The sequence below is a fragment of the Elgaria multicarinata genome, chromosome 3 (genome assembly GCF_023053635.1).
Source record: "Elgaria multicarinata webbii isolate HBS135686 ecotype San Diego chromosome 3, rElgMul1.1.pri, whole genome shotgun sequence".
Lineage (NCBI taxonomy): Eukaryota > Metazoa > Chordata > Lepidosauria > Squamata > Anguidae > Elgaria > Elgaria multicarinata.
The window spans coordinates 79,567,520-79,703,269 of NC_086173.1; the positions used below are offsets into that span (position 1 = coordinate 79,567,520).

General features: G+C 39.7%; 4 protein-coding genes across 4 annotated transcripts in view; 2 read left to right on the forward strand and 2 right to left on the reverse strand.

The window, feature by feature from the left end:
* The window catches only part of ZCCHC10 (zinc finger CCHC-type containing 10), a 20,048-nt gene extending 10,818 nt beyond the window's left edge, over nt 1-9,230 (forward strand). The window contains exons 2-4 of the mRNA XM_063120686.1: nt 3,321-3,479; nt 5,748-5,789; nt 7,088-9,230. Of these exons, the coding sequence (XP_062976756.1) occupies nt 3,321-3,479; nt 5,748-5,789; nt 7,088-7,373 (487 nt within the window). The 3' untranslated portion in view covers nt 7,374-9,230. The remainder of the gene's footprint in view (nt 1-3,320; nt 3,480-5,747; nt 5,790-7,087) is intronic.
* A 10,069-nt stretch (nt 9,231-19,299) lies between these two features.
* On the forward strand, nt 19,300-94,138 carry AFF4 (ALF transcription elongation factor 4). Its single transcript, XM_063120687.1, has 23 exons — nt 19,300-19,508; nt 48,672-48,759; nt 49,202-49,328; nt 54,181-54,966; nt 56,727-56,771; nt 59,528-59,614; nt 63,944-63,980; nt 65,561-65,609; nt 66,279-66,299; nt 68,150-68,204; nt 69,086-69,123; nt 69,379-69,541; nt 71,472-72,389; nt 76,888-76,976; nt 78,086-78,320; nt 80,363-80,460; nt 81,548-81,611; nt 81,743-81,879; nt 82,565-82,636; nt 83,848-83,941; nt 86,130-86,173; nt 86,901-87,121; nt 88,549-94,138. The coding sequence occupies exons 2-23, from the start codon at nt 48,755-48,757 to the stop codon at nt 88,668-88,670; spliced, it is 3,507 nt and encodes a 1,168-aa protein (XP_062976757.1). The 5' UTR covers nt 19,300-19,508; nt 48,672-48,754; the 3' UTR covers nt 88,671-94,138.
* Nucleotides 94,139-95,105: 967 nt separating this feature from the next.
* On the reverse strand, nt 95,106-96,750 carry LEAP2 (liver enriched antimicrobial peptide 2). Its single transcript, XM_063123299.1, has 3 exons — nt 96,643-96,750; nt 95,865-96,001; nt 95,106-95,192 (listed from the first exon to the last, which is right to left on the reverse strand). Exons 1-3 carry the CDS (start codon nt 96,697-96,699, stop codon nt 95,156-95,158), a joined length of 231 nt encoding a protein of 76 aa, XP_062979369.1. The 5' UTR covers nt 96,700-96,750; the 3' UTR covers nt 95,106-95,155.
* An 18,214-nt stretch (nt 96,751-114,964) lies between these two features.
* GDF9 (growth differentiation factor 9) lies at nt 114,965-118,132 on the reverse strand. Its single transcript, XM_063123300.1, has 2 exons — nt 117,718-118,132; nt 114,965-115,899 (listed from the first exon to the last, which is right to left on the reverse strand). The coding sequence occupies exons 1-2, from the start codon at nt 118,130-118,132 to the stop codon at nt 114,965-114,967; spliced, it is 1,350 nt and encodes a 449-aa protein (XP_062979370.1).
* Between the last annotated feature and the right edge of the window lie 17,618 nt (nt 118,133-135,750).

Below are 135,750 nucleotides of genomic sequence, written 5' to 3' on the forward strand. Positions count from 1 at the left end.
TCTGGAACTTGCAGCAGTTCTGTTTTTGCTATAAGTTGCAGCTGAATCTGCTGGGGTGCAGGATACCTCTTGCTCTTCTGGGGGTGGGGAAAGATGAAGGGATTTCTGTAGCAGGCATGCAATGACTAAATTTGACAGTCCGTATCCTTAGCACAGTTTCCTGTTTACTATTTTACTGATCCTGTGGAATAAATGGAAAGGGACCTAAGACTTTTAAAAGGCAGAGATCATAAGTTGGGAAGGTTAAAATACCCCTGCTAGTAGACTGCTTAAGGTCAGCGGGTATCTTCTTATGTCACTGTCCTTCTAGTACAGACTTCTCCAACCTGGTGCCTTCCTGATGTTTTGGACTACAACTCCCATGATCCCCAACCATGAGCCATGCTGCGTGGGGCTGACAGGAGTTGTGGTGCAAAATGTCTGGAGTGCACCAGCTTGGGGGAAGCTTCCTCATGTATTATCCTTCACCCAACCAAGATAGATGCAGATGGTTGGTCTCGACATCTACTTGTTAACCTTGTTAAGCATGATCATGGTTTCAAGGCTGAAGTGTAGCACGCTTCATAGCATCTGATGAAATGGGTTGTAACCCACAAAAGCTTGTGCAAATTTATTTAAACCTCTGAACAACTAGTTAGTCTATACGTGTGCTACACTTAACCCTTGAATATACAAACAGAATGTTCATTGCATACAGTTATGCAATGAACATTGTCCTTGTCATTCTTTCTAATAGCAAACCCATGTGGCACATGTGCCAGTCATTTTGGAAACAAAATAGGGCCAGCCACCAAAAAGAAAAAAAGATTCTTTCATATTTGGGGTAATCCCTTGGTATGAAGAAGTACAAATATGAAAATTAGCCTGCCCAAAGCACCCAGTTAAGAAAGGGTAGAGGATTGTGCATCTGTGCAGCTTTCCAACTACCCATAGTGTTCAGTCAGCTCTCTCCTTAAAGCAGCTGCACCAGGGTCTGAGAGGTTTCTCTCATCCAGCTTGTAGAAAAGGTAGAGAAACATCCCTTGCTAATCCTCAGCCTCTGACAGCTTTGCAAAACAAGGCACTGGAACATTTTGTTGGCGGCCTCCAGTCCCTTTTTAATAACAAGCCTGGGAGGTCAGGTGACAGTTTGGAAGTGGAACAGAAGGGTGTAGTTTCTAGGGGTGGGGGAGGAGGATGCCTTAGGTATGTAGAAATATGCAAGTTTGCATAATAAAATTAAAAGATCCCAGGCCAACTAGCATATACAAACTTCTTTGAGTTACAGAATGTTAATACAGTTGAGCCTATGGAGAGGGAACTCAGATCATTGTCTGGAGACGGACTTGCTGATACTTTTATGTCTATCCCCACTTCTCCTGGGTTGGAAGCAAGAGTTTCACATAGGAAACACTGAGATTTCAGCACCATGCCAAGCCAGTGACACAGTCAACAGCAAAGAGAAGTTGTTGTGCTCTTTCTAACCCATGTCTTATTTCGAGTGAAAAGCTTTTAAAGTTTTAAAATTATTTTATGTATTGGGACTCCCAGTTCCCATCAGATCCAGCCAGTAGTCAGGCATAATGGGAGCTATAGTCACTTGTTTTCTCCAGTAGTTCACTTTGGTTTTTTTAACCTGTTATACTAACCATATGATCCCATCCCTGTCAACTAAACAAGCGTCTTATCAAGCATTTCTCAACTCAAAACAACTATTGTTTGGTTAAGTCTCTATTGTTAACTAGCTGCTGTTACATTGTTAATAAATTGTGGCACTATTGTTATTCGAAATGTTTCTTTGAATCCATTACCCCAATTTTTGTCCATACTTAATATTGCAGTTTGTATGCTGGTTAACACCACTTTGTACTGTTTATTCCAACTGCTGCCTTCTGTTTTGTATACCCATCCCTAGTCTGACATGGTATGATTATTGGATGCTCTGATAAAACATAACAGTAAATTGACTCTTTCAAATACAACAGATACTGCATGTTTTCAAGGTGAAACTTGCAATTGCTATTACTATTGCGCCAGTATACTAGCTTATTGATATAGGGTGGGATATAAATGTTTTAAATAAATAAACAAATAATAAATAAATGCCAAATTAATCCTTGTACACTTGCCAGGAAGGGTATTGGGCAGGGCTGTTATCAGTTTTGGTACCCTTGTGAAGCAGCTATGGTCCCACTGCTGCCACTGAAGAGGAGAAGCAGCAGCAACTACTACTGCCTGCCCTCCCTTCTCTGGGCATCAGTGAGGATTGGACTCTTCCTCCTTCCAATCCACTGTACTGAGGGAGAAGGAGGGAAGGCTGCTCCAGTACCTTATGTACTGTGTTATCTGTACAGCACCATGTACATTGATGGTGCTATATAAATAAATAATAATAATAATAATAATAATACCTTGGCACCATTGCCAGTTCTCCACTCCTCACCTCACCCACCCCCACAAGTGGCAGTGCTGACAGGATGCAGCAACTGCTTTCTTTGTAATGAGCATAGTCCTATAATGAGGATGAGGAAGGCAGAATGGAAAATGTTGCTTAGATCCAGAGTTTCCATGAGAGGAACTCCACTCACAGGGCACTTTTGTTTGTTAGAGGAAAGGATGCAGAAGTGACTTTTGCCAATTTCCTCCTTCAGCCCCCTGAAAATCTGCTCTAGAGAGTTGGGGACATGCCAGAATAGTGTGGAAAATAGTGTTGGGATCTGGAGAGTAAATAAGTGAATCATTGGGGGGGGGGGAACACCCCACCCCCACCCCATACACACAGAAGCATCCACTGGAACTCAGTTCTTTCCACATACCTTGTCTGTTTGCTTCTGTCTTTTTATGCTTAGCTACTCTACTCTACTTAGGGTGGCCAGATGCAAATGAGGATAGGACTCTTGTACCTTCAATAGTGGTACAGAAGAGGGAATTTCAGCAGGCGTTACTTGTCATGCAAGTGACATCTGCTGAAATTCTCTCTTCTACACCACTATTAAAGGTGCAGGAGCCCTGTTGTCCTCTGCATCTGGCCATCCTAATGCCACTGCTTTCTCTTGTTTTTCTTTTCAGCCACTGTTCTTTACTCTTCTTTAGGAATGTCCCTAACTCCTCAGTAAGCACTGAGGATCTGGACTGCATGTGGATGTTCTTAACCTGTTCAGAAAATTGTTGAAATGTGGGGTTTAATAGCTCAAATTTGAACAATTGTGGCCATGAGCAGATGAAAATAGTTGGAATTAGTATCCTGAAATTGCCATCTAGTTTCAAGCACATTAAGTGTCGTTAACATTCCACTTTTAAATCAAAGTTTTGGTCTTAAACACATTTGCATATTTCCATAGGGAGGCAAACAAGCAACATGTGAGATGTCAGAAGTGTTTGGAATTCGGACACTGGACCTATGAATGTACAGGAAAAAGGAAATATCTGCATAGACCATCAAGGACAACAGAGTTTAAAAAAGCACTTAAAGAAAAAGAAAATCAACTATTACAACAAAGGTAAGATGAGCAGTGCAGAGGACAGCATGCTAGTTTTAGAAAAGTATATGTGCCTGATCTAACTATAGTTAAGCGCTCTTGAGTCATCTGATTTAAGTAGGAAAGATAAGCATATATTGGAAATACTGACTAGTACAAATGTAATACTTTTTGTCCCATTGGGAACACGTTGACCTGGTTCACATGGAACAACAACCCACCAGTTTAAAAACTGAGGGGACGTCATGCATAAATGGGAGAGAATGAGTGCACAGCTTGCAGTGTGCCTACCTCTTCCATGTTTACTCAGCAACCCACAAGCAGCTCCTTTGTAGATAGCTGAGCATGATGTGCGAACCTGGATCAGTGGGTTGTTTAGGGCTAAATAACTCAGTGGTTTATCCATGGCTTGTTGTTAAATTAACCTCAGCATCTCCTACAACCCAGCAGTTTTTAAACTGATAGGTTGTGGTTACATGTGAAAAGCCCCATTGTGGGATTGTGCCCCTCCCCAACTATCATTTGTCTTGTGCAGATATTAATAATGGCCAGTACTAACCAGGATAAGCTTATAAATGTTTTGTCAGCAGGTAGAAATGGTTTGTTTAAAAGTTCCTGATTTAGTGCTACCCATAGTTATAAATAATGTTAAGGTCAGAAGGAGGAATTTGATGTAAAAGGGTGTTTGGGCAAGGAGCTTGCTCTCTCACTCACTACCACAGTTAAGAGAACACTAAAGTCTGAACATACTTTTAAGGCTGCATCCAATGCACATGCACTTAGGGGGAAGTCCCACTGAAGTTTGTGGGTCTTATGAATAAATGTTGCACTAATGCTTAGCTTTGGCTGGTTCACGCCTTATATTTGTGCAATAGTCAGCTAATTACTACATGATTAAGAGAGGAGTGGCAGTGGTTACATAAGTCAGCCGTTAAAATTTCGCTCCTGTTGACTTCCCAACTGTCATTTTTCTTGGAACTTTACATGTGATGATGTATTCACTTCTTTCCTGACTTAAACATGGGAGTTTTCTTCTTTGCAGTTTATTTCTGTTGCAGCTTCAACCTTTACTCTGCTGCTAGTTTAGTTTCTTTTCATCTTACTTTGACCAAGTTTCTCCTTTTGTGTCACTCCCTTCATGGGATTCCATTTCCTTATCGGATCCAGTTTATTACTCTCTTGTTTTTTAGTCTCTTCACTCTGTGGACTGATCCTATCTATATCTCGTTTTCTCTGTCTTTCCCCTCTTATTGACTTTGCATTGCTGTTTCTTACCTTAGGGGTGAACCTTGCCCTAGTACTTCAGTTTCATGTTTCCAGCTTTTCTTGTTGCCCCTTTTCTCTGGAACATCTTGTCCCAATATCTGCACCTCACCTCTTCTTACAACTGTTTAAACAGCATTTGAAAACATTTCTCACCCTCTATCTTTCTCTTCCTCTCTTTTGTCCTTTTGTGTACTCCTCCACTTTCCTTAAGGTCCCTTACCTTAAGATTGCATGCCTACAGGCAGGATGGTTCTTAATATAGTTACATTATACATGCGTGTAAGACTGCTTTTAAAGTGTTGGTGTGGGGATGATGGTGATGGCGATGGAACTGACAATTTCTGATTATGGCATGCAAAACAACCATATCTGCACTGCACTAGCCTATCTGTTGGCAAAGCTGGCATAGTGAAATGCTTTAGATTTGCCCTGGCATAGCACTCTTGCCCTGTGCCAAGTATTGACTCGCTGGAGGAACAAGTCATAAGATACAGCCACAACTATTTATACTAGTAATGTGTGTCATTAGGTTTTCAGCCTGTGGGCAGGGCCTTGTTTTCATTCTACGTATTTTACACAATGCTTTGTATTCATGTAGTCCAATCCTATGCACAGTTAGGTGCACCTAAGCCAGTTAAAATCAATGGGCTTCAGTGTCCCTAATTCTGCATAGCAGCCTTCCCCAAACTGGTGTCCTCCAATTCAACTGCATATCCCATTGTTCCAGGTCAGCATGGCCAATGCCGCCAGGTTGGGGAAGGCTGCTGTATAAGATTTCAGGTTTATTTATAAATATTTTTTGCTGCCGTACAGCAGGTTCCCAAGGCTCTCTTCCTAAAAATGTCTATTTCCCAAGTTGAAAAAATGTCATTTATTAACTCAGCATCTTTGCTAGGTAGCTGACATTTTCTCCGTGTAAATCCAAGTTTCACTATGCATCTTTTTTAAAAAAACAACCCCAAAACCTCTTCCACCATTCACATTAAAGCTATTTGTTTTCCCCACCCCACCCCTTTCCACTAGCTCTGGAGAATGTACTGCAGACAGGAAGAGCAAGAAAAAAAGGTAGGAAATCTGAAAAACTCAACCAAATGCCCATCTATTGCACTGTTCATAAATATGTAACATGCATCCAGTGTTTAATTAGTTATGGTTCTGAGAACCATAGCACTCTTGAAACATTAAGTGTTACTTCATGTGTCATGTATCTACATCATTGTTCTGATTATTGATCATTTCTTTGGAAATGTAGAGGTTAAACTTCAATGCAGTCTGGAAAACGAAACATTCCAATTTGTGTTAATGTGATTTTGAGTATTTTGCTCCACTTGTTTTGTGATACTTCTTTTTAAAGCAAGTATGGATTTCTACAAATAATACAACAGTATTAAAGAGAAGATGCTTTCACACAACCAATTGTTTCATAATAACGTAACTTTTAAAATAAATTGTCAATTTGTGAAAGGCTGGGAATGTTTATTTTTCATGAAAACTTAGAGGGTGTTTAAGCCCAATGGGAAAACCCAGATTTTCTGTTACATGAACAAACTGAAGCATTCTTCAAACATACTTGCAACCCCCTCCCCTTTATTGCTCTTTCACTCACAAGAGAGGAAGTTGGAAGCTCTTGATTCTGAATTCAAACAAACCAGTTTCTTGCGTTCTGACATCCCAGGGAACTGTGCTTTCTTTAAAGCTAGAAGCAAAAGCTTCCAATCTCCTTCTCATAGGCATGAGGCTTGCTGCAGCTCTCACATAGCACAAGCCATGGTTCTGTATTACATCTGAACCGGGTGTGGGATTGGATTCTAGGCTCAAATCCACAATTGGGGGGAGAATTGGTTATATGAATCTATTGGCTAAACAAATTTTGGCCTTGGCAGTGATGTAGCTGCACAATACAGAACTAGGTACGGTTTGACTTTTCTCAAGGACTAAAGCTCACCGAACACTTGAGTTTAATATTTGTTGAGATGATGACTATACCACTGTAAAAGTTTTTCTGGCTTTTGTCATTAGTTCATTTTAAATAGCAATTTCATGTTTATAATTAAAGAAAAATTCCCCCTCTGCCAAATCTTTGCTGTGCAAAATAAGTATACTATTGTTTACTGTATAGTTGTAGTAGAACATCAATCATGTGTGAGGGCACCTAGAAATCTTTGGGGAAACATATGGAAATAGTTCTATAACTAAGGGGATAATCCTATCTGACTGAGGAATGCTTGGAATTATAGGACTTTTTTCTGTCTAAAAATGCAAAGAAGTGCCCTCACCTTATGTAGTAAATAGACTTTGCTAACCACTGATTGGCACAGTGATGTTGAATAACATTTGCTGGTCCTCTTTAAATGTTTGTGCAGGTCTAAAAGTGTGACGAGTTCCAGCAGTAGCAGCAGCATTAGTTCAGCTAGTGAGTCTTCATCTGAGAGTGAAGATTCTTCATCCTCTTCTTCTGATGACAGTGACAGTGATGAAAGCACTTCCAGTTCTTCCTCCTCTCCCTCTTCAAGTAGTTCTTCCAGTTCTTCTGACTTTGAGACAGATTCTAGTTCCTCCAGTAGCAGCAGCAGCAGCAGCACAGACAGCAGTACGGATGACGAGCCGCCAAAGAAAAAGAAGAAGAAAAACAACTTGGTGCGGTGTTAGGACTGTAATACTGATGAACGATAAATTGCATCTAAAACGCATAATGGCCAAACAAAACTAACAGGTCAATTTTTACAATTGAAAAACTGTATGTGTTTTACATAGTAGTTGATAGGACATATGCTGTTAAATGGCAAGTAATGCTTATTGAAAGAGTATTTTTGTGGGTTATTGTTTAATAGGAAATGCTACCTTTTTTCTTCGTTTTTAAAGAAATCTATCAAATGTTTATATGAACTAAGGTCCAGTCACCCTAATGTTTACATGCCTGAAAGCAAAACACTATTTCTTTGAACCATTCTGTGTTATATCATAGCAACCTTCTGTTTATACCAATTTCATGTTGTAAGCAAGATGGAAGGAGAAGAATATTAAGTTATATTTCAGTTGGCTGATATGTCCAAAGCCATATTTAATGTCTCCTAACAGCTAAAGGAGGAATGATAATTGCCTTCAGTACAAACAAATTTGCTGTTCTCAAATGGCTTTTCCTGACACTTTCTGGTCAAATATTAGTTGCAATATCAAATTTCTTGTTAGTGCGGAATTGGTGGAGGTCAGTATCTTATTCATGGACCATACATTTACACCCGCCCAGCAGGTTTGTTCAGCATGTAGAAAGAGGCTTCTGTGTATATGTTGCCCTTCTGGATTTGGTCCTGCATATGCAAGTGATCCTAGAGAGATCCTAGCATAGTAGTAGGCAGTACACATGTTACTGTGCTTAAGGGACTCTCCCCCCAAAGGAGATGGTTCTCAGTTCTGAAAGTTCCAATCATGGTTTGAGCTAGAGGGAGGTTGATTCCAGGAATCTCTCTGCCTGTCACCAGGTAAGCAGCTCTGTCCAATGCTGACAGTGTCAACTGTCTCATGAGCAGTGGAGGTTCTTGCATGGCGCTACATTCATGCTTCTCTCCACTATGTACTAGAATCTCTGGACCAGGGCCAAATGCTTTATACTTTTTTAACAAAATATGTTCAGAGCTTAAAGGCCATCTGTTAAGCTGCATTTGCACTGTGCATGGAGAGTAGTATTAACTGTTGCAACTGAAGTGTTTCATCTTTGTGCCTTTTCATAAAATTAAATGTGCCCTAATGAGGGTTATAAAATGGGAGGAGGTGGGTTGAAGACCTCATTTTACCTTCCACACACTAATTTGGGAGCCTAGAATAATTATAATAACATACAAATGTCCTATTTTAAATGAGGAAAACATTTATTTTCATTGGAGCTGGATAAAAGAGAAAGTATCTTTACATATTTCCCCTTGTGCTATTTTTGAATAATTCTTAACTGTAAGATACATTTGATTATTCTGGTCATATAGTAGCTTCCATTTGTATTCTAATTTACAATCATTACTTTAGAACAACTATTTTTCTTCTTTGCATAGCACAAGTTATATATAATTGAATGAACTTTGGAATGGAGGATACGTATTAGCAAAGATCATATTGCAGTACATTTCTTGCTAGTTACAGAAGTGAACTAACTTGCTGTTGTGATGAATTTTAGCAATTGGCAGTAGTCACTTAATTTGTGATACAGTCTTTTAGTTTCTTATTGATAGAAGTCTTTTTAAGAGGGAACATCTGGGGGGAATCTTAAATATCCTAGTCTAGTTAAAGTATGAATTAACTATTGAACTATTTTTTATATTTTTATGAAAATGTAGTGTGTAGAATGACTTTTGAATACAAATGTTCTATTTAAATGTTCATGTAAGTTGTGCATTTTAGTCTGTAACCATTTCCATGTTTTACAGAATTCCGAAACTGTAATTCTAAAACTACCAGATAATTATTTGAGTCACGCTAAAGAATGTATCATTTAAGAAGAAAGATTAATAAATTATTAAAAGCAAATTCAGGGGATTAACATTTATTTTGACGTGTTGCACATTCAATATTAATCTGCAGTTTATTTTCTTAGACGATTCTTGTCCTAAGATTCTTGTCCTAAAGCCATTAAGGATAATGAAAGAAATATCTAGGAGATGGCAGACATCACTGTTAACTATTGATTGAAAGCTGAATGAGCTAGAGTAGTTTGGAGATTCGTTTGGAAAATATGGAGATCCATTACAGTAGTTCTATGGCTACTTGCTCTGATGACTGACTGGGTCAGAGGCAGTATGCCATTGAATATCAGTTGCTGAGATTGAGAAGGGCTGCTGCCTTCAGTTCCTGCTTGTGCCATTGTAACATTTAGTTTGTCCTTGAGGCACTCTAGCCCTATTGTTAGTCTGCTCAAAAACTGAAATAGATCTATGACAGATGTTAAGGGGCAAGCCGGAATTGTGTGTGTGGATGGAGGACATATTCATAAGTAACTCAGAGGATTTAAGATTCCAAGGGAATCAAGCAAAACCCCTTGCAGGGATCAAAGATCACATCAGGGATATTCATGCTGGCGTCACATCCTATCCAGCCTGCATTCCTGTTGCTGTTGTCCCAACCTAGCTGGGACCAGCTCCCACAAGGAAGAGAAGCCCCAGCCAGGCATGCAAGGACCAGAAATTACTGCATGGGGGCATGTGCATTTGGGATGGGAAAGGGTGTGTGCTAACTATGAAAAAGTGTTGTCCTCTGATGCTGTAAAAATCACAAGATATCAACAAATCTGAAACCTTCCCAGATGTCTTAACAGGGCTGGCCCAGGGTATTTTGCTGCCTAAGACAGAGCAGCAAAGGGAAATCTCCACCCACCCAAGCCAAGGAAGCTAACCAAATTAATTTGGTACATGAGGCAGAAAGGCCCAAAAGCACATCTCTCTATCCCTGGCAGTAGACATACAATAATAACAGAGCAATTAGCTAACCCTTTGTTACCATTTCATGACACTAAAAGACTGCTGCCTGTGATGACTGCCTCACTCTACCTCATGGTAGGGCCAGTCTAAACAGAATCCAGGGAACCTGGTTTCCAGACTGCCCTTCCCTAAATTACTAGACCCCACTCAAATGATTCATGAGATATTTTGATGCCTTGACGAAGAGCCCTGCATTTCCAAGACCACTGCTGCTAAGTGAAAAGGTTGTGTTTAAACATTAACATAGTGCAATTACTGCATTCCACCCCACCTCCCAATATGCGATTGTAAGACTGGGAGTTGCACAGGAGAGAATAAATGGGCCAGAAGGACTGCTTAAAGCTGGTCAAACTTGCTAGCCAAGCACATCCTTTTGTTTGGTAAACTTCAGGTGATATGTTGCCTGAGGAACTAAATACACAGCTGCGTCTTCATCTTGATACAGGATTATGGGTGCTTCCAGACAAGACTTCTATCTTCCGATAGCCTTGCCAAACATAGAACTTTAGAGGGGGGTCAGACAACATCTTCACTTGTAACCCTCCCATGTTTTCCTATTACTACGTCCATCTTTTTTCTTACCAGAGAGAATCTATTCAGAAAAACAAAGCAGAATAGCTGCTCAGTGTTTTTTGATTGGCAATGCTAGGTGCCCTCCGGCTGGTAACACCCCATATTGAGAATACTGACCCAGGTGCTGAAGCTAGGTTTGTTTACCACTGCCCTCAACAGACCCTGGACTTTGGCCCTGAGGACCTGTCCTAGTTGCACCACTATCTCTATGCAGCAAGCAGCTACCTTGGTGGCAAATAACCTCCAGTGAAGACCTAAGTAGACATGGTTTGAAGACACATGAGGCAGTCACCTTGCTGAAGCTAAGCAGGTCTAGATCTGGTCAGTGCTTAGAAGGGAGACTACCTGGGAACTGCATGTAGCCACCTTGAGGCCCACAGTGTAAGAAAGGTGGGATATAAATGTAATACGTAATTATTAAGTTCTGATATGTATATTACATGGCACAATATTATATTGGGTAAGGGTAAGTATTGTGAATAAATCGCTTCTATGGGGTCCAGCATGACCCGCTAAAGAATTATAGAGATGACAAACAGGAAAGTGTGCATACAAACATTAAGCCACCACAATTTCGGCATATTTTTGGGGGTATGCTTTCCAGCAGCAGTGAGTAACTTCCAGGGGTCAGGGAACTAAGTTGAAGTACGTTTATAATGTTTTAGAATTATAAAAGTGTGACAGAATATATAACCATGTATCTCCAGGGCAATATTTAAGGACATGTTTACATAGTTTGCATGTAACAACCATGGTTTGTTGAATTGTGGATTGCAGTTACATGGTAACCGGGAACTATGGATTAACTATGAGTTGCTAACCTCATGGTTCATTGTTGAGAATGGCTCTGTTCGAACATAATAATGACATCTAGTGGCAATTTTTGGGTTAATTAAACATGGGTTAACTTGGGGTTGTTTAATACACAAACAACCCTAAATGCCTGGATTTGGTCGTCTGCTGTCTCCCACTTTCCTGTGCATTAATCTTCTGTGGCATAGCTGCCCATGAAAATTCCAGACCAGCCTAGATTTCTGGAACAGACTTGTATGTTTTTCAAGCAAGGGCATGAAGGATGATGCAAAATGTCTGTGGGCCGTAGATGCTATGTTACCTTCTTATAACACATATAAAGAACCCTTTTAATCTTCCTCTTGATAAATTGGACTAACTCATTACAGAATAGCTTAAAATATTTCGGAGTATATATTTGGAAGCTTCCCCCCCCCCCCTGCTTTTCAGTCTGGAAAGGGGAAGTCTATTATGCAAACATTTCAGACTTAGTTTCAGTAATTAATTACAGGTCAGGACAAAGAATAAGACAAGACATCAAAGGGAAAGAAATGAAAGCAACCTATAAATTGATGCACTTGCCTCTGACTGTCAAAGCTAATTAATGTCCTAATTTAACCTTGGGCATCTGAGACTAGCACATGGTGTGCACAGATGTTGACAGAATGCAGTGCCCTGTTAACCCTTTGGGATTTGTTTCCATGTTCTGCTTTGCCATTAGTAACAAAGACATCTCTCTTTTACAACTGCCAGGTTCTTTACGACGGGGAGAGGAGAAAATCCTTTGCTGTGAATCCAAATGTTATTGTCTTCTGTATTCTTGGGTCTTGTTTAATAAAACAAAGAATTTTATCATATGAAAGATTTCCTTGGCTCTTAGATGATGTGTACAGCTTGATTAGTGTGTGTTTTTCTTTAAAAATTGGAAATACATAAATACATTGTGAAATACATTATGATGCAAGCTTCTGCAAGTGGCTTTCTATGTCATAAGAAGAGCCAGTGTGGTGTAGTGGCTAAATTGTTGGACTGGGAGTCGGGAGATCTGGGTTCTAGTCCCCACTCGAACATGGAAACCCATTGAGTGACTTTGGACCAGTCACAGACTCTCAGCCCAGCCTACCTCACACAGTTAAGAGGATAAAATGGAGTGGAGGATTATGTATGCTGCCTTGGGTTCCTTGGAGGGAAAAAAGCAGGATATAAATACAATAATAAATAAAAAATAAAAACAATTTTTCTGCAGTTACTTTCCTCTAATTAGCTAAAGCTCATAGGGTGCTTATTTCCTATTGCTGGAGTTGGGAAAATTTGGACTTTCAGTTGGGGAGCTTGCAATAGGAGGCAAAGAACCACTTCTTGCTGTTGGAACAATCATGGATGGGGCTTTTATGACAACCATCCTTATTGTTCTTGCTGAGTTATAGAAGAGGCAGTCTAAGAAAATGAGAGTTATGCCTTGTGTCCATAGGGGAAATTAGTAATATTCTATTGGTTTTATAAAGAACCTTTCTCAACTGCCTTGATGTCTACTAGCTATTAGACATACGATGGCCGCTTGGTTAGGCGTTGAAAGTTGGGATTTTTTTTTAATGTAGGCAGTAAAAGGGACACAGCCTCCTGCAGCTGGCTGAGAAGGAGAAGCCTTGAAGGTTTCAAACATGTGTATTTGCAAACCAACACAGTGAAAAATACCATATCTCTCCAGAACACTCTCAAGGAAACTCACCCTGTAAAAAGCTGCCCCTAAAATCCGTCTGGGAAGTTCAAAACAATACATCCCCACTGCCGCATGACTGCACATCTTCTCACCTTTTGAGGCATTTGAACTGCACCCTTTATTTCTCATGGAAGCAACCTGGGGGGTGGGGCAATAAGGTGAGATAAATGCCTCATCTTCAAAATGTCTTCAGAAATTGGAATTCCTAGAATGTTAGAATACTGCTGTATTTTACATTAGACCTTGTTACCAAGTGCTGTAAGAATTGGAGGAGGGGAGTGGACAGAAGAGGGTAAACAGGTCCAGGAGTATTGTTGGAGATTGTCTTAACTGTTCTGGCAAAGTTGTCAAGCCAGTGTGGCGTGGTGGTTAGAGTGTTGGACTGGGAGTTGGGAGATCCGGGTTCTAGTCCCCACTCGGCCATGAACCGCCCAGAGAGCTTTGGCTATTGGGCGGTATAAAAATGTAATAAATAAATAAAGCCTACTGGATGACTTTGGGCCAGTCACAGACTCTCAGCCCAGCCTACCTCACAGGGTTGTTGTTGTGAGGATAAAATGGAGAGGAGGAGGATTATGTATGCCACCTTGGGCTCCTTGGAGGAAAAAAGGTGGGATATAACTGTAATAAATAAATATGCTTCCTTTTCTTATGGAGATTTGCTAATTGCTCTCAATAGCTTCCTTTCTGAATAACTAGGAAATACCTAAAAGACAGATACCTCTATTCTGTCCTCTTCCCCAATCTTGGCTATGGATCTTGCCATCTAGGTGTCTGTGAAGGAAACCAAGGACAAACTACAGACAGACACAGAGGAAGAGAGACAGCACTGAGTTTGAGTTCTGTAAGCATCTTAGGACCAGTAGCCAGGAGTGGGTTGAGGGGCTGCCCCCTTACATTCTCTCTGGCATCCTATTTTTTATTATTTCTACAAACAAGTAATTAAAAACTGTTTATAATTTTGCTTTTAAAAGGCCTGCAAGCCAGATGAATTGCCTTCTACTTTTTGGGTCCCCCCCCTGCAAACCTTTAGGCTGGCTGTGGGCCTGCCTTAGGGTGCTCCTTATCTCCTGATGCGGGAGGAGTTCTGGTATGAGAACAGTGGACTTCAGGCTGTCTGTTGGAGCATTCAAGTTGTGCCTCCACTATGCTCAACATATTCATAGAATGACAGAGTTGTAAATAAAATGCAAATATTACAAAACACCAACAAGCTATGATGTCTATGTGCCATTTCCCCTTCTGCGTCGCCTCTCAGTCTTAGTAACTTTGGGGCTCAGCTGCAGTCTCTTGGGTATAGAGGTGCTGCTGGTGAATGCCAAGTCAGCTAATGATAAGGCATCGATTATATTTGTCCTTATTCAAGAGCACAAGATCGACCTGATTTGTTTAAGTGAAACCTGGTTGAACAATGGGGAAGTGTAAATTTCTCTGTTATGTTCATCAGGATTCCAAGTGCAGCATCAAATACAGTTTGAAAGGCAGGGATGGGGGTGGAGTGGCCAAAATCTTTCAGGATAACATCTCCCTGGTCAGGTACCCTATTCATTAGTCAGTGGAGTTTGTGTGTTAGAACCATTAGCCTACCTCACTGCCTGACAGTCTCCCTGCCCAAGCTGACAGACATGGTCTTGAAGGTGGTATTGGGCACTCCCAGACTTTTGGTTATACATGTTGAGGCTACCTTGCCTGGAGTGGCTCAGGATTTCATGGCTTTAATGACAGCCACAGGCCTGTCTCAGATTACATCTGGCTCAACACACATAGTAGGTCACATGTTAGACCTTGTTGGTTGTACTGGCACAGATAAATGATCTGTAGGTGGGTGAGCCTTTAAAGAATTTGTTGTCATGGGCAGAACATTACCTGATTCAGATTGATTGGGTGACCACTTATAGTACCTGATGAGAGAAGGAACTGTTACTATGGTCTGTCTTCAGAGGCTGATGGATCCAGAGGGTTTCCTGAGATCTCTGAGGGACTTTCCAGTAATTTTAGCTGCCGGTTGTTTCTGCCTGGGATAGGGAGATGACCACAGTAGGGCCATATCAGCTCTCTGCCTTTTTGAGAGCTGTAGCCAATGAAATGGTTGGGCTGATGACTGGAGCAAAGTGGTCGAAGGCTTATGACAAGAACAATAGGTAAGGAACTATTATAAAGCTTACTCTGAGGTGGTGATGGTGACAAAGAAATCTTACTTCTCCACCATTGTTGCCAGCGGACCATTTTTGTGTGGTGAAGAATACCTTACACATTGGTCACGGTTGCTGAAACGTACAGAGATCCACTGCGACCAATTTGCATGGCATAACGCTGATAAAATTGCTTGCATTTGTTCCAACTTGATAGATGCAGCCAGAACTCCAAGCACACACAGATTTACTGTGTCTTAGCAAATTGCCACTACACACAAATACAGAAAAAACACTACGCAATTTAAAACTCTACTAATAAACCATTAAGTTTTCCATACAACCTTTAGACTTCGTGGCACATATTTGTAGAGCATTGACAAGGAATTTTGAAGTTCTAAAAAATACGTACTTCTCAGCATCAGACAATAGGAAACAAGCCTTAACAAGGGATGGCCTTCCCTTCAACGATCTTAACAACGGATGAATGTATTTGGTTCTGAGATCATTATAAATAGAACATTCTAGCAGTACATGAATAGTATCTTCAATTGATGCAGAATTGCAACTGCATACTCTATCCTTCTTAGGAAGAACCCCCTTGTGCTGACCCACTCAATCTGCCGATGGAAGAGCATTTAATATTGCCCGAGTGAAGTCCACCCTCATTATAATATTTGGTAGATCTACGAGGTATTTTGGAAAAGATAAATACAAGGGAATATAGTAGGCATAGAAGCTATTAGAGATTGGCAAGTCTTGATCTCAGCCACCTGAGATTGCATCTCAGTATCCTTAAGCCTTTGGAGCAGTAATACTTTAGCTCTATCATGACCTTGAGTTAAGAGAAAAGAGACAGAGAATCCCAAATTCATGGCAACCAGCTGTATTTTATGCTTCCATGAGTTTGAGCCCATATCTTCCAAAACCATCAGAAGAAATTCTGATACCTGCTTAAAAAATATTTTTAACCAAAAAAGCGGGGCTTGTCTGACAGCTTCAGCTTTGATTTTCATCGCACCCAGTTCTGAATGGAGCAATTCTAATTTTGTAGAAATGGGAACTGCCAGGAGTCTATGCAAAAATATATATTTTGAGCTCTTTCTAATAGATCCAAGTTGGCCATAGCCCACATAGCAATTTTGGCAAAACCCTGGTCTTGTACAATTCTAGAGTGGCTGAACCAGTTTTCCCCCTTTTGTATAATAGAATCGTAATAGTCCATTTAAAGCTCTTGGGATCCTTGTTCTTCCTGGCTAATAAAAACTATCAGAACTGGGCAGCTGTGTGGACCTTGGAAGTTGTGAATACTTCCTCAACAGGAGTTTGATGCCAGCTGCCTTAAAAAAGGCAATAGTAAAAAGCTACCTCTGGTCCCAATTAGTGTCTAATATTCCTTTTTTGAGCAAGGTCCTGGAGAGGGTGATGACACTGCAATTCCAGGCATTTTTATTATTTAGATCAGTTTGTCTGTTTTCTGGCCAGTTCATGCTACTAAAACAACATTGGCCACCATGGTGGATGACTTGTACCAGGAATGGGCCAGGGTAGGTTGGGGGGAAAGTATGAACTTGCTGGTTCTCTGATTTTCTCAAGGACTTCCAATACTATTGACCAATATACTTCTGGTTGTCTGCCTTGAAGTGGCCTAGGTGGCTTGTTATTAGGCTGGTTTTGGTCTTTCCTGGCTGGGGGTACTCAGGTGGCGGTGTTGGGGACCTCTGTTCTATCTTGTGGCCATTAGTCTATGGCAATCTTCCCTAACCTGGTGCCCTCCAGATGTTTTTTTTTACTACAACTCTAGCCAGCATGGCCAAAGGTCAGGAATACTGGGAGGTTTATGTAGTCTAAAATGCCTGGAGGGCAGCAGGTTGGGGATGGCTGGTTTATGGGATACCCCAAGGTTATATTCTGTCCCTATGCTTTTTAACATGCATATGAAATGGGGAAGTAATTTGGAGGTTTGGGCTAAAGTGTCATTAGCATGCTGATGACACAACTCTACCTCATGTTTCCACCTCCTGATCCTAGGAAGGCTGTGCAACTCATAAAGAAGTGTCTAAAGGCTATTTTGGGTTGGATGAGGGTGAACAAGCTGAAACTTAATCTGGACAAGACAGAATGACTATGGGTGAGAAAACTGATGGATAGCTGGATAGAAGTTTTAACCAATTCTACATGGGGTTGTGCTCCCTCTGAAACACATTTGCAGTTTGGGTTTTTTCCTGGACTCAGAAATATCTGTAGAATCACAGATGGCTGCAGTGTTCAGGACTGCCTTTTACTATCTGAGGTTGGTTCATACCTGCTGCAACCCTATCTCAATATGGTGAATCTTGTTGCCTTTACTCATGCTCTGGTTACATCTAGATTAGACTACTCTAATGCACTTTATGTGAGGTTGCCTTTGAAGACCGGTGAGAAGCTTCAGTTCATGCAGAATGAGGCAGCCCGGGCTCTAATGGGGGAAAGGTATTTGGATCACTTTACACCTCTCTTGCTAAACAGCTTAGAAACAAATTATTCGAAGAACCACCTGCAGCCATTCCAACCTGACTGAGCTTTAAGATCTCCTACAGGGCCCTGCTGTTTTACCCACCACTAGCAGAAGTCAGGCTGGTGGGTACAAGGACAGGCAGATGCTGAGAGGTGGCAGCAAGGTGTTGGGGGAGAGAGCCGTGTGCCCCATAGCTTGCCCTGCATCCCCTAAGGTAGTCTGCTGCCTTCAGGTATGGTAGAGGATGGTGTCACATCAGGAGTGTTGAAGTAAGATTCATTGCCAGTCCAGTCAGCTTTTGTAGATGGAAAGGAAAGGTCACCATCTTGTTCTTCACCTCAGGCAGCAAACTATCTTGAGCTGTTTTTGGAGACAGGGCCTTCTTCATAGTAGCCCTTTATTGTGGAACTCCCTTCACTAGACTATATCTTTGGGTCCTCTTGTTTAAAGACATTCTTAAGAACTTTTTTTTTCAGTGGGAGGTCCACCTTTCATTGAATTTAACTTTTGGTTTTCCTGCTGCTTCCTCTTATCTAGCTAGTTTTGGACTTCCAATTTGTAAATTCTATGGATTATTTATTATTTATTAAAACATATATATCCCGCCCTATATCCCGCCCTATATCACAAGGAGCTCAGATAAATCCATACATATAAAATAGAACAATATAAAATTCAAAAACAAATTAAATCATTAATATGTTAAAAACCAGTATGAAATTTTAAGACAGCAAAGTCCAATTAAAATGTTTGTTTTTAAATGTTGATATTTTAGTATTTTTAGTTTTATTCTGTGTTAGTTTAGAAGACTTCTTTTGAAAAGCAGTCCATAAATTCAGGTATAAAAAAAATTGGATGGAAAATCTTCTCTCTCAACGTTTTAGAAATTAATTTGTCGATGTCACTCGGGTTCGTTAACTCCCTCCTTTACCCGGAACATGCAGACCGACGTCCATTTGACGCACTCCTTGGACGGGATATGTTGTCACACCTCCGCGCACCACAGAACAGCCGCTTCTTAATAAAGCAAGAGGTCCACTTTGCGGTGGCGATTTCCCCCTGTAGGGGGCGCGGAGAGCAATAGCTCTCGACTTTTTGCGGATCCCCCTAATCACATGACCAGCCCAAAGCAAGCGGGACTTCCTTTCTGGGTTCCTTTCCGTGGAGGGTCACGTGGCGGGGCCTCTGGTCCCGCCTCTCAGCTGCCGGACGGGGCGGTGGGGCTGTGTTTGACGCGGGGCCTGCTGGGTAATCCTACTCTAGAGAGAGGAGGGAGGAGGAGGAGGAGAAGAAGGCGGCAGCAGCAGCAGCAGCAGAAGAAGAAGAGGAGGAGGAGGAGGAGGCGGCGGCTGGCGCCCCCCTCCCCTGGCCACCGCTGCCCGCTCGGCCCAGTCTAGCCCCCGCTCAGCGGCCGCCAGACATGGAGCGGCGGGGGAGTCGGAGATGGTACTCCGCCGTCGCGCCTTCTCTTTCGCGGTGATCCGCCGTGGCCTGCCCATTCTCTCGCCCGTGGCTCCTGCTTCTGGGGCCTTCCTGGGCCTCTTCACACCCGCCCGGGAGCGGCGACCGGGACATGGTCGGGAGGGTGTAGTGGAGCAGCCAGTGGAGGTGAGTGACGGGCGGCTCGGGGCTGTGGGCACCGTCAGAGTGGCCTGCGGGGCGGGGCGGGGCGGGGCGAAGCAAAGCCATTCAAAGCAAGGTAGGCCCCATTTCGCCAGGTAGTGGGAGCGAGGGCCCCTTTTTCTGAGCAGGACGGGGACGAGACGTTCCCAATCTCATCTCTGGCGTGGGCACCGACCCCCCCCTCCTTTCTCCTCAAAAAGCGGCCTGACGTCGCCTCAGGATGTGTCTTCCCTCCCCTCCCCTCTTCCTTCCGGGAGGTTGGTGGGAGGGTAGGTATTTTCTGCTTCCAGTTCTCTTATTTAGAATTTGCTTTCTTTTTTATCCCATGTACTAAATTCTCTTTCAAAATTCGGGGGGAGGGGGAGTTTCTTTTCTTTGGATTCCTTCCTGTTCGGCTGTACTGCTTTTCTTAGAAGGGCTACCCTTTTCAAGATAGGATGTGTGTGATATACACACACACACACACACACACACACAGACACCACACATACTGCTTTATATGATAGAAATGTGTGGAAAAAAACACCCACGCATATATACACTCAGTATATATGTTTCTGTGGGATTAAAGAATGGAAGCCGAAGTGGGATGGCACCACCTTTCTTTCCCAAAAGTGCCTGCAAAATAGCCTGAGAACTAAGCCATCTCCTTTTCCTCTCGCGTTAGTTGAGTTTATTCCTCCTCCAGAGATTGATGTCAGTGCTTTGTTCCTTCCACTTTGTTGCTATTATTATTATTATTATTATTATTATTATTATTATTATTAAGTACTGAGCAGCTCCTTGGATGGATCAGACAGGAATTGTAGGAAAGTCTGGTTTGTTTCTCTGAGCTTTTGTTTGGTGAGAATTTTCTGGTTGAAATGATACCTTTTGAAGTCTTATAAGACAGGAGATGTTTCTTAAGTTTCTCTGGAAATGTTTTGAGTTTTTAACTGACTTTTTGGCAAATAAAGTGCAATAGTTTGACGTTTTGAAGGGAGGGCTGCATTAATACCCCAGCTACCCCTATACAGAATAGCAATTTGAAATTACATTATAACATAGACAAAGTCTCATTTCAGTAGTTAGATTCACTGAGGACAGGTTTACACAATACTTGTTTGCATCTGTGAGATGTGTCAATTGCCCTTGAGTATGAGCATGAATAAATGTAACATGTGAATTGCGCAGATGTGGATATAGAATCCAGTGGTATTTCCCTGAAGCCTGTTGTTGCTGGAACTGCTGCTGACATGGTTCATGAGTTTTGTTGATCTGTGTATGAATACCTGGGGACAGTCATGGTTACCTAGTGACATATGAAATTTTCTTTTTGATTGAATTAGCCCTAAGAAATTATCTGCTTCTATACTACTTTAGAACTATAGCTTAGCTATAGTTTGAATGGGATCCAGAAAGATTTAGATGATTCATCATTGGATCATCACTGTTGGTAGAAGAGTGGGTTTTCCATTGCACTGAACTAATTTTAGGTAGGAATAAATCTTATTTATTGTATTTATTACAATTATTTGTAGTTATAAAATATTCCGACATTGTCCTATCATCAGAGATAATCCATCAATGGGTCTTCACTGACTAAGTTTGGATCCAATACAATGAAAGAATATTTTATTTTTCACATATCTTTCGTTAGAATACAAGAAAAATGTGAAAAATAAAATATTTTTTCAATGGGTCTACTCAAAGTCTGGATCCAACTCAATATTACTGTTTTACTGTACTCAATTAAGGAGTCAGAGCAGTACTGTTCAAAAGGTTGAATAGGTCTAGGAAAACATTGACCATATGTATGTTTCACACTTTTCTCCTGGGTTCTTATTGTGCCTTTCGTCACTTTCAGTGAATAACTGTTTATCGTTCTGGTAATTTAACTGGAATATTTGGATTTAAATTGGTTGAATCCCATTGGGCAATAGGATTAAGCTAGTTTAAGTCTAAATACTGTGCTTTGGTTCAGTTCTCAGCCCAAGTTCCATTACTTGATTGGACTTCATTTTTGGTATATCACAGAATAAATATTGTAGAGTACAGAGTCTCTTGGCTTAAATTAAGTGGGCTTTGTCCAATTTTATTTATTACATTTCTAATCCACCCAATAACTCGTGTTCTTTGGGCAGATTAGATGTTAGTTTCCAAGTCCCATTTTTATTTCAGTGGGTCTACTCTAAGTAGTACTAATATTGGATGCAAGGCAGTATTACCATGGGATATACCAAAACTAGAGTTTAACCAGGATTTTACCAGTAGTTATGAGATTGCACTCTTCATTGTCAATTAATAGTTCTAATTCCCTCCTGACTAAAATCCTCCCCACAGTTGTTGATAGCTGGGTATATTGTGGGAGGGGAAGAAATATATGGTTTAAGTCTGTATGTCAATCTTGGAAACAAGCCCACAAAAATTACTAGCCTTCTATTCTCTGGCAACCCACATGGTATCTATGCTGGATGTGGAGAAAGGATGGAGCACTCTGTCCCTGCTCTGCCAGTCCGCTCATTTTCCTGCATACAGTTCCTTGTCACCTGTGGCTTTCGCTAGGGCTTAAATACAAGACCACTGTATGTGTTTCCTTCAGGGAATAGGGTGATTTTAAATTGGAGCTGCAGCATAGGACCCAAGGTTAGGCCCCTTACCCACTCTGCTTTTTGTTCCACTGATGGAAGTCCCCATGTCATGTTACAAGTAGTTTGAATCTTATCTAAATTAAACTTGTTTATTTACCCTTATCCAAACCATCATTGATCTCAACACTACCTTACCTGGATTTGATGAAAAGAAGATTTAGAGCTTAGTATCATTCATATTGCGTACTAATATCAAAACAACAGGTGACCTGGGTTGGTGATGTATGTTTTCTCAAAAACAATGCCCTAAATTAGGAGTAGGTACCCTTTTTGAGCCCACAAGCATATTTGCCATTTTGAAAAAGCATCCTGGGCACCACAAGAAATTGCTGTGGGGTGTGTGGAATTTGTACTGAATTTTAAATCCCTACTCTCTGGATTCTTGCTTTTCGTGCCCTTTTTCTCTGAATTTTCACTTTTCTTGTCTCCTTTTTCATCTGGCATCTCAACCCCTATGCATCTTCCCTCCCTCCTACACATCTTCCCTAGCCCTTGCCTGGGATTCCCCACCCTCCTACTTTATCTGCCTATCTCTGCACTCACCTTAGCAATGAGCGTCTGGGCAGTGAGGTGGGAACCACAGCACCTCAAAGGCAGCAACAACAGATTCCATCTAGTAGTGTGCCCAAAGGAGACAGGAACTTCCCCTTTACCACATATTGAAAGTGGAGAAGGAGAAGGTGAGGGGAGAATTGGGAACTGATGTTGGGCAGTGTGGTGGGAACTGCAACAAGTAGTAGCACCTGCAGATGGAAAGGAGGAGAAGGCAAAGCGCCGTAGTGAGTGGGGGACATGGATAGGAGTCCAAGGGGTCTGGCAGGCACATCAGGGGCTTCTTGGCAAGTTCCACTCTATTGGTAACACCTGCCCTAAAGACATAGTTATGTGTTTTGGCATTTTTTAACCTATTTAGTAAAATAATTTTTATATTGTCTTTTGAATAAATCTCAGAAGTTTTTCAGGAGCTAAAAGGTGTTGAACTGAAATATTTAGTAGAGTCAGTGAAGTATAATTGTGTGGTTTTGTTCAACCAAGACTTTAGTTTTGGTTTAATTTGTAGCCAGTTATGTGAATTCATTTTGGCTTATATGTACTTTCCGATTTTTAGCATCTGTTTACAAATAGTGTGTATGATTTTTAATGTATTAGAAAATGCTTCTTAGGGAGTCACCTGAAAGACGGTTTGTTGCAAATTTAAACATGTTCAGTTTGAATGGCAATATATCAATTTATTTTGGTACTAGTTAATTTCCTCTAAACTCTTTAATTTTTTGAAAAAAAAATTTTCTGCAGAAAAATATAGTAATGGCAAATTTCTACTCCACAGTGTGGGCATCAGTTTCACATATCTGTTTAAAAGCCTGAGATATAGAATTGACCCCTGAAGGTTCTAAGAAGAACTACCTTATACTTAGTTCACCTATTCCAGTATTATTTATACTGGTTGGTAGTCTTTTTCAAAATATCAGGTAGGTCTTTACAAGGACTTCTGCTATTTAAGTAGAGATGCTGGGTATGGGATATTATCTATATAAAGCATGTTCTTCAGCACTGAGCTATAGCTTTTCATCCCATTTCTGTCTGAGGCCAAGGAGACATGCTACACACACCTTGTTGAAGCTAAACAGGTTTGTGTCTAGTCAGTGTCAGGATGGGAATCTGCCTGGGAGCCCCACTTACACACTTGAGTTCCATGAAGGGAGAAAGGCTGGGTATAAATGTACTTAATACATAAAAAATTAAAAATGATTACCCTTTGAGTTTTTGAAATTCTGCTAATTTCCCTTTCCTCTAAAATGTTTCCTCTTCCTTTGTGAAGGCCAGTACAATAACAGGGAATCCTTCTTACTCTACCATGCCCTTCAGTGCAGAAGCCAAACATAAACACTGAAGATTTTTTGTCCCTGTAAATTACTTTTAATCTTTCTTGGTTTACCTATTTTGGTTAGTTTATCCATTTGCTGCTTGGATGAATCCTCCGTACTTTCAATCGTTTTGTTGGCTTGAAAATCTTAAAAGAAAAGCTAACTCTCACCTGTTTGGAATTGTCCTCCCATCTTGCTTTTACGTGACATGGGTGTAAAATCCATCCCCTGCTCCATTCTGTGGGGTTGTCAGAGCTGTTGAAGGAGAGTTGAACCTTGATACAGCTAGCGTTGCTTACACATTTCTGACCACAGTCTGAAAGAAGTATTTAGTCTGCTTTGGAAATGGGTGAAGGCTGAAAAAAGACGATTGTTATTACTTGCTGTCAATTTAGTGAGATCTGAAGAAGTGTGTATTATTGTTATTAGTATGAAAGGTTTAGATTGGAATATGAAAGTCTATTTGCATTGTTTGGCAAGGGCAAAATGTTAACTTTTGTGACTGTTTAGACTAATGTGAAGATCTGAAGTTTTGGGTGTGGGTTGTCTAGACTCTGGTTCAGTTTTGTGATAGAGTGAATTAGTTGACCAGACTGCCAGGATGGGAATCAAAATTACCATTGTGTATGCAGGGATCACATTTAGCTATTTTACTCTATTTCAATTTTAAGCAGATGCTAAAGTAGTATGAACTATGGCCTAGAGCATTGGTTCTCCAGGTATTGGACTACAACTCCATCCTTGACCACTGGTCATGCTGACTGGGGATGTTGAGGGGTTGTAGTCCAACAACATCTGGGGACCCCAAGTTAGGAAGCATTTGTCTAAAGCAACAATGAACCTTTTGAACTAAAATCTACTATACTTGCAAGTTGGTCAGATGCATATCTCAAGAAAGGCAAGAAATTGACCTTGTTAGGCCGCAAATATCACATACAGTCCATATTCACCACTAGCTTCTGATGTGGGATGTACCACAGGTACATGTGCTTTGCAGTGTTCCCTTCAATATTAAACATCTGGTATTAAAATGTCAATATTATCAACTGCCTGCCAAATTTTCCCGATCTTGCAAGGGATCTTTGGATCCGAGCTCTTAAAAATAAGTTACAGTTGTTCTTGTTTTATGATAAGTGACATGCCTGATGCCACACAATGAGCCCATGCTAGAGATTGGTATGGATCTAGGTATCACGAATCTAGAGGACTCTCATTCCCATAATATTTTCCATAATATGTACCCAACTCTTTTATGACAGTCCATCTCTATGGCAGTATATAAATAATTAGTAGTAGTATTTGTAATAAGTATTTCTCTTTCTGTCACTTGAAGAATTTGGTAATTATAGTTTGAATAGAAAACAGTATGGAGTATAGCTTGCTAGAAGTCATCTGCTGGTATGATTTAAATCTTTTTAACTCAGTAGGAATGTTTCCTTTGGCACAAACGTGCTGTGGGGAAGTACATAAACTACGAACTTAGAAAAGCCCAAGCACAAGACGTGCAACTTCTCAGACAGAGAATGTAAGGCTTGGTGGTAGAATCTAGGAACTTGAGAAAACTTAATGGGATAATCTACAAAGAAACAGAAGCACTATAGTGTGTATGCCGTATTTCCAGAAAGAAAAATTCTTGAAGTTATGTGACAAACCATGGCAGTATTGAAATATGCTACTCATATCACACAAAGAACACAGGTTGGTTATTTTTGTAGTTCAAATTTTAAATGTTTATGTTCGCAAACTTTAGTTTAAAAATTGCAAGCATGTAGATGTCAGGTTATGATACTTGTAGGTTTCATAAATTGCTTGCTGAGCAACATGTCTACTTCCTGTGGGCAGCAGTGTGGTCACCCTTACACAGTCTTAACCACCATTGCAATTGACCAGCTTCTCATTTGAAAGTAGCAAAGGAGCATTTTTGAGGACTATATATTATATGGCCAAAAGGTGAAGCCAAAAGGGAACAAGTGCATGTATGTACAAACTGTGATACTTAACCACATCAACATAAACACACTACCAAAAATAGAGGGCATACATAGCCATACATGCTCATAGCCACCATATAAAGCAAGAACAGCAAACACAGTGACACATACATTGTGTTCCATAGATACAAAGAAATAATGTGCATTACTATGAATCTTCACCCAAGAACCCTATGGTCATGTGGTATGCCAAAGTATTTGGGCTTGCATCTGTGGTGGAGAAGAGGGGTGAGTTAGAAGGAAAGTGTTCAAAACAGAGAGAACAGATAAACCAACAATGAAGCACGAATCATGGATGTGATTCAGGGTAGCATGTGAAATATGTATGTTCCTGCATGTAAAAAAGCATAGCGATGGGTCAAACATAGGCACTCCAAACTGATGCCTGTACACTCCTGTTTTGTGTTTGAGCAACATTAGTGATAGCCTGTCCTTTTAAACGACTTGACTCATCCTGACTAACCCAGTGATACCAGTAAAATCTAGAGTGAACAGGAAGTGCTCAGTTGATGTCTTGCTGTTATACGTCATAATGGGTTCTTTCCTTGCTGTGACAAATGTGATTATTTCCCCATTTTATTGGGCATACCAAGGCTTGGCAGAAGCCATGGCAGTGTACTGTCCTACAGTTGTACAGTGCAGCAGTTAGTGCAGCTTCTTAAAGTTAAAAGGTAAAGTAAGGCTGGAATACACAAATGCCATAGTGCTGTGGCAACTCAGTGCAGCGCTCAAGTACTTCCAGTTTTCCCCTGTCTTTCAGCCCTAAAATAACAAAAAATGAAATGGTTCTTATAGTCAGATGGTGGGTAAGGAGCCCAAAAGCTATCTTGGCAAGTTATCAGGAGTGGGGGAGAGGGACAGGGACAGAGCACAGCTCTAAAGTTTGCAGCTGCCATTACTCTTTCCCTGTGTTCTTTGTAAGTAGCATTTGTAGATGGGAGTCTTACCATGGATAACTACCAGTGTGGAGAAGAAACAAATTCAGTAATTTAATCGTTATTATCAGGTATCCTTTATATCTTGAGTAGGGAATCCAAGGGCCACATTTGGCCACAGCCAAATATCATCTGACCCACAGCTGCCATCATTGCTTCTTCCTCCTTCACTAGCGGGCCTCTAGTAGGGCTCTGGCTGCTGAGAAGCTATACAAAGTACCAGAAGGAGGCTGCTGGAGGGTGGAAAGAAATGGGGTGGCAGAAGGAAAGGGCTTTCGTTTCTGGCTTTGCCCAGCAAGAGGCTTGGCCACTGATTGACTTTTCCTGTGGGTCAACATTGTTTCATAGAAAAAAGTTTCCCTGTCTCTACTTTAAAGAAGTACAGTAGTTCTGTTAGTTTATCGGATGAGACGACAGTTCTTTTAGCTTCTGCAATATTGATTTATAACTTTCAGTTACTGGGAGCTTTTAACAAATACTTGACTTTATGATATTATAAGCATTTATGTTCACCTTAAATGAAAGAACATGATGGTGTCAAATTCTTTGTCCTAACCCTAAACCAGTATTTATGCCACTTTTCCTTTGCTACCAGTTTTGTAATTTAATAAGATTATTCTGTTAAATTGTTTCATTGTTGATTATGTTGTGGAATGCTGTAGAATAGCCTTTCCTAATCTGATGCCCTCCAGATGTAACTCCCATTAGCCCCAGCCAGAATGGCCACTGGCTGGCGCTGATGGGAGTTACAGTACAAAACATCTGATTTAGATAAGTTTCCAGCAGGTGAGTTAAGACCTACTGCTGGGTTGCAGGCTGACCTAAAGTCATTTGCAACAAACCATTACCATTATACAAGTACAAGGTGAAAATTGAGAAATTCTAAGCATCCACTTTTGTTATTCAGGTGACAAAAGAGAGCTCACCAGTGTGTATGTAAAACAATCTGTTCCTATGAAATCTATATGTATTTTCTAACTTGCGAGATTTTGTATTGCAAAATAAAACAAGTTATTCATGCCTGGGGTTGTTAGTAGCTCTAGTTGTAGACAATACCACATTAATTTACTGGTACCTAGATTCTGAGCAGGATCATGTGCACCTGCAATATTGAGGCTTAATAACTGTATTAATATACAGCCCAAGTAGTGTATTGCTTTCACTGGAATTTTAATGCTCAGTCATTGGACTTCTTCAAGCATAATTGTCTAATAAAGAACCTGAATGGTCAGGTGCAAGCAAAATGAGGCCACCCAAAACACAGTAGTGATTTCTGGATACTTCAGGGACTTCCTGTATATGCAGAAGTATACATATATGTACATTAAAACCAAATTTTAAAAGACACACAGAAAATGGTTCTGTGGAATATTGAGGGCATAAAGATAAGAAAATTCTAGAGTAACAGCATATTGTCTGGAATAGGAACTTTCATGTTCACATTGAAGACCTATTTGGGAAAGGGGCATGCCTCTGCTGATCAGAACTACATTGAATTCTTGGATTTCTCTATTGTTTTCTACGGACAGCTCTCCCTTCTGCACCAAGGAAGGAGGAAAGGGGCTGGTAGTCTCCAGATTGGTTAAGTCTAGCACTTGTTTATAGTTTAGGATGGTTCAGCCATGAAAAGTTGAGATGTGGGGGGCTGGGAATGGAGGGAGCGAGTCTGCTTGAACCCCTAACAGTTTTTAGTCTCCTGGATTATCATTAGGATTGTGGGGATGTATACTACAAGGTTAAATAGCTCTATTCTACATGGCTATCTTCTCCCCACAGCTATATTTTTGTGAACCGCCCAGAGAGCTTCTGCTATTGGGCGGTATAAAAATGTAATAAATAAATAAATAAATATAGCAGTAAATCTCTCAGGTTCATGTCTTGCATCCAACTTCAGTCCTGAGCCCCTTAACGCTGTATTAGTGAAGAAAAACACTGCTGCAAGGTTCCTCTAGGCTGGATGAAGCCTTGAACGTGAGCACTCTTGTTAGCAAATGGAGACATGCTGCAACATTTTGTTGGGGGCCACAATAGCCATAATTTATCATTGGAAATATATCATGATGTTGGGTACCCTATAGCTTCATTAAACTTTTGAAATATCCCAGTAATTAAAATAGGTTACACCAATTAAATTATTTCATTTTAAATGGCACTCTTATAGATAGTTGTATGACTTGCTAAATAGTTGTAAACTAAGAAATATTGTTTTTATTAATGGACTGAGATGCTCTCGAGCATATACAACTTTTCTCAGACACACACACACACACACACACTTTTGACACACACTATCCTATTCAGCCTGTATCTTTGCACATGTAGCTTTAGTCAGAGACACAGAAATGGAAAGCCCAGAACTTCAAGGAAACAAGAGTTCATAATTAGGTTGGACAGAGATGAAAATCTGAAAGGAATGCTTATGTTTGATTGGTGGGCAGTTCAATGGCCCATTTCGGTTCTGAACTCAGAAGTAACTTTCAAATAACCCAACAGTCCGTGGGTCATTTAAGGGTTATTTCTCCTTCAAACAAACCATACTGTCCAGCTTTGGATGACACAACAAGTTGTGCCCAAATGGCAGGCAATTAGCCAAGTGGCGCCTGGTATGTGCCAGCATGCATTATGTCTTAAACAAGTCCTGGTGATCATGCGAACCAGGCCAGTGTGTGTGTGTGTATGTGACAGAGCCACGAATTGATTTTTATGAGATTCTAAGTTAGCATATTTGTTACAATATTTAATTGTAACTATATTATTTTTAATGAGAAATTTAGTACTTTGTTGTTTTTAAAAAATTAAAATAAATTTTAAAATCTGATTTTTTTATTTTTTACAAAGTTGCCCACTTTGAGTAAGATAAATGACACCTTAAACCATGTGCGGTGTTTTTTATCTATTTATTTCAAACATTTTAATAGTGCTTACTATTAAAAATAATTAAAAGCAATGCACAGTATTATTGTGAGCCTCCTACTGTATCTAGGAACTAACAAATCAGGATATGCTTCCTGTCTCACATGAGGATTCTTCACAGACTCCATATTTATGATCTTGTACTGCTCTCATGGATCTCAAAGCAGTGTACATAGGCTCCAATCCGGACTCTTGTTAGCTTTAGCAAGACTTTGGATTCATGTACCTTTAAATCAGGATTGGGGATCCTTTGGCCTTTCAGTTGTTGTTTAACTACAGCTCCCATCAGCCTTGACCATTCGCCAGCATGGCTGAGGCTGGTAGGAGTTGGTATCCAACAACATTCAAAAAGCCACGGAATGCCCACCTCTGATTTTAGACCATACTCTGGGATGTTGCTGAGCTTAGCAGCAGCAGTATACATGGCTTTCAACCTCACAGCAGTTCACGCATTGTGTAAGTCTCAGGTGCAGGCAGCCAGGTAGTATGGCTTAGTGGCTATAATAGACTGGGAAACCTATTGCCAACTCCACCACACACCTTTGAATCCACAGAGAAAGGGGAGCAATATGGACACAGGGATATAGAAATTCTCCAGTTCCTATTTTAAGGTTTTTTTGCAAGCTTTAGATGTTAACTTCAAGAGGTGGGTATCTTAACTTCCCCTGGGGGCTGCAATTCACCACTTTATATTGCATAAAGCTAAGTTACTTTATTCTGGTTGAAAGTGCACACCAAACTGGGATATTAAACTAGAAGTAAGTTTTAAAACTGGCTCTTTTAATATGGCTATTTAGTATCTGTAATGTACTGGGCACTGAATAGAACACAAAAATAACACAATCATAGCCACAAGGCCAACAGTCTAGGTTAGGCAGGTCAGGGATTGGGAGGGATGGGAAGAAAGTTTGAGACTTGCTTTATAAAGTGCGATCAGTGACATAGGTTTTTACAATGGCGTAAGTAAAAGATAAGTTCCTGCCCTGAGAAGCGTATACTTAATATTAGACTGGGAAAGAGGGAGAGGGAGACACTGATAAGGTATGAGTGCAAGCAAATGTAGCTACATATGTTTTGGCTTAAATTCAGTTAGGAATGAGGGCTAAAAGATTAAGCCAAAGGTTTTGCAGAAGAGATGGGTTTTGTGCTGAGGTTTGAAGGAAATTTGACAGTGAGGAGAGGAGATGGCATTGTTAAATGCTGATGAAAGGGCATAGGTAATAATAATAATAATATAATAATAATAATAATAATAATAATAATAATAATAATAATAATATTTCTTACCCGCCTCTCCCTCTGGATCAAGGCAGGGAACAACATCAAATACAAAAATATTATAAAATACATAAAACTGATTAAAACATATAAAACTAATACATTATAAAAATAACAGCCAGATATCTTAAAATTTGACTGGGTAGGACTGCTGGAAGAGATCAGTCTTTATAGCTTTTTTAAATTCAGAAAGACTGTTAAATTGGCGAATCTCTCCCAGCAGGCCTTCCACAGTCTGGGAGTGGCAGAAGAGAAGGTCCTCTGGGTAATGGTTGTGAGCCTAGTTTTCGCCGACTGAAGTAAATTCTTCCCAGAGGACTTAAGTGTGCGGGGCGGATTGTATGGGAGAAGGCGATCCTGCAGGTAACCTGGACCCAAACCATGTAGGGCTTTAAAGGTAATAACCAACACTTTATACTTTGCCTGGAAACTAATTGGCAGCCAGTGAAGTTATTTTAAAATTGGTGTATTATGGTCACCCCTAGGTGTACTGGTGACCAACCTGGCTGCTGTATTTTGAACTAGTTGAAGTTTCTGGATTAGGCACAAAGGTAGCCCTATGTAGAGGCAGAAGTCGAGTCTCGAAGTTACCAGCGCGTGCACTACCTGTCTTTAGGTCTTCCAACTCTAGGAAGGAGTGCAGCTGGTGTATCACCTGAAGCTGATAGTAGGCACTCCCGGCTGTCGCATCTATCTTTGCTGTCATTTGGTGCGCCAGATCCAGGAGCACCCCCAAGCTGCAAACAGTCTTTCAGGGGGAGTGTAACACCATCCAGAAACTGGTTGACCCCCCTCCAAACCCAGGTTGGGGCCTTTGACAGTAATCACCTCTGTCTTGTCTGGGTTCAGCTTCAGTTTGTTAAAGTAATCATTACTGAAAGAGGTAACATGGTGGAATTGTGACATTGTGTTAAGACTCCAGTCTGAGTAGAAAAGTTTATTCTTTAAGGAGGTTGAGCCAAATGTTCAAGGAAATAAGCAAGTAGTTGGGATCCAAATGTTCTTGCTTATTTTTGTAATTCAGTCAAATAATACTCCAGAGAGATGAATAAACTTGATTATATATTTATAAGGTGTTTTGTTCAGGTAAGGAAATTATAGGCTCAGTTCAGACAACATGTTTCTCAATGGTGGTTTTAGAATTCCACAGTGGAGTTTTTACACCACCGTTGAGAAATGTGTTGTCTGGCAGGAAAATTCCATGCAACGGTAGAGTTTTCGTTTTTTTGGGAAAACACTACATGCAGAATATCCACGCTGTGCAGAGGAGAGTTCCTGCACAACTGTTGTGTTGTGTGTGTTTGTGGAGGGCTCCGTGGAGTTTTCTATTGCATTAAGTTGATTTTTCCCACTGGCTACAGAGTTCCCTGGAAAGAGCGGAGAAAGGAGCAAGTGCCGCTCTAAGAGAGCCACCAGGATTGTATTTTTCAGCAATGGCTGATGGCATACCATCGGGAGGAACGCGGTGGAGAGAAGGCAGAGGAACTGTCAATCAAACATCACGTTGGTTTTTACTCAACTCCACACTAGCTCACTGTCACACAATGGTGGAGTTAGAACATGTTGGGAATACCTCCTAAAAATGCAACCGTTGAGTGGAGTTTTCACACTGCGTTGACAAATGAGTTGTCTGAACTGAGCCATACTCTAGTAGCACTAAAAATGAAATTCCTGAGCAGGGACAGGTCCAATTAATACCAGTGTGTTTCTGCAACACTTCCACTTCTTGCCTTAATTCGTTTCTTAATCATCTGACGTATATCAAGTAGCTTTAACCAGATTAATATCTTTACATTGTATAAAGAAATATAAGATAAAATAGTGCTGTATACATAGTGTAGCATTTATTTCCCATATTTGAATTTGTAGGAAAATGCAGTATCTCCATGTACTGTTGACCTTCATTTATTCTTGAGCCTAACTAATTATGGGAATAAAAGTAACACATTGGGAATTGTGTCAGAAATGTGTTAAAAGTTCATCACTCAGGCAGAGAAAAGCATTTATCATAGAAACTACATGCTAATCACTCGTTCGTAGCTGCAACAGCTAAAGATCTAAAGATGATATCCCCTGGAATGATGTTCATCTTGCCGTTAAGTAGGATTGATGCATTGATTTCTCTCTCTAGTTGCTATTGTCCTGAATGCTAAAGTAACCATAGTACAGTTCCTATGAATCAAGTGAGGAGTGTAGGTATGTCTTCTCAAATCATACATTGCTATAAGTGTAGCTAAACAGGAAGCTGGTGAAACTCAAGAGAGTCGGTTTGACTTTAATGATAGTTAAAGCAGATAAGAGTTTATCAGATTTTACAACATGAATGTGGGTGAAGGTGCAAAGCTTGTCTTGAATGTTGCTACCAAAGTATTGCTACAAAAGTTCCTCTTTGCTAAGTAGCTTCAAACCATGATTACAAAATTTGATTTTCTACGGGGGGGGGGGGGGGGATTTTGCCATAATTTTTTGCAGTGGTATAGTAATGAACAGTGGTGTGTTACTCCAGGAATGGGCTTGACTCGCCAAACCCGAGGCCCTCCTCCCTCCGTCCCCACTTTTGTGTTTTTTCCCCTGCAAGCCATGTGGGAACTGTTGTTCCCTCACCATCTCAAGCTCCTGGCCAGGGCACAGAAACACTATTTGACTAGTACAGCTCAAACTTTGAACTACCCCAGTATTGTCAACATGTATTGCCAATGGCTTTCCAGAGTTTCAGGCAGTTTTACCAGCCCTTCGTGGAGATGCTGGGAATTGAACTTGGGACCTTCTGCAAGCAAAACATGTGCTCTACCACTGAGCTATGAGAACTCCTAGCATTTCTGATCATTGGTAATGTTGGCCAGGACTGATGGGAGTTGAAGTCCAAAACGTATGGAGAACACTAGGTTGGGGAAAGCTGTGAGGACCAAAATTAGTTAGCAAACCGGGACCAAATTGTGTTTTCCATCCCTGGTATGTTAACTTATGTTTAGTTTAGAACAAACCAAAGTTTCGTTTTTCTTCTCTTGTCTTTTACTAACTTCACAGAAAATAGTTTCTAGTGGTATAGTGGGCATAATTAGTTTCCACTAAAAATGAACATTTTTCCGGGGACTGAGAATTCTTTGGTCTGTGGGATTTGTTGCACCTACAGAATCACAAGTTAACTGTATTTGAAATAGTAAATTCTGTATTGTGATGAGGTTGAGAGTAACCCAAACATTTTCCCTCAGGACCAAATTAATGGGACCTAGTATTAAAGGTAATTCAAAAAGAAATGTTACAAAATAGGGTACTTCATTGCAAACTTGACAAGCTTTGTAGATTTGTTTAGTCAGATGCAGTAATAGTGTACATCTCATGGGTACTTACAAGTTATGCTGTACTCATTACATTTCTCACAGTCATACTATAAACATTGCAGCTGAAACATGAGAAAGGTTTCCCTTTTAAGCAACAGTAGGACAACCCTTTGCCAATATCACTCCTACCAATTAGGCACACTATAGCCAGTGGCCCACACTGCTATAATTGCCCACACATACAGTTTAGAGAGGTGCAATATGGACAGTTTGAATTTTCTGTGCATCAAAGCCAGCCAAGGTAAGTCCTTACCACACACGTACAGTCATGTGAAAAAGAAAGTACACCCTCTTGGAATTGTATGATTTTACATAACAGGACATAATAACAATCATCTGTTCCTTAGCAGGTCTAAAAATTAGGTAAATACAACCTCAGATGAACAACAACACATGACATATTACACCGTGTCATGATTTATTTAACAGAAATAAAGCCAAAATGGAGAAGCCATGTGTGAAAAAGTAAGTACACCCTTACTGCTTCCATAGGAATTAAAATTCTAAGTAGCAGACAGGTGCTGCTAACCAAATGCCCATAATTAATTGATCATCAGCAAGTATGACCACCTCTATAAAAGCCAAAGTTTTTTTCAGTTTGCTGGTCTAGAGCATTCAGGTGTGTGTTAACACAATGCCAAGGAGGAAAGACATCAGCAATGATCTTAGAGAAGCAATTGCTGCTGCCCATCAATCTGGGAAGGGTTATAAGGCCATTTCCAAACAATTTAAAGTCCATCATTCTACAGTGAGAAAGATGATTCAAAAGTGGAAAACATTCAAGACTGTTGCCAATCTTCCCAGGAGAGGACGTCCCAGCAAACTCACCCCAAGGTCAGACCATGCAATGCTCAGAGAAATTGCAAAAAACCCAAGAGTTACATCTCAAACTCTATAGGTGTCAGTGAGCATGTTAAATGTTAAAGTTCATGACAGTACAATTAGAAAAAGACTGAACAAGTATGGTTTGTTTGGAAGGGTTGCCAGGAGAAAGCCTCTTCTCTCTAAAAAGAACGTGGCAGCACGGCTTAGGTTTGCAAAATTGCATCTGAACAAACCACAAGACTTCTGGAACAATGTCCTTTGGAGAGACAAGACCAAAGTGGAGATGTTTGGCCATAATGCACAGCGCCACGTTTGGCGAAAACCAAACACAGCATATCAGCACAAACACCTCATACCAACTGTCAAGCACTGTGGTTTGGGCTTGTTTTGCAGCCACAGGACCTGGGAGCCTTGCAGTCATTGAGTCGATCATGAACTCCTCTGCATACCAAAGTATTCTAGAGTCAAATGTGAGGCCAACAGCTAAAGCTTGGCCGAAATTGGGTCATGCAACAGGACAATGATCCCAAGCACACCAGCAAATCTACAACAGAATGGCTGAAAAGGAAAAGAATCAAGGTGTTGCAATGGCCCAGTCGAAGTCCAGACCTCAACCCGATTGAAATGCTGTGGCGGGACCTTAAGAGAGCTGTGCATAAACAAATGCCCTCAAACCTCAATGAACTGAAGCAACGTTGTAAAGAAGAATGGGCCAAAATTCCTCCACAATGATGTGAGAGACTGATAAAGTCATACAGAAAACGATTACTTCAAGTTATTGCTGCTAAAGGTGGTTCTACAAGCTATTGAATCATAGGTGTACTTACTTTTTCACACATGGCTTCTCCATTTTGGCTTTATTTCTGTTAAATAAATCATGACACGGTGTAATATGTCATGTGTTGTTGTTCATCTGAGGTTGTATTTACCTAATTTTTAGACCTGCTAAGGAACAGATATGTCCTGATATGTAAAATCATACAATTCCAAGAGGGTGTACTTTCTTTTTCACACGACTGTACATACAATTTGTCACAGTAATCTTATTAATGGGTTGGATGTAGAATGTTCCTTTCATAAACTAGCCTGAGATCTAGCAGAGACTCCAGCTGCAGGAAGTGAGTGTAGGTGAATTTCCCCAACCCACCATTCTCCCTGATGCCCCCATGCCATCTCCCACGCTTTTCTGGAGGATCCCCCAACCCTCCAGAACAGCTTTTCAAGGATTTCCAAAGGAAAGGAGAAATTGGTGAAAATTACCTCTCATCTTGTCCCCCAGGAGGAGCATTCTCTGAGCAGAGGTCTGGTCATGAGAACTCTGCGTACATGCCAATATGTTGTAGAAACAGTGGGTGGAGTTCAGTCCTGTAAAAATGTATGGAAATTTTTAATTAACCTTAATGAGAAGGTGATTGTTCCTTGTAACTTTGATACAGTATAGCATGCAGTCAACTGTGAACACTTCGTGTTCTAAAAATTGTCCAGAACATTGTGACACTAACCTAATTACTGTATAGTTTTATAGCATTATAAGTCTGTTAGACATTGTTTTCTACTATATGTAGTTACATTTTTCAGTTTATTCATGTAGCAACTTACCTAAAATAGTCTGCAAACATTTGAAATATACATACAAGTAAAGCAGAAAGAAGATATTTTAAAGAGCTCTGTTAAATTTTAATAAGGAAAGCAGATGTTAAAACCTGGTGTCAAAAAGAAATAACTGAATGTATTGTGCCTTCTTGTTCAAGTCTTTGTGATTATCTCATTGTACAAATGTGTTTGCCCTAGCTGTCAGATGCAGTAGGAAACTTTGTTCAAAGGGATGTTATATATTCGTTTAACATTATATAGGTTTTTGTAGCAAGGTACCAGCTTGGTATTTACAGGATGTTTCTAGATGCTTTTTTGAATCTGCTATAAAATCAATAACTAATTCTGATGATAGATTGGTGGAATCTGTTCAGGGATGTCTGTAGCTATTTAGTTGGGTGTGTTATTTATGTTTGTGCTTGTGTAATGTCTCTTTACGATGAACTGTTTTCCAGCACAACTGAAGAGTATTTAACTAATCAAGGTTTGGGGGTTAGTTAGATCCTAGTATGGAGAGTATGCTGCTACATGTTTGGACTTTGATTTGGATTGAAGAAATAAACCATTATTATTTTTGCTCTATGGGAGCCTTGATTATTTCGAACCTATTTCCATGGAACTCTTGAAGGGCCTAACATTACATGGTGTCAGAAGTTGGAGTGGATTGTGGGTTTTTTCCCCTATTTCTTCTTCTTCTGCACTTGAGAGTTTGTTTGTTTTAGTTGAAGATATGGACTCGTTCCAGCCTCTGTCTCCACTTGCTTTGCAAGGTTATTTGATTGAGAATTGGAAGCACTAAGAACAAACTTTTCAGTTATATTTTACTGCAGCTAGAGTTGATGATATTTCCAAGAAATGGCAAGTAGCTATATTGCTCCACTGTGTGGGAGAAGAAGCCTTAGCAGTATATAATACTTTTGTTTTTCCTGAAGAAGGACCAAAAGATATAGAAGAAGTTCTTGAACAATTTAGAAAATACTGCACTCCTCGCAAGAATGTGGTGTGTGTACAATATTCTTTTTGTAGTTATTCACAGAGACAAGGAGACACCATGGAACAATTTGTTACTGAACTTAAACTGAAAGCTAGCAGCTGTGAAATTGGTAGTGCAGCTAATGATATGGTGAGAGATTTAAAAAAAATCTGTGTTTAGGAGGAGAGATTAAAAGACAGTGTCTTGAAGGAACCTGATCTTGCTCTTAAGAAAGGAGTTGAAATATGTCGTGTGGCTAAGGTAACAAGAGCTCAGTTGCAAACTATGGCAATTTCCTTCAAGGAGCTGCATGATGTATATGTGACTGATAAAAATCATGAAGAGATTCCAATTCAAGTTCTTGGAGCTAAGAAGTCACAATTTGAAAGTAGATATGCCTAGACTAGAGATAATAAGTGCCCCTATTGTAGTTTAGTACATAAACCTCAAAAATGCCCAGCATTTGGAAAGGCCTATAATAAATGTGGCATGAAAAACATTATGCCGGCTTATGTAAAGCAACACCATTAACTCTTGATAAAGGACAACAAAGGCATCAGATTCATGAGTTTGATGTAAGCAGTTTGTTGGTAGAGAAATTATCTCAAGAGACTAATGGTTTAAGTACAAACCAAAGTGCTGGATGGTATGTTCACATAATATTACAAGGACTTTCAGTAAAGTTCAAATTAGATACTGGAGCTGATGCAAATGTCTTGCCATTTAATATATTTAGTGGGTTACCAGGCAAAAAGGTGCTAACCAAAAGTGATGTAACTCTTGTAGCCTATGGTGGGACATGCAGTGGGAACTATTGTTCTTTAATGTCACATTCCAAAGGGAGTAGTCAGATTATTGTTTTATGTAACAGATTGTTCAGCAATTCCATTATTGGGTAGGCCCATCTGTGAAGCTTTAGATTTGATTCGTTGAGTTGATATTGTACATGAAGTTGAACCTTTGACACAGGACCAGCTCCTTGATATGTACTCTGGTGTTTTTGAAGGTCTGGGTGAGTTTGAAGGTTCTCACCATATACATATTGATCCAACAGCTGTTCCTGTTATTCATGGATGTCGGATGGTGCCTTTTGCAATACTTGATAGACTGAAGGATACTTTGGGTCAGATGGAGAGTGTAGTTACAGGTCTCACAGATATCTAAAGTTAGATCCCATAGATTGGGTGAGCAACCTTGTCATTACTGAAAAAAGGAATGGGAAGTTGCGTATATGTCTTGATCCTTGTGATCTTAATAAAGCAGTTCAAAGACAGCATTATACTATCTCTGCAATTGAAGAAGTTTTGAGTCATCTAGCTGGAATGATTTTTTTAACTATTATAGATGAGAAAGATGGTTATTGGCAGGTGAAATTAGATAAATCTTCATAAAGTTTATGCACGTTTAATACTCCTTGAGGAAGGTATCGCTTTCATCATCTACCATTTGGGCTTAAATCTGCTAGTGAAGTGTTTCAGCAAAAGAATGAGACTTTAGGGCACATAAAAGGGGTCTACAGCATGATCAGATCTTACATCAAGTTATGGAAACAGCACATGCTAGGAACATCAGATTTAATAAAGAAAAGATTCAGTTTAAGGTCGACACTGAAATATATGAGTCAAATAGTGACTGTTCAGGGAGTTCAACCTGATGATGATAAAATTAAGGCCATTCGAGAAATGGCGTCTCCACAAGATAAACAACGGCTGCTCAGATTTTCCAGGTCCGTACAATATCTTGTTAAAGTATATTCCATGGGAGGTAGAATTGACGGTGCGCTTAAGAAATTTGCTGAGAAAGAATGCAGTGTTTCAATGGATGCCAGAACACCAGAAAGCTTTTGAAATGATTAAACAGCAGTTGTGTCAGGCACCTGTACTCCAATATTTTGATGTTACCAAACCAGTTGTTGTGCAAGCTGATGCATCAAAAGATGGTCTGGGAGCATGTTGCTTCTGGAGAATAAAACAGTGTTTTATGCATCAAGGTCACTCAGCATGTCAGAGCAAAATTATGCCGAAATAGAGAAAGAATTGCTTGCTGTTTTGTATGCAATGAGAAAATTCCATCAGTATGTGTTTGGAAAAGTTGTTTTTAGTCCAAACTGATCACAAAACTTTGGAAACGATTTTTAAAAAGCCTATAAGTGCTGCTCCTGCTTGCTTGCAGCACATACTTTTACAGCTCTAGAGGTATGAACTAAATGTAGTGCATACCCCAGGCAAGTTTCTGGCAGGCCTACCCAGATGATGTTGTGATTGTTATTTTAATATTGTATTGGTTTTATATACTCTAACTAATTTTATGTGCTATATTTTATTTAGTGTTGTTCCCCGCCTCGATCCAGAAGGAGAGGCAGGTAATAAATTTTTTTATTATTATTATTATTATTATTATTATTATTATTATTATTATTATTATTATTATTTTGCTGATACCTTGTCGTGGGCTGCTGTGGATCCTCCTGTAGCTGATGAAGCTTCTTTAGCTGAAGAGTATTTAACTAATCAAGATTTAGGGGTTAGTTAGATCCTAGTATGGAGAGTATGCTGGTACGTGTTTGGACTTGGATTTGGATTGAAGAAATAAACCGTTTGTCTGCTATATGGGAGCCTTCATTATTTTGAACTTATCTCCATGGAACCCTTGAAGATCCTGACATTACAGTGCTGGATCTTATTTATCATCCATAGTGAAATATTGGCAAGCAAGACTCAAGTTGCATCATGTCTAGTTTACTCCCACTGAATGTGATGAGCTGTTTGTGCTTTTGCTTATGACAGCATTTAAACAACCACACAAAAGCCTTCAAGCTACTATGGTGATGGTTTCTTCTTAAGGAGATACATCGAAAATCTCTAATGTTGTAAGTGCGAATGATTGTGTGCATCTTCTCAATGTGATAAATGTGCATCTGCCATGTGGTTTTTTTATGGGGTGGGCTCTATGCCAAGAGATTTCAACAGTACTGCAGCCAAGTGAGTGCTGTAGCTCTATTTACTGGGTCTCAAGTTCAATCTATGATAGCTTAAGCTAGGGCTGGGAAAGAGTCCATTCTGAAATCCTGAAGTATCACTACTGGTTAGTCTAGTACAAGAGTAGGCAATGTGGTGCTCTCTAGATGTTTCCTCTAACCCTTGACTATTGTCCATGCTGGTGGGGTCTTAGAGGAGCTGTAGGCCAAAACACGTGAAGGGTATTAGGTTGCCTACCCCTGCCTTGTTGCAGACAATACGGAATTGATGGACCAGTGGTCTCAATCATAAGTTACTGCTTTCCTGGGAGAGTACTCTAGTTTAGAACATCTTGGTGCTGACAGTGAGTAGGTGGAAATACAACAAAGTGCAAGTGTAGAGTTTGATTTTGATGCTCTTGATCTTGCCAAAAAAGCAGAGCATGCATGTTTTGCTAAATGAAGGCCGAATAACCTTTTAAGATTAGATATATAAGATTGTGCAATTGGATAAAATGCTAAGTGTTTCAGAATAAATGTTCAGTTCCTCCTTATCACAGAACTCATTTGATATTAAAAGTTGCTGTTATCAGTTGATAGTGAAATAACCAAAAAAACACTATTTCATCATTTCTGAGTCTTCTGCTGGAACACAGATTAGAAACCATAATATAGAAGTATTGAAGTTACTGTGAAAATTGAATTCTCAGAATACATAAATCATTATTTTTATTCTCGTTAATAAATACTATCAATGGGAACTGACGTACTCTTGTTTAGATAATGTGATCCAGGGTGACACAATGCCTCATTTCAGACTATCAAATTCTGTCTTAATAAACCAGGATATGCATGATCTTCGTGCTTCAGCACACAGCCCTTTTGCTTCTTCCTTGGCGTAAGTAAAGAAAAAAGCCAGGAAGCTGCAGTTAACCATAACTTCCCATTACATTTGAACCAGAAACTATAGTTAATGGCTTCCAAACAAGCCAGGATATTTGAAGTTGGTTTCCAAATCCTGTCTTGTTTGAAAGCCTTTAGCCATAGTTCCTGGTCTGGACATAACAGGAAGCTATAATTAACTGTGGCTTTTGGTCTGCTGTCTCACTCAAGCTAAGGTAAGAGTGAAGTGGTAGCAAAAGGGTTGCATGTTGGTGCATGATGCTCATGCATATGCTGGTTTATTAAGCCATGATTTGTTTTGGCAATGTATAGGTCGAATATTAATAATTCACATCTTTTGAGAAACCCTTTGTATCATTGCAAAATTAAGAGAACTTCTGTAAAGGGATAGTGGCAAGGCAACTTTTTTTCTGGAATCAGTAAATTAGACAGCTGGCTACAAATAATTTCAGTTGCTCTCTCTTGGTAAAGGGATAACTTGTTAGTAAAATATGTTTAATCTCTGCTTTAAGGTATTTATATAATGATGTCAGATTGTCATCACCCATCTTGTGATGTTTGTTTCCATTTCATTCTTGTGTCAGTAATTTTTATGGATAATACACAGGACTTGAACAACTACTTGGGGTTTAGCTTTGCATAATGGCTCATATGTATGCATTTTGAAGAAAAATGATAGCTTTGACAGCAAAGTATTGTCTGACAAAGTACAGTAGTGAAACATTGTAATTTATAATACAAAATTAACTAGACATAGTATATTTTTGTGAACTGCCCAGAGAGCTTTGGCTATTGGGCAGTATAAAAATGCAATAAATAAATAAATTCTGTTTTTTTTAATTTATCTAGGTTGCAATTCTGTGTATGCTTGGAAGTAAGCCCTGTTGAATTTGGTGGGACTTTTCAGCGAACACATATAGGGTTATACTGTTCGTTGCTGTTTATCAATTGTGCTCCTTGACATACTCTGGTTTCCTTAGTGCAAAATTACTAATTTAGGACTGCAGAACCTGTCTTGTAATCAAGCAAGGAAGCTGTCAAATAATTCATGGTATTTACATCGTAGACTCTCAGATTTTCCCAGAGCAGGGTTGCATGATGCCTTTTCTTTCTCCACTTCACTGTGCTATGGGGCTACTGAGGCAGGCCTGGATATCCTGAATGGCTTCATTTCCAAATCTCTTCAGTGTTGTATCTACCTAGCTTTCCAGTTGAGTTGCCCACACAGATATCAAAATATAAAAGCCCAAAGATATGGTAGCTTAAATTATTTAACATCAAGTAATATTTTAAAAATTAACAGCATTATTATATATATTGAAAATATACTGCCTAGGTTTTGAGAGATATTTAGGAAGCATCTGATTTTAAACTGCTCTTTGTCATTTCTTTACTAAAATGTTGTTTGTTTATTAAATTTATAAAGCAGTCTTCATAACAAATCTTAGCAAGTATTTTATTTACTAATAAAAAGTAACAATATAAAACATAGAACTAATAAAACAATAATATAAAAATTCATCAAAACCAAGCAGCAGCAAGATAATACAAACCAAAGCCTGTTCAGCAGATAGAAGGCTCAACAGTTTCATCAGGAAGGCTCAAAAGATCTGGATGAAGAGGTGTGCCTTAAGTAACTGGCAAAATAAGCTAATGAAGACACCTGAAACACCAATGAAGGCAGGGAGTCCCATAATAAGGGCTCCAGGAAGATGCTTGCTTGTGTCACCATTCTCTAAGCATTGCCCATAGGCGGACCACAAGCTGTGCAATCTCAGAGGCCAGGATAATACATACTGAAAGAGGCACTCCAACATGTATTTGGACCCAAACCATTTAGGATCTTTTACAACAGCATCAATACCTTTAAGCAAGCTTAGAAACAAATAGGCAGCCAGTGAGCAGATCACAGAGATTCAGTGTAATATGACTCTGGATTTGCACACTGCTCATTTACCAAGCGGTGGTGTTCTATCCCAGCTGAAGCCTCCAACCTCTCTTCAAGGGCAGCCCCATGTAGAATGCATTATAGTAGTCTAGATAGAATTTTAGTAAGACATGAATCACTGTGGTCAGATTATCCAAGGCTGGGAAGGGCCATAGCTGTTGAACCCACTGCAGCTAAAAGTAGGCATTCCTAGCCACTGGAGCCACTTGGGCCTTGAGTAACAAAGCTGGAACCAGGAGTACCCGAAGCTACCCACCTGTTCCTTCAGGGGGGGTGCAACCCCATTCAGAACAGGCTCTCTCGCCACTTCCCAGTTTATTGGTACTCATTCGTCACACTGTTGCCTCCAGACACTGTTCCAGTACTTGCACTGATTTAGGGGCAATGGAGAGATAGAGCTGTGTGTTATCCACATGCTGAAGACACCTTGCCTCAAATCTCTCAATGACCTTTGTCAGTGGCTTCATATAGATGATAAAGAGTGGGAGACAAGATGGAACCCTGTTGCACCTCACTACTGAAGTGCCATGGGATTGAGCAGCTATCCCCCAATGCTACTTTCTGGAAGCTGTCCTGCAGGAGTGAATGGAATCACTGTGCCTCCACCTCCCACCTTACAGAGCTATTCAGGATGATACCATGGCTGATGGTATCAAAAGCCACCACCTGCTTCAGCACCTTGTCCAAAAAGGGGATGTTAGCTACTAGGCAGTAATTGTCCAAGGGAGATCTTCTCAAGGACAGGACCCACCAGTATCTCTTTCAAGCTGTTGGTACCAACCCCTCTTGCAAAGATGCATTTACCACCCCATCAACCCACTCAGCTAACCGTTCTTGGCTAGATCTAGTTGCTATAATATGCAAGGATCTGGAGTGCTGGTGGTGGAGTGAACTCGTTTGTGTTTATAGCCTTGGGCTGCAGTAATTAGACATATAAAATTTCTGGAAATTTTGAAGCCATGAGAATGGAGGCAGGGACAATATTTTTTCACACACACCCAAACCTGGAAGAAAATTGACTGCTACAGCAATTAACTAGAGCAAGCCTAGAAACATAGGGCTATAGAATAAAACCAAACTGTCAAGAATGTACATTTTCTTCACATATTATGATATGGTGACTCTAGTCACATGTTGGAAAATTGAACATGACTTGGAGCATTGTTAAATGTCTATCAGTAAAAGGTAGATTGGATCAATCTTAATGAGAAATGGAAGAAATAACTATGCTGGGAATCTTAGGGTTAAAAAATGTTTTTCCGCATGGCTTCAGAATTGCCAGAAATTTTACATCTCTAGTCTTCCATTACATAGTTTTTAGAAATTAGTTTGCCAGTGTAAAGGGCAGGTAATATATGAGCACCTAGTCTTAAACATTTTATTCATAATTCTAAATGATAACATTTCATAATCCAAAATTGTTAATTTTTTCCAATTTTGAGTGTGGAGGGGGATGACAAAAAAGCCCTTGGGGAATTGTCTTAGTCTTTACATCTCTAGCAAAAACTGAAATTGATTCTATACTATTGGACCAAAACAGTACCCTAGACACCTCCTCACATAGAGTATCTCCAATGGCATGCAGTTCAGAGTGAATTCTAGGTATCATTGCCCTCAAAGCGCTTCGCAAATTTGTCACACCTTGCTGCAGAGGGCTGTTATGCCCCAGGAGGCAGGTTGGAACCAACCAGCTCCTTCACAACCATAAATAATTCAGCTGTAGAGCTACTACATGTATCTGTATTTGGTTGAATTCTCTTTGAGATTTTCACCATCTACATTCTAGTCGTTGCCCAGCATGCTTCATCACCTGCAGCTCTCTGGAAAACCAGGTAGATGACTTGACTCAGCATTTATAGAGAGGATGCTCAGGAGCTATTGTGTCAATAGCCCAATCTGTCTCACTATTCCACAGTAAGACTAGGGCCTTAACAGGAGTGCTAGCCATCATGTCTGGAAAACCCTCTGGAACATTCAGGAATCCATCAGATTCCATACATCTACAGGAATGGAGTAAATTAATGGGTCCTCCACCCGTGGGGGTGGGTGGTTAGCCACAGGTAGTCCAAACTTGACCAGGAATGATTCATTCCTGATAAAGAGATAATAGTAATACCTTCCCTCTATTCGGCCCTGGTTAGGCCTCATCTTGAGTATTGCATCCAGTTCTGGGCACCACACTTCAAGAAGGATGCAGATAAGCTGGAGCGTGTTCAGAGGAGGGCAACCAGGATGATCAGGGGTCTGGAAACAAAGCCCAATGAAGAGAGACTGAAAGAACTGGGCATGTTTAGCCTGGAGAAGAGAAGACTGAGGGGAGACATGATAGCACTCTTTAAATACTTGAAAGGTTGTCCCACAGAGGAGGGCCAGGATCTCTTCTCGATCCTCCCAGAGTGCAGGACATAGAATAATGGGCTCAAGTTACAGGAAGCCAGATTCAGGCTGGACATCAGGAAAAACTTCCTGACTATTAGAGCAGTATGACAATGGAACCAATTACCTAGGAAGGTCGTGGGCTCTCCCACACTAGAGGCATTCAAGAGGCAGCTGGACAACCATCTGTCAGGTATGCTTTAAGGTGGATTCCTGCATTGAGCAAGGGGTTGGGCTCGATGACCTTATAAGCCCCTTCCAACTCTACTATTCTATGATTCTGTGATTCCACCACCAGCCCATTCCCAGTCTAATCTATTGTGAAAATAAGATTAAAGGTGTGATCTGCCACATGTATTGGATCTATGCCATAGTGAGACAGCTCCAAGATAGTCATGGCAGCCATGCAATCTAGGGCTTGCTCTCCCAAGGAAGACTTGGTGTGGACATTAAAAACCTTCACTACTACTGTCTGGGGACATTCTTACACCATGCTTGAGACCACCTCTGCTAGGTCCTGTAACGGATACACCAACAAATTCCCCGTCCTGGCCCAATATCGGAAACAAAAAAAATGAAAACTAGTTCTCAGTTGAATTCATTTCCTAATCAAATTATTAAGTCTTTCACCTTAAAACGAATATAAAATTTAATATTTCAAAACTACCTTCTTTGAGTTTGGTGATGGTGGTGAAAAGAATGAACTTAACTCCAGTTTTAACACTTTATTGTGTGACCACATTTGATCTTCAGTTGTGTTTATACTTCTGTCTTTAAGTACATTTGACTACCTTAGGGCAAGTTTAGGTGTTGAAAGATCCCCCTTACGTTGCATTTTAAAAGATGATTACAGATGAGTTTGCTTTTGCTTTTGCTCTTGTCAAAATCTCATAATTTTCTACATAATCGTTGCCATTTAGTCTGCTTAAACATAAATTAGAGCAGCTTAGTTAATTGTTTGCCTTCTAGGCTTGTTTCAGATGAGAGTATTTCATATGAAAATTGAAGGCCAAGGCTAGAGGGACTTCATAATTTCTATGTGTAGTAATATTCAGCTGGTTTTGGATAAGCTGTGAATTCTGTTTGAAAACATTAATTCCATTTTGGTATATAGGTGGCTGTTATTACTGACTTTATCCAAGGGAATAGGTTAAGATATATATCTTAAGATTTATTTGACCAACAGTGGTTAGGTAGACAAGATTCAGTTGAGGGTTGTGTGCTTTATATGCAGCAGGTAAGTTCAACACCCCTGAGATACAGCTTATGTGGGGGTCAGTCTGCAACAGGAAGGGATGGGTTCACTATAAATAAAATGTGTAATAAGTCATTTGCCGGAGGAGTCTTTCATCTTGCCTCATCAAGCATTTTTAGTGGCAGTTGTACTTGTTCATCTCTATGGAAATCTGGAGGAGGGCAAGCTCCTGATGTGTCTAGATGTTGCACATTAAAGGGATCTCAGTGTATAAGATAAGTGAATTTTGTGGAGAATCCAGATGCTGACTTCCACTTGCTTGTTATGGCGTGATAACCATTGCGGATGTTAAACCATTGTACTTGTGAAAGCAGTGTGGTTACTGAAGCTGACATAGGGTTGCATCAAACATTATGTGAATAAAAGTCTGCTTGTGCAGTGGGGCTTTCTTGGCAATTCATCCCCACTGAAGCCTCCTGCACTTTCCTTCCCTCAAAAGGCCTGGGATGTGGCATGGCTGTGGCCTTTAGTGGAGGAAAGTGCAGGAAAATAAGGCAGAGATAGCTTTCGTGTGTCACTATGTAGCATCACTTCAGATGGCTTTTTGGGAAAGAAAAAATGTGGCTTTTGTGAGTCATCCCCACCCCCAATTTGCAGGGTTCCCCCCTTGCTTCCCCATCACTGAAATCAAATTAAAGTTCAACTCTTATTTTAAATAATACGTGGTCTATATATGAATTAATCTTAGTGTATCTTTCCTTCTTTAGATGTATAACTAAGAATATGATTAGCACAGTGCATAGTATTCAGAAACTTCATTGTTATCATTAGCTTAGATGCTTTCTTGAGCTTAAGGAAAATCCTTTTACTCTCTTCTGTTAGATTTATGGCTTACATTAGAACATAAGAGCCATGCTGGATCAGACCAAGGGTCCATCTAGTCCAGCATTCTGTTCACAAAGTGGCAAACCATCTGTCGACTAGGAACCCACAGGCAGGACATGAGGGCAACAGCACCCTCCCGCCCATGTTTCCCAGCAACTGGTATACATAGGCTTACTGCCTCTGATACTGGAGGTAGCACATAACCATCAGGACTAGTAGCCATTGATAGCCTTCTCCTCCAGGAATTTATCCAGCCCCCTTTTAAAGCCATCAGAATTGGTTGCCATCCCTACATCTTGTGGTAGAGAATTCTATAGTTTAACTATATGCTGTGTGCATTTAAAACAGAAGGTCAAATAAAGAGGGTGCTATTACATTAGATTTCTATAAACCCAATCTTTAAGGAAAATCTTCCTAGTTCTTTACCCACAAGGATAAGTAGCTCCTAATTCTGTGAGGAAGTGTAGGAATTTTTAGAGGTTGTTGTAACTTTGGAGATGTTTACTGAAATTTGTATTTAGAGTAGAAATGTCATTTTTAGGGAACCTAGAAACAGCAAAGCTGAGAGCATGCTACGGAGGATGGACACCAAGGAGGCTCTGTTGGGGACAGAAAGAAAGAAAAATGAGGTAGATCAAAAGTAGATGGCAATTGTTGTATATGGGGATGTGTGTTCATAGGCGTACTGGTGGGAGGTAATTTGAATGACATAACCAATAAAAAGAAAAAGTTGAGTTTAATAACATTTTAATTTTGATAAATACTTTTGATTCTACTCTCAATCGGCCTCTTTTAATTATGCAGGTAACACGATCTAAGAGTAGGGGGTTCTTTAAAGAATGCAGTGTGGTTTTTCATATCAGAATAATTATATAAGTTTTGCCAGCGTCATATCTGTATGGCAAGTTGTGATGTACAGGCACCACTGTTCTAAAGAAAACCCACTGGAGTGTGTTTAAAGAGAAGGGGGATTATCTTCATACTCTAACCGGGGGGGGGGGGGGGAGGACACACCTCTTCCTTACTTTCCCTCTGTATCCTTCTATATAATCAAATTGTTTTTGTTCATAGCAACATGAACCGTGAAGACCGGAATGCGCTGCGTATCAAAGAAAGAGAGAGACGTAATCAAGAAATTCAACAGGGTGAAGAAGCCTTTCCACCTAACTCTCCTCTCTTTGCTGAACCATATAAAGTTGTAAGTGCATGAGGTTTTTTTTAAAAAGCAGTTTCACATTCCAGATTGATTTTTTTCTTAAATCTGGCTTTAGTGGGATGTACTTTTATGAAACATTACGTATAAGTATAGTTTGTATAGCAGCTCTAAGTATTACATCCACAACAAGATTCATAAGGGGCCTGAATATGAGAGAGAGTTAGACCTTGTGTTTTACTTATAAGGAAATCAAGAAGTAGGATTTATCGATTTTGAGCATTTGAGTATTTGGCTCTGAAAGACCAATTACTAAATTTGTACAGTCCTGAGTTTGATACAATCTTAACAATCATTTTAGAAGAGAAATTAAAGACTTCAGTATACCAGTATCTATGCTTGAACCAGTCAGCAGCTGAACAGTCTAAATGCGACATGGTAGAATAGAGCTATAGCTCAATATATTGCAGAGATAATTGATTCAATGTATTTTTGTCTTGTAGCAAAAGCGTGATTCAAGATATAATGTTTTTGAGTTTCTTGTAACATGCATTCTGTAGATCAGGCTGGGCAGAAAGTAGATCTCAAACTGTTAGGAATTGAAGTGCAAAATACCTGGAGATCTATTTTCTGCCCATCCCATGACAGGTAATTGTTAGGGCTTGATGTTTTTAGTGTCTGGCTCTTTGTATGTAACTTGTTCATTATTATTTATACTGCTAACCTATTTTGTTCATGCAGTTAAACAACATCTAATTCTACCGCTCATGAGTAAGATTGAAACCATACTATAGGTTTTTGGGTTACAGAAAAAAGTCAATTTGAGAAACTTGGATTTTGGTGCTTTTCTTTTTTCTTTTAAGTACTAATGCTGTTTTATGAACCTGAAACTATCTCCCTATACATATCATTTTGTAATAACAGATTGGTCAAAAGTCAATTCTTAAAGTTTATTTGTTTCCGAGACATTTCATTTGTTTGTTTTTACTAACTTTTATATGTTCTGCCTATACCCAGATTTGAAACTTAACTTTGTCTTTATCACTTCTCCTTGATACGCAACCCTTCCTCCCTGATACCCTTTTCCTTCTCTCTGGTCTTCATTGTGTGGTAATATGACAACCAATAAAAGCTAATTATTTTGGACTGTCTTTTTTCTTGAATGCAGCCTTGTATGCATAAAAACACAAAGCAAATAGTTAGTGGGCTTGCCATAAAAAGTGTGCTGTCAACAACACAATGGCTGGGTTCACACAACCATGGGTTATCGTGTTGTCTGAATGCAGCATATTTTCTGCAGGATGGGTTAATGAATTGCCTGAACGCAGTGCGTTTTCCTCAGGGTGGGGTATCATGTTGTCCGAATGCAATGCTTTTTCCACAGGGATGCTTGTTAACTATGCAGTGTGGTTTACTTTTTTTATTCAAGCCACCTTGAGAACCCATAGATTATTGGGTTGTTAGGGAAGTTAACAAGACACACTGCATGTTTAAAGAGCAACCCTGCAGAAAAAGCTCTGCATTCAGACAAAATGATAACCCACCCTGTGGAAGATGTGCTGCATTCAGACAGTACGATTCAGTGACAACCCACACTGGGTGATTTAGCATGTTATTGAATCTAGCCAAGATGTATGTAGGCGGGCTGGTGAAGAGTTTCTTGCTTTTGTTTTTGGACTAGCAAACTGTTTGCTGTTGCATGATACCGTATTTCTTCGATTCTAAGACGCACTTTAGAGATATAAACATCTCTAAAAATGGGGTGCGTCTTAGAATTGTGGGTGCGATTATTATTCTTAGAATCAAAGCTTTTTTCCTGTAGGTGGTACTGAAATTAGTGTGCGTCTTACAATCGATGGCGTCTTACAATCGAAGAAATATGGTAGTATCCTTACAAGAGACCCTGTAATATGTATGTACAGTAGATCCCACCTGTATTGTTGTTTGATTTTTAGTTGATTTTCTTGTAATTTTGAACACGTGGTGGGGAGTTAGCCCCTCTCCATTACAAATTCAGAGATCCATAGGAAGGGGAAAGGAGCATGGGGAGCAGACCCTTAGTCCTCCTTTCTCACTTCTGTGTTGTCCTTTGTAGATTGAGGTGGAGAAAGGGAAAGAGATGGATACACGAGAGGTGAGAGAATGAGGGCACAATGAAAGGTCTTTCTTTCCTCTTCAGCCCTCTTTTAAAAGTCACTTCAGATATTTGAAATATTTTTCTATTCATTGTCAAAATATATTTTGCAAGCATGTTCTATACAAATGGGCAATGTAGGAAATTCAAAAGGGACTGAATTTCTCTCTCCCACCCCCTCCTAAGAGAGAGCAGTATCAATTTCAGATAAACATCATTGTGGGGGAAAACTCTGAAACTCAAACCTTATTTGCGTCTTTAAAAATGTTTAAAAGAGATGAAGAGGAATGTTGAAGCTGCAAGAAACAAAAGTGTTCCTTTTTATTTCAGTTTGTTTTGTAGTTTAATTTAAAACGTGATGTACAATACAGGCATGCTAGAAAGAGGCAAATATAGCATGCTGAAAGATTAAACAAGAGGAGTTAGAACCTGAACTAGTGGAAGTTCAGACAAATTAGTGGAAGTTATGAGGATACAATTAATCTTTCAAAGAGTTGCCTTGAAGAATACATTTCTGTCTGTACTTGATGTAAACATACAACTTCCAGGAATTGCAGAGTTTCTGTTCTTTAAGTGAGGTGTGTGTGTGTGTGTGTTTATTTATTTTGCTTTGCTAGAGTTTCACTTGATTTGTTCTTAAATGGATATTCTATGTTAGAAGTTCTCAATGTTGCCTCTGACATAAGAACCTTTTAGAGCCTTCCAAGTGGACCAAATATAGCTTGGCAAGCAGCAGTCTTTTTCATTTTGATCCCAGAGCCACACAGATCCTAAATGAATGTGGCATGTCTTAAGGATTTCAAAGAAGTATCCTGAAAGCCCCTGGAAATAGGGAGTTCAACTTTTGGCCCTTTGCAAAGTCAGTCAGCACAATAAACAAAGTTCTGCATGTCTTACAAATAGGGGATATATGGATTTTGTGTTTCGTGGATTGTCAGGCATCTTTCATTTTGTTGTTCGCTCGTTGATGAATTATTTTTTTAAACAAGAATTTTGTTTTACTTCTGCTAATGCACACTTGCTCAAATGTGCATCAGCATTAATGCAAATTGGTGCAAATCCACCACCACCCTCCAGTGAAAAACAGGTCTGCAAGTCCGCAAAATCCGCATGACTCAGGAAAAGCTGGTTAGCTGCAAAATCTGCAGTTTGAATTCATAGAAATCTGAATTCATCCGAACTCATTTAAATGTGTTGTGAATTTCTCTGACATCCCTACTTAGAAATTGATGGATCTACTATGAACAGATTGCCTTGTGTCTTCTTAATTCAGTGAAGATATACATAAAATGTGGTTAGAGTTTTTGTAAAGAATTGGCCTTATTTTGTGCGTTAGTGGAATGATGAACATGACAATGGTCTTAGTATTTTTCTTTACAGCGCTGTTAGTATATAAAATATCACTGTTTATGATGTATACATTTTAAAAATTCTGGTGTTTTTTTTTTTTAAAAAGAGGTGTTCAATTAATCTTCTAATCTATTAAATTTATATTGAAAAGCTGAAATGAAGGGAAAGGACACTTTTTATCAAGTAGCTTACAACTTAATAAAAAGTAGTCACTTGTTGCTTGAATGACTCATTGGCTTTAATTTTTTTTTGGCCTAAATCCAACACAGAGCTGGGCATAGATAAGCCTATTGGTTTCAATGGCTTAAATCGTATGTCAACCAAGGCAATTTGCCCTCCACTCCCCGTAGCCCCTTATGTGCTTTCTAAATTTTTTCTGTGGGGTCCCTCATCTCTACGGAGGGGGAAACATTTATGCTGGCTGACAGCCAGGGTTAGATACAATGGAATGCCTATATTGTTCTTGGGATTATTATTTATTTGTTTAACACATTTTTACCCCAATCCTCCCTCAGCTAGAAAGGCTCCCAAAGCAACTTACATACAATCAATAAAAAGAAAAGGAAAGTGAGCCCCTTCCTTCAGGCTTACAATCTAAAAAGACATGGCGCAAAATGAAAAAGGGATAGGGAGGGAAGGGGGGGGAAGCAAGTAAATTTTCAGCAGGGCTGTAGGAATGACGCTGCTGCTCATCTCAGATCCCTCTGCTTCAGCCTGCTGGGGACAGTTGAGAGAGGTGGTCTTTCAGCAGGGGGTTGAAAGGCAGCTGCCAAAGGGTTTTGGCTATTGGGCAGGATAAAAATCTAAATAAAAATAAATAAATAATCTCATCACATCTCCCTATGCTGTAGTCTGCTGGAATTTAGGCCTTTATTATGATACTTAAGAATGTGGAATATATTCAAAATAAAGTTATTGCAAAAGTATATAATCAATGTAGTAAAAGATATTATTGGTATTAATTTAAGTAATATGCATAGTAGAGGGAGCTGTGAAATATGAGCTCTTCTTACGGCTCTTTTTTCAAGGGATCTAAGTTCCAGAGCTTACTTTGTTAGCCCCACTAGTTAATTGATGGTTAAAATTTAATGAATTGGTACCATTTAATCAGTTAAAGTGTACAGCTCTGTTTTCTGTTGTAAGCATTTTAATTATAGTTAATTGGCCATGTGTAATTATTATACATCACTTTTTGGGTGTATTGAGAGTGTTTTCCAAATTAACCTTCCTTTAGGTGTAAAATAAAACATGCCTGATATTTCAGTAGGTGGTTGAATACATGTAGATAATTGGCAAATATGTGTTATCATTCATGACAATTCGCTGACTTAAATGTTACACTGTATAATAACTTACGGATATGCAGTATATTTTACAAAAAAAAATTGCATCATGTTTTTATTACTCATACAGACCAGCAAAGAAGATAAATTGTCTAGCCGTATCCAAAGCATGCTTGGAAACTATGATGAAATGAATGATCTAATAGGTGACCGGTCCCTCCCGAAGCCTGTTGGAATTCCCAAACCAACAGTACCAGATGAAAAATCAAACCAAAGTTTCTTTGGTGATCAAAGGCACAGTACTGGCTCTCATCAGAGCAGCAAATGGACGCCTGTAGGTCCAGCGCCTAGCACTTCTTCCCAATCACAGAAACGGTCTTCAGGTTTACAGAGTGGACATGGTGGCCAGCGCAACAGTGGCAATAGCACTAGCAATAGTGGGCAGAGGCATGATCGTGACTCATACAGCAGTAGCGGGAGTAGCAGTAGCCGCAAAAAAACACAGCATGGATCAGAACACTCAAAGTCCCGTTCTTCCAGCCCTGGAAAACCATCTGCTGTTTCTTCTCTGAACCCCAGCCATTCCAGATCTCATGGAAATGATCATCACAGCAAGGAACATCAGCGCTCCAAATCTCCGCGAGACCCTGATGCCACCTGGGACTCTCCTTCCCGTGTAACTTCATTTTCTAGTGGTAGCCAGTCTTTCCCTCCGTCGCTTATGTCAAAGTCTAATACAATGTTGCAGAAGCCTACTGCCTATGTAAGGCCTATGGATGGTCAGGAGTCCATGGAACCAAAGCTTTCTTCTGAACACTACAGTAGCCAGACTCACAGCAACAGTATGAATGAACTGAAGCCTAGTAGCAACAAAGCACATCTAACAAAGCTGAAAATTCCTTCTCAACCACTTGATGTAAGTTGTATGTGTGTGTGTGTGTGTGTGTGTGTTTAAAATACTTACGGAATGGAGAAGGTGATTATGTGTTTGTTGTTCCCTGAAAATAAAATTGGGTTATTTGATGGATGAAGGAGAGACTTGAGTAGAAAAATGCTTCTATTTAAATTTGAGTTTAAGAAGCATATCCAACTTAAATACAATAATAAATGCTTTCATTTTACAAAGGACAGACTTCAATCTCCTCTGCTTAGCTATGCTTCTTTGACAGTTGGAGGATTTATAACTTTCTGGTCTGCCATATTGATCATTATTGGGCATTTAGCACCAAAAATGTTAAAAGGTGTTGAGTCAGGCCTGGCTTCTTCTGATGGATTGCTCAGCCTCAAAGTGGGGCTAAACATTAATGTGTATTAGCAGTTCGATAACAAACATTCAACAGTCTTATCTGCATCCCTGTCTAGATTGCATCTAGACCAGGTATGGAGAACCTCAGGCTTGGGGGCCAGATCCACACTCCCTTTCCCCAGCCCCAGTCCATTCTCTCCAACCACCCATCATTTAGTTGTTGCCTGGCTTTTGTGCAGAGTTTTTTTCATATTCTAAAAGGTTCAAATGTCTCTTCTAAAGCTTAGTTACCAGAAGTAAGAGCTTTAAGCTATAGTAGGCAGGTTTTTTAAAAAATATTTTTGTCCCCACCAATTTTGCCTTTGGCCCCACCCACAACTAGAATGCCTCTGCCCCCCTCCCCTGAAAGCTTCTTTGAAATTGAACCTGGCCTTTGGGCTGAAAGAGATTTCCCACCCTTGATCATCTAGACTTTTCCTCCTGTGAATGGATGACCTCTTTCCATCTGCAAAAGGCTTTTGCTCCAGTGAAGGAATCCTACTGGCAGAATGGGGGAGGGGGCAATTTGCATTGATTTTCCCCTTGCAGCCCTCTCTGCTCTCAGAAAATCTGTTCCAGAGAGTTGAGAGAACCTCAAGAATAATGTGGATAGGTAGTGCTACAAACTGCAGTGGGGAGAGGGGAATTTCTGCTGGCAGAAGAATTCTGAGTGGATGCTTCTGCTAATGGAAGCAAGCTCTGGATCGAAACCTCTCTGTTTAAGGAGAAAAAGTGAGAAGTTGTACCATATATGAAAGATAAATTCAAAACTATAACTTGCGCCTATGTTTCATCATGTCTCAAGAACTGGTGTCATTATTTTCCAGTTTGTTGTACTGCGTGATAAGATTAAGTGATAATATGATCTTTTATTCAATATGGAACAAATTTGCATATTTGTTTAATTAAATGAATTGACAATTTTAATTAAAGAACTAATTTTTCATTAATCTAGGATTTTCCCTTCTTGGATCTGAGGGGGCAAAAAAAAAAAAGGGACATGAAAACTAGGTTCCACAAAAGTATTTTTAGTATTTTTCAATCCATGAAACAAGGTCATTAAAATTATATTGCTTAGATTACTCTTTTGTCTCCAGGATTTAAAAATTAGGTAATAGTTCAAGTTGCATTGGGCATTGATTGAGAGATTAAATCAGTAAGCACGTTAACTGTTTATTAAAAGGGGTGGTCATAGAGTAGATTTTTCATTTTCAGTATAAAAGCTGCAATTCTAAGGTGGTTTTAATACATCTAAGTGTCTGTTCCTTGTACTTTTATGAATCTGTTCCTTTTGGATATTAGTTTTGAATGGAAACTCCTGAATTTGAACCACATATAAGGTGATATTGAAATACAAATAAACCAGTTAAATTCTGAACATTGGTTTGTAGGCATCAGCATCTGGTGACATGAGCAGTGTGGATGAAATTCTAAAAGTAAGTTGTACTCATATTCTGGCTTTTAGGATATAATTTAATGGGTTGGATCCTGAATCGCTCCTTCATCCATGGAAGGATACCACTGGTGGAATGGGACTTTTGTGACCTCTCCTCCCTTCCACAGCCTCCTGCGTGCCTTCCAGATCTCCTCCACAGGGCTTCCCAACCCCCCAGAGGAGATTTGGAGGGTGAGTAGCAAGGAGGATAAGATGTGGAATATAATTCTGCAGGCAGAGAAATGATTCTGGATCATTCCCTATATGAATTCTCATGTACAAAAAGCATATCCATATATTAAATTAGTTAAGAGTGAAACTGATGGATCAAAGAATTTGTTTTCCGATGGATTAAAGAATTTGGATTTTATTTAGTCATTTAAATAATTTCAGTAGTGGTGTACATATAAATAATAGGTTTCATCGAGACTTTGTCATGCAAATAGGCAGCCAGTGCAGTTTCTTCGGTAAAGGAGTTGCATGCTGAAAAGGGGCAGCTCCCGAGAACAGCCGAGCTGCTGCATTCTGCACTAGCTCCAGCTTCCAGAGCAGCCTGAAGGGCAGCCCCACATAGAGCATATTGCAGAAATCCAATCCTGAGTTGACTTAGCAGCTGTACTACTGTGGCCAAGTTATCCCTGTCCAGGAGAAGCTGTAGCTGGCGAAACACCTGAAGCTGGTAAAAAGCAGTCCAAGGCACCACAGCCACTTGAGCCTCCAGCGACAGTGAAGGATCTAGGAGTACCCAGACTATGAACCTGATCTTTCAAAGGGAATGCAACCCCATCCAGAACAGGGAATGAGCCTATCTCTTGGAATCGGGAACCATTCACCCACAGGGCTTCCACCTTGCCAGGATTCAGCTTCAGTTTATTGGCCCTCATCTAGCTCATTACTTAGTCTAGGCACTGATTCAGGCCTTGCACAGCCTCACCTGATTCAGATATCACAGGGAGATAGAGCTGTGTGTCATCAGCAGTTTGATGGCTCCAAATACCCTAATGACTACGCCCACACCTTCATATAGATGTTAAATAACAATGGAGACAAGATGGTACCCTGCAGAAACCCATAGCTCAACTCCCAAGCGGGTCAAGGAAGTCACCCAATGTTACTCTCTGAAATTGGCCCTGGGGGTAGAACTTGGACTACTGTAACAAACTGCCTCCAATGTTCATCCCATGGAGAAATTCCTAGGAGGTTACCATGGTCGATGGTATCAAACGCTGATGAGAGGTTGAGCAGAATTAACAGGGTTGCACTCCCCCGTCCCCTCTCGATAAAAGTTATCCACCAGGGCAGTGTATAATGGGCATCACTAAAATGAATTTTGCCAACTTAAAGAATATGAAGACAAATAAAACAAAACCTCAAGTAAAACAATTCCGAGGCAGTAATAGAATAGGCGAATCATAACAAGCTTCAAATGGCTGTGCAAATAGTTTTCACATTAGTTTTTACCTAGTAGTAGAAAGATTGTAATGTTGGCACTAGTCGTAGCTTTATGGGGAGGATATTCCACAATCAGGGCACTACAATAGGAAAGGCGCTCTCACATGTTTTTATATAATGTACTTCCCCTAATGAGGGAACATGGAGAAGAGCTTTAAATGAAGATCTTAAGAATAGTCAGATGGAGATACTAAGAAGTGTTCCTTCAGATATTTGGTTCTCAGTACCAGCACCTTGAATTGGGATTGGACGCAAACAGGTTGCCAGTGTATCTCCTTCAAAATAGGAGTATTATGATTCTACCTGGCAACAGCAGTTGAATTTTGCCAGCTGTATTCTTCACTGATTGAAGCTCCCAGGTCTTCTCCAAGGACTGTCCCGTATATACATTGGCATAGTCCAATCAGGAGTTTTCCAGAGTATGGCTCACTGTGGCCAGGTTATTCCTCTCCTGAAATGTTGGTAGCTGCAAAACCAGCCAAACCTGGTAATGGGCACTCCATGCCACCTGGGCCTTCAGTGGCAATGATGGAACAAGGAGTACCCGAAGTTACATATCTGCTCTTTCAGGTGGAGTGCAGCCCCATCTAGAAAAGGCTGTAAGCCATTTCCCAGACATGGGAACCACTCAGGCCTCCGACTTGTCATGATTCAGCTTCAATTTATTGGCCATCATCTAGCTAATTACTGAATCCAGACACAAGTTCAGCACCTGCTTTATCTAACTCAGATGACAGAGAGAAATAGATTTCATGGGTAATATGGATCCAATCTAGTGAGCTTTTCAGAATTACAATTAAGAAATTGTAAAATTAGCCTCTTTAAAGGCTAAATCGTATAGCAGGTTCCTTTAAGACTCAGAGGTTGTTCCCAATGATATCTGTCTGGCAACAGAATCTATACTACTGGAAGAGTGGATTCCCCTTCCCTCCTACTGCCCTGCCATGCCTGCCAAATTTGCTCTGGATGGTTGGGGTAACCTCTGGAGCAGATTTGGAGGGGACACCACGACTGCAGGGGTGAGGACAGGGAGTGAAAGCCAAGTTGCACGGGTGGAGGTCCACTCATGTAACGCTGGACAGAGCCCTAAATATATGGTTTTTTATTTGTTTAGCTTTTTCCAGTTCGCAGGGCTTTCAGTTATTTTTTAATTCTTTGATCTCTACAGTGCTGTTGATCAGTCATTAATATCTTTGTAGTTATGCAGATATTTACAATATTTTAATATTTTAAGCTTTGCTTTCTGGTTTGTATTGAAGTAGAAGTGTAATGGTGTTGCATATCTTTGGTTTGAATCCACAATAGGAGATGACCCATATTTGGCCACCTCCGTTGACTGCTATTCACACACCTTGCAAAACTGAACCTTCAAAGTTTCCATTCCCAACAAAGGTCAGTGAAGAGCACAAACATTAATATGACTGTAATCAGAAGTTGAATGATTCCACAATTAGAAAAGCACCATGTAAGTGTCATGATTTTCATAGTATGGTTATAGTTATTTCAACATTGTGTACTCTCCGTCTATATAGGCATCATCTTATTGTGTGCTTTTGAAACTTCTTTTCTAGCTCCCTCCCTTCTCAGTCCGGCTTGCCTTTTCTTTTGAACCTGTTTGGTTTTTAATCTGAAGTCTAATCTAGAACAAATTTCCACATTCTTTCTAACCACCATGTATTTCATGCATTCAGTTTTTGGATCCCATACTGGTGTATAACGTCTCCAAGCCCTTAAGTGACACTGGATCTCTTGCAGGGTTATAATGCCCATTAATTTTCAAGTATTGTAAACACTATATGTTTGGATCCCAAGTGTGATTCATATGATTATACATATAATTTATACATGATTTTTGGATACATATTAGAGTGCAGTAGTACAGCAATTGTTCACTTTTTAGCACTATCGGTTGCCTGGTTTTCCAGTAGTTGCCTTTATTTTGTTTTGTTTCATGCATTCAGAACATTAGATCATATGAATTGTTCATTTTTGTTCCTATTAGGAAGCTTCAGCTATGCTGAACTTATTTAAATAACTTATTTTTTAGACAGTTTAAAATCTTGTGCAGCCAACCCTACAGAAACAATCCAGTGTTGATTTGTGAGGCAGGTGGCCAAGGGTTTTTTCTTCTCTGTGGTAACTGTCTCTTACCAATACACTATCACAATGGTGGACAACTTACGGCCCTCCAGATGTTGTGGACTGCAACTCCCATCAGGCTTGCTGGCAAGATGGTGGCATAGACGATTGCAGTCCAACAACATCAGGAGGGCCACCCCTGTCCTATCAGCTATCCTTGTTTGGATTGTAGGAGACTTACAACTCCCCAAAGGATGCTGATGTCAGGCAGGGGTTCTAATGGTTTCTGAGTGTTTTATAGCACATCTGTAGTGTGTGTGGGGGGGCAATAGGTGCTCTGCGGACAGCATGTGGCCCTCGGTGTTCCCTGCTGCTGCTGTCAAAAGCATTGCCCAGTCATTGTTGGCGGGCTGGCATGAGACTGAAAGAGGACATGCAAGGAAAGGACATGCAGGGAAAGAGGACATGCAAGGAGTGATCCCCACATGCTGACTTTCCATGGAGAATAGTGATCCTGCCAACCCACCAAGCAGCTGTTTGTTAGCTGGCATCAGCACAATGCTGCAGGGAAAGAGGGTGTGTGAAGAATCATCTCAGTGTACTCTTTTTCCATGGGGAATCACTGCAATAGGTGAAGTTGTAGCCTCCTCCCCACAACAGCAATCTTCAGCAGCATCACTAGAATGGGGAGAGAGGAGTCTTTCAGTATTGCTGAGATGGGGGAGTGCATTTAAAGCCTCCTCTACACCAGCAGTCTTCAGTAGGATTTATGGAGGTGGACTATGGCTATCCAATCCACATGCTGTGTGGCCCTTGATGTCAGAGAAGTTGCCAGTCCCTGCTATAATGTATGAACTATTTTTTAAAACTGCTTAGAACATTTGCTGTCATTTTTATTCAATTCAATGGGCTTTTTTAATTATAGTGTATTCTAAATAAATAAAGAGGGATCATCTTCTTGGGGGGGGAAAAACCTTGTAATTTCCTTTACTCAACTTGGCTTTTTGACAACTCATCAAGAGTAAAGCATGTTTATTTGGGTATATTCCTTCAATATCATGTTTTAACTTATCCCTAGAGAAAAAAGCATGATAAGAGTTGCATTTCTTGGCAGTTCTGTTTCTAGTGGCCTTCAGCCTTAGGCAAAGATTTATGGATTATATAAAATTGTTAAAGATGTTTATTTCATTAACCTAGCATTTGTTACCCCTTAAGGGGCTGTGTTACCTAACTTTGAGTTTTAAGGTAACCAGCAGCAGTGAATTTTCCAAAGTCATCTCACATGGCTACCAATGGCAGTAGCTCAGTTTTCTCAACTTATATCATGCCCTTCATAGTGTTCTTGATGCAGGGCATATGAGAAAGTCCTGTACTTTTATAGGGTCCAAATAATCAAGTACTAGCACACAGTATGTACATCAGTTGCCTAATTCAGGCTTATAAATAGCCACATGATTATGGCAAGTTAGAATTTCCTCAGAGCACAGAAGTTTTTGTAATTTGAAAGAGCTGCCTCTTTTAATGCTTTTATCTTCCATGCCATTGATTTGCAATAAATGGTTAACATAGCTGTGTGATAAAAGGCTAGTACCTTTTCTGGACTTACTTGCAATGCTAGCCTAGTTGTAGATTGGTGCACATGGTTTGCTGCTTTTCAGTGAATTCAGAATTTAACAGAACAGCTGTTTTGGGTTGCCATCTGTTAGAAGGAAGTCTTTGACCTCGGAGGCTTCTGAGTATCCCATGCCATGCCAGGCTCCTGCCAGCCTTGCAGGAGGACCAACAGAGGTGATTTTCACTTCTTTGTCCTCCTTTGTTTACACTTCCTTCTAGACGGGTGTCTGTGCCCCATCTAGAGGATTCCTGCTGCTAAGAGCAGCGGCGCAGCTACAGAGGCCATAGGATTATGCATATCCCAGCCTCTCCTTTCCCTTCCCCACCCAGCCCAAGAGAGCACCCCCCCCCCCCACTTTTGACCTCTATGAGGTCATCTTTTGCAACTGTAGTTCTTTCCACTGCTGCTGCAAAGGGATGGGAGAAGGGATCAGATCTTTATGTCCCCCTTCCAAACTCATAGCAGTGTCTGTGGCTCCAGGAGGAGGAATCTGAAAAATCCTATACTCCCCGAGACATTCTCCAGGGATTCTAGGATTTCACCCACAATCCCAACATTATCTCCTTTGAGTTCTTATGAATGTTTCTTCTTGTAATATTGCTGATTTAAAATAATCCTGCCAGAAATACACCCAGTAAAATTTAGCTTTAGTACAAAGTTGGCAGCCACTTAGTTATAACAACCATTTTTTCATTTATTGTTAAGGAAAATGTTTTAATTCTTATCATTTGTAACAACTCTCAGGTCTTCTAAATGAAACTCCTTTCAGTTTCTCTTTCTTGAAGCAAAAAGTTTGGGATAAAATTTCCTATGAATAAGTTCACAACATAGAAGAAATAATAAACCATTTGGGCAAGGTTTTATTTATTTATTTATTACATTCTTATACCTCCCAATAGCCGAAGCTCTCTGGGCGGTTCACAAAAATTAAAACCATAATAAAACAACCAACAGGTTAAAAACACAAATACAAAATACAGAATAAAAAGCACAACCAGGATAAAACCATGCAGCAAAATTGATATAAGATTAAAATACAGAGTTAGAACAGTAAAATTTAAATTAAGTTAAAATTAAGTGTTAAAATACTGAGAGAATAAAAAGTTCTTCAGCTGGCGACGAAAAGAGTACAGTGTAGGTGCCAGGTGGACCTCTCTGAGGAGCTCATTCCACAGCTGGGGTGCCACAGCGGAGAAAGCTGTTTTTATAATACTGCCTAGCCAATAGGTAGACAGGAGCAGAAGTTGCATATGTGAGTGCTATCTGATAGAAGTTATAACACTAATTTAACTAGTGTTACTTCTTTTTGGTGTGTTCACCATGACCAATTACTATAATAGTTGTAACTTTGTTTGAGGAAACAGTGTTGTAATTTAAAACTGACATTAATTGAGTGGCTATATTCTGCACCAGTTGTAATTTCTAAAACAACTTCGTGTGTATCCCCATATAGAGTATAATCTAACCTTGAGGTCACTAAGACATGGATGACAATGGTTAAGTCTCTGACTTCCAGTAGCGGACGTAGTTGGTGTACTGCCCAAAATTGTCCAAAGGCACCCTGGGTCTCAGTTTTCATTTGAAAATCTAGAAGTAAAACCGGATCCTGCCAATCTGATGTTTTATAGAGTGCAATCCCATCTAGAATAGGCCTTTCTCTTTCTAACCATCCACTATCGCTACTTTTATTAGAACCAAACCAAATTTTATTCACACATCCACTCACTGAACTTAAATACACATTCAGGGATACCAACATGTGAGTTTGTCAAAATCATTTGGTTAAGAGAATCTACCATATCAGCAACACCCTTAATAACTGGAAACTAAAGGTAGGTTTTAAGAAGCTTCTTGATTGTGGAGTTTGGGGAAGATCTGGATCAGTTTGTACGACACTTTAAAGGGAGTCATTATTTCTAAGTATGAACTTTTCTAAAAATTAAATGATCAAAGAAAAACATGTCTAAAGCTGTTCTTTTTTCAGTACTCTCTGTTAAACAGATAGGTAACTTTTTATGTTCTTACAGGAAACTCAGCAGCCTAATTTTGGCACTGGTGAACAAAGTAAGCATGTGTTTAATTTCTTTATGCATTGAATTATTTATCTGTTGCTTTTTTACATTCAAAACCGTTTGTAATGCTGTGCTATCCACAAATACATGTTTAGTAGTAACTTGTTTGGCTGCTTGGGAAAGTAAAGACCTAAATCAGATTGTTCATGTATTCTTATTTTATCTGTTTATAACTTTTTTCTTGCACTTATTATTAATATATGATTTGAAAACGTTTAGTGAACTGCATGGTGTTTGATTATTCCCCTTAGAGTTTTCTATTGGCTCTAGCATTTATTGAGAAACTCTTATGATATATTTGAATGTGACAGCTCTTTGTGAGAATTATGGAAATCAAATTGATTAATGCATTCTGTAGTTAAGAAAGATAAGTAACAGAACAATTTCACTTCTAGCCTACTTGTGTTTTCCTTATTGGGGCATAATTCAAAGCAGGCACTGCCTGTGTCAGAAATTTGTATGAGTATGCCAAGTTCGCTGCCCTCGGAATGCTTCCAGTCTTTAAACAAAAGCTGTTCTTTAAAAAATTGGCTTTTCCCAAAAGGATAACTACAATCAGTAGTATACTTACCTTAAGTGAAATAAGACTTGCTTCATTTAATTTGCAACATCAGACTATATTTTCTTTAACTTCATTAAATAATCTGATTAAGTAGTAAAAGCGGAAGTGGTTATTCTTAGACTGTGGGTGCTTCCAGATGGAGGGCCCCTGGCACTAGCAACGAGAAGGCCTTGTACAGCTGTTCCATCTTTTTCTCTTTAACGGTTTTTCTGCATTAATGAAAAAGATGGAAGAAGCAATAAGAAAACATGAGAGAATTATGAGTTGAAGATGACAACACCTCTCCCCCCTGCCCCGCCCCTCACAAAACTTCCATGAATGAGCCAACCCCACCCAGTGCATCTCTCAGTGGCACAAATAAATGTAAATATTCCCCTGCTGAGAGAGAAATGAAGCTTAAAACCAGCTATTTTAGTTGCTAAGTTTGATTCTTCATATCAAAACCAGCTGATGTTTTTAATTTGAGCAACATACTAGGATGAGATATTTTGAAATGCTTCAATTTTCTTTAATTTTTGGTAAGGAAGCTGTTTACTCAGCCAGTGTAGAGCAGAGGTGATAATGAAGCATCTGTTTTTTTTAAAAAAATAGCATTATCAGCTAAATAATAAATGCAATAAGTAGTTGTATGAGATAAGAAATGGCACGTTTGTCTGGGACAGTGTTTTAACATACGTTAAGAGAAGAATTCATTTACGCTTGAAAACTAAAAAGAACAAACTACTGCATCACTTCCCAGTCTCTGAATTCTTTACTTGATTTTGTTTTTAGTCATTCAGCTTTAGTTCTCTTAATCAGCTTTTAAAAAATCAGGGTTCAGGTACATTGACAGAATTACACTATGTAACATCTACTCGCTTTGTTTCTAAGCTAATGGGATGGATTAGCCCCATTTTGCGAACCATCCTCGCATCTGTGTGAGCCATCCTCACCTCCAAATGTATCACCTTAGATAGCATATATGTTTTTATAATTTAATTTTAAGTTATTTTCTCCCCCTGCCCCTTCAGAAAGATATAATCCTTCATCAAAAGCATCTAATGGCCACCAGTCAAAATCGTAAGTGTGACCTATACGTTTCTTTGCAAACATTTATAAAAATAATTGTGAAATTTTATGTATGGTAGAAATGGCCATATCAGCTCATAGAGATGTAACTATTTCAAAGAATCTACATAGTTGCATAGTATGTCACTTTACTTTTAATTCCTTCATGTTCAATGCATGTATAAGAGGAAACTGGGAATTGTAACTCAGGTTAGTAACTAAATATGGGTCTAAGTCATGGTACTTCTCAGTTACTTAATGCACAAGACTGTCACTGTTACATGAACTTGCTGAGCCCAGGTGCACTTAATTTTGAATACTTTACTTTATGCGGCCATTTTAAATATTCAAGCCAAGGCTTGTCTTGTTGTTTGAACTAAGGCGGCGGGGGTTGTGGTCTGAAACTATGGCCTGTTCTAGATTATACAAGGGTTATTTAACATTTGTGCATGCACATACACACACTGCCACAGTTCAGATGACATGATGAACTACAGCCACAATTTGAATATTAAAAAAACACACCTGGCATATGCGACAGCTCACCATGGCCTAAACAAGCCGTGGTGGGCAGCGGTGATCATGCGAACTGGGTCATTATCAAACAACTTAGTTTAGTTTCTACTGCAAAACTACATGTTAGGTTGAAGAATTTTAACCCTATTTCTGTTTTTGTTCCAGATCTGAATCGAACCAGACAGAGTAAGATGTTATATTTCTTACAGTATTGTCAAGTATTGCTCTTAAATACTTAGTTTAAAATACAAATATTTTATTGAGTTTCGGTTGTATGTACGATGTTAATTTAAACCCCATATTAAAACTTGTTAAAATTGGAGCTTTCACAATAAAGCTTAACAACATTTAAATATTGATTAATGTTTTGTAATGCGGTTAAAAACGTAATGATTCTTAAGCAAATAGTGATCGTAAAAATGGTTTACTATTTGTAACATAATTTCTGCAGCCTTTTATGTTTTTATTCAGTTAGGACCCTGATGGGTGCTTCAGCAGCAGCTGCACTGGTGCAAGCCAATTGTCGTATTTCAGTCTGATGGAGTAGCATTTTTTGCATTAGCCTTTTCTCCACCTACTATCGGTTCCTTGTCCTCTACCCTTTTTGATTTGGTCTGTTGGAGCACCTAATCTCAAGGGTATAGGCTGGGTTTTGTTCATCCTATGTTGTCTACTATGTGGTATGGGCCTTTGAACTTGATATTTGCATTTTCAGGATAATATCCATATGATGTGGTAACTGAATTGCATTGGCTTCTGCAGGATGCTGCTACTCATATATCCAGCTCACATTGACTGGATTCAGATGACACAATAACCTATCATGGATTATTTAACCCATAGTGGTTTATCATGTCATCTGGAGGATTTTTTTTAACCCATGCTGGCTTATTTCCCTGAAATAACCCTCTGTGATAATCCATGATCTGCAGATAACCTACCGTGGGTTATTGTGTCACCTGTCAGGCACAGTGGCTTAATTGTCTCACCTAGAGAGTCACACGGCAAGAGCAGTTCAGGTTACTGCCAAGCAACTCTCTCTAATGGAAACTGAGAAGCAGTGGCTCCATGACATAGCACTAATGCACCATGTCTATACAGTAAAAAAAAAAAAAAAAGGAAAGAAAAATACTTCTTTTAGTGCCCCCAGGACAATCGCTAAAGTGCGCAATTATGTAGGGTTTGGAGGGGGCATCAAATGTCTCCTGACTAGGGGAGGCAGCCTGTGAAGTTTGGTCCTGAGTCTTCAAACCTGCCAGGATTTATCTGTACTTTCCCCTTTTTGGTGCACCCAGGAGTTTTCCTCATTGTAGCCCCTGCTGCAATGTAGTGAGTGGCTGAAACAGCGCCACTGCTCAGGTGAGAGGACTGTAGCAGGACAGGGGGCGGGAGGATGGGTCAGATTAGGCACAGTAGCTTAATAGCTCCATCGTGTGGCTCCTTGGACTAATTCCAGAATAAGCAATTGTGTGTGACGCTTAATAAGGCATCATTGACTAAAGTGATATCCGAACATGGTCAGTATGTTCCATCTCCACCTAAATCTGACCTGCATGATACAGATTATCTGGTGCAGTGCCTTGCATATTCTCCTTGTTCCACTAGTACAACATCAACTCATGATGCTTCCTGCTATAAATGCTCTGCATTTGATTCTACCTGCTTTTTGCTGTTCACAGCACACCTTAAGGTCAGGATATTCATTGTCTTACTTTCCTCTGTCTCCCTTGTAGTGATGTAAGCATTTCAGATCTTTCAGTATTCTTGTTCAATGGAGCATCACTCCATTATGAGACAGAGGGAGGTTAATGGTAACGTCATAGATTAGGTTAATTTCTTATTTATTTATTTATTTATTTATTACATTTTTATACCGCCCAATAGCCGAAGCTCTCTGGGCGGTTCACAAAAATTAAAACCACAAAAAACATCCAACAGGTTAAAAACACAATTACGAAATACAGTATAAAAAGCGCAACCAGGATAAAATTTCTTCGTTTTTAATACCAAAAAACTTTACTTTCCCCTTCCCATAGTGTTCTGATAAATGACTTGAAAATCAGCAGCAGCGAAGACAGTGATGGCGAACAGGTTATTATTATTATTATTGTTATTATTGTTGTTGTCTATCCTGCCTTTCTACCAAGCTACACAGGGGGCTAATGGCATAATCAAAACAACATAATGCAAAATACAAAATATAGACAGGCAAGAACTAAAATTTATATTTAAAAAGCAGTTAACACAATTTCCAAACAGCAGCACAAAAATACAAAAAGCTGTACAGAATGAACAAATTGCAGCAGGCAACATAAAAACAAAACTAAAAGGCTTAGACCTAGAACAGTTTGATCTTGTTGTGAAAACAAAATAAAGGCCAGATGAACCTCTCAGAAGTGAGGTCCAACAAAAGAAAGGAAAGAAAGAAAGAAAGGGTGCCACAACAGGAAATACCCTGTCTCTGGTCAACATTCATTAGCGTGGGGAGAAAAATACAGAGCAAGATCTCTGAAGGAGTCAATACTGTGTAGGTTCAAGCAGGCTATCTTTTAAGTACCCATTTCCAAGCAATTTAGGGCTTTAAAGGTTAAACCACAGCCCTTTGGACTGTGCTTGCAAATGGACCTGTTTCAGATATGTGCTAAAAAAACTGTGATGAGAGCATAGGAAGAGTTGAGTTTTTTGAGGGTGTAAGGAAAAATATTTATTTGTAAAAGGAAAGACATATGAATTGGTATCTAAAACCTGTCAAAGTCATTTGAAGTACTGTAACCCTCTAGATGGCTCATTGATCTCATATTGATATCTAACTTTGTTTGCTGGTAAACTTTGGCAAGTTATGCAATTTATTTCTTAGTTTTCATTTGTATAGAGGGATGTTCATGTGGATTAAACGCAATTAAATCTATTATTCCAATACACTTCATCACTGTTTTATACATGCTACTGTGGATCTTTTCTTTTAATTTCAGGACTCTGATAAGACGGTGCCAAGAGGTACACCTGGAAGGTAGGCATACATTGATAATCTGACATTATTCAATGGTATTGAACTGGTAGTTGTGTACATTTTACCTCTGCGATGTAATGTTTGTATTAAAAGAAAGGGCCAATTAGGGCTTCATCTATAATCATGTGTCTTCAACAGGTTGGAGAAAAAATATTTTTTTCTTAGTATACATTTGGGTTATTTAACTTTCATTTTGTGGGTAATATTTTAAGATTCTATAACTTATTTTAGTCCTTGTTGTACCTTTTCCCTCAGTAACTCTGAACCTTCCCAGCATACAAGTGAAGGGGCAGATAACTCTAGGGATGACTCAAGCAGCCATAGTGGATCCGAAAGCAGTTCTGGTTCAGACTCTGAGAGTGAAAGTAGTTCTAGTGACAGTGAGGCTAATGAGCCATCACAGAGTGCATCTCCTGAGGTAGGATGTGTTTCCTTCATACTATAAATGATATACCAATGTCTATGATCTTAATATTCCTCAGATATGTTAACAGCACAGCAATAATGTGAGGAAATGGGGCATATAAATGTTAGAGGCTTATGAATGTTCAAAGCTTGAACTGTTTACATATGAAGCTTGCTAGTTGATCTACATGAGTGTGCTCTTTGGTTTGTAACTTGGAACATCCAACAAAGAAATACAGTTACTTTAGACATCTGATAATCCACGTAAATGCCTAGCCCCAACTAGCTAATCACAACATCATTCCTTCTAATAGCAAACACAGTTGATTGATTGTTGCCTATTGGTTTGGATGTGAAATGAGGCCACCCAAAAATAAGGTCATAATTTGTATGTACTTGGAGAACTTTCTAGATAGACAGAAGTATATACATTTGTCAAGTAAAATAAAAAAGAAGTTAGAAAAACTAAGCCAAACTGCCCTGTGAGCTCTGTGGAATATTAAATCCATTCAGATAAGAGAATTCTACAGTAGTTCATCTGTCTGGAAAGAGAACTTCCAGGTTCACATTGAACGCTATTACTTTTGGTGGTGATGGCGAAGGGACAGGAACCGCTGGTTGAAATCTTTCAGCTGTGCTGAAATCTTGGATTTTTCCAATGTTTTCTATGGGCAGCTCTTCTGCCTTCAGGGAGGCATGGGGGAAAGGTCTAAAGTAGGGACAGGCAACCTGGTGCCCTCTAGATGTTTTGTAGTACACTTCTTATCAGCCCCAGCCGGCATGGCTAATAGTAAGGAATTATGGGAGTTTTAGTAGTCCAAACCATCTGGAGGGCACCAGGTTGTCTATCTCTGCTATAAAGGAACCAGTAGTTGGGCAGACTGTGTGAATCAATCATGTCTGTAGTTGAAACACAGAAAGTTAGAGATCAGTTTGGTGAGGTGGAGAAAAATGTGGATGTACATAGAATTAACCTTCTCAAGCCCCTAAAAGCTTAAAATAGGTATTCTGGAGAATTGGGGGCATGTCTGCGATGAGTGGAGGAAAGAAATTTAAAGAAATAAATATACCATTTGCCTTTCCCACTCTGCAGAACATCCCCTTCACCATATAACAAAATTTTCAGGTTCAGGCCTGGTAAGCAGAGATCTGAAGATCACACAAAACTCCTAAATAGATACACTGCAACATTTTGTTGCCAGTCCCACTTGTTTGTTTCATAATGACTAAGCCAGCCATGTAATTTGATACTAATCTGCTTTCTTTAAGGCAGCAGCTATTGCTTCCAGGTGAACATACAAGTAGCAAGCTGCGCCTGCTGCCATTCCTAGAAAAGCTAGCACTTTGTGGCAGCTTTCTATGAGGGGTAGGCATCCACCGTCTGGAAAAACCCTCCCTCGTGAGGTTCGGGAGGCGGAAAATGTAACATCTTGAAACACCTCCTGAAAACATATCTTTTCACACAGGCTTTCCCTGGATTTTAACTTAGCTGTTTTTATATTGCCTTTTTAATGTTTTAAATTTATATATACTTGTTACATTTTATGGTTTTTAATTGTGCATTGCCCAGAGAGCTTTGGCTGATGGGCAGTATAAAAATGTAAAACGTAATAATAATAAGAGAGGGTACACACTTCAAAACTGGCAGCTGCCTCAACACTTCTAGATTTATTGTGATGTATTTTAATTTTTGTTTTTATAAACTGCTTAGATATATCTTTAGATATGGTATGCAGCATATAAATCAATGCTGCTGCTGCTGCTGCTGATATCATTAGCAGTAGCAGAGCAGTAAGCCACATAATGGAAGGCCAACCCCAAATTTGCAAGGCTGTAATGAAATATTCCTATTTATTCTTTGGTGCAGTTTATTAACCCCCTAGAAAGTGGAAGGAATGTAAAGCTTTTTTTCCATTTTAGACTTCCCCTTTTCTTTCTTTTAGCCTGAGCCGCCTCCAACTAATAAGTGGCAGCTTGACAACTGGCTGAACAAGGTGAATCCACATAAAGTATCACCAGCTTCTTCTGTGGACAGTAACATCCCATCAACACAAGGCTACAAAAAAGAGGGTAGAGATCAGAGCACAGGGGGAGGATATGCAGATCAGAGTGGATCTAAAGATTCTATTTCCTCCACTCCTGGGAGAGATTCAAAAGCCAGTCAGAAAGGATCGGAGGGCAGTCGTGGTAGACAAAAGTCACCTGCTCAGAGTGATAACATGACCCAAAGGAGGACTGTAGGTAAAAAGCAGCCCAAAAAGGCCGAGAAACCATCTGTGGAAGAGCCCAGAGGGGGTCTGAAAATAGAAAGTGAAACTCCATTGGACATGGCAACAAATATACCCTCTAACAGACACAAGGCAGCCACAAAAGGCTCTAGAAAGCCCAACATAAAGCCCAAATCTTCTCCTCGGCCTACAGCAGACAAAAAGAAAAACAAGGCTGCAAACAAACCCACCCAGAAATCTAAGGAGTTTATAGAAACGGACGCCTCAACCTCTGATTCTGATGAAAATGAGAGCCTGCCTCCTTCATCGCAAACCCCCAAATATTCTGAGAGCAGTAGGACTCCTGTTAAACCCTCCATGGAGGAGGATGACAGCTTTTCACGGCAAAGAATGTTCTCTCCTATGGAAGAGAAGGAACTCCTTTCACCGCTCAGTGACCCTGATGAAAGGTATCCTCTTATTGTGAAGATTGACTTGAGCCTCTTAACCAGAATACCAGGGAAGCCTTACAAAGACACAGACCCATCAAAAGTTGAGAGGAAAAATGTGTCTGAGAAGCATCCAAGGGAGCCCCAGAAATCATCCTCTGACAAAAGTTCCAACAAGGGCAAGAGGAAGCATAAATTATGTCAGGTCAGTTTTCAGTATGACGTTTTTGTCTTGTCTAAATGGCCTGTTAGTGAAGTAGTCTTTAAACCTGGGGGCCTTTCTATGTAATCGAGATTTAACAGCTCTGTTGGTAAATATTGACAGCTGATTTAATATACTTAATTTTGGCAAAGCCCATGCGCACTTAGCTGAGAAAGTTTTACTACAGTTCCATGACTACTGAGGTGAAGAGAATTTAAAATAAGGCAAAGAGAAGACATTATAATACATTTTGATTTTATTGATGAATTTGAGTTCATGCTGCCATCATACTACTGAGGCAAGCCAGAGGTCTGTTCTTAGTGATAAATGTTGCCAATAGTAGCCCAGTCAGTAGCCTGATCAAAACATGTGCTGGTAATAATTGTTTGACCTTATAGTTAATCTGATGGGACAAGACATCTACTAGGTGATAAATTGGAGTCTAACCAACTTAGGAGGTAGTGAAAGATGGCAAGCAATACTCCTTACATGATTTCCATAAATACTGAAAGGATTTAATTCTTTTATGCAGTTGGAGATACAAAATTTCCAGACAGTTTGACACGGGGTGGGGGTGGGGGGCGTTTAAGGGAAAAACCAGAAAATTGAGGGGGATAGAAAAAGAAACAATACTTGCTTTGTTAGTAGTCTTTATAGATGTAAAATAACCTTTTTGCCTTAGAACAGCCTTCTCCAACCTTGTACCTTCCAGATATTTTGGATTTCAGTTCCCATCATCCTCGGGCAGCATGGCCAATGGTCAGGAATGCTGAGCATTGTAGTCCAAAACATCTGAAGGGGAGAGCTGCTTTAGGAACATAAAGCAGTCTTTATGCTCCTAAAGTAATATTATGTATAACTTGGTTTGCTTATAAAATTATCATTATACTTAACAACTTTTGAAAATAAACTCAGTTAAATTTGTAATTATCTGAATACACTACACTTTTAAATTTAAGGTATAAAACGGGATCATTTTATGATCAAACTAAATTATACCCAACATATTTTGGATTGCTGTTTTACGTCTGATGAGAGGAAAGTTCAGCAAGTAGTCTCTGAAACATCTGAATCATCCTATAAACCAGAAGAAGCAGGAACAACTGGAGGCAGAGGAAGACTGGTGTACTCTTCCTATTGTAAGGAAGTGTAGGGAAATTCCTGTACCTGTTTCTGTTTGCAGGGTGGTGCTTAGATAAATCTTCTGAATTAAAAGCTATTGAGATTTATTTAGCTGGGAAAGACTCAGTTTAGGAATGGTAACCAACCATATTTAATTTAAGAACCTTTAAACAATCTCAATCAATTATTTCAAGAGTGACATTTTATTCGCTTTTGTAAATAATTTCCGTTGGTTTTTATTTGTTTATTTTGAAAGGTTGTTTCTCATGATAGTATCAATTATGAATTGTGAACTGCCCAGAGAGCTTTGGCTGTGGGGCGGTATATAAATGTAATGAATAAATAAATAAATAAATTATATGCCTACACCATAGGATCCAGGCTACTGAGTTGCTTTTAGGTAGAGAGGGTTTATTCTAGTGGCAGCAGTTAAAAGATCTTACAGCTGAGGAAGCATTTCCAAGTGATGAGGCTTAATTGATAGTGAGTTCTGTAGACCTAAACCTCAATATTATTTTTTTTAAAAGCAAAGAAACATAGGTTTGAATGAGCCACATACTGTTCTGTCACATCTGGTGACAGTGGTGGGATAACTTACAGTGGGATTTTTTACGTGTGGGTTTTAGATTAGAACTACATGACTGCATCCAGCCAGAACAAGCCCAGAAACACAGGAGTCTGTAGAACAAAACCCAAATGTACTTTTTTTTTAAAAAAAAAAATGATATGATGATTCTACGCACATGCTGCGCAACTGAGAATGACCTAAATGTCTATCCATAAAAGATACATTTGCTCAATAATTGTAAGAAGTAATGGAAGAAATGACTATGCTGGGAATCTTACAGAGAGGATTAAACATGGGTAGCAATATATAATCACATTGTCTTAATTTTGGTTTAAAATCATAAACCAAAGGTGTTAATTTCCCCCCAATTTTCCAGAAAAGGCAAAAAATAGTCCATGGGAGGGGGGAATGGGTGTTTTCCATTTTTTCCAGGTTTTGTTGAAAGCTTTCGCATCCCTATGCATAGTACTGTGTAGGCAAGGAACTGTGCTTGGGTTATCAAGCAATTCTCTTGCATTATAGACTTCGCAACTTTGTGGTATCATGCCAATAGAGACCCAGTTTACAATAATTAAAATGTCTGCCAAAACAGTATTTTTTCAAGTCTTACATTATATATACTATTTCAAATGGAGCCTTTGCCACATTTGTCAGCTTGGATTGAATGTTTCTATGGTGATTCTTCCTTTGTGAATATTTTGCAGGCCTAAGGTAACACTTGTAAGTCCACAAAAATGCAGTAGCTATAGTTAAGTTGCTACTAAACAAGTGCTTACAAACATAGCTTAGTTTGTTCTCTCCCAATAACAAACATAAGAACATAAGAAGAGCCATGCTGGATCAGACTTAGGGTCCATCTAGTCCAGCGCTCTGTTCACACAGTGGCCAACCAGCTGTTGACCAGGAACCCATAAGCAGGACATGGATGTAACAGCACCCTCACACCCATGTTCCTCAGCAACTGGTGTATATAGGTTTACTGCCTCTGATACTGGAGAGTTTTTCCAGCTCTACCTGGAGATGCCAGGAATCGAACCTGGAGCCTTCTGCATACAAAACAGGCACTGCAGCACTGAGCCACAACCCCTTGATAGTGCTAATTAGATCATTCTATAGGTCATCAGAAAATGGTATAATACAAATTACCCTAATATGTTCCATTTCAGCATTATCCACAAATCCTCTACCATTAGTTTTATCACAGAATGAAATTAATGGCCATGTTTGTTTGAACAATCATATCCTGACTAATATGAACAAGCTTTTTGCAAGCACATGCGTCTCTTTCATGGCAGAAGCAATTCTAGCGAGAAATCTCTACTTCGCCATAGTTTTCTATTTTGTCCCATCATCATCTTTAAACCATAGTTGAATATTCTGGCATGTTCTGAAGCTGGTCTGTAAGATCCTTCATTCTGCATTCTCTGAATGGCCCTAGAAGTTTTGGGTGTTTTTTAAAAAATGAGGAAAAGTTTCTGTTAAAATGGAGAGAGGAAATTGCTGTATTCCAGTTATAACACTTCCTGACTTCTGTTAGGAGACTTACAAAAGGCTCCTCTTCATGCAGTCCTATACACACTTCCCTAGGAGTAAACCTCACTTTCCAATCTTTCTGTATTTGCACACCTTTAGAAAATGCACTAATCAGGTAAACAATGGTAAACTTTAAAGCCTAAGTGAACCTCTTGGCTCATTAACTCAAATCAGAGAGCAGGGAAGGTATGCTCACCAGAACAGGGAAGGTTGCCATGGTGACTGTGATAAATACATTTATGGAACCTTGCCAGTAATCTTTACAGCTACCCTGTATGGTGGGTCATTATGGTTGTTCCTGTACTGCATGAGAAGTGGTTGAGACTGAGTTTAAAGCCACCCAGTGAACTAATTGCTAAGTCAAGATCAGAACTTCTAGGATTACATGTCATTATAAACCCTACCCAGAATTCTCACACCCCACAACATTCATGTGGCATCTACAGAGGGGAACCTGTGTGCATGCAGCTGTACACATAGGTTCTTACATGATTGGGAATCCTGATCACAGCTGTGCAGATGTTATGCTTCCTTTTCAACATGTAAAGTAAATGTGTCCAGTCAAATGTCCACAAAAGACTGCACTCTCAGCCACTACTCTACATAATTCAGACATATCACCCTTCTTCTGGTGTTACGACCTCAGAACTGTAAACAGTATCCATTTTTATTTATTTCGTTTTAATTACATGGCATACCCATTTTCTTATCTGATTTACAGTGTATTTGTACCATATTAATGAACATAGAAAAAAGAGTAATTTCATGCTTCATTTTCCTGTTTCTGTGCTTATGAATGGCTTAGCACGTACATTATAAAGAGCAGTTTACAAATAAAAAACTTGTTCATGCCTTTTAAAACATGTTTTTCTTAGCACAGTAAATAGAAGTAAATCTCCATCTGTGTTAGTGGGAACCATGTATGGAAGTGTTCATGTCAGCATGACAAGACCAGTTGCTGTTTTGACAATCTATACTGGGAGTAAACTGAGCTGTCACATTTTTGCATTCATGAAACTATTTAAGCGACACTTCAGTCTTTGTACTGCAGAGGTGTAGCATATACAATATACTTCTGCCTTCTGTTAGTGTCAATAAAACTTACTGACAAAAACTATCTTATACCATTTCTGTGGGAAATGTTTTTATGACTTGCTGATCTCAATGTTGTAAGTGGCTTGCTCATTCATTGAGATGGTCTACAAATATCACTGCAGTTATTTGATGTGGAATCGTCCAACTTTGTGCAATGGTTCTCTTGTGATCATTCTGTTTTAGAATACAGAAGAAAGTCGAGGCACTGAAAACAAGAAAACTAAACTGGAAGAAAAGCCTTCTTCAGCACACAAGACTTCGAGTAATAGAGAGTGAGTGTCTTTCTATTATATGCAAGATCTGAAATGCATGGAGAAGATTTGTCCAGGGGCACACAGCTTTCAAGTGTTTTTTGTAAAGTGCCCACATGAACCCAAATGTCCAGTTTTTATTGCATCCAGTGCTCCTACACAATTGTCAAACTGCTTTTTTTTAAGTTCCCAATTTTGGGGTTGGAGTTGAGACTTGTTTAAATGGAAAATCAGGAGTAAAGTGTATACCTGCTACCAGCAGTATTCCTTGAATAAGCAGCTGAGACAGGCACCCCTACTACACCTCGTAACATTTGGGAATTTAAATGACAGTGGCTGAATTCTGGGGAGGTAGCTTATAAAGAGTATTTGGGTGTCTGTGCCTTTTCAGATTATAGCAAGTATATGCTATAGTTCATTGTCACTATATTTTTTAGAGGGTATTAATACAATAACTTCAGTTTTACCATTAATTTATTTGCTCTACTCTCTTTCACTCTGCATATTGGAGATCAGGTTTCACAGAAATGAAATTGTCTAGGAAGTACATGTGTAGTGCTATATACATGTATATGTATTTTGTACAAAATCAAAAAGAGAGGTGTAACAAAGTGTGGCATTTTATAGAAGGTGAAATTGTAGCCAAACTTCTTAGAATGCTTAAGAGGGCCTATGGGTTACCAGCTCACTAAGGACTTACAAACTATAGCTTGGATTCTGAAAACTGCAAGCAAAAGAAAGCTTGCAGAAGGGGACTTTTCTGTCCCTCCTTCCCTCTACTATCCCCAAATCCTTTCCAAAGGAAAAGACAATTCTGAAAAGCTTGGGATGGGAGGAGGGGGGGATATTGGCCAAAATTGGGTGGAGGCACTTTGATGCCCTTTGCATTAACAGAGTGCAACTTTATGCTTTTATATCTGCCACCTTTTGTTCAAACTGCATGACTTAGACTCTTAAGTCTTACAGAGATAATTTTTGCAAATGCTACTTCAGCCCAAAATTATTCTACTTTTCAAGGTGAAGTATAGTAATTTGATAAAGCAAGCTGTCTGCTTTGCTATAGGTGCAGGAGAGGAATTAAAAATGAAATAACTTTTGCGAATGAAATAACTTTTATTTTTGATGGGCAGGTCATCAAAACAAAGTGCTATTAAAGAGAAGGATCTTCTCCCATCCCCAGCCACAACCCCAGTGATCCAAAAAGATTCAAAGCAAGAGCATGGGTCTCGGAAGAGAACTGTCAGTCAGTCTTCTTCCTTGAAATCAAGTACTAACAGTAATAAGGAGAGCAGCAGCAGTAAAAGTAGCTCATCTAAACAAAAGAAGACTGAAGGGAAGACCTCAAGTAATATTAAGGAAGCAAAGGTAAGAGAATTAAACTTCAGTCACGATTTACCCTTGGTTTTCTTAGCATTTTGTTTGTCTTTCCTTCATGCGAAACCAAAGATGTAAGCACTGTTCAGAAGAAATGCTCATGAGTTGAATAAAACACAGGAGCAGGCCCACACCAACTCATCTCACCCCTGATGCTGCACTTGCTGTCTTGCCCCATCCCCTGATATCTGTGCAGACATAGCAAGTGTCTTCACATGTACAACTGTTTTATGTATGTATATATATTTATTACATTTCTAAACTGCCCAATAGCCTAAGCTTTCTGGGCAGTTTACACAAATGCATCCATATGATCTGAAGCGCCGCACCATCAGAATTTCAGATCATGTGGATGACTTTGCATGCACAGTTGTACACGCTAAGCCTCCATCCCTGCAGATGTTCAAGTTATACATGCAGATGTTAGGGGGTGGGGCAAGCTGCCATGTGTAATGTCGGGAGAGTTGTGGAGTATTTGGTTCATAAGAAACCTGTTAATTGAATCTTTGTGAACATGAGTAGACAACAGAAGTGGTGTATTGGGCTCTTGCAGCTCCTTGAAGTCAAAGTGGATTTTCTGTTTGTGAATTGTTGCAAACTGCCCAGAGAGCTTCAGCTATTGGGCAGTATAGAAACGGAATGAAATGAATAAAAAAATAAAAATGCTGCAAAGGGGTATTTCTGTTAATTAGTGGACAGCCTTTGATTAATAGGGAAGTATTAGGGATAGATGAACTAAAACTAAAATTACTTTGGCCTGAAGCACAACGATGGACAGTTGTAGAAACTAAGACAATGTGAGGATCTTTTAAAGTGAACAAATGGCTAAATACTTAACCAAGGAATGCAGCTGCAGCTAATCAAAATCTTAGATTTTATGAGCCAAATAGAGTTGGCCTAAGCAGTGCCTTCATGGGGAAAATTCCAAAGAGTTTGTACATGTGGCAGAAGTTGGTTTTTAATAGTTGTGTGGTTTTTGGCACACTTCTTTCTAAGTCTATATTGAGTCATGTCTCAAGCAATTTTTAATTAGAGTGATTAGTATTCCCTCAGAGTTCTGCTGGATTTGAATAATTCTCCTAACAAGCATAGTCTTGCCATGTTCTCACCATTAAAATATTTGCCTAATCAACTGAGTTTCAGTATGAAAATACTTACATCCCAGTGGTGGGTGAAGTGAAATATGGTTTATCTGCTTTGCAAAAGCCCTCAAACTATTTCAGATTAAATGCCCATGAGATACAGTCATGACTGAAAGAAAACAAAAGTTGAATAGAAAGTTCAGATGGGAAAACAACACATATATGAAGGAGGAAGAAAGAAATACTAAAATTTTCAGCGATCAGTTGGTAAATGACACCACGATATTAGTCCCCATGTTAGTTCATGTTGTAGTATCCTTCAGACAGAGGAACTGGGAAATTATTTAATTTCGTGCAAACAGGGTAAAGAGGGAATGAAGTAGTGGTGTTTAGGGAAAACCTGTTGGGAAATAAAACCAGTGGTAAGGATGGTAGTCCTATGAAAAGTTTGGGATGCTGTTCTTAAGAGTTAAGAACTTTGGCCACCATAGATCTATTAGCTTATGATTGCAGTGAATCTGGACACAAAAATGTCTTTGGTTGTACGCTATACTGTTATACAATGGCAATATTCAACCTCTGCTCAGGCGTCTGGCTGTAATTTGGTCTCCCTTCATAGTTCTGCTGCAGCTTAGGTTAGAACAGCACTGAGGATGGAAACCAGACAAAGCTATGAGTATTAAAGGATACAAAATAAATTGTTACCTAACTATATGCAAATTATAACAATTTGTTCTTAATTAAATATCTCCCCTGCTTTGCATTTTTAATTAGTTGGTGTCAATATGGCAACAGCTGTGTCTGTCAAGCTGTCTATGTGGTAATCATGAATAATGGCAAACATCTGGGTTACATTTAACCAGCCTAAACTCAGCAAGTGAAGCAGGAGCAGTAACCATTTGTTTGCCCAAAAACAACGTTTTAACTAATTGTGGTCTGTCTTCTTTCAAGGAAAAGGGTTTAAATATTACTTCAAACTGCCCTTCTGCCTCCACCACGGCTGCAGATAACTCGAAGTCCCGAAGACCAAAACTAGTATTTGATGACAGGTGAGAACAAAGATAGAAGGACATGCTGGGATCTGTGTGCTGGGACTAATGTCTGATAAATATTTAGATTACCATTTGTGTGTAGCCTATTTTAGATGTGTGTGTTTAATTTTTCTGCCATGGTACTTTGGGTACCTGTGTTCTCCCTGCTGGAGTGAGCTACAGTTGCCAGGAAAAAAACCCAGCATGGTGTTGTCTTTGTTCTATTTTAAGAATGGTTTGCTTTGTACTATGGTTCATGCAAGTCCGCTAGTCTTCTCTGGGCTGAAGAGTTGTTGTTTTCAAAACACACTATTCACTGGCATTATTTATTTGTTTGTTTTGTAACCCACTCACACACACACCCCACCTTTCTACCAATGGCATTCAAGGTGGCTTACTGGACCAATTAAATTTATTAAATACTACATTAAAATACAGTAAAAACATAACAGTTACAGAAAAAATATTATTAAATATAGCACCCAAACCACCAGACCCACTTGAAGCTAAAGGCCTTTTAAAATATAGCGGTCTTCCCCTGCCAGCAGTGGAAGGACAGGAGAGAGGAAACAAATTGCAGTCAATTAATAGAGAATCCAGACCCATACTTCTGCTGTGCACAGCCAGGGGTCCAAAGAATCTGGTACTATGCCCCCAAGCAATTTTCATTCCCTTGCTCCAGTACTCTGGGAGTAGGCTCTAAGCCAAAGCAACAGTAGGTGGGTAACAGTACACTGTGCCAATGCAGGATGGGTGAGTGAAGAGCATTGCTAGGTATGGAAGCTGTTTTTTTTCTTTAGGGGAGGAGGAAGAATAGAGCCATCTCTATCTCCTTACATCATATCCTAAATGCTGCCAGAACAGCTTATAGCTTATAATACCAGGACACCGTTGTACAACCCAGGAGCTTCTAGCAAGGACTGTCACATTTTTTAGCTGCCCACCTGTGCTTCATTTGCTACAGGTTACCACAGGTTGTTGCTGCATTCTCTAACCCACCCACCCCAATATAGTACAAACTTACAAAGATGGGGTGCATATCAAGGATTAGAAAATTGTTCTGAAAACGGTTTATCCATATCATAGTTTTCATTTTATGTTGCAGGACTTACTCAGCAGATCACTACTTGCAAGAGGCAAAAAAGTTAAAGCATAATGCCGATGCGTTGGTAAGGAAAACTCTAACCATTGCCTGTTAGAGGGAGGCATTGCTTGTTGTTCTTTTCAGACTGTTATTCTGACACTAGTAACACTCCCTTTTAGTCTTGTGCTGGTTTTCAAAGATTTTATGTTTCTTTAGTCTGACAGGTTTGAGAAAGCTGTGTACTACCTTGATGCTGTGGTGTCATTCATTGAATGTGGGAATGCATTGGAGAAAAATGCTCAGGAATCAAAGTCCCCGTTTCCTATGTATTCTGAAACTGTGGAGTTGATAAAGTAAGTGATACAGAGTAACCAACACATATAATTTGTTGCTGTCTAGTTTTTAGTAGTAGTGTTGTTGTTTTTACCATCTTGCATGAATCTGGGAAACTAAATCTCTTTAAAGCAAAACAACCAAACCCTGTTTTTCTCATTCCCATCCCCAAACCATGCTTCTTACCATACGTAATGCGATGTTATTAAAGGCTGTAGTAAAAATATTGCACACAAATATTCCCTGTTTCATTTATCCTGAAGTTAGCCTCAAGGTTTTTTGGCATACAATGGGGCTGTTCACACATAATAAACAACCCATTGGTTTAAAATTGATGGGTTGTTGGGGCATGCCTGCCTCTTCTGCTTTCGCACACAACCCACGATCAGCTCCTTTATAGATTGTGGAGCATGAAATTTGAGCAGAGACCTCTCGGTTGTTTAAACAAGCCAGTGGTCCAGGCTTGCATGTCATGCTGCACAACCTATGAAGGAGCCAATCGTGAGTTGCGCTTCAATGTGTAAGAGGTGGCACAAAGTAGGCAGCATGTCTGTGCGTCCCCAACAATCAAATGGTTTTTAAACCAATGGGTTGTCATTACATGTGAACCATGTCAATGAATGGCACAAACCTAACACTTTCTCGTAAAAGAAAAGTGAACAAGAACTGTTCATTTCAGTTACTTACTTTATTGTTTGGTTGCAGGTACACTATGAAACTGAAGAATTGTTCAGCACCAGATGCAACTGCTGCAGACAAAAGGCTAGCAGTACTGTGGTATGTATACATTGAAATAAGTAAGAGTAGAATGAATAGCTAACGCACAATATAGCCATGTACACTTCCTTTTTTGTGGAACAGATAATGAGGATAAAACAGAGCTTACTATCAAGGCCAGTACTGTCTTTGACTGGCAGCAGCAATCCAGGGCCTCAACAAAAGGTCTATCCCATCTCTGCTATCTGAGATCATTTTAATTGGCTGTGTGCTGCCAGCGATTGAACTTGGAACCTTCTTCATGTGAGGCATTTACCCTTTTACTAGAACCATCTCTGTCACTTGAGGCTCAGGTGGCCTCGGTGGCACGGAGTGCCTTCTACCAACTTCAGTTGGTGACCCAGCTATGCCCCCATCTGGACGGGGATAACCTGAGTTCAGTTGTCTATGTGCTGGTAACCTCCAAGTTAGATTACTGCAATGCACTGTACATGGGGCTGCCTTTGAAAATGGTTGAGAAACTGCAGGTTGTGCAAAATGCGGCAGGCAGATTAATAACGAAGACCAAGAGGTTCGAACATGTAAGACCGACTCTGGGCCACTTGCATTGGCTGCCTGTATGTTTCCAAGCCCGATTCAAGGTGCTGATTTTAACTTATAAAGCCTTACACAGCTTGGGACCATGATAACTGACGGAATGCCTCTCCCAACATGAACGTACTTGTACACTGCGCTCAACATCTAAGGTCCTCCTCCGAGTGCCTACTCCGAGGAAAGCTTGGAGGATGGCAACAAGGGAGAGGGCCTTCTCAGTGATGGTCCCCCAACTATGGAATGATCTCCCCGACGAGGCCCACCTGGTGCCAACATTGTTATCTTTTTCGCTCAAGATCAAGACTTTTCTCCCAGGCATTTAACAGCATATGCTGAGTTTTTAATTGATCCCAGATCTACATTTAGGCATGACTGAGAGTTCACAGTTGTTTTAAATATATATTGTCCTTGTATGTTTGTTGTCGGTTTTTATGCTTTTATGGTTTAAAGTTTTGTATAGCGATTTTTAAGGTTTAAAATTTTAATCTTGGTAAACCACCCAGAAAGCTTTGGCTATGGGGCAGATGATGATGATTAACAACAACAACAATAATTCTATTGACTATTTTAAAATCCCAGTGGAAGTGTGCATTATATGTTTTCCAGACACATAGCTGTTACTACATGAAGTGTTACTGACAAGCTTCTAAGGTTGATAGCATTATCTCTTCTCCTAGTCTTAGATGCCAGTCCCTGTTGTACTTAAGACTTTTCAAGCTGAAGAAGGAGAGCGCATTGAAGTATTCCAAGACACTGACTGAACATCTAAAGGTAAAATGGCTCAGTGTAGTGTTTTTTTTAAGGAATTACCTTGAAATTGTAGCTTGAAGGGTTCACTCATCTCTTCAGTTTTCTTAAATGCCAGGACAGGTGCCCATTACTGCAAATTGTTCAGAAATCTTTCCAGAGGAATCATGTCCTCATCTGAGGCTATTGCAGCTACCTCCATGTCTGTCCATATATATATATAATATCTTGAGTAGTTGCTTGTATTCTCTCCTTTGCTTTATTAGATATTAACTTTTATTTTTTACCAGAGGTACAAATATTCCTGTCAGTTTTATGTCACTCTTTCTCTGCTGTCCTATAGTAATAGCAGAGACTAGCAATGGTTATAACTTCTGAATTAAAGTACTAAACTCATTTAAGAAATTCTTATTGGCACTTAACAAGACTTTCCGTAGTTGAATTGTATTGGGGCAATGGAATTTGTGGCAAATTTTGTCTTCCATTTTAGTCTTTTATCTACATACATGATTAGACTGAAGTGTGGTTTTTTTCTAAACTAATGGGTTGCACGAAACAGTATAGTTAAATTATTGTTGGTTGACAGTCACTTTCCATTTCATCCACTTAAGTTAAAATAGTAATGAAATAGTACTTTCCAAAAGTATGTAATCCTCTATATTGCCCCCTTATGCTAGAGGAGATCATTGTGAATTTAAGCTATTGATCACGTTTTAAGTAAGAAGTGGCCTGTCTCATTTACTTCCTTGTTCTCTGATCTCTTAGGTCAGGGTGGGCAACTTATGGCCCTCTGATATTTTGGCTGACAACTCCCATAATCGCTCATCATTGACTATGCTGGGAGTTGCAGGTCTATCCGGAGGTCCAAAGTTGCCCATTTCTCCTAGGTGAAAGTTAGAATCATAGAATAGTAGAGTTGGAAGGGGCCTATAAGGCCATCGAGTCCAACCCCCTGCTCAATGCAGGAATCCACCTTAAAGCATACCTGACAGATGGTTGTCCATCTGCCTCTTGAATGCCTCTAGTGTGGGAGAGCTCACAACCTCCCTAGGCAACTGGTTCCATTGTTATACTGCTCTAACAGGAAATTTTTCCTGATGTCCAGCCTGAATCTGGCTTCCTGTAACTTGAGCCCATTATTCCTTGTCCTGCACTCTGGGATGACCAAAAAGAGATCCTGGCCTTCTCTGTGTGACAACCTTTCAAGTCTTTGAAGAGTGCTATCATCTCTCTCCTCAATCTTCTTTTCTCCGGGCTAAACATGCCCAGTTCTTTCAGTCTCTCTTCATAGGGCTTTGTTTCCAGACCCCTGATCATCCTCGTTGCCCTCCTCTGAACACGCTCCAGCTTGTCTGCATCCTTCTTGAAGTGTGGTGCCCAGAACTGGACACAATACTCTAGATGAGGCCTAACCAGGGCCGAATAGAAAGGAACCAGTGCCTCGCGCGATTTGGAAGCTATACTTCTATTAATGCAGCCCAAAATAAGCATTTGCTTTTTTTGCAGCCACATCACGCTGTTGGCTCATATTCAGTTTGTGATCTGCAACAATTCCAAGCTCCTTCTCGTTTGTATTATTGCTGAGCCAAGTATCCCCCATATTGTAACTGTTCATTTGGTTTCTTTTTCCTAGGTGTAGAACTTGGCATTTATCCCTTTTAAATTTCATTCTGTTGTTTTCAGCCCAGCACTCCAGCCTATCAAGATCACTTTGAAGTTTATTTCTGTCTTCCAGGGTATTAGCTATCCCACCCAATTTTGTGTCATCTGCAAATTTGATAAGCATTCCCTGCACCTCCTTATCCAAATCATTAATAAAAATGTTGAAGAGCACTGGGCCCAGGACTGAGCCCTGCAGTACCCTAATCTAGGACCAGCCATGCTTCTCCCCCAATGGCCAATCTCCCTTGCATTGAAATCTTGCATCAACATAAAAGGAAGTGTAGGGAAATCCTCACTTCAGTATTTCTAGATATTTTCTTGTGTCACTACTTAATTATACAGATCTTGCAAATTGTCATAGCCTCAGCCTATTGTTTTAATCTTGCCTGGATTGAGCTTTCGACACTGCTCAAACTCTCAGTAATTTTGGGATTTTTAAAAAATTGCTGTTAAAAGCACATTGTGACGTTTCTGTGTTTACATTTCTTGTTGTATATTTATAATTTATACTTAGTCAGCATTTAATTTGAAATTCATTTTTTCTTAACAGAATTCCTATAACAATTCTCAAGCACCATCACCTGGTATGGGAAGGTAAGTATTAATTTAATATGTCATTGTAGCCTTTTGTTATATGAGGGCATGAATTATGGCGTGAGAAATCCAGATGACTGTATTAGAAGCAGCAGAAAAGCAGTGGCTGTCTGTTTTCTCAAATTCCAGTTTTGAAGAGAACTATGATTTTCTTCCTCTTCATTTCGTTTTAATGTGATAGATTTTCCCTTCTCTCTTACGCAATTTATGTATAGTTCAAGTTTCTGATATGGTTAGTTTCCTACAAATTGAAAGGGAAAGAATGTAAATATTTTAACTTGCAAGATTATATTATATACTAGGACAGGAATATCATCTGTAGCACATACTGAAATGGTTGTATTGTTTAAGTAACAGCTTGCACATTTGGGACCCAATCTAGTAGCAATTGGATAATGTATTTGTCAAAATAAACACATGTGTCTTGGTCAGGAGGATCCAGCACCATCTGCATTGGGTCATGTGCATGTAATGGATATTATATGGGTGGTTAACTCCATATCCAGCACAGTGGACTGTACACCATTTGATTTTGTGCTGGATTGGGTCCGTATTTGCATCCAACAGATAATGAGTAACACCAGTTTTAATAGTTCATTTAGTTCATTTATACTTAATGTCAGAATATAGTTTTCACCTTCTGTAACTACATCTGTAGCTACATCTTCTATCTTGTCTTAATGCAGATATTAGCAAACAAAAAGTGACTGATCTTTTTAATTATTAGCAAACCTGTCAGCATGCCATCTCCAGTCTCTCCGAAGTTGTCTCCAGGGAATTCAGGAAATTACTCTTCAGGGTCAACCATTCCTTCAGGGAGCACTTCTTCAGTGACTATTCCACAGAGGATACACCAGATGGCAGCCAGCTATGTCCAGGTTACTTCCAATTTTCTGTATGCCACTGAAATTTGGGACCAAGCTGATCAGCTTGCCAGAGAGCAAAAGGGTAAGACTGGGCTCCATTTATTTAAAGTCAGATCTGCTGGATTTTGTCAGATTATTAGAACTCGAATAGGCTAAATTGTAGATAATGCTTGAAGATTTTTATACAAACCTATTTCCCAGGCTCTAGCAGATTATACAAGATCTGGACACTCCATATAGACAGAAGCAGTGTTAAACAACATTCAAACAATGAGTTGCTGGCCCAGGCCCTTGTCTAGAACAGAGAAAGAGAGTGCAAGGAAAACACTAGAATTTGTTGTTTGAGAGGTGGAATGTGCACCACTTGCTCTCCAAAGAACTACAAGTTCTATGTACTAGCAGAAGAACTGTGAAAGCAGGAGGAAGGAACAAGCACAGCAATAATTTTTGTGAACTTCCCAGAGAGCTTCGGCTATTGGGCAGTATAAAAATGTAATAAATAAATACTGAGAAACACTGTGATCCCAGTGGCACTGTGAGCAAGTGCTATTGATAAGATTTACAGGCCCAGAACATATTTGGTTAAATGTGTGAGGGATTGAGTCTTCGGAGTGCCTAGAAGACCTGATCATAGATCCCAAGGATAGGAACAGCATCTAAAGGGCACTTGTCACTCTTATATAATAATACATATGTGCTATACCTGTGTATAAATACAAATCAGGCAGCCAGGAATATAAGGAACCTAAGAAGGAACCTAAAGAACACTAATCGATTCATTATTATTATTATTGTTATTATTATTATTTTAAAAGGCACAGCCTGGAGGAAGGGCTATGTTTTAAGTTAGTACTAGGCCCAGATAAATAATACCTGGGTACTTCTTGTTGGTTAGAAGTCTGCCTGTTGTTTCTCTGGATTATGAAATGAGGTTTTAACTGTGTGTTGTTTGTGAATTTGGGGGTTTTAGGGTTGAGTTTGAGTATCTTTTCTCACTTTTGGGAGAGCTGCATTTTAAATGTGAACTTCCATTTTTGCTACCATTTACATTGTTTGAGTTAGGAATGCTGTCTAAAACTGGGTTTTTAGTCCATGACTCAGTACAATGCAGTCTAAGAGTAACAAAGGGAAGACACATTTGCTATTTTTTAAGAATTAAAGGAAATGGTAGAGAGCTGAAGATGTTATTTTCCCCTTTAATTAAACTGGAAAGCTCAGGTGTAATTTCTCATATATTGCAGCATGTGATATTTGATTATGTTTAAGCAAGACTCTAATACTCAATCATCTAAATTTACAGTTCAGACATTGCTGTGTCTTCAGAAAGAGTTCTTCCTCTCTTACTGTTTTAATCTCTTTTTCAGTTACTTCTTTGCGATAGAGAGTAACACAAAATTAACATTGCCATCAGAAAAATGGAACTTGAATGTCAATTCTTTGTCAATTTAATCTTGAGAGATGCCTTGTGGAAAGGTGTATTTCAATCTGTTTATTTCTTCTTTTTTATAGATTTCTTTGCTGAACTGGATAAAGTTATGGGCCCTCTGATATTTAATGCAAGTGTCATGACAGACCTGGTACGTTACACCAGACAGGGACTACATTGGTTGCGTTTGGATGCCAAGTTATAACTGGACTGAAGAAACCTAAAGCATAGAAGATACTTTTCTTGCTGCCTCTGATTTTTTTCAACACTGTGTCATAAAAAATAAGGAAGACTGCCATAATGCATCGCTTAGTGAAAGCTAAGATTAAGGAATGCTTTCATGTATTTCCCAGCATCATGTGTGTGAGAACCTCCAAACCATCATGTTAATGAACTTTTCTCAGTTGTCCCGTTTTTAAGATATTTAAAAATAGTTTAAACTCTGCAATGTTTTAATATCAGATGGATTCACTGAGCTGCAATTGGATTGGAATTCTAGTAATTATGCCTAACAAATTTGTTCTAAAACTTATTTATTTTAAATTGTTTTTGAAAGCTCTATTTTTGGGCCATTTTAAGAGTTAGCTGTTTTTCCTATAAATTTTACCCGATCAAGTACTTAGTGAAGATTAAATGTAGACACTTTATTTAAGTATTTTGTGAGCTTTGTTATTCTGTAATGTCTTGTGGTGGTAGAGCTTGTAAGAGAAAGTCAGGGTTAATAGATTCTAAAGTGTAGGGACACATTTTCTTAAATATTTCAGTCAACCCCTAAATGACAGCCACTGTTTTACTATTGTACTAAGTTCCAAGGATATTCTTCTATACTTTAAGCCATTTTATTTAAGTGAAATATAAAAAGAGCTGTATGAAAAATTACCTTCAAAACAAATGTCTTAACACTAATAATCACAAAACATTACAGGAATTTGCATTTAATGCAATATTAAAATGATGTGGGTTACAATGAACTTCAGCCTCCAGGGATAGACTCGGAATGGTGTCAAATGGACAATCTTGTGCTTTGGTGCAGCCTCTTTATTTCCTTGCTTGTCATTGTTAGACACTGAAGCCACTGACTTTAACTTCTAAGTGAAACTGATGTGCTTAATCAGAAATTGCAAGTAGTGACTGACATCTGTGTTTTCTCTTGGACAGGATTAAGTAATGGGTAACATAGGGTAGAGTGTAGAGCTGTGATTACAGGGAAATGTTGAACTGTTCTGTCCAGTTGATTTGAAATCTTGCTTTAACGCCATTTTACAGCACCGTGTTAAATGTTTGTGATGGGAACAGAATATTTAATTTTAAAGGAAATAACTGTGACCAGCAAGAATCATGCATGGAATACTAAGTGACTGCTTTACGGTTACTAACCAAAGTACCTTTCCATTGAAGGTGCTTGTCTGACTAAACAAATATTGCTTAGCGTCCCTATCATGTCTGGTGTGCCTTATGCCTTTTTAGATGAAGATTTTGAATACTGTTTACAAGAGGTTTTACACTTAGAACCTGATATCCTGTATCCAGTTGATCTCCTGCAGTACTTTGGTAAAATTCCATTTCCTTTTCTTAGTATTAGTGGCTGTCATTTGTTGACAATACACATTGGTTGTACTTTAGAGTCAAACTCTGAACCCCTTCAGTGTGGGAATGTGGAATGCTGCTTTACCCACCCTTGTCCTTGAACCCTGTCCCAGATGTGACCGTGCATGTCCAAGAAAATGATTGCACTAAATTTATGTCTAGCTGTATAGCTATGTGCCAAAATGATGGCGAGCTTTGAAAGAAGGAATAGAATTCTACATTAATTTGTACTGCAGTGTGTCCTTGGGACATTGAGAGTTGAGAAGCTTCATAAATTATAGTAACTTCACTAAACTATAGCTTGCATATTCATAGAGACTTGTATCCTGATGTTTTGTACTTCTAGGGATGCTTGAGTTCATACCCTGATTCTTTGGATCAAGTCAGTTGAAATTACTACCCCTTGGTTCTGTATTCACGATCAGTAATATTTACTACTGCACTCTACTCCACAACAATGCATTGTAAGAGTGGAGGAATAAGATGTAGTCACATCTCTGCATACAAAAATATGAGTTTGTTGCAATGTAAGGGATAAAATTATGCACCCTAGGAAGGCTTACTCTGTGCAAGATGAATGATTAAACAATGCTGGGCAAATCCATATGTCTGTATTAAATTCCTACATTGCTGTTAGGGCCAGTGTGAGCAACTGCCATGTGGAACTTCTTTAAATTGCTCCCTTGGCAGGCAGATCATTATGCATGTGCTCAGCACACAAATTAAGAGAGTTCCAGATTATTTTTTTAAAGAAAAAAGTGTTTATAACAGACTTCCATGATACATCTCATGTAAGCTGAGATGTACCATGGAACATAGAGGTCTCTCTCATGAGAAGCAACTTTAAACAGGGGCACTTTCCTATCCGTTGGTCCCAAGAGGAACAGCAGAGACTCTAGCTTAGTTCCAATGGGGAGTTTTCCCAACCTTAACATTCTGAAGTGCCTGACATACTTACCACACTGAAGCCTCTACGCCGCCAGGAGCTGGATTATGAACTCACTTCCTGTGTAGTGTCGCAGTGGTCAGTGGGGGTGATTTTGTACTCAGTTACAGAAATCGGTGGGAAAATATCTCCCTTTTAAAAAGAACACTGTTTTTTTAAATTAGAATGTTCTATATCAGATTGAGTTTTTGAAAAACTTCTCCAGATGAATCCTGAGCATTTATATATGTAATAATTTATCAAGGCCTCTCTAGAGTTTTAAACATGGGTCTAAGCTAGCAGGCATTATCTGTTGTATTATGATACAAGAGGTATCATTTGTATGCCCTTAATAAATGAGGAGAAATCTTCCTTCCCCAATACAAACTATCAGATTTCCAACCAGTTAAATTGGACTTGCCAAATTTCAAAAGGCCATCTAACTTTGAATTCCTTTGTCTCTGAAGTGCATGAGTAATTTGCCAAAATTAAATGTGAAACACAAACATGTCATAAGCTTCTGCTTTTCTTAAGAGCAAAAGCAAGTTACCATCCAAAATCTGCCTTTAAGAAGCATTGGATTGGACTTAAATCAGTCATGACTAACTTCTCCCATTGATTTCAGTGGGACTAAGGCATGATTAAGTTTGTCTGGATCCAGCCCATTGTCTTCATTTGAAAACTCTGGAATTTTAGATACTGAAGAGTTCACGATTGTGTATTAACACATATCAGTGTTGTAGTATATCCCAGTGATAAGCCTTTAAAACCGGCTCAATAGTCAGACTAGGCTTGCTCAGGTGTTCAAGTAATTTCTGAATTTTTCTCTCAAGCTTGCAGGTTCATAGGAGAGTAATTCATGAATGGTGTCGTGAGATCCACCAGTGGAACTCTGGGTGTTTCACCAGGCTGCTGGCAGTGTTTCACTTTATGAGTTTGGGATGGGGTAGAAACCAACTGGCAGGTCCCAAACTAAAGCAAAATTCTGATGTTGGTTCCTGCTAATGAAATATCTAGGGACCGTTGACCTTGTAGACACGTGGCTACTTCATTTTGTATCTTAAATGAACAGTCGGGGTACCAGACCAAGATGGCCCAGCATGTTCAGTTCAATATGATTTAAATCTCTTGGCTGTAAAGCAGAGCAAGTAGCTCTTGACCTTTTGACAGCAGTATGCAATTTGTAATATACATGTTTCTAATACATATATCTACATAAATATATAGATGAATGAACTCAAGTCTGTCCAAAGTTTGTTATACTTGTGTTAGATTATAGTGCAGCTGACTATATCGATATATTTATTGAGTGCTGAGCCATCCTCATTTTGGCGATGGTGATAAATTTTGCATATTATGCAGGAGTGCTATTGGTTTCTTTTAGATTATTGAAGCTTGATTGCTGTGATTTTATACAAAACATCCCCTGTAGTGTGTTTTAATGAGCAGCCACAGCAGGTATGGAGTCAATGCATAGAATTGCTTGCCTAAGGCAAGTAAAACACAGCTGTAGGCAGATAACGCTATAGTTTGCCAAATTTGGCAGATAATGGGAAAGACTACCTTTGCTATATATAGTAATATTTCCTTGCACTGTAAACTCTGCAGTATTTTTATTGAAGCGGTTTAGGTGGACCTGAGCAAATCAAGTTTGAATACATTTTACCCATAGGAAGAGTAACCAAACCATATGGTAGAGTCCTGAATGACAAATATTTCATAAATATTTGAGTCAAGGACAGGATGACATTGAATTGAGTAGAAATCAGTATTGTGGGAAATGTGGGTTTTCAATAGCTAAGTTAATGTTGGATATCTTTCAACAACATATAGCCAAAGCTTTTACTAGTGAGCTCTGTTAAGCAACTTCAGTCTTTTCCCAAGAGATAGAAAATACAGCTTAACTGTATAGTCAAAGTATGATAATCAGTTTCATTATTTTGGATGGGCACGGGGGTGTTTATGGCATTTTAAAATAGCAGTGATGGGGGAAATAAGTTAGTTATAACATTCTCAATGGAATGTTGACCATTCTAGAAACCCCAAAGCATTTTTCCAAAATGCCTCCCACCCCCCACCTCTTATCGGTTCACCTGAGCTTTAAGCAAACTCCGCTAAAGACATTTGAACTGCTGATTCCGGTCCAATAATTGTTGAAACAGATCTAATGTTGGCTTTGCTTTTCCATTCCATCTGTAAATGTATTGGCAAAACATTTGTTTCTGGTAATGTAACTGTGAACTGAACTGATACTGGCAAATTGGACTCAAAATGTTTCCTTTCTCCTAGTTTTGTAAATCACATCGGTATTGCAGCCAGCATTTCAAGATGGTTGCATTAAGATCTTTGAGAACTTGGCTTCATGGGCCTCTGCAAGCACAGTTGCTGACATTTGTATCTGGTTCCCCTTTTAAATGGTTTTAAGAAGTTTTGTATATGGAGGATAAAGTGCTTATATATTTATTAAAGATCCTTTATCTTATTTGAAATTATTTGGTAAAGATTTTTTTCTTTTCCTTTGGGGGGGCAAACAGGTGGGGGTGGGGTGGGAGGTTATTGTTAACCTTTTAACTTATCAATTAAAAAGCCTTCTTAAGCATGTGACCTGGTACTGATCATGATTGGCAGGATGGCTCTCTGTTGTATGCTTTGTACATGACTTGTCCATGTCTTCTACATTTTGTTACTTCAACTTATTTAGTCATCTGTTTTCAACCAAAACTAAATCTTTAAAACAAAACTGTGATTTCCCCCCTCTTTCCTTTGCAATACATTTGAAATTTCAAAAGGGTACTTTGGAGCTCCAAATTAGGATTTCTAAGTCAGTATGTGCATTTCACGTATGTTAATGGTGAGCAAAGTATTATATACTAACTAGATTTTTTTCCACATCTGTATAGTATATTCTATGTATTTTGTGGTATTGAGATTATAGAAAGTTTAGTGTCTGAAATATGCGTTTAATGTGTATTTTTAAACAAATTTATGGCAATTAAATATTTGGAGAAAAGGGTATCACATTTCAATTTGTAAAGATCTTTTTAACTACTGTGTCATTAAAATGCTTTGTACAATGCAAACCTGTAACTGGAGAAACTAAGTTTAATAAATATCAAATAGATTTTCTGTATTAAACTTTATAAGCACTGTGCTTGAATTAATCTGTTTGTATGGTCCTTTCTGCAGTGGCATTACACATTGCAGTTTGGATCAGATAACATTTTCCTATTTGAGGATGCGGAAGGGGTGATATTGAGCTCCTGTAATTTCCATCAATGGGAATGGGGGGCACTGTATTTTTGCTCCGTTTTATCCAATGAATGTGTGTTTTAAACACACACATAATTACTACTGAAGCGTTACCTATTAGACAATGTGAATTTGGAAGCCACAGGTGACAATTGGAAGAAAAGGTAAACATGGGAAGAGAGATGGAATCAATGGTGATATTGAGATGATTATTGATACTATAGGTACATACTTTTCCTGACTCTTTAAAGCTGGACAATTACCTGAGGATTCCCAACTCTATAAAAGCTCATGGATTTAAAACCATGAGTTGTATCTAATGATGTCTTCCTTCCAGAAGAATAGACACCACTGGTGGATCAAATTCCCCCTCCCCTCTGTAGGAGACCCTCTGGAGCAGATCTGGGGGTGCATGGGGGGGTGGCTGCAGTGGAGGAGGGAAAGGGAAACTCCCATTGTCGAAGTGGAAGGCTGCTCAAGAAAGGGTGAATATAATCCCATATAATTTCCTTAACCTTTGCAGGAGAGTTAAGATCTATAGTCCAGCTTTGCTCAAGGGTACTTTCAATATATTTTCCTAGAATGTGTCTTTCCCTTTTGGTTGACGTACAAGACAAAGTGAGTATCCTTTTACAGATCTTTAATATCTTACATAAAAAAAACATGAAATACAAACTTTATAAAGCATAACATCAGTTTAAGCTACTGTAGCTTGGCTAAAGGCCCACCTTGGAATAAAATGGAAAGATATAAGCTAAAGTGGCCTGTGCTTCTGGCACATAGAAGTCCTTTTCATCTGTCCTTGCAACTGAAGAGTTAACTGAAAAGCTTTAAATACTTGCAAGCGATGTCATCAGAGGTGATAATAAATAAACAGGGAAGAGCATTGTCAAAGGTAACAGCAGTGTTTTCTTTTCCTTAGGAAAGAATCACTCCTGTGAAGATTTTAGGGAGCAGTGTTTGTTCCTGCAAAAAAAGAAAAGAACCAATTTACTTTTTTTTTAGGCATGTTGAGACTAACCCATATACAAATGGATTTTAATTGAGTTTTGTAGTATGAAAGTAAACTTGTACGTGCTTTTATTAAACAGATTGATTTCTATGGTATCTGTTTTTAGGAAATTAATAGTACCACCAAAATTACATTAGCACAAGTTTGAGTGCATTTTTAGAATTGCACATCCAAAATAGGAGATTTTTCTCTGGGTGGTCACTTCATATATATTTGCAGGGAATAATATGACTGGTGAAATAGTCTAGAAATTTTAACAGTTAAACTGTTTTTGTGTCCAAGATACTTAATTATTTTCATCTTAAGCATCCCTATAGGCATTACATTTTCCAAAATATTTTCAGTTCATACTGTATTGAACCCTTGAAAGCTCTGCAGGCTGAATTGAAGCACCCATGGTATTTAAAGGCTCAATATTAAAGTTTTCCAGTTATTAAAACAAAATATAAAATATTTCATAATGAGACACACTAAGTTTGCAATTCCTGTCCTGTTGTGTTTTTTTTGCTTCCACTTTTTGTAGTTCTGGAGAGACATAGTACATTATATCTGTTTCTCCTTTCTAATCAAAATGTCTCATTATGCATTAAACTCGGTGGTATTTCAAGGAGCAAGGAAGAAATTACCTGCACAGTCTCGTGGAGCACTCACTGTTATCTCTGCAGGATGCTCCAACTGGCCTCGAAATCCCCCTCCAGAAAGGTGTCATTCTCTTCTGCCTTATTAGCTGCGAGTCTTGTGGGTGCAGTGAAGCACAGTGTGTCTGAAACAATTACGGTGTGGTTGTTATATATGACATTAAGACCTCATACGTCGCTTCAGACTTTACTCAAATCATCAACATTTTTAAATGAAAAGTACTGTTGCCTGCTGTTTCTGTACAACCATTCTCTAAGCCAGTGAGAATTTAAAAACTAACATTCCACACATGTAAAAAAAATAATCTAACCTCATTCATTTATTTGATTTGTTCCCCACCTTTCCACCAAAAAAATGGCGCTCAAGCCTTTACCCCGTAGTATCCTGGTGTGCACCCTTTTACTTTCTTCCATGCAAATTAATAGGAGAAAAGTAAAGTGTTGTACTTGAGTGCTCTGTTCAGTAAAGTCAATGGCGCTGTCCACACAGATACTGCATGAGGCACATGTCTTTACTCAAGAGCTCTTACGGAATACAAATCCTCATTCCAAACATACATACGGTATAATGATGGGCATTTTGTGAATAACCGCTAACAGTTGTGATTGCGTGATGATGTCTAGCAACACTGGCTGCCTCTTTTAGTTACTGGTAGAAATATTGCCATAAGATACTATTGAAAAAAGTGTTGAAATGTAGTAAATCATGTAAATAACCAAACTAGTACTTGCCTGTCTCTTTAGAATTCAAGTGCCAGGGTCTTACCTGAAACAGCAGGCCTAAACAGACGAAGATAATTGCAACAGCTTTCAAAGCCTGCATTATCTTTGGATAGCTTTTTACACGTCAGTGTGTTTCCCCAAAGGTGCTAGAAGTGTGTGGACATATTTGCCTGGCTTTTCTGCCTGTTCTTTTATAGATGCAAATCCTCATTGCATCAGCTGCCAGCTTATTAAAGGGACAAAGATCACATTACAGGCAAAAAGGTTTAATAAGTTAATGTCTACTAAAGTGATAGTCCAAAGTCTGTTCTCTAGGCTAAATATATTTACTTTTCAAACACTTGTACTTTGATCAGTGTATCAAAAAGGCCAACTGTTCCTTTTTTTAAACTAGATTTCTCCCAGTGTTTCACCATGTGCCTGCAAATGAGTCAGAGCAGAAAGGATAGAATGAGTGATGCTTTCTCAGAGCATTTCTTAGGCTGAATTAAATGGGAAGAAACTACCAATTATGAGAAATAGTCAATGAGTATGGATTCAAGCAACAGGGTTTTACCCAGTTGTGCATGGATGGGGTGTCTGCAGTCATTGGATAAAATACATATGTAGCACATGTGCACACAAAATGTACAAACATGTATGGGTGCGTGCACGCACACACAATATGAAGTGTTACTGATTCCTCCATGAGATTTTGCTGAATGGTATAAATTGGCCATTAGTCTTCTGAATATATGGTAACATTTCCCATTGAACCTTTTCTGCAAAACACTGAAACACCTAGAATATTTCTACATCAGGGAAAAATCTGCAGCTTCCCACAGCTTTCTGCTTTTGTTCCGCACCACCACCACCCCACACAGAATCACCACATGCTCTCTTTACACACACTTTCCTTCCCTCCTCCCCCTCCCCTTCTTTAACCAGGAATTCTATATGTTTCATTTATACAGCCACAAAATAGTGCTGGACTCTCACATCGCGTTTTTGTCTTTATCTGCTGAAATGGAAAGGGATCTTTGTTACTAGTTTTTTTTTTTCCTGTTTCAAATTAAGGCAAGGATATCCTAAAGAACGGCAGAGGCACTTGATGTTTACAGTGCCATGTAATCGACCCAGAAACCTCCATGAGCGGCCAGTCATTAATGTGCCATAAATAGATCATTTAGTGGGTAAGGAGCTTGTGGTTCAAAATTGGTCTCAAACATTAACTCAATGAGAATGTCTGTAGGCAAACCTCTATATCTCAGCCTCCATCTCTTTCCCCTAATCTGAAATAGGGAGGTATTGCTGCTCCGTCTGTTAGACTTGTAAAAAAATTTTTTTTAAAAAAAAAAAAAGCAAGGATGACTATTATATTTGCATCCTGCTCTTTCCTCCAATGAGCTCAAAGCAGTATACAGAGTACTCTTTTAATTTTCTCAACTCCTCTGCGCTGGAGATTGGGCTAAGACAGTGATCCAAGGTCACCTTGTGAACTTTGTGGCTGAATAGGAACTTGAACTTGGATTTTCCAAGTCCAACACTGACAATGGCTTGGATCCAATTGTCCTCTTGCACACACACAATGCACTTTCACCTGGCCAAATCAGGGCCCTGATTTTTTATCCACAGCAACTCCATATGTTCTGTAATTTTAATGTAACTTTAAAATAAATATTAAGTGCTTCCCCCATCCCCAGCTCAGATTACCATAGACAAACATCAGGCTCTAACAGATCTAAATTCCCATTGATGGCTGCTGCGGTGAAAAAAAGTAGAGCAATGTGCTGAGCATCCATTCACTGTGAATAAGCTTCATTCTGTCTTCTACTGTACTTCACCTCAAAAGTGGCTAGCCACATGCTCAGTGATCAGATGTATTAGCCCCTTGTTCCAGTTGACTGCAAATGTCAACAACTCTCACTCTCTGAAACATTCCAAAGTTATTCAAGGTTTCATTTCACCTCTGCAAAAACAAATGAACCCCAGAATGCTGCCTTTCTCTGAATCCAGCCCTGTGCTCACTCTGTTTAATGTGTTCCGTTCACAGTTCTAAGTATAGTTATTAATTAAATCTCTGGGAAGCTAATCTTGGCTTGCTTCACAATGCTCTAGATAGAAAGAGTACATGCTCTAAAAAGAGGACTCCCAAGTGCACTAACTGGCTAAAATGTGCCAATGGAGAGAACCTAGCAAAGCTTTATGTGCTATGGAGCTCCATCAGATGGAGGAAATCGCACTTCTCTACTGTCACTTCTCTGCCCCTGTTTTCATTCCTCAGTTACTTCCTCTTTCAAAAGAGGAAGTGCCCAACGAGCACGAGGCCCATTCAGTCCACTGTTCTAATCGTGCTGCTTCTCCTGCACACAGCAGGGGAGAGCAGCAATTCCGTGTTTAAAAATACATTGGACTTAACAAGGGTTTTTTTTTGTCATGAAAGGCAGGCCAGAAAGGGCGGAAGGCAGATGGTGTCATGTGAGGGACCTGAGAAAACTCCGTGAGTGCCCAGTAATGAGCATGCAATATAATCCTTGTCAGATGGAGCTTTTGGTGTTGATGTAAATAATTTTAGTTTGGATCCAGACAATCCATGCATAGAAGCCCACTCACAGGAGCCCCTGCTACAGGAAGTGGGAGGCAACTTTCACCGATTCTGTCTATGCTCCCACCCCACAGCTGCTCCAAAGGACTGGGGACTTTCCAGATTGGCATGAGGATGGTGTAGAGGGAAGGGGGAATCAGCAATAAATAAATAAAAATTCACCAGCAGGGAGCCTCTACTGCTTATGAGTCCCTTCCGCAAACAGAAGGTTTGGATGCAACCCTGTCTATATACATTTGCGAAACGGTATTTCAAAAATTCCATACCAGCTTTGGAACAGAACGTATGGGATTCTGAGTAAAATTGCATAAACATTTGTCCTTGGACTAATACACGACACAAAGTCCAGTGTGTGCAGATGGAACAAAGACAGGCTGCAAATCTATCTGGGAGTAAGCGTGCATAAGATTGCATGCCAGCCACACTTAAACCCCACTATTTTAACTCAGGAGCACAATAAAGACATGTGAATATTTCTGTTACAAGAAAATTAATGGTCACATTGGGGAAATCTTGAAAGCAAGAAATGAAATGTTTATTTACTTACTGAATTTGCATGGCTGCCCAATAACATGTTCTCTGGATAGTTGACAGAATTAACCCATCCCATCGTAAATATAAAGATTAGCTGTACAATGTGATATGGGGGAGACATTTTGTACTCCAAATACAAGAAAGCACATAAAGAATAGAATTGGGGAATTATAACATCATAAACCAAAGCTGATACCTCAGACAGCTAATGAATCTTAGTGATAAATCTACACTATAAATTGAAGGCCTTGAGATAATCTATAGAATAAGGTTTGGGCTGCCACTCTCATTACATTCCCTTAGAATGCAGTTGCAACAAGGGTGTGTACCTTCTCTCCCACAAGCCATTTATTACATCTTCCTCTCCTTAGTGATGAGATCTACGAGGAAGAAATAAATAAACTAAAAAGGAGGTGTACCTTCCTGTTCTTGTAGCACCATGAAGGCTTTTAGAGAGAACACAGTTAAAATTTAACATTATTTATTTATTTATTGCATTTCTATACCCCAAAGCTCTCTAGGCGGTTCACGAAAATTAAAACCATGAAGTACAATTCAAAGTATAAAACAAGCAACAGTATAAAAACACAATATAAAAGCACATCCAGGATGAAACTGAGCAGCAATGCAGAGATTTATACAGATTTAAAATACCGATTTATAACAGCAAAGTTAAAAGACTAAAATGATAATGTGTTAAAATACTGGAAAAATAAAAAGGTCTTTACGTTTTTATTTTCCAAGTATAATACACCCAATTTAAATGACACACACACCATTGAGTTATTCCTCTCAACCCAATTTTTTGATGAGAGGTTAGCAGTTCCTAGAATTACCCAAAGGAGAGATACTTAATCCTGCCAATTTAGATAAGATAATGCCACATTGTAGATTTATTATCTGGATTCAGCTACAGTCTGTTCTTGGCCACTGTTATCCTTTTTCAACTGGGGTCATGCAGGTATTACCGTTACAGCATTCTGCCAACATGAGGTTTACTGCCAGCTTGGCCATCTCACCTTTGCCCCCTTTATGGAGACAACGTTCTTCTATAGTGACTTATTTTTTCCTAATAACACTCAGTCATTTTTGGGTTTTTGTTTCTTCCCTTGAACCTCTCCCCTACTCGGGCTACATTTGCTCTACCTTCTGTGGCCTTCTTGAGCCATGCACCAAACATCTGTGCAGCGCGTGAGCACATAAAAATCCTCACATATCGCTCTCTGTGTGTGCAGCCCATAACCATGGGCAACTATCTGTGGATTAGGGAGGAGACATAGGAAAGATTCTTTTAGCAGGACTACAAGGGTCTCCCAAAGCTTTAACTCGTTCCCATCATCCTGATTCTCATGTCAGGTTCCAATCCCACTCATTAGGACATAAGAACATAAGAAGAGCTGTGCTGGATCAGACCTGGGAATTCCAAAGCAGCTACTTCCTTCAGAGCAACCCATTATTTCTTGAGAAACTATGGCAGAAATTTGACCAGTGCAGTGCTGCACATTTTGAAACTCAACTAATGTCTTAATTACCCTGTGATGCACAAATCTGGCATAATATCAAGAGCTTATACAAATTCAGCTTTTACCCAAAGAAATGTTGTAGCATCAATTAGTCTGGAAATGGATATGTTTTCAATCTCTGCCAAATGTATGTACTGGATGGTCAGTTATGCATATGATGCATGGATGATGAGTTCCCGAACATTACCTAAGAGACGGTGTTCTACGGAAAACTGGGCTAACTCAAATCAGTAAGATACAGCTTTGCCAGAGTTCCTATTAAATCAAGGTCTACTGAAATCCAAGGCAGTTTTTAAATCTAGACTGACAGAAAATGGAGTGACAAGAAGACATGGCAAGTGGTTATATTTTCCACAGTCTCATTTTTATTTTTCTATAAACTGATCATGCAAATGACCACATTATGTTTTAATTCTAAAATAATTTACTCTTTGAACAGTCTTCTCTCCTCTGCAATTTCAGACAAACGAGCACAGTTAAATTTGAGCACTGTAACGACATTATGTATGAGGAGCATGCCTGGATGGCTTTCGAGAAGAGGAAGGCATTATCTACTTTGCACTTTATTATCTCATTGCATATATTCCTGAGAGATGCACTATTGGGTATTTATGTGGTTAAAATGTCCACAATAACTCATTTATTTGCTAAGTGACACATTTGTGACTTTTAAGGTAGCTTCCTGGCTGCAGGACTGGCTAGGAATTGTTACCAGCTTGAAATAATGAGCTGATCAACTTCAGTGGTGACAAATATAACTGACAGGACAGGCAAGGCAGATCTCAGCAACCACTAAGGGCATAAAAGGACCAGTTTAAGAGAGGGGTGGTTCTCAAAATAGAAAAAGAGTACTAAAAATATTGTAGCTTAAAGCTCTTACTACCAGGAAGTAAATCTTAGGAGGAGCCTTTCAACATTTTAGAATGGAGAAAAAACTGCACAAAAGCCAGGAAACCACCACAAAATCGGTGGGGAGGTAAGGAAAGTGGGCGTGGTCACCTAGGAAATCCCAGGAGGGTTGGATTTGGCCCCCCAGCCTCAGTTGTTGTTATTTACATAGCACCATCAATGTACATGGTGCTGTACATAGTAAAACAATACAGCCACACCCTGCCACATAGGCTTAGATAGGGTGACCGTATGAAAAGGAGGACAGGGCTCCTGTAACTTTAACAGTTGTATTCCAAAGGGATTTTCAGCAAGTGTCATTTGTATGCATGTGGCACCTGGTGAAATTATCTCTTCATCCCAGCAGTTAAAGCTGCAGGAACCCTCTCCCTTTTGTATTTGGTCAAGAGGGCAGGACTCCTGCAGCTTTAACTGTTGGGATGAAGCGGGAATTTCACCAGCTTGTGCATGCATACAAATGACACCTGCTGAAATTCCTCTTTCAATACAACTGTTAAAGATACAGGAGCCCTGTCCTCCTTTCCATATGGTCACCCTTAAAGGCTTACATTCTAATAAAATCATAATAAAACAATAAGAAAGGGAAGAGAATGCACCAAATAGGCACAGGGGGCAATAAAACTAACAGTGTGAAAGTAAGAACAAAGTCAAGTTTTAAAAGCTGTAGAAAAAAGAAAAGTTTTCAATTGAGCTTTAGAAACAGTAATTGAACTCATGATCCACAAATGCTCTGGAAGAGAATTCCAGGCATAAGGGGCAGCGAGAGAAAATGGACGAAGCCAAGCAAGAGAAGTAGAGACCCCATCCTTGCACTATCAAGTCCAGGAAAGATAGGCACAAGGCCTCTTGGGGCAGGCATCACTGCCAGCAGAGAGGTTAAGCCTGGAAGAATGAAGCTACCCTGTCACAGTAGCCAGGTAGGCTCTATGGACTTTGAGGAAAGAATCTACTGGGCCACTCTAGACATTGGCCCTGTTCAGAAGACACCTTAAACCACAGCTTTAACCATGGTGGTTAAGACAAAAAGCCAAGCTCCGTTTAGAAGACACCTTAAACCATGGCTTTAACCACTGTGCATAAAGCTTTTTGCCTTAGTCACCATGGTTAAAGCCATGGTTTAAGGTGTCTTCTGACTAATATATATATAAGGTGCCTGAAAGCACACAACTACCCAACACACTAGTGTAGAGAGATGATCAACAAGAAACCCATTTATTATTATACAAAAGTTATAAAAAGGCTGATGCATCCCATAGTTGTTTAACAATAGTGGTGTTGGGTACTATAATACAATAAACCAATAATTGGAATGATATTCCTACTTAAAGACTATACAAGTCTATAATATAGCCCAACAACTTACAACGCTGGAAAGAACAAAATATAATAAGAACAAACCTTGTTTACATTATATTTGTGAATATACTGTTCTGATGTTATTGCCAAATGTGTCAAATATACTAAAGTGTGTTAGTGTGATTTTGTTGGGCTATATTATAGACTTGTATAGTCTTTAAGTAGGAATATCATTCCAATTATTGGTTTATTGTATTATAGTACCCAACACCACTATTGTTAAATAACTATGGGATACATCAGCCTTTTTATAACTTTTGTATAATAATAAATGGGTTTCTTGTTGATCATCTCTCTTCACTAGTGTGTTGGGTAGTTGTGTGCTTTCAGGCACCTTATATATATTAGTCATTAAAAAACTACTGCCTTCTATTTATTTGTGTTAAGGTGTCTTCTGAACATGGCCTGGCTTCCTGGCTTAACCACCGTGGTTAAAGCTGTGGTTTAAGATGTCTTCTGAATGGGGCCATTGAGTTAAAGAGCAAGAGCTGAAAGCTGACTTCTTCCATGGGTACTTTCTGAAGGCCACCTCCTGTGCCTATTGTGAATAGCCGAGGCCTCTCTGCTTGGCAAAAAAGAGAAGTGAATACAAGCTTTTCAGAGGAAACTAACTCCAGCCACTGGGTCTCTTCTGGTATCAATACTTTCAGATCATTGCCACAGTTGCAGAACTTATCACTCACTCAGGGGGTCTGTTCACTTCCCCATCTGTGGTAGTGGCACAGCATATGCTAGGGTGACCATATTTGGGAAACCAAAAAAGAGGACACCTAGTGTGTGTGTGGGGAAAGCAGCTTTCTGAGTCCTGCAGAAAGTACGTTATTCCCCCGCCATCTTAAAGAACCCGATTGGAGTGGAGGAGGGGAAAGGATTTCATTCTGCACCACCACCATCCACTCCAATTGGGGCCTTTTCTATAATGTCCACGAATGACCCACTTTCCCCTTTAAGACCTCAATTGGAGCTCGGGGTGGGAGAATAACGAGCGTGCTCGTCAGATGGAGCTTAAAGAAAGCCAATTATGGGGCATACGTTTAATTCAGCAATCCATTTCTTGTTTACAGCATAAGACAATATGTTGTAGACATTGCTGCAGACATTTTTATAACCCTTTGAAGAAGGCTTAACAATAAGGAAAGTGGCCAAAACACGTAGGACTTTTCATCAAGGGATAGATACACAGTTGCTTCTCTATTGCTACCAATTTATACAGATCTAATTGTGAATTCCGAAGAATCCAACTTGTGCACCAAGAATAGTAGTCTTCTGTTTTTGTTCATCGCTCTTAAGCAGCAGTTGGCTCAAGCAAGGTCTGCAAACGGATGCCTCTATGAGGCTGTGCAAGCAAATGCTGCATAAGTATTTATATCTCATTTACCCATAAAACTGAGGTAGTGTAAATGTTAAAAGTGTTTGTTCAGCAAAGCTAATGGACAAAATGCTACAGTTAATAGGCAATTCCTTAAGCTACAGCTTGGAAACAGTAACCTGTTTTAAAAGGAGCATTAAATTGTTCTGCTGCCAGGGACTATTGAAGTTCAAATGGCATACTGAGAAACATTAAATCTGTTGAAACCGTTACAATAAACTATATGTATGTCCTTGACACATAAGTGGTTTGAGATGTGAAGTATAAACATTATTTAGTTTTTTCTTGGAGGTTATCTGAGGCCGTTCTCAGCAACTGTTAGGGCATAAAGGGGGCAGCCTAAAATAGTGGTGCTTTTCAAAATAGCACAAAGTGGTGGCATAAAGAGGAATATAAAATAGAAATGGTCAGAAGGTAGATCTGGAATTGCTGGTAGATCTCTGGGTGATTTGCAGTACATCAGCAAGGATGTATGATTTCTAATTGTTTAACTACAGGTGCAATAAAACGACTCTTCCCCACTGCCCTAAATTAAGCTGCAGAAATAAAGAAAGCTTGGGGTAACCATCTGTGGGTTTTGTTTTGTAGAAGGACTGTTCTGGTATTCAAAATGTAGTCCTGGGCTCAGAGTCCTGGGCTCAGAATTCTTAAATTCTCACTGTATATCTTTTGCACCAGACTTCAGTTAATGGTTCTCAGAGTTCCAGGGAAACCCCGCAAACTAAAATCCTGCACAGCCTTGATACAAAACAAATCTAGAATTAGCTTGAATTATAGTGTTTGTCCACTTGAGACCTGAAGGCACTTTAGCACATTTGGCAAAGTGTATGTTTAAAAATACAGAGAACAGGACAAGACAATTACTTGTAAATATAGCTACAAAAGCAGCAAGTAGAACAGGAATGGGGAACCTTGGGCTTGCAGGCCAAAGCTGGTTCACCAGACAGGCCCATCTGGCCTGCAGGGCCTCAAGTGAGTGCCCCTTCCTCTCTCCAAAGCCCCACCCCTGAAGGCAAGTGAGGGGAGAAATCCCTGCTGTTAACTCCAATCAGTGAGAAAACCCACATGCAACAAAGCCAGGTCTCTGACCAGAACACCAATTGGAGGAGCTCCAGTCATAGCTTCAGCTGGGAAATGGTTGAGATCAGGGGCATGGTCTCACCCCCTGATTTTACCCAGCCCATGGAGGGATCACTGGCGGCAATCCAGCCCCCCACCCCACCCCTATATAGTCCATCATTGCATTATATTCTATCTTGAAATATCTGGCTCAAATGTACTCAATCTCTCAGGTTCAGTTTTAAATGCTCTGCCTCTGATCCATAGGAAGGCCATCTAGATAATCAGATCAAAGTGTGTTCTTTGGACATTTGATCCTTTGAGAAAGAAAGAGACATAAAGTCCTGATGCAACATCTAGTGAATGTGCAACAGTGGGGAGGGGATGAGAAAAATCTTTTTAGTCTGTTAATTTTAAGAGAGAGATTCTTAAGAATTGTAATGTTACATATTTGTATTATATTGTTTAATTTATTGTTTGTACATCACTTTGTGAAGGCTTCCAAATCTTGAAAGACAATTTAGTTATCCATAAATAAATTAAATACAAACAGACTTGCTCATTTCATGAATGGTCTGAAGTTACATGAAGTTCTACCATTGAATCTAAGAAAGTCAAGCCATGCAAAGAGTTGGGCAGGAGACTGCTTAGGAACCACACTAATCTGATCAGAGAGTCTTTGGAGGAAGAGCAGAGACTCTGTTCAGATGACATGCTAAGCCATGGTGGTTAAGAATTTTGAGCTAAATATCAATGCTTAACATGTTGTGTGAACCATTCCTAACCATAATGGCTACATAACCATGGTTTAAACACGCTCACTAACCATTTGCTGCAAAAGGGTTAGCAGCCTAACCATGACTAGTGTGATGTCTGAACGGGTCCAGTGATCCAATTCACGTAATCAAAACAAGCCATCATGGCTTCTTGTGAGCCCCAGTGCATGCAAGGCAAGATTTGCTTCACTGCCCAGTTGCAGTTTTTCATCTGAACCTGGGTGGCATGGCTTGTGGAAGGGTTCAACAACCTTCAATATCCATGAACTGTTGTAAGGTTATTGTTTAACCCACCAACAAGTCATGCCACCTGGGTTTGGATGACATGACAAGCTGTGGCTAGGCAGTGACTTGTGACTGACATGCACCTTGCCTCAGAACAAGCCACTGTGGCTTGTTTTTCATTGTGCAAATTGGCCATGTGGCAGGAATTGGAAAGAGTTTATCTACATTTTTCTTAAGACTAGTCAATTTCAGATATTCACCTTTTTGCAGGCTGAGCAGTGGAATTGGGATCCCAACAGAGTTAAGGTTATTATTTTATTTATTACATTTCTATACCGCCCAATAGCCGAAGCTCTCTGGGCGGTCCGAAGCTCTCTGGGCGTTATTGGAAATGGCTACATTATTTGTCATCAGCTAGTATCAACATTCCTGTTAGGATTTCAGTAACTAACATTCCTGGTTATTGAATTTATATTCTGCCAGAGATAATACAATTAGTTATGAGTAATGGGAAAATTAGGTAATATTGAAATATCAACAGTAGCTTGGAGGAAGGCTTTATGCAACAACAATAACTGAACATTTTGTTGTGCTATAAAGTGATACTCCGTGTTCTTTTGATTAGGTGGAATGTTGTGTAAAGGTTAGGATTTTAGTTTTTCAAGAGCAAAGAGCGCAAAGTCAATTGACTGCTTATTAATAAATAAAGTTCAGGTAAACAAAGTGAGTTAGTTTCTAGCCAAAACTAAACTAGATCATCAAAATGGAGTATTTAATTTTCTGCTGCCAACTGTATGCAACTACAAAGATCCTTGACTTTAACATGTTAGCTTTGTAGTGGTGTGAATTAGAGAGGAAATCTCCAATTAGAAGTACTTTAACTTCCCAGTTAAACATTTTTTTATTACTAAACGAACACCTATTAAGGCCCAGAGTTATGCCATTGTTGAAAGGCAAATTATTTATTTTTAAATGACAGTATCAGTTTAGTTTATTATATTATTATATTTATTTAGATCCTGCCTTTTGTCCAATGGTGGGACTCAAGGCGGCATTACAAAATTTAAAGCATATACATTTAAAACCTATAAAACCTTTACAGATATACTGGCTGTATGTTGGCTTAACTATCAGTCTTTGAAATAGCCAAGTTCTGCTTACTTGACTAAAGTAATTTATTAATATCAAATTTATGCCCATTTGTGTTCTCCCCATCCCTCCCATTAATTCATTTATTATATTTTTAATCTATCCAATAATCAATGTTCTCCAGCAGATTACAAACAATTAAAAGATTAAGATGCCATACAAAATATAAAATACAATACAAATATTTAAAAGAATAAAATACAATAAATCAAACAGCACAGGAACTGATAAGACAGCCATGAAAATCTGGAGCTAGGTCTTTAAAATGCTAGGTACTGAAAAAAGATCTAGAAGCTGGAAATGTACACTTTATTGGTCAGAGGCTTGGCAATTTTTTCTTGCAACGGTCGAAGCATCTGCACCACAGAATTACAGCCATCATCGTACAAACATCTTTGGTGCTGAAAAGATAAAAATGTAGGCACCCTTTGGTGTGGGTGCCACAACTGAGAAGCCCCTCTCTTTATCCACCTAGCTTCCTTCAGCAGGACACCATCTTCTAATAACCCCACATTTTTTTACCACATACGTTCCTCCTTTGTGAACGAAAAGGTGTATAGTACAGTTTTTATTCTACACTATGGGCACAATTCAGATAACTGTGGATTTAAGTTTGCATTCTCAGCAGGAGATGAGACAAAACAAAGCTGGAATCTTTTATGTTGCATGGCAAGTCCCTGTTGAAGAGCAGAAGAACTTCGGAAGCCATTTGCAGTGTAGTGTGGAAGGGGAGAAGGAAGCAGGAAATGCAGTCTATCACTTGTTTTGTTTCTGTGGTACTGAAAAAAGATCTAGAAGCTGGAAATGTACACTTTATTGGTCAGAGGCTTGGCAATTTTTTCTTGCAACGGTCGAAGCATCTGCACCACAGAATTACAACCATCATCGTACGAACATTTATTTATAATTAACCCCTCTCCTTCCCCGCACAGTGGAAGCTGTGTCTTAGTTTCATACTCCTTCCCTCTCCCTAGGAACGGTGGTACCGTGGAAAGAGAACTCTCAGCAAACTACAATTCCCAAGATTCTTGGGGGCGGGGAGCGAAGCTATCAGTAAAATAGGTTTTATTTTATTTATTTTGTAACATTTATAGCCCACCCTTCATCCACAGGGGATCCCAGAGCGGTGTACATGACGTTATAGAAAGACAAATACTATAGCAGTAATAACATTGCAAAATAAAACATTTGTAACGGAGATACACTTTTATGTCATATATTAAACAAGTCTTGAGCAAAAATATTGCAATAAACAAATGTATGCTGCTGCATGCGTGTAAACAAGTTCGTTGGGAATCATAGTCTGCAGTGGGCTCTGCCCTTTCCCGGCCTTCGCTATTGACACAAAGCTTGCGGGGCGCTCTCCCCGGCGCGGCTCACACCGTGGCCCGCCTCCAGGCCGCCACTGGCTTCCCACCAGCGGCGCCCTTCGCCGGCTGAGCGGACGTGGCATTGGCGCGCCCTCTGCAGGCCTCGAGCGGAGGGAGGACCGACTAGGAGCGGGAAGCGGGTAACTATCAGTTTTCTTGCTCCGGGTAGGGCTTATTAGCCTCCGGTGAAGCCATCTCTCTCTCGCGTAGATGTACACGCGAAGTACAGCCGCTTCCCCGTCTTCTTCCTGCGCTTTAGGGGTCATTTTACCCTCGCGCAACCCCTTGGTTTCGGACGACCAGTCAGCTCCAGGGGATTTTCCGAAGGGAGCGTAGAATGTATGTTCAATGTCCCCATTGCAGCTAGAAAGGGCGCTTGTTATTCCCGGCACTTCGAGCTCCCCCAAGTATGTGGCTCAATATTCAGCTACAGCAGGGCCTCCTCACTCCATAGAGTGAAGGGATGAACTCTTCCTCGCCTTCCCCCCACCCAAAGCAGGGCCATCAAATACCCCTAGATTGATTGGGGAGAGGGAGGGGCTCGCGATGGCCAATCGTAATCCGGGTGGTTGCTTTATGTATTGCATTAGATGTCATTACCCTGTTTATCCTAATAGCAACCCTGTGAGGTAGGTTAGAATGAGACCGGGCCTAAGGTCACCCAGTAAGCTTCATGGCTGAGTGGGATTTGAATACAGAGCTCCCTTAGCCTAGGCCTACACTAACCGTTACTCCACATCGCCTTCAGCAGCACTGTCTATATATGCCAGTTGCATCCCCCTCCAGGCACAAGCACTCATCTGCAGCTCACAATTCCCAGATGCTGCTGCTCAAGTTCCAAAATCCACTATCTTGCCAAAATAGTTGCTCCCCCCATCCCAATTGTGCTGGCCAGTGATACCGCTAGTGCTGGACTTCTGGGCTGAAGTTCAGACCCTCAGAGGACCCCAAATAACCACACAGAGAGGAGGCGATGGTGGAAGCAGAAGCAAACAGACTGGCTTGGGAATGCCTGAGCACAAGAGAGTAGCTGCTGTTTGCTGCAGCATCTTTTCTCTCCCCCCCTTTTTTTTCCTCTTTTGCTTTCCTTTTAAAAACATTTTCTAGTCAGAGGGCAGCCTGTTCAGCATGTACATAGTTATAGATGCTCTTATTTTTAGTTTTAAAATGTACTGTCCTTTTCTATAACAATATGGTGCTTATTCCCAAGTAAATGTGTTTTAGCATTAGGTCAGAGAACCAAACTTCATTTTATTCAGATAGTCTTGTTAGCACTGTGATTTAACTGAAGCAATTCACATGGCTGTCTAAAGGGCCCAACCATAAGACCATTAAGTCCAGGCTCTAAAATTATCTAGCTGCCCAACTGCTGCCAGTCTAAATTTCTATTCAAGTCCTCTTTTCCATCGAGCAAAAGCCACCAATCACCCTATCCTATTATACATCCAAGTTCTTGGTTGCAAAGGCTGGTGAACTGCAGATTAGATCCTTTCCAAATCTGCACTGCTATTGGAATCGGAATGGGGGAAATGTCACCATAGAAGCCTGCAGTACCATCCCTTGGTAAGTCATTACCATCCATTCTTAAGTCTTTCCAGCTAAGGATATCATTCCTAATTCATGAAGATCCCTCAATCGTTTATGGGGAGGGTGGAGTGCTATTGGGACTTTCTCTCCCACCATCTGCTAAGGCCTTTCCCAGTCTTATATTTGATAGCACTAGTTTACAGCCACTTTACCATCAGTCAGGGTGAGGCAGTTGCTGTTGGGATAAGCAAATTGTAGGAGACTCCAGCTCTACTGTGATTAAAATATAACATGTTGGAGACCCCAGTTCTACTGTGGAGACCACCATGTTGCAGACCCAATTCCATTGTGATCAAAATATACTGATCACAGTAGAATTGGAGTCTCCAACATGGTGCCTGTGGGCACCACTGTACCCACAGACAGCTCTCTCGGCACCCTCTTGATTTTCATTTAATTTTAGATTTTAAAAAAACACAAAAACTGGAAGGCCACAAAGTGAAACTTCAATCTCCAGAAAGTGAAGCTTCAACCTCTGGCTTTCCATTTGCCATTAAGCCTCTGGCCCCCATGTGGCATTCTTGGCCAAGATCCCTGCCTCAGAGCCTTGTCGGTTTGCTTTCTGTAAAATGGGTGCTGTTGCAGAAAACTCTTGGTTCAAAATAATGCTTTTGTATTCTTTGGAGCTCAGACCCTACCTCTGTCTTGTATAAGTTACTTTTCTTTTAGCTTTGTTTATGCCTAGCCACACCTACTATGGCAGCCATTTTGTGAGAGCACCTACAACACTCACAAAATTCCAAATGTGCCCACTGACCAAAAAGGGTTGTTGATCCCTGCAATGGAGGGAGCCATTTGGTTCTTTTGTCACATGTATCAAAATGTCTTGGCTCATCTCTATCTTTGGGGTGGGTGGGGTACGCACTGTCCCTCACATTATACATACAATGTATCATGGATGATGTAGACAACCCAGTGGAGGTTGGTGGCTTCTGTTTCATTGAGGTGGTGAATCCGCTCTGGATTTCAGTCAGAACCAGCCAGAACTCTAAATGAGCTATCCAAGGTGCTGAACCAAGTCTGGGGCTAGGGTTCAGCACTTTGGACAGCTCCTTTAGTGTTCTGACTGGAACCCAGAGTGGATTCGCTGGCCTACTGAAATAGGAGCCACCTGCATTTATTTATACATATACACCCAAGACTTGTTTTTACAGCATTTGAGAGGAAGGCTCACAAATCAGATACATGCCATTCACAGTACATTTTCCATTAGTATGTGCTCCATTGCATATGCCTGCTTCTCTTCCATACTTTGAAGCTTACCAAGCATGCAAATAAGAGTCAAACCATACTATTCATTTACAGATTAATCACAATACCAAGAACCATTTACTATTGTCCATACAGTGAATATAACAATGTTTTGTAGTGCTTTCCACATATGTTTAAAATGATTAGCTTGAAATTAATCTGTTACTTGATGCAACATCTACTGTACATACAGGCAAATATGTGCATTCTATTTTCCAGTGCATTCTCATTACCCTATCCTCTATTAATATTTGCACGTTAGTGCAACAACAACACAAGAGGCCACTCTTTGTCTCATGTGAAAGTTAAGAACCAAATCATGTATGGAGATTCCAAGGGCCAACTCTGAATTATATTGATCCATATTAACAAACCAGTTAACAAGTGGAGATATTGTTTGGGGCTACCAGAGAATACTTTTTCTCTTCTGAAACTTTTCCCCCACTCGCTACATAATACTAAAGGGCTCAGATTTGGGGCTGGTTGTGAGCTCTGAAACAGCATTTTATTATATCAAGCGGCAGGGTGTGGGGAGTAAACCATGGAGAAGAGAGTTTAATATCATGGCATGCATTCCTTTAATCCTATTGCTCACCTCTAGCATACTGTAAGTTGTTAAGCACTCATGCAGGCAATTCCTTTTCTCCCTGTTTTCATTTCACCACCACCTCAACTGAAAACCACAGATTTGCTAGATTCATACAAACCATATTCAGACATTATTTAAACTTAAATTACCTCAAGCATTGAGCAGGAACAAGGGCCACAATGAGCAGATTCCACACCATGTACATCACAGTACATGTATAGCACAGATATCCACGGCAAGAGGGCCTTTGCACATACAGATAAATGCACTGAGACTGCACTGGTGGACGTGTCTGCAGGTACAGCTGTACATGAAAAGGCTGTCTCTCTGTGAAGATGTTCACTGTGTAGGTGCAGACATCAGGGAGGAGCTACATGAAGTATGTAATGTTGGGGCATAGAGCTATTCAGCGTGGCAGCCCGTACCACCCCCATTCCTCATGCAAATACTGAACCTTACATAATGCTTAAACAAGACTGATGTCTGTGTAACTTCCTGTTGCTTTGGTGAAAGCAATTGAGAAATCCCACTGGTGCGAAACAGGCAGCTACTCTCCAGAATTTTAATGGAGCTGTGAATGGGCATCAATAGGCCCTTTCCCCTCCCTATCACCCACATGAACGCACAGCAATATGAACCTCAAAGCTATTCTATTGTTTTCCATATCTCTATGGCTGCAACGTTCTGTATGTCACAGGGCTATTTTTTTCCTTCACAAATGCATGTACCTCTGTATACTTCTGTACATATGTAGAAACAGCTATGTTATTTTGAAGTAGGTGCATTTCCCCTCCAAACTAACAGGCATTTACTTGACCACCCAAATTCACTATTAAAGAGAATGACTGAGTAATTATTATTTGGAAGTAGTAAGGGGCAAAAAACCAAGCCAAGCTGTAACTGCTTTACATTTATTTCCAACAAGTGTTCAGGTTTATGAATAGTACACTCGGATGACATTTCAATTCAGCAACAGAAGAAAGGCAACATTAAAATGCTTTAAGCTAAGCTGATCACTATAGAACACACCTACTTTTTATTTACAAATATGATTAACTATTACACCAGAATGTAGCTTTATATTTCAATTTCTATTTAGGTGAAAGATGTTTCCTGTTCTTAAGCCAACCAGAATAGAAGACAGCAAGCATTTAAACATTGCTGAATGCCAAATTTAATTGAGCTCATCAATCCAATCTGATATAGGCTCATGAGACTACAGGGATTTTCCTCCATTCAATTTCACTGAAAACTAGGGCCATATGCCACATTACAAAACCTATGTGAGGGCACTTCCGTGTGGAACTTATCATGAAACTTGCATGATAGAAAGCCGCAACTTACTGTCTTTCTGCAATGCCTGCGCACCGTATGTCTGAATGGTCTGCATGCAGATTACAGGTTACTGCCTATCTAGAAGTGCCTGCACAAAGGGATTTTGTTATGCATAAAGCCACCCTAGTAAGTCATTTCCCAGACACACAACCAGGACATTTCCTATATTACATTCTTTTGTAACATTAGAGCCTTCAGAGTTAAGACAAAAGGTTATCCATTGCTTTAAAATAGCCTTTACATCTGGTAGTCATCATAATAAAGAACAGGAGTTGTCTCAAACAACCAGTTTCAATCACTAAAAGTTACTATAAAAATTAAGTGATTGAGAAGTTAGCAATAGTAAAACCTTCTGTGCCTAGACACTTGTCATAAAAATTTTCTTAAATAAAAATATATTTTAACATAGGACAGACTAAATAACTACACAAAAATGGCATGAAACGACAGGTATTTTATTTCCTTGTTTTCCATCTAGAGAAATACAGTGCTTCCTCCACCCCAAAAACCAAAATGCTTTCCATTAATGGATTTTTTCAACTTCGAAAGAAACAAGGAAACCTCCTTATGCCCAACTTCACACGTAGTCTTTTGTAGATCAGAAGGGCTAACAAAAATAAATGTTATCCTGGAAATACCTGTCACAGTACTCCATGCTCAGTCTTATTTTTCAACTAATAGCAGGCTACTTTTCTTATAACATTTGGAAAAAATATTGAAACACAAGTATTAGTAAAGCAAGATTGGTTTTACCGACAAGTACATTTAGTAGCTATCATATTGTCATATTCTTTATACACAATTGATCTATCAGGCTCGACTTTCAAGACACTTAGAGGTTTGTATTCAGCAGGAATGCAAGACGGCCAAGGGACCGAGGAATCCAGCTTTTCATATATGATGTTCTGTACCATTGTGTGGACAGGAGAGCCGTAGCGATGCCCAACTACTCTTGGACACTCACCCTTACAATAGTGAGGGTTGTATCTTTGTGGTACAATGATCCACCTGTCCCATTTCAGCTGGCTGAATCTCAGCCAAAAGTTGTGAAGCTCACATTCGTTTTGGGGAAAGAGGTACTGTTTGTAGTATTGGCTTAAATCGTATATTGGAGCTGGTGTGTTTTCCACATTCCCATCTTCATCTCTTCGGTGACGAGGTGCTCTTTTGCCCTGTTTAAGTTTTTTTCCTGCTTCTTTACTACGACCTGTAAAAGGACCCTTTTTCGGGCCAGACAACGCTGGGTTCGTTCTCCTGTGCTTGAGGAAATTCCACCCATGGTAAGCTTGCTGACTAGTGTCATTGAGGTACATAAGAAGTGAAGGTGATAACAGTGCTATATTAAAGTTGGGAGACTGGTCATCTTTGAGGCAAGTGAAATTCACAGCCATATGAATGCTCCTCTTGTTAGAGGCTATCAGAGGCTGAAGAAAAGGGGTCACATCAATCTCAACCCACTTGCGTCTAAGTTCAACATGGAGATTAAAAGTCATTGCATGTGAAATATTGGGGCACATTTGACTAGAAGCATTATGCTCCCTTACAACTAGATTGCATGTACATGTAATAGTCAACGATTTAGAAACTGACTTATCAAATGAGTAGAGTAAGATTGACTTGAATAAGTGCTCTAAGGCAGTAATGCAGTCCAGGTTGAAGAGCAGGTCCACTGAGTGAAGGTCTTCTGCAAAAAAACAAAACAAAACCACTTTGTGGTAATTAAAGGAATTCTTTTGCAGTATGTTATTAACATAAGTGGCAACAATTTTAGAACTCCAGGTTTGACAGAGCATGATACTGAGTATCAGGGAAGAGTCTAATGAAGCTGTTTACTTTAGAGAAGCCTAAAACTACTTTCCCTCTCTTGACATTCCAGACTCCAACTGTGCCAATAATGTACTTTTATAGATGAGAAAATGTTGAAGCAGGAGCCGAAGCAATGTGTTCACAATTAAAACCACAACCCCCATAGCCATGCATTCATTGTACAAACTTTGAGATTGGAACCCTTGAGAATGCATTTTCAGTAAATTCTTTCAAGCATTGTTTAGAGTTACACATTTTTTGGGGCAGTACTTGCAAAAACAACTTAATATTGCCATAGATATTATATTGCTATTTACAATACATTGAACAACTTAATATTGACTTTGATTTCAATGTATTGGGATTTAGGGCTTTAAAAAAATTGCCAAATTCCCCCTCCATTTTCCTTCTCTGTCCACTGTGAAGCCAGTGATTTCCAAATATTGCAAAATTGCAACAGGCTGATATCAATAACTCTAGAGCCATCTCTGTTAAAATTTCTACTTAGCATTTTGGGGGTATCCCATCCTTCTCTCTGGACTGAGGATGGCAAACATGGGTAGAGCAAACATGGGTTGTTGTTTTATCCCAACAATCTATCTCTGTCAGATAGGGGACTTGCCCAAAGTCAGCTAGTGAGTTTCAAGGCTGAGTGGGGATTGGTGGTTTCCCCAATCAGTCCAATGCTTTCTACCAGAGGCTTTGCTGCACCTATTTCCCTGGGGTCCTAGAAGTCAGGGCCAGACAGAAAAGTAGGGGGTGGGGAGATAGAGAATTGGAGGAAGAGCCAAAAACAAACATGAAATTGACAGCATATTTTAAGGGGGGAAATTGTGAAATAACCCCTCCTTCAACTTTGTTTCCATAATTAAAAAATCTAAATACAAAATACTTCCCCCCTGGTAGTTCAGGTTTAAAAGCAGGGATAGAATAGCACATGACTTAATCTTTTTCACAAGCCTGCTTGAATCACTGCCCTTTCTTTGAAACAGTATTTAACATTGCATCTCTCAATAAATTGAACTGCTGGATCCCGCCCCCCACCCCGAACAGTGTACCCAATGTGCAAAGATGTTTTTCTGTAGATATTCAACTACTGTCCACTACAATAGCAGCGCTCAGTGAGCAGCAAAGAAAGCAGCCACTTTTTAATTACAACGGCCATTTTGAATTTCCCTTTTTTAAAAACAACAACAACCCAAAAACTTAGAAAGGAGTTCTCTGTAGAAAACGGAGGATTAGCTGCTCCAATCCCCCCCAACAAATTATGCCTTGCCTTTAAAATATAGCAAAAAAAACCAACAATCCCAAAGCAGCTAATTTTAAGGTGGGTGAAATGCCTGAGAAAAAGAAAAAACCTGTGTTTGACAGTAGAGCTTAGTAACCTCTTAAGCAGGGATGGGCAACTTGTGGCCTTCCAGACGTTTTGGCCTACAACTCCCATCAGTTCTAGCCAACATAGCTGATGGTGAGGGATGAAGGGAGTTGTAGGCCAAAACATCTAGAACATCCAATGTCCTAAAGTTTAATTGTATATGTATGCATATACACAACTAGTAAACTTCTTTTACCCCCTAACAACAGAAAAGACAAGCATAGCAATTCCATTGATTTAAATGGGCAACCTACAGGTGGGAGAATTATTTAATCCTATACACAGAAAGGGATGAAGAAGTTCACCCAAGATCTCACCTACCTCTTACTTGGTCCTTCGCGAGATGCTCACATTCAGCATGCGGAGTGAAGAGACGGACTGTGTTATAGAGATGACTTTTGTTGGCTTTTGGAATCCCATCCTTGGTGGCAAACGTTTTATATAGCCTCTTCATGTATCTCAGGGCTCTCGAATCTGGTTGCGGTTTTGGGGTACGACCTTCCAGCTCCTGGTGACTATGGCCGGACAGCACCTTGAGAAGGGGAGGCAATGGGCCATGGCCATTTTCTAAATCTGGGGGAAGCAGCAACGTTGGAGGTAACTCAGAGGTCTTCACCTCTAACTTCAGCAACGGCTGAGAGCTCCCTTCATCCCTGGAACTGGGGGAACCCAGAATACCAGATGAGAGTAGTCTGATAGAGCAAAAACATATAAATATTCTCCAAAACATCTTCATGTTGGGGATTAGTCAGGGCAAAGAAACCATCTCCCCCATGACAGTCTAGAGAAAAGAAGCAGCCAGTTCTAGTCTCTTAAATAACTTCCAGGTCTCATTAAGAAAGGTGTTTGCCTCTAATTAGGCATCAAATGAAAGACGTACACCTGATGAAGTAATCAGGCTCCACCCTTTTCCTTGTGAAGGTGCTTCTTAAGCAGGGTCTACTCTACCACCACAGCTTAACTAAGCTAACTTGGAAAATGTAGTCAGGCTTACGCTGTAATCCTGTGCATACTTAATTGGGAGTAAGAGCCATTAAACACAGTGGGATTACTTGTGAGTAGAGGTATTTAGGCTTGCACTGAACTTAAATAAGTTAGGCCTGATTCTGGAAGTACACTTGTGCTTAACTTTAGTACTGCAGTAGCAACAATTTATTTGATCAAGGGCTTTTCACACTAGCATGGGACTGTTTTTATTTTCAGCTAAGGTGATTCAGCCTTTCTGTTTCTAATTCCTATAATTTTAAGAATTATAATAACTAACTAACATGAATTGTAATAATGCCACAATGCAAATCACAACTTTAACTTAGCTTTAAAAATCCAATGATATTTAAACCACAATAAATGACAAGGAGATCTTACCAATAAACTTTTTCTGGGTTGGAGTGAAAAAAAACTTTATTGGGTTGGAGCTAGACTTAGTCATAGTTAGAGTAGAGCTATTGAAATAAGTGGGACTTATATTAGTCATGACTTAAACCCTATTGAATTCAATGTGTTTACTCTAAGTCTGGATCTAAACCATTCTAAATGACTTTTTCTTTAAGTAACAAACAGGTAGTTTCTTATGACAATTGGAAACAAATGAAGCAAAGAAGGAAGTGGATGAAATGTGTCAAAGCTGTATGTAAAGGACCATCTTGTAGTTCATTGAACCTAGTATTGATTAAGAGTAGATCTGAAGTCTGCCTCTCCAGCAGAGATTTTTTAGTCAGCTATTGAATTCTTTAACTGGAATACTTGGGAAGATATAATCTAAAACCCTGGGTTATGCATTGACAGGTTTCAGAGAGGCTGGCGGTCCAGGGTGCACACACTACATTTTCTTTTAAGGGGTAACCCCTTGCTACTCATAGGATGCTATTCTGGATAGTCCCTTATGTGGTCTAAAGAGCTGTATTAGAAACGGGGAACAGAAAAGCCCTTGTGAGCACATGGAACAATAATGTATTGCTTTGGATTCTAGCTGTGGGCCTAAATCCAACATAGAGTTGGATCATGGATTTCAAAGTATTCTAAAGTTAGTAGTCCTAGAATAAAAGAGCTGTGGATTTTAGCTGCTGAGGTTTAATTTCTAGCTTACACATCTACAAATTGGTTTCCTTACACTCATGTCCTAGGATGTGTTTACTCAGAAACAGCTCCCACTGTGTTCTATGGAGCTTTCTTATCGGTAAGTGTGCATTAGATTGTTTTTCGGCTTTTAGTTCTGTTGCTTGTTCTTTTGGTTTTTAGTGCTGGGTACTAATGTTTTAGTTTAAATGTTTTGTAGTTGTCATGGTTATTGATTTAGGCATATGGACAGAAATACAATATATGTAGTTAAATAATAGGACTGCAGCTATGCAGTCTGAGCTTAAGTCTCTCTACTCAGAAGTAAGTCACACTGCATTCAATGGGGCTGTGTCCCAATTAATTGTTTATAGGATCTCAGAGTCTAATTGCTGCAGGTTCTTGTGTGATATACGTAGGTCTCGTCAGAGCTTTCAGGTGCTAATATGCTATCTTCTAAACAGAAAACCTGATTCAGAAGTGGCTAGTTGCTATAAGTAGGTCTTCTGAGTTCAGTAGATCTACATATTGGGTCTATTTACTAATCAGTATGTCCTAGGTTAGCAGGGTATTCTGTTCCAGGCTTTATGCAGGGCAGAGGGCACTTGAGGATAAACTATTAAGTATCTTGTGGATTAAAACAAGGGTGGGGAGGCTTTTGTTGCTGTAGAGGCCTGCATTCCCTCAGAGGTAATCTATTTGGGGCTGCATGCTGGCAGTTGGGAAGGGAACGGAGCAAAAAGTATATGAGGCATCCTGTGTGTGTAGAAGATAAAGTGAAGATATCTGCCTGATCTGATATTTTCAGGAAGGGAGTCTGAAGAATGGAGGTAAATAGTGGTGATAAGAGATAATGTTCTAGATCATATTAATCATATTGATTATATTGATAAATTGAAAACAAGCAAATAACTAGGTCCACGTGGTATCTATCTGAACGTTTTTAAAGGACTAAAATGTGAAAATGCTGGTCATCTAACAAAATCTGTAACATGTCACTAAGATTGTCCTTTGTACCAGAGGACTAGAAAGTAACACCAATGTTACATTCTACTTCTCCAGTAAAAAAAAAATCACTAGTTTTAAAAATGGAATCCAGAGGGGATTCAGATAACTTAATATCTGTTCCAGGTAAACAATGCTTACTTGGAGTTATAAAATAATTTTGATAAAGTCCCCCCTATAAACACCTGAGCAAACTCTGCAGTCATAGGATAAGAGAAGATGTCTTCTTATGGATTAATAAGAGCACAGTCATGTGGATTGTGCCCTGAGTACTCAAAAGACGTTAAACTCAATGTGCCTTCTGCACTGCATTTTAGCTAGATGGGTGATTTTGCATGTCTGGCAGAGGCTTCAGGGAGGGTGAGAGAAGGAGGCTGGGGATACCTTGTAGCTCCATGCCATTGGCGTGCACAGCACATTTCATTAGAGTGTGCACTCAGGGAATTTATTTATTTTTAAGGAGAATATTTATTGAATACTCAATCTTAAAGGACATTATTTTTATTCATTTATTTATTAAACACTGTAGTCACTGATGCATTTGGCTTGTCTGACAGCGAGAGGGCCATTGCAGGTGAGGAAGGGGACGCTCCTCAAGCAACAGCATTGGGTGTTTTTTGTGTGGTGACACTGGCTGGAGGAGGGGCTTAAGAGGTGGTATTAGCCTTCCGGGGTCCTCCTCCTGGCCTCTTTGAAGCTGTCAGGAGCAACGGTGCTCTCTCAGAGGCAGCAGTGGTGCCACCACCAGCAGAGGGCAGCTGGAGGACTGCTCCCACTGCACCTGGATCCCCCTCTGGGTCCCTACTCAATAGTCCCTTCAGTTCGGTGCTTATTGCTTGAGACATTAGGGAGTGTGTGGGCACATCCCTTGTGCACGCCTATGCTCCACACCACTAGTCTCTTCTCTGGCAATGCCCCCTTTTACCCCCTATTAGCTCGCATATGCAAGCTTGTAGCAGCAGCCAATGCAGTTCTTTCCATGCTGGCTGCGAGGGGGGCAGGGAGCATGGACTTCAGGGCCAAGAAACTGAAATATCCAATGCCCTCCAGACACTTTACAGGAAGCAGAGTGAAGGAATAAGTGGATAGTTCTCACAATGAGAGATTCTGACTAGTACTTTTTAACCTGTTCATGAATGATCTTAAGTTAGTGGTGAGAAGTGAAGTGGCCAGGTTTGCTGGTGACTCAAAATTATTCAGGGTGGTATTAGGGTTTACAATGAGCTCCAAAAGGAGAGTTCTAAACTGGGGAATGGGTATTAAAATGGCAAATGCATTTCCAATGTAAGCAGTGTAAAGTGATGCACATCAGGTAAGTTCACATATATGCGGATGGGATCTGAGCTGGCAATGATTGAGGAGGAAAGTGATGTTGGGATTGTTGTGTTAATCTGAATGAATATGTTAATGCAATGTGTGGCTGCTGTGAAAAAGACAAAATCCATGTGGGGGGGGGTCATTGGGGAAGGAATGGAATATAAAGATGCAAATATCATAATGCCTTTATAGAAAACTATGGCATGACTGTGTGACCACACTTTGGATGTTGTGTACGGTTCTGATCACTGCATCTCAAAAAGGATATTGTAGAGTTAGAAAGATGCAACTAAAATGATCAAGGGGCTGGAGGAACTCCCTATGAGGAAAAGTTATACTGTTCACAACTTTTTAGCTTAGAAAAAAGGTGAGTAAGGGGGCCTGGTAGAGATATGTAGAATTATATATGGTTTGAAGAGAGAGGACAGGGAGGTATTTTTCTCCTTCTATCCTAAAACTAGAATATTAGATAGTAGGAGATTCAAGACAGGTAAAAGGAAGTACTTCTTCACAAGCACGTAGTTAAAGTATGGCATTCTTTACCACAAGATGTAGTGATGGCCATCAATGTGGATGGCTTTAAAAGGGAATTAGGAGGCTAAGGTTGTCAATGGCTACTGGTTATGATGGCTAGATGTTACCTCCAGAAGAAACAGAGGAAATATGCCTCTCAATACCAGTTTCTGGTGAAGGAGGGTGTTATTATGCTTATGCCCTGCTTGTGGGCTTTCTATGGCTACTATGGGAACAGAATGCAGAATTAAATAAGCATTTGGTCTGATCCAGCATGGTTCTCCTTAGGTTCTTCTACCAACCCCTTTTTCCCTTCTCTGCCAAGCAGGCTGCTGGTGGAGGGGCAGATGATTCTTGCCAGAGGTCTGAACTGATTGCTTGTTCAGGATTTTTGAAAATAAGCTGAGGGCTGCAATTTGCCCACTCCTGGATTAAAAGAAAGCAGCTGGAGGAACAGGAAAGGTTTGCTGCATGTTAGAATAGGCTAGAAGGAGTAATGGGCGGACTCAGAATAATAATAATAATAATAATAATAATAATAATAATAATAATAATAATTTATTTATTTCTTACCCGCCTCTCCATTTTGATCAAAGCGGGGAACAACAGTAAATATAAAATATATAAAACTGAATTAAAACATAATATACATTGTTACAACATCTAAAAACATTTTAAAAACATCCTAAAATTCCACTGGATAGGCCTGCCGGAAGAGATCGGTCTCAATAGGTTTCTTAAATGCTGATGGACTGTTAAGTTGACAAGTCTCCTCCGGCAGGCCATTCCACAGTCTGGGAGCAGCAGAAGAGAAGGTCCTCTGGGCAGCTGACTATAATTTTGCCCCCATTCTCCATACAGTTTCAAGGAATTCTTACAGGATAAAATAACTCAGCTTTCTAAATCAGCATTTAATATTATTTTTGTTTCCAGCTGATGCAGCCTTTTCCTTTGCATTCCTCTCCCTTGGACTATCCTGTGGTGTGTCTCTGCCCTGATGAGCACATGATAAGGGCTGCTTGTCCACTCACATTAGACTGCCTGATGGATACATGTGAGTCCCTTCTTTGACTTCATAGCATTCTTCTGTTGTTGTTTTTCATAAATGTCTTCTGTTAGAGCTTTTCTCCACGAAGCAAAAATCTCACACCCTTACTGGGCTTTCATCTTCTGGCGTCTTTGAAGGATAACTTTCAGCACAATACACGTGCTTCCCCCTTTTTGTTTTTTTCAGCAGTTTCCTCTGTGAGCAAGTGCCATATGTTTCATTTATACAGCCAGCAGGTGCTGCTGCAATATTGCACAACATTGTGCAACTCCAAAAACACACCACATCTTTGATGGCGCTTTATATATATTACTGCATTTTCGGTGAGTTAGAAAATAGCAGAATAAAGCTGAAACACGATGGGAGAGACATCGGAGGTTGATGACGTTGTGAAAAGGACCCACAAACAAGTGCACGATAAAAGCCCCATGTAAAGGAACCCTTTGTCTTAGGTATACACTTGTGGAAGGCACAGCCTATCCCATTCATCAGTCCTGCTCCACACGTAACCTCCTACCCTGCACCATATGGGTGGTGATGGAGGGGCTGGAACAGCAAAGTCTGCTTCTGTCAGCGCAGCTGCACGTGGCAGGGCTCCAGGATGAATCAGAAGAGAATGTCCAGACATAATACTCTCGTAGGAAATGCATCGCACCAATAAGGAAGAATAACTAGCACTATAAGGTGTTGGCCTGCTTATGAGTAGGCTAAATAAGGGTGGGGAATTTGGGCGTTCACGTGAGCCCTGCCTCCGATGTCCTTGTATACCTGGCTGTCAACTGAACATCAAGATGTGAAAGGGGCTCTGTAAGTGGGTTCACCTAAACAAGCTTACAGAGCCCCCATGATCAGGAATCTTGATAAGGCAGGATTTGCAATCACAAGAACTCTGTAAGCCAGTGGAGGCTGGTGGCTCCGATTTCAGTGGAACTGTGAATCCATTCTGAGTTTCAGACAGAACCATCCAAAACCCTAAGGGAGCTATCCATGGTGCTGAACCCTATCCCCCAAATAGGTCTGGCAACTTGGACAGCTCTGGCTGGTTCTGACTGAAACTCAGAATGAAATCATAGCGCCACCGAAATCGAAGCCACCAGCCTCCACTGCTGTATATATGTCCAGCTTACAGAGCCCTTTTCAGACCTTTGCAGCCAATGCACTAAAGTCAAATCAGGAACTAGGCATGCAGGGACACTGGAAGCAGGACGTACATGCACACCCATATTCCTAACCCCACTGTAGCCCTACTCATGACCAGGCGATCACCTGCATAGGGCTACTGTTCAACACTATCTTAGAATATATTATACTGTGCAAGGTTCATCAAAGTTAACCATTATTTTTTGCAAAAAACCTTCCCCTTTCTGTGTAAAAGAAACATATAAAAAACAAGTTCCTAATGGGAGATTTATTTTGGTAAAAGGCACATATGGGGGAAACTACTTGCAACTACAAAAAATACTTACAATTGTATTAATATATTTGGTTAACAAACAGGAACTTGTTTTCCTATATGAAATATTATAAAACACTTTCGAAGAAGGAGAAATAATAATAGAGGAGACAAACTGGCTATCAAATCAGCAAATAGAAAGGGAGAAAAAGATAAAAGTAGCATAGCCCAACAACAGCAAAACCTCCCCAGCAAGTCTATTCAGGGAAAATGACCTAACTGATGTTTGGGGAACACAAAACCCAACAGAGCAAAATTACAGATATTATTCCCCCCCCAAGCAACAAATGTACTCTAGAATTAACTACATGCTGCTAATGTCAGCAGTGACAAATGTCACCACTGGGTCAGCCATCATGGCCCTGTATATGCACAACTGAAAGATTTTGGACATAGCCATGGGGACCAAGATGGAAACTAAACCTTAACAAATTCTTAACAAAGCTAGTTACAACCAACAGAATAGCAGAGACCCGACAAAATTATTTTAAGGGAAATACTACAGCAGGTCCCCTCTGCCACTATCACTTCGGATGCAATTAAGGTGAATCGTTTGCATAAATGAAATAGCCATCTTGACTAAAGACAATAATACCTTGAAAAAAAGATATCCTAAGTAAGATAGGAGCTTTAGAGGGAAAGCACAAGCTTACAGAATAAAATAACAATAATACCAAGTCCTATTCTAAAATAAAAGAATTAGAGGCAACTGAAAATGCCAGTATAGCAAATATGAATTTTAAAACAAATACTCCAAATAATTAGCAAAGTGTCCTTAAAAGTGGATGAACAGAAACAGAATAATTGCAATGAACAAACAAGGGAGCAGTAAGGCATAATACAAAGCATATTAGCCTGCTGTTTGCAAACTACTATATTATACAAATCAGAGAATTCGCCTGAATACTAGGACCCAAGGGATTCATAGGGAAGTTTTAGTAAAGGTTTAGAATAACCCCTTATTTTGTGCCATTGTTGAATGACATGACCAATAGTGCATGATTAAAATTATACTAGTACCAAAACCAGAAGTACTTTGTTCCTATAAGTCAATAGCCCTTCTAAACCAAAATATGAAGTTATTCACAGAGATGCTCACAAAATGGCTAAATAGAGTCTTAACATAAATAAGAGTCATAGATCTATCCACAGACCAGATATATGCCTTGAAGACAGATAAATGATCCAATAAGAAGAATAAGGTATACTATCAGTTATAAAAGAGCCAATTAAGAAAAACAGGTTTTAAATTACTGTGACCTAGTAAAATCAATCACAACTATCACAAAAATCCTAAAATATGGAGAAATTACAGATTTAAAGACAAATTACTGAGAATCTGAGATGCTATATATCAGGGATGGGCAACTTGTGGGCCTCCAGAAGTTTTGGCCTACAACTTCCATTATCCCTCACTATTGGCTATGCTGGTTAGGGCTGATGGGAGTTGTAGGCCCAAACATCTGGAAGGTCACAAGTTACCCACACATAGCCCCTAAAATCCAAAATCAGATACAAACAACTTGAGCTTCAGACATTTTCCATATTTAGGAGTACAAATCTCAAAAAGTTTAAATAAATTATAACACTTAAATTACAAGTCCACACTACAAAAGAAAGAGAGAGAGAGAGATTAAGCACTAGACCAAACTGAGACTTTCTCTATTAGGCAGGCAGGCAGCTGCAAAAACAGGAGCTGGAAAGTTTCAGGTAACTTAACGATGGATCAATGATGGCTATAGCTAAAAATCTAATGCATGAACTCTGACAAGAGGCAGACAATATCTAATGTTTAAAATTATCTTGTTTATAAACGAGAGTCTAAGGAGTCTGGTGTACAAGCGTACAACAGAAAATGGAGCACTGATCAGAAATAACATGTCTGCGTGACTACCACAAAATAACTTCCTTCCTTTATTTATTTGTTTATTACATTTATATAGCGCCCCATAGCCGAAGCTCTCTGGGCGGTTTACAACAGTTAAAAATGGTAAACATTAAAAAGTATACAAAATTTAAAAGACCATCAGAAACATAAAAACAACAGTATAAAAACAACAGGAAATAGTTGGTTGCATCCTTATGAACATATCCTCTGGCACAGCAACACTCTATAAAAAGAAAGAAACGATCTTACACTGTTAACTGCTATTTTTTAATGTTATATTACATAATTGTTCTAAAATAAAATACTGGATTCTTCATTGAGATCAGTATGACAGAAACCGTGTTTGACCTCACAAATGGAAAAATCTTGTTTTAGACAGGGATTGCAATATACCTTCAGTTGTGGTGGGTAATGAAGAGTGCCTTCTTTTCAGTGCTTTAAAGACTTTAGATTCATGCATATTCTGAGTTTCTTTTATAGTTTTCTGATCACCATCAACGTGCCTTTCTAGTTAGTGCTATTTTTCTTGTGTTTGTAACATTTTGCAACTCTTCTTTCAGAGGCTCTTTAGTAACTTATCTGGTTTCACATTTACATCAATCTCGATTTTATAAAATCCATCTAGCTGGCCATGTCCCTCAAACACATTACTGAATTTCTTCTGAATCCTTTCTTAATTCCAACCATCCATGTTAAATATGTTCTGGAACTGTACCTTATCAGGTTCATACGTTGGACTGGCTTATGGCCTAACATAACAGAGGTACTGATTTCTAGTCATCTGCAACCACAAACTCTATCCTGTACTTCTTCTCCCCACCACCACCACCCTTTGGGTTAGCAATTTTCAGTTTTCATTTCCCTACTGGTCTTAATGTAGTGTGACCATACATTTTAAAAAGCTGATTAGTTTCTTCCAGTGGAATATTGGGTTTCACTAGGTGGTAGGAAATAGTGTTGCACCTGGTATCCTAGTTAAATCGGAATTTATTTATTATTTTATTTATTTATTATATTTATATCCCATCTTTTTTTCCTCCAAGGATCCCAAGGCAGCATACATAATCATCCTCCTCTCCATTTTATCTTTACAACAACCACACTGTGAGTTAGGTTGGGCTGAGAGTCTGTGACTGTTACTCCACTTCTGAAATCTCTTCATTGGCTTCCAATTCACTTCAGAATCCAATATAAACTTCTCCTGTTGACCTACAAAGCTTTTCACAGTCTAGCTCCTTCCTATCTTTCCTCTCTCATCTCACACTATTGCCCCGCTCGTGCTCTTCGCTCCTCTGATGTCATGTTTCTCACCTGCCCAAGGATCTCCACTTCCCTTGCTCGGCTTCGTCCATTTTCTTCGGCTGCCCCTTATGCCTGGAACGCTCTTCCGGAACATTTGAGAACTACAAGTTCAATCGCAGCTTTTAAAGCTCAGCTAAAAACTTTTCTTTTTCCTAAAACTTTTAAAACGTGAATTGTTCTGACTTTTATGCTGCCTGTTTGGTGCATTCTCTTACCCTCCTTATTGCTTTATTATGATTTTATTAGAATGTAAGCCTATGCAGCAGGGTCCTGCTATTTATTGTTTTACTCTGTACAGCACCATGTACATTAATGGTGCTATATAAATAAAATAAAATAATAATAATAATAATAATAATAATAATAATAATAATAATAACAACCCAGTGAGCTTCCATGGCTGAGTTGGGACTAGAACCCGGATCTCCTAACTCACAGTCCAACACTCTAGCCACTACACCTATTTTATCTCCCACGTGCACAGTTGCATACAATTATTTCTGGTGCCCTGTTGGCTTTTGCTGCATTGTTGCACCTGGATGCAAAGAGGTTACATGTGTCACAGTTGTGGGATTTCCCTCCATAAACTGGGCACCTCTTTTTCTCTCTAGCTTATTTTCCCCACAGTACTTGTATTATTCACTGTTTTTCTGGTTCTACCTGCTCTTTCTTGTGGACAAGCTTCTTGACTCTTCCATGGCTCTAATCCTTGCATATCTCCAAGCTTTTATTTAATGTCAAGTTAGCTTCCCTCAGCAACCTCTGTTGTACTTCAGTGTACTGGACTCCACAAATTATCCGATACCTTATCACCCGGTCTTTGATATTTCTAAAATTGCAATTTGCTACTAGCAGTGCTCCTCAATGGCTTCTCCTATTGCTTAGTCCCATGTGAAAAAGGTATATTTTTCCATGGCTGTGTTTTTCAGTGACTGGCAGTGCACATCAAAACAGCCAATTATTACAGTCAAAGTACACTTTGTTTGGGGAATGTCTGCAAACAGTGTCATTTATTTCTCTCTCTCTTTCTCCAATTATTTTAAAAGCTTCATTTTCACAGCAGCCTCTTTATCTGCTGTTGTAATGTCCACATCAAGATTGAACTCCTCTTTCCAGGTCTTCCATACCAGGGCGAAGTTCTGAGCTTGCAGGTTTAATGTGCTTGCAGTTTCTGACTCTCAGTTTTCATAGTGAGTGTGTGTATGTTTGGCTAACTCACAGTTTGTTGTTCTTCTGTCTAGGATTCAGTCATCACTCCCACCATGTTTCAAGATTGCAGGACGTCTTAGAGAAACAAACTCTGCTTTCTAAGCCAACTACGTTTTATTAAACAAAGGTTTTTGCAGAGCTCTCTGTCTGTGGCCTCTCTCTCTCCATGTGCCAGAGGAAGTGGGTGTTGCTCTTAACTAGTTCCTGGTTCCTCCCAGGAAGCACTACATAATGGCTCTTTCATATTGCACATATCAGCACCTTGTCCAACATCTTATTTATTTATTTATTACATTTCTATACCGCCCAATAGCCGGAGCTCTCTGGGCATTCACAAAAATTAAAAACATTCAAAGTATAAAACAACAGTATAAAACCATAATATAAAATACAATTTAAAAGCTCAACCAGATAAAAACAGCAGCAATGCAAAATTACAAATTTAAAACACCAAGTTAAAATTTATTTATAGACCGTTAAAATGCTGGGAGAATAAAAAGGTCTTCACCTGGCGTCTAAAAGCATATAATGTAGGTGCCAAGCGAACCTCCTTGGGGAGCTCATTCCACAGCTGGGGTGCCACAGCAGAGAAGGCCCTCCTCCTGGTAGCCACCTGCCTCACTTCCTTTGGCAGGGGCTCACGGAGAAGGACCCCTGATGCATGACTTTTTCAGGTCTTCTAATAAGGAGATATGTAGATACAGATGAAACTATGGCCCTGGTGCATAGTACCTTTCATGTTATTTGTCTGACATGTTGTAAAATAGGACATGTTTTGCTGGCAAGAAAATTACCTCAGCCCATGTTGTGGCCAGTTGAATGGGTTGTAAATTACTTTCAATACAGTTTGCATCAATATCTTGACACTAATGTTGCATTTATTATTGTAGGGATGGGATATCATGTATCAATTTAATAATAACAATTTAATAATAACGACACTAGGGATTTGCACTGCACATTTCAAACACATACTTTGTTTGAAATGTGCACAGTAAATCCCAAGTGTCATAATTCTTTCAACAAACCCATGGTAGGATCATCATCATCTCCTCTGCTTTGCAGATGTGGAGGAGCATTAGGTTGAGAGATAGCAAATGCTAGTGAGTTTGTGCTCGAAGTGGGATTTGAACTTCCCAGGCATTGGTTCAAATTACTTTGAGACCTGGGGTCAGTATGGTTTGCAGTTACGAAGTTATATAGGGAGAATAAAGTGATTTATGTCTTCACAGTACTCTGTGGATGTACACAAATCACTGCACATTTTCACTGTGGTGAACATGACCTGTGGTGGGCTACTACGTAGGTAGTCCACATGGTGAAGACTCACTCCTGTGTGGGTAGCTGTTACAACTGCAGTAGCTGCTACATGGACGTAGTAAGATGGAATATGTACAAATCTGGCAGTGCCAATGTGCTACTTGGTACCATTCTCCTCATCAGAATGTAGGAAGAGTTGAGTTTTAGTTTAGAAACTTTTCACATTGAAACTGTAATGTATGAAGAAGTGTAAGCTTGCAGTCACAAGTGAATCAGAATAGTGGTCCAGAATATGTATTTGGATTTTACACATGTTGCAAAAAGCTATAGGCTGTGGCAACAGATCTGCTATATCTGCTATGGTTTAAATGTTTGAATTAGTTTTATGTATTTTATGGTGTTTTTATTTGTGTTGTACCCCGCCTCGATCCAGAGGGAGAGGCGGGTAATAAATTATTATTATTATTATTATTATTATTATTATTATTATTATTAATAGCAATGTTAAAGAATTTCTACCCATACAAGCACATTACAAACATCTCGCCACCAGGGGGCACTGTAGTAACTACAGGCACATTCTGCCTCAAATGCAAATCTGATGTGTTGTTGGTAAGGATATTCACCCTTAAAAACGTTTCAGGTAGATATTTTAATGCAATGTATACATTACACATTTATTATAGATGGTACAGATAACTTTCCTCAAGGTGATTCTTGTTGCAGAGTGATTTCAGTTTTCCTGAACTTCAGTAATGTTATGGGATCCACTACTTTTAAAAAATTGGGGAAATGTAAAAGCTAATACCAGTGAGTGTGAACGAATGGTTAGCTTAAAACAACAACACCAAAATATTGCTAATAAGTAAATAATAAAGATAAACTGTAGAAAAATAAAAACATTGCTCTTGTAGTAGAGTAATAAATGAACATTTTATTGGTTGTCAGCAGTTCTTGTTGCTGTTCCCATTTTTTGCTGCGGGGAGTTCTAAGTTTTTTAAAAAACATTTTAAAAAAAAGTAGACAAATCAAAGACACATGGGAAGAGAGGGTGTTCTATCACTCATCACCAGAGTTATCAGATTCTCCTTACACTTGTGCTATTACAATGGACTTGCTAGTGGTGGTAATGGGGGAATTGCATTTTCCCAGAGACAAAACATTGCAATTTGATGCTAGGAATGGTTGTTAAAAATTTGCTCTTCCACTTATGCCTCCCCACATTATACTAGCATACAGAATATCTTTTCAGTGGCTTATATAGTGCTACCACTAGTAGGGTGTTGGTGTTGTGGCAAAAACTTTTAAACAAGGCAAAGAGAGAGCGACATCTGACCTATCCAAGCTTCAGGTAAGAAGTAGCCATTTGGAGTTGCAACTACAGCCATAGGATAGGGGAGAAGCCCACTGGCATAGCGTAATCAGCATGCTAGGATGTCAGATAATAAGTGGGAGGGACTAGGGTTTTTTGCAACACTGTTGCCCAAACCATAAGGATAAAAGCTGTTCTAATTAGGAGAGAAAAGCAGCAGGAGGGCATGCCAGTTCTACACCAAGCAGGATATAACGCTTTGAAAAAGGTTTGAAAACTGTATATGGAGTGTGTCCTGGGCCTAAACAGTTGTCACTACTGTTATAAACCATTATAAAGCAGTAGTGTAGATCCTGCCTGAGGCTCCAAGGGTGATGGTGGCCAACTGCTAGTGCTCTAGCAAAGATGAAACTGGGCTCATGGAAGAGATGCCTGCTGGAAGGTTTGTGATGACCAAAGTCATTTTCTCTGACTTAAGACTGGAATGATGTTTGTAAAGGGGAAACGAGGATGACTTCCTCACTGAAGCTTTAGCCATGGGGAGGACAACTTATGATCCTCCAGATGTTTTGGCCCACCCATCCCATCATCCCTTACCATTGACTTTGTTGGTTAGGGATGTTGATGAGAGTTGTAGGCTAAAACAGACACATGCCGAGGCTCTTCAATATAGAAAATATGGAGGGCCGCACATTGCCCATCCCTGTTCTAGCCATTTCACCCTCTTGGTGTGTTCTGTTTATGCAGCCTTCCCCAATGTAGTGCTCTCCTGATGTTTTAGATTACAACTCCAATCACCCCCAACCATTTGACATGCTGGTTGTGGATTATGGGTGTTGTAGTCCAAAATATCATGAGGGGAAGACCATTCTGACAGAGTGAAGGATGCACCCTAGGGTATGTCACATGGCATATGCAAGGGAAGGTAAAAAAAGAAGAAGAAATGGTGTCTTGGAAGATGTAAACTCTGGTGGCAAATAACAGGAATTAGTAGGAATGATGGGCATCATATATATCAGTGGGACGGTTCACACAATCATAACAAGCCACAGTGGCTTGTTGTGAGCCCTGGTGTGCTGGGCACAATTTGCATAATTACCATCTGGTCACAGTTTATTGTGTTGTCTGAACCTGGGTGGCATGATTTGTTGGAGGGTTAAACAACCCTCAAGTAACCCTTGGGTATTGTAGGATTATTGACTGTTGTTTAATCCTCCAGCAAGCCATGCTACTCATCTTTGGATGACACAATAAACTGCAGCTGGGTGGTGATGATTATGCAAATCACGCTTTGCATGTCCTGCTGCTCACAACTAGCCATGATGGCTTGTTGTGATTGTGCAAACTGGGTTATCGAATAGATTTTGTTCATGCAAATTGAAAGGCTAGGTTAGGGGACCTTGCACACTTACCTTGAAAGCCTTTTATCAGAGCGGTCAAGATGGGCATCTGCTACAGTGCTTTTCATGCGGCTAAAGTAATGAAAGAAGAGTCTTCTTGGATGCCAGAAGAGAAGCATGTATAGTGTTCTTTGAATTTCTATGGGAAGTAAAGACTATGAGCTTGATCACACCAGCGATTTATCACACACTCGCCATGCCCTGTATGTGGTATTGCAGTGCGGTACTCACAAGGCATTGTTCCTGTCCTGCGTTCATTTTGTCTCTTCCCCTCCATTTTGCGTTTCATTTTGGAGTGGGGAAAGTCAGCTTTTTTCCCTCCGTGCAAAATAAATGCGCTCCTCCCTCCCGTGTATTGCTGTCCTTGCACTCTATCAGACTATCCTGTTCTTTGTTGGTGTGTGTGTGTCTAAGGGTGGTCTCGCTAACAAAAGAGGAGGGCGGGGCGGTTCTCCACTCAACTAAGAATAGGGGGAGAGAGAGAGGTCCCATTTAACTCTATGGCCCTTTCTACACCTAAGCATTATCCCAGGAAAATGGAAGGATCGTCCCTGCCTGCTCCCGGGATCCCCTGTGTGTAATTTGGATGCACAGGGATGATCCCAGGACGATCCCGGGGAAAAAGACAGGTGTAGAAACGGCCTATGTTCTTACTCCCGAGTAGGCAAGACCAAGGGTACGATTTCACCTTAAAAGAAATGCGGGAAATGCACCAGGACAGGAGTGGTCATGGTGTTTCACCCCCGTGCCTCCCTAGAACTGTGAAGCTTCGCAGTTGAAGACTGGTTTTTTTTAGAAATGGAGCGAGGCACCGGCGCACCTGGTACCCCAGCTACAGTTCATGTTTGCTCTTCCTCCCCTGTAAACCTTTCCCAAGCCAAGTAGCAACAACAGTCTCGGCCCATGCACTCCCTCCTGCTTCCTACAAACAGCCTCCCTTCTTTCTCTGGAGTTTTTGTAATATGATCTTAGGGGAAAGTGTAGTACTATTGTATTTGCACAGAAATAAAAACTATTTTTTAAAAATAAAAAAATTAACTGCAGGGGAAAGGAGAATGTAGGGGGCGGGGTGGGAGATTTCGCTGGCGTAGTAGTGCTCTAGGTGAAAAGATACATGAGCTGAAAGAGCGCAACAATGCACACATGTGAAAGTGCCCAGTGCTTGACTCACAAAAGAAATGGAGGGGGAAACCATAGATGAAAACCGGATGAAAAAAAGTAGGTGTGCTGGAGCCCTATAATTTCTGTGAGTATCACTGCAAGAGACTGAGATGCATTCTTTTGGTAGGAAAAACTATGCTGTAAGCTCAAACTGAAATATTTGCCAGAAGAAAATTCATATACAGCAAGGTTGCTGCCAAAGTCTGCCCAAAGGTATATTTAGGACATAATTCAGGGTTCTGTTGTTCAGGGCAAATCTTAGGGGTTTAGTATATTGTGGGAGACAAGACTTATGATTTTCTGTTCAATTCTGGGCCTTCTCTGTTTTTCCATATTTCCTATACTGAATGCCCCCCACGTATGTGTATACATGCCTTGTTCAAGTTTTTTTACTTCATGTATTGTCTTTTATTGAAATTGTGAAATATTGAGTGTTTCAAATGTTTTCTTAACGACTGTATTATACATCCCCCTTATTTCCCCCTTTTTCCTGCTTGATTGGAAATGGCTTCACCATTGTCCCAGGGGCTTTTTACTGGTTTGCAAAAATTGTAGTGTGAGCTTTTTAAAAATAAGCAATTGTTTCAAATGGTTGGAAGCTAGTAAGCCTAATTCTATGTACATTTACTGAGTTCAAATGAGACTTATTTGCTAGGTGTGTATAGAATTGTAGTGCTAAAATTTACTGCCCACCTCTGATTTTTCAGATCCGAAACATATAAAAGTGCCAGAGTTATTGTCCTCTGCGTGTTTCCACAGGGATGGTTCCTAGCTTCTCAAAAGACATTATGAAACTATTCCATTTTTTCCTCAACCTTTTTTTTTATATATAAAAATGAAGAAGTGGCAGGTAAAAGGGGAGGGTTAAAAGTGGGAGTCAGACCCCCTGTAAAGTACTGTGACTTGGGCAAAGTAATTGCAAGATAAAAACATCATCTGGAAGCATCCCCATTCTACAATCCTGTACCCTGTTATGTATATACAGTAGCTGTCTTATTCCCACCTGAGTACAGAAATTGCAACATTGATCTGTAGCCTCAATGGTTTCTTTTGAAATCCTGAGAAACTGGAAGGCAATAATAATCTTAATGATACTTACATTTATTAACGCTTTTTCACCCCAGGAGGAAAACAAAATTTGACAACAGAGACTTGCTACACCACGTTAATACTCCAAGAAATGCTTCTTGAAAACAAAGTACAATGTAAGTCAGACACACATTTAGTGCTCGGGTTTGATTGCATCCATAATATATCAAGTCCATCAGTGAAAAGAGAATCTTAATTATGCTACTTTCAGGCGAAGGGCACCTAACAAAGCCCTTGATGTTGAGCAAGCTGTCTCCCCTTTTCTACTGGGCATTGACAAACAATAACTCAGTGGCATGATGACTCAGCTCAGTGAATAATACTGTAGCTCCAGAAAGCAGA

What these genes read in the sequence shown, in the direction of transcription:
- LEAP2 (XM_063123299.1), bottom strand. Translation starts at nt 96,699, where the DNA reads ATGCAGGCTTTGAAAGCTGTTGCAATTATCTTCGTCTGTTTAGGCCTG. An exon ending in GTTTAGGCCTGCTGTTTCAG is followed by an intron (nt 96,002 to 96,642) that starts GTAAGACCCTGG and finishes TAATTGTTTCAG; the next exon opens with ACACACTGTGCTTCACTGCA. An exon ending in TGCTCCACGAGACTGTGCAG is followed by an intron (nt 95,193 to 95,864) that starts GTAATTTCTTCC and finishes CTTTTTTTGCAG; the next exon opens with GAACAAACACTGCTCCCTAA.
- GDF9 (XM_063123300.1), bottom strand. Translation starts at nt 118,132, where the DNA reads ATGAAGATGTTTTGGAGAATATTTATATGTTTTTGCTCTATCAGACTA. An exon ending in CGCGAAGGACCAAGTAAGAG is followed by an intron (nt 115,900 to 117,717) that starts GTAGGTGAGATC and finishes GTTTTTTTGCAG; the next exon opens with AAGACCTTCACTCAGTGGAC.
- AFF4 (XM_063120687.1), top strand. An exon ending in TTTTGGCACTGGTGAACAAA is followed by an intron (nt 63,981 to 65,560) that starts GTAAGCATGTGT and finishes CTGCCCCTTCAG; the next exon opens with AAAGATATAATCCTTCATCA. An exon ending in CCAAGAGGTACACCTGGAAG is followed by an intron (nt 69,124 to 69,378) that starts GTAGGCATACAT and finishes CTTTTCCCTCAG; the next exon opens with TAACTCTGAACCTTCCCAGC.